The sequence below is a fragment of the Arvicola amphibius genome, chromosome 2 (assembly GCF_903992535.2).
Source record: "Arvicola amphibius chromosome 2, mArvAmp1.2, whole genome shotgun sequence".
Taxonomy (NCBI): domain Eukaryota; kingdom Metazoa; phylum Chordata; class Mammalia; order Rodentia; family Cricetidae; genus Arvicola; species Arvicola amphibius.
Window position 1 is genome coordinate 24,045,941 of NC_052048.2, and position 139,105 is coordinate 24,185,045.

The following is a 139,105-nucleotide window of genomic DNA, read 5'->3' on the forward strand; positions in this document are numbered from 1 at the left end:
GGATATGATATAGATATGAATAATTTGCATTGGTATGGATTTTAAGGTCAATTTTGTTACATATATATGTATTTCTGATCTTGATTAAGGTATTGTGATTGTGTAGTTCATTTAAAAATGTAATGTTTAATTAGGAAATATAGATTAATGGATAATCATCTATAATAGTTAAGTTTGTAGTCATGTTAGATTTTGTAGATGTGTAGAGATATATTTCAGTTAGATAGACATTCTTCATATCTTTCAAAGACTACAGAATATGACATTTTAAATGTTTTAATAACTTAGGGCTTTCATGACAATGAGACATGTCTGCTCCTGGCAGCACCAATCTACTTCAAGAGGAGGATGGGCATCGAAGAGGCTCCTTATGGAGTTTGATAGCCATTTGGGCAAGAAACTGCTCTTGCCTGTACTTTTGCATAAACTGGACACAGAGAACCCTCAGAGAGAGGACTGCTGAACTTGCCTAAAGGTGAGATGGTCTTTCGGGGTTGCTGATTCATGAAAGAGTCTGCGAGACATTCTGCAGGACACAGCAGATACTGACTGAACTGCCTTTGAAATTTCCGGCTTCATGGAAATGTCTGCTGGATACTTATGGGCCTGTAGGCCGAAGATGGATGCCCCAATGGTAGAGAGGAACTTTGGGTGACTCTCCAGGCAGCGAGATGTCTCTGTGATTTCTAAAGTTTTGTAAGTTGCTTACTTCTCACTTACTTAAGTAATATTATATCCTTCTGGAGTCTTTGATGGAGTTGAAGAATAAATAGATAGTTATAGTTTTCCTTAGTTATGATAAAAGATAAAGTAGATATAAATATTGTAACTGTAATTCTTACTTGATAACTGTTTTGTTATATGTAATTTTGCTATGTTAAAGTTAAAGCCTTCCTTTTTCTTGTTTAAACAGAAAAAGGGGGAATGATGTGGGAGAGTCTTTGTTTGAATTGATTTCATTGGTTAATAAAAACCTGCCTTGGCCCATTTGATAGGCCAGCCCTTAGGTGGGTGGAGTAGACAGAACAGAATGCTGGGAAAAAGGGAAGTTAGTCAATCGTCATGCCTCTCCTCTCTGGGACAGTCGCCATGAAGCCAGCCACCAGGTCAGACATGCTGAATCTTTCCCGGTAAGTCACCACCTTGTGGTGCTACGCAGATTACTAAATATAGGTTAAAGCAAGAGAGAGTTAGCCAGTAAGAGGCTAGAGCCAATGGGCCAGGCAGTGTTTAAAAGAATACAATTTGTGTGTTGTTATTTTGCGTGTAAAGCTAGCCATGTGGGATCCAGGCAGGACGAAAGCAGGCCTGCTGTCCCATCACTACACATAAGATAAAGCACTGGACGTGTTCCTTCTCCAAGAAAATTATTGACGCCTAGGGCAGGATGTCTTTGTCCCTCTCAGTGGGGTCTCTGTCCATCTTTTGTTATCAGCAGCTGCCATGACCTCACATTCAACCTCAGATGGAGTATATTAGCAAAAAAAATTGCACCAACCAAAGAGGAAAAGACTTTTTTCTTGTCTTTATTACCTAAAGAATAGAGTAGAACCACCACACACAACACTTGGTGCTATTGGAAGGTAATAGAAACTTTCAGAGGTAGATCCAGTAGGAAGGATGTCTTTGGGTCCCTGGAGGGCACTCTTATGATGTGTAAGCAAACCCTGTTCCCTTCTTTCTCTTTTGTTTCCTTGCTGTGAAGTGGTTTAAGCCCCATACACCATCATATGCTAGGTCACCACAAGCCCCAAAGCAACAGGCACAATGTGACAAACTTTTCTGTGAATCAGGAACTTTGAAGGACTGGTCTACCTTGTCTTGGCAAAGTTTTGCAGTCACTTTTCTGTGTGTTCTGCTTATCCTATTTGGACAGCGTATTGCCAGCAGTTGAGGCAAGGGAAGTTTCTTGACCAGTGGCTAACTTTACCACATTGAAAGCAAATTTCAAATAAAAGTTCTTCAATGCCCATCATCTTCTCTGAAGTAGATTGGTGCTGCCAGGAGCAGACATGTCTCACTGCCATGAAAAGCCTTATGTTATTAAAACATCTTAAATGCCATCTTCTATGGTTCTCTAAAGTGTTTGAAAACCACCTATCTATTTAAAATATGAGGCTAAATAAAGCTTATTTCTATCTATATCTAAATCCTTACTACAAGTTTGATTGCTATTGTAATTATCCTAAACAGTTTGTAATAGTAGCTTTTAGGGAACAGAATTCACATTACATTTTAAAACAAGTTGCATAGGTATAATACCTACAGTATGTTGAACAAAAATAACCTTAAATTTGTATCACTATACAAAAATCTATAGCAATGTAAAATATTTTAGACTAGTAGTTGCTTTTTAGTCTAAAAGTAGTTGTAGTTTAGTTAAAAGTAGATTCAATAATCTACACTTCTATCTTTCCTATATCCATATATATGTACATATATATATACATATATATGAGGGAGAGAAAGAAGGATAGAGAAAAAGAAAAGAGAGAGAGAAGAAAGAAAGAAAGAACGAAGGAAAGAAAGAAAGAAGAGATTCTTCATTCTAACCTCCTTTGTTTAGTTTCTTCCCTGCCATAACCAACAACAACTTTCAATCAAACCCCTTAAACAACGGCAAACATCCATAACCCACTGAATAACCAAAAACAACCCACCAGACCTCTCAGGAAGGTGGGTGTTGTATTCTTAAAATTACTTCCTGCTATCTGGGGGGGGGGTTGACAACATCTTTAGGGGACCCTTAGAAAATTGGGATAATGGTCAAGTCCCAGGAGAGCTAGCTGTATCGGTTTTGTCCAGTCTGTGTGGGATGGGGAACTGCAGGGCTTAGCTGAAGTCCTGGCTGGAAGTCTCTGAGACTGGACCCTCTTAGTTTAACTACATTGAAGTTGTTCTGGATGCAGACTTCTGAGAAAACTCAACAGAGGCATTCTGAAAAACTGGATCACCTGGGCTACTTGTCTTCATTGGTATCTGATCCTTTTTTTTAAAAAAAAAAAAAAAAAAAAACAGACTTTTAAAGGTAACATACATATCTGCATTAAAACAGGTATGGAATGTGCAGTATGCACAAATCAGCTAAAGATGATTCTCTGTCCTGATGCACGATTAATAAAAACTCAGAGAGAGAAATTGGGGTTCAACTTGAAGATCAGAAAAGCAAAGCAGCCAGCCACTTGCTCTTTCCTTGACCTCAGGATGAAAATGGCAATCGCCGGGTGGTGGTGTTGAACGCCTTTAATCCCAGCAGAGGCAGGTGGATCTTTGTGAGTTCAATGCCAGCCTGGTCAGTACAAGCTAGTTCCAGGACAGGCTCCAAAGCTACAGAAAAACCCTGTCTCGAAAAACCAAAAGAAAAAAAGAAAATGGTGATCCTGCCTCCAGGAAACCTCAGAATGACTGTGACTGTGAGCTGTATCCTCCCGTTTTATATTCCTCACTAGGACAGGGATTAAAGGCATGTGCCACCCAGTTTCGGCAACTAGTGTGGTTACTGGGATTAAAGGTGTGTATTACCACTGCCTGGTCTGTAAGACTGACCAGTGGGGGCTGTTTTACTCTCTGACCTTCAGGCAAGCTTTATTTATTAAAATACAAATGAAATACCACTACATTTCCCTTTTCGTTTAAAATAAAAAGGAAGGCTATAAATAATATAAGAAAATGATATACAATAAGTATATTAACTATATACAATATATACAGGCAATAAGTACATCAACAAAGTTTAGTCCATTTTCATTTGACAAATTCAGAGAAAATACTTTCTATCTATCCTATCTTGATGAGTCCAAAGTCTTGTACCTAATTTATCTTCTACCACAAATTGCATTACTATCCAAAACTATCTTTTGATATCTCTCAACATTATATACTTTACATTCCTTTTGTTTGAGTCTCATAAACAAGGGAGACTATAACTATAACTATCTAGTCTTCAACTACCTCAGAGACTGGAAAAGGAAATAATATTACCTAAGTAAACAGGAAGTGCATTGTAAGCAACTTCCAAAGTTCTAGAAATGACAGAGACATCTCACTGCCTAGACAGTCACCCAAAGTTCTTTTGCAGTGTTGGGGTATCCATCTTCAACCTACAGGCTCATAGTATCTGGGAGACTTTTCAGTGAAACAGGCAATTTGAAAACCTCTTCTGCCTTGTACCAGCAAAGTTCATCAGTTGCTTTCTTCTGTGTCCTGCAAAATGTCTGGCAGTTTCTTCTGTGAAGCAGGAACCCTGAAGAACCATCCCATATTTTGGAAAGTCTAGCAATAATTATTCTGTGGGTCCTGCATGTCCAGTTTCTATAGCATACCATCAATCAGTCCAGGCAAGAGCAGTTTCTTGCCCAAATGGCTAGCCTTGTCCCATTGAAGGCAAATTCCATAACAGTTCTCTTCAATGCCCATCAACCTCTGTGAACTAACTGGTGCTGTCAGAAGCAGACATGTCTCATTGTCATAAAAAGGAAGAACGAAGGTTATTAAAACATCTTAAATGCCATATTCTGTAGATCTCTAAAGTGTTTAAAGATGACCTGTCTAAAATTTATCTTTGTTTGACCTTGAAAACATACCTTGAAGACAAATGTGACTACAAGTTTGATTATAATAGATGACTAATTATTAACCTGCATTTCATTATTATCCTAAACAATTGGTAATAATAATTTTCAAGAACTAGCAATTTGTATTACGTTGTTAAATGAGCTGTATAGGTACAATACCTTGAACAAGATTGGGAATGTATATACAGTATATTTTAACAAAATTAATCTCAAATTTGTATCAATATACAAAATTTGTATACAATATACAAAATCCCAATCCAAGGTAAAACATTTAAAACTAATAATTGTTTTTTAAAAGTAGATTCAATAATTGACCTTTTTATCTTATATCTATGTCCTCCCTTTTACTTTTCAGAGTATATCAAATAATGTTTGAGCAGGTAAAAAAAAATCTGTTAACTTTATAACTCCAGTTGGACTACATAATCAAACCGGAATATAAATCTCTATCCATGCCATATGAAAGAATGACCTGTAATAATAAGTCATGAGAACTCTGTAGCCAACAAGATTTATCATGTCTCCTCCAGTCTCAGCTATTACCATGTTAGAGGTATCAGCAGATACAGTCGCCTGGCCTGTAGTTTTTCTTGGTTTCTTTCTTTATGTCTACAGCCAAGATTTTTGAGAAGGTCTCACCCAGTCAAATCTGATCTTTACTAATTTTGAAGGAATCCATAGCTTTTCATTTCCTGTGGAAACAAGGTATAACCTCTCCCCCAACACAATACATGTCCTGCCTTCCATTCTGAAGTTAAGGCATCCTTAAAATATATTGGCTGGTTTAATTCAGCAGTTTTTCTACTATCCAAAACTCTCCACAGCTGTTGTTTTTGTTCATTAGCATTTTTAAAAATTTAAAGTTAATAAAGTACTATATAAGATCCAAACGTCCTGTGTTGTGATATTTCTCATCCTTACATGGATTATTCTTTTTATAATACTTTACTCTCTCTTTAAAGACTTCACTTTATTTCCATCCATTTGCATGCAAAATTCAAGATGTCATTGTTTTTTACTGCTGAGTAGTACTCTAATGCGTATATATTCCACACTTTCTTTTTCCATTCTTCCATTGAGGGGCATTTAGGTTGTTTCCAGGTTCTGGCTATTACAAATAATGCTACTATGAACATAGTTGAACAAATACTTTTGTAGTATGATAGAGCATCTCTTGGGTATATTCCCAAAAGTGGTATTGCTGGATCCTGGGGTAGGTTGATCCCAAATTTCCTGAGAAACCGCCACACTGATTTCCAAAGTGGTTGCACAAGTTTGCATTACCACCAGCAATGGATGAGTGTTCCCCTTACTCCACATCCTCTCCAGCAAAGGCTATCATGGTTGTTTTTGATTTTAGCCTTTCTGACAGGTGTAAGATGGTATCTCAAAGTTGTTTTGATTTGCATTTCCCTGATCACTAAGGAGGTTGAGCATGACCTTAAGTGTCTTTCTGTTCTAATGGGAACTCATGAAGGCCAACTGGACTGGGATGATGGAGCATGTTATCAAACCAGACTCTCTGAACGTGGCTGACAAGGAGGGCTGACTGAGAAGCCAAGGACAATAGCACTGGGTTTTGATTCTACTGCATGTACTGGCTTTGTGGGAACCTAGTCTGTTTGGATCCTCACCTTCCTAGACCTGGATGGATGGGGAAGGAACTTGGACTTCCCACAGGGCAGGGAACCCTGACTGCTCCTTGGACTGGAGAGGGAGGGGGAGGGGGCTGGGGAGAGGGGAAAGAAAATGGGAGGGGAGGAGGTGAAAATTTGTAAAATTATATAATTTAATTAAAAAAGCATTTACCAAAAAAGACTTCACTTTATTATTTTCAAACTTTATTTTTAATGACTGTCTATATTGATTTTTTTCCTTTTCTTAATAATTTACTTACTTTTATTTCATTTGCATCAGTATTTTGCCCCCATGTATGTCTGTGTGAGGGTGTCAGATCTTGGCATTAGAGACAGTTGTGAGCTGCCATGTGGGTGCTGAGAATTGAACCTGGGGCCTCTGAAAGAGCAGTCAGTGCTCTTAACTGTTGAGCCCTCTTTCCAGCCCCCTCGATCTTCTTTTCTTTCTTCAGCACCTAAGCACATTTTCAAGGATACCCTACTTAGAGGGTTGTTCCCCCGCCACCAATCTGGGCCTGGATTTCTGAGAATCTCCAGCTTGAGCCAAACCTTAAAAGGCCAAGTAACCTCTGTGCATCCGTTTTTTGAGGCTCTGCTTAGCACATGGTGCTGGCCGTTGGTTCCACCTTCCTCAAGTCAGTCCAGCAAGCTTCCCCACTGGTTCTGGGCTGTAGCAGCTGCTAGCTTTTTCATGAGAGCCTAGCCTCATGCCTGCAGGCACTGGCAGGGAGCCGGCACCTACCTGCCCCAGCTCTGGGAAGTTGCTGGGTCTGCACTGAGGCAGGCTTTTCTACCTAGGCTTCTCACAGGCCCCACTCAGCTGCTCAGCTGCATAGCAGGGCCTCTTAAAGGAGTCTCATCTCTCAATTAGCTATTGGCCATTCAGCTCTTTATTAAACCAATCAGAAGGTGCTTTAGGCAGATGAGGTAAAACAGACACATCTTCATAGCATACAAAAAGATTATCCCCTAACATTCTTTTTTATAAGAGTTACCTTGGTCATGATGTCTCTTCACAGCAACAGAACAATGACTAAGACATCTGGGAAGGACTCAGGAGGACAGAGTTCATGGCTCAAAGTCTCTCACCCTGTGTAAGGTACTCCTGACTTCTTCCTCATGCTGGTCGGAGGATTTTTGAGAGAGAATGAAAAAGCACAAAGCTAGTGGTATTTGTTTTGGTTTGCTTTGGCTTTAGTTTTGGTTTTTGTTTGGTTTTGGTTTGGTTTGTTTGAGAAGGAGGCATCTCATGGCATAGCTCAGACTCTCCTCAAATTCATGATCTTCCTGCCTTAGTCTCCCAAGTGCAGGGATAAGAATTGTAAGCGTAGACCACCTTGGCACCTAGCTGCACAAAAGCCTTCCAGCCTTCAAGTGGAAACCAGTACATTTCCACTCTTTTGACACATTATTGGTTCAAGCAAATCACAAGTTCAAACCAGAGTAGTATGGGAGGAAGCTACCAAGTAGCACAGACATGTCATGAAAGATCAGGGACCATCTACCCCAATGATGGAACAAAAATGCACATCCACAAAGCTCGCTCTTCTCTTTTGACTTCTCTGTCTTCTCTCTTGCTCTTGACTGATTTGATTATTGAGCAGTGGTGGTGCCTTATAGCCCCGACTGACTTGGATCTTACTGTATAGCCCGACGTGACCTACAACGCTCCACCCTCCTGCCTTATCCTTTCAAGTAGCTGGGGTTATAAGGACACAGCATGGCTCCTGGCTTATAAACTCTATTAAATACCAATATTCCTTATGAAAGCCTTGCAAGTTACATTTCTGCTTCTCCGAATGCTGGGATGAATCTTAGGGCTGAAGCAAAGTCATCAAGCTTTGGGTTGCTAATTTTTGTGTTGGTTTTTGCAGACAGAATCTCATAATGTATCCCAAGCTGGCTTTGCCTTTGAGATTCTGTTGCCTCTACCTCCAGAGCGCTGGGTTTACACAGGTATGGGGTCACCAGGCCCTGCTAGGCAATTAGCTAGCTTGGTCAGAGGTGCGTTTATGCATACAACCTATTCATTTCCCACACAAGAATAGATAAGAGGAATGAGACGAATTTGAATTCAAATTCTGTCTTTTGCTCCTGCTAACTTTGTCATCATGAAAATATTTGGTGACCTTTCTGAGCTGAGCCCATTTCCTCATGGTACAGGACAATAAGTACCTATTATGATCTTCTTGGTTCTACCTCTTGAGTGCCTTGGGCTGACAGTATGTGCCACCATGCCTGCTTTTTGTGGTGTTGGGGATGGGACCCATATCACACATATCAAGCAAATATTCCAGCAGCTAAGCTACATCCACAGTACCTCCTAAGGTTTTGGTGAGGGCTAGATGAAATAAAACATGTGCCTTGTGCACCACAATCACTTTAAAAGTTGCTGTTATTATTATAAAGAATTATAATCTTCATCTGACATATAAAGAGAGACAAGTCAGCCCACGTGTCTATGAGGCTGGGAAGTGATGGTGCACACCTTTTATCCCAGCACTCAGAAACCGAGGCAGGCAGAACTCTGTAAGTTCAAGGCCACCCTGGTCTACACAGTGAGTTCCTGGACATGCCAGGGGTGTGTGTGTGTGTGTGTGTGTGTGTGTGTGTGTATAATCAAAAACAAAAACAAAAGATAAAGTGTCCATGAAAGGCTTTCTAAACTCCTGAACTGGGAGTGGAGATCAGTAATAAATTATTTTACATTCACAAAGCCCTGGGTTTAACTCCCAGCATGGGGGCGGGGGGAGCCTCCTACCAAGTGGAGCCCCTGCTACCCTGCTACACTGACACAGGACAGCAGGAGACCCTGAGTCGCTGGGACTGTGTGCACAGTGCACATGCACTCCTCTCCTAGTCTATGCTGTAATGTTTCTTTTAGACAGGCTCTCTAACCCAGGCGCACAGCAAACTCCCCGCGGAGCTGAGCCTGACCTTGAACTGCTGATCTTCCTACCTCCACCTTCCAAGTGCGGGAATTTGGGCACTCACCACCACATCTGTGGCAGCATCTCTTCTTCTTCCTCCTCCTCTTCCTCCTCTTCCTCCAGACCAGGACTTGCTATGTTGCCCAGACAACAGGCTGGTCTTGAGTCGCCACACCTGGCCCTTTGCCCTCTAAAAACAACAAACCCGTGAAAACACAAACAGCAAGGATCTTAAGGGAGGGACATTTAGGCAGCTGAAGAGGATTAACACAGCCTTGAAGCGGAGTTGGAGGCCCAGTCAGTTTAGCACGCTGAGGGGAAGCCAGGTCTCACACACTCACTGTGGTCCCCTGTTAGGAGCCTGGGAACAGATCCCGTGCCCACACTAAAACCTTATTAGGTGTAAGGACCGAATCACTGGGTTTCCTATTCTGCCTGTGTGACTTCGGCCAGGTCAGCTCATGTCTGAAGCTCAGCTTGGCATCGGCCGAATGGAAAAAGACCAAAAGTGCCCACCTCGCTAGGGAGGCTGAGGAGAGAATGAAGTGATGGTTTCTGAGTCCCCAACAATAGTTCCTGACAGAGGGTGATGCCTGGGGCCTCGTTGCCAGCCCACATGTAGTCCACTGAAGATTAGGTCTCTGACGGGAAGGTGCAAGAACCTTCTGGAGAATCAGAGTTCACAAAATGATATGTGTCTTAGCTTACTCATAGGAAAGCCTCTAATAAGAAGGGATTCCCCAGAGCATGAGGACATTAAACTTAAGCCAGACAAATGCAGGGCAGAGATGAGAAGAACTTCCTGAAAGTCAGGGCTGTCCAATTAAATTGGAAATAAGAATTTAGAGCTGGGCTGAACAAGGAGTGGCAGAATGAGAAGGGTTGGGACGGTCAGCTGCCCTGACGAGTGGGCCTTGAGACACGTACACCAGAAGTCAGGTCTGTGGCCTTTGACTAAGGGACAAGAACTAGGACTGATGGAAATTGACCGTGGTTGGGGAAAAGCTGCCCTAGCTATGAAAACTTTTGCAAGGACTAACCTGGAATCTTAACCTGCCCACTCTCATGGGCTTTGGGGACACCCTAAGGCTGCAGACACCTAGGAGAGCCAGAATCAGCACAGGACTGAAGCACTTGGAGGAAGGAGCCCTAAGGACGTGATCTCATGTGTGTATTGGATCTCACACCTGTATCTCCCAGAACAGACCGGAAGAAGCCTCGCAGGTTGTCGGGCCAACTCAGGGGCCCTCTTCAGTGATGTCAGGCAGACCTTAGAATACAAGGCCTTGTGGGTCTCCTCCAAAAGAACAAGCTGTCCACGGCTGTCCCCCAGAACCAAAACAAATCAATCGTCATTTCCAGGAGACACCACTAGGGGCAGCCTGGTGGTCGCCCGATGTAATGGGGCTGAGAGAAAGCAACTAGGGAGAACGCTGTTGATGTTCTTTGGGTTTTGTTGCTGCTGCTGTTTGTTTGCTTGTTTGCTTGTTTTCCTATGTCTGAAGATTCCTCACTGGAAGCAGGGGGGGGGGTGTCGGGAGCATTCCACAGGTGAGGGGATTTGTACAGTCACCCCGAGTCTCACTGGTAAGGACTTGCTGGGATCCTGAGACACAAAGTCCCTCCTAGTCTGGGTGAAATTTTTAAAGACTTCTGGGGGCTACAGGTCAAAGACAGAGGAAGGCCCAGTCAGAGAACAGGCCTGAATATCAGACACCCTACTCCAAGATGGGCCCTGGGGAAACCCCACAGTGACCCTGCCTCTGAGGGCCCCTGTTCCTCCTTTTCTCACTTCCTCTGTCACCTTGTGCCCTCAGCCAAGGTCTCACATTCCCACAGGGCCCCAGGCTTCCTTCAGCGCTAGAAATGACAGACATCTTCACACACAGCAAAAGAGCTTAACCCCTTTCCTGCTGAGCCACCCCCATCCGCAGAACCCTGCTCAGCCCGCCCCTGAAGGGATAGCACTAAACCAGGGGTGGCACTGTGAAACCATTCAAATACCAACTATCTAACAGACAGACAGGGACGGAGAGGTGACAATGTCGGCAAGTATTCCCAAATGGAATGTTCCGGGTCTTCCGGCAAGTCAGCTCAGTCCATTCACCAAATGCTGATGCCGGGCTAGCACCAAGTTCTATGCAACGGGCTATCCCTGCTTCAGGGGCATTTAGTGAAGGGCTGAGACGCATATACAGTAGCTACGTGAACAGCAGCGCTTTTGAAGAAACAGTGAGCGGGGACCCGAGTCAGTGGGGAGAGAAACGAGTGCTGGACCTGAGAGGGACTGGGAGGTTATGAGTGTGGATGGGGGATGCTTTGGGTACCATTGAGGGAGACTATTTGAGCAAAAGCTTCAGGAACGCTGAGGCAGATTCAAGGAAGCTGACACGCTGGGAGAAGCAGAAGAAAAGCGGAGATTGTAACTGGGATCCAATGAGGAGGCCCTCGAATGCCAGGAGAAAGGGGGTTTGCCCCGTCAAGTCAGCACCACCCAGAAGGTGGCATGTCCCCGGGGAGCCATCAAAGCAGACTCTGGAGTCTTTGGGAGGCCTTCCCTTTCCAGAGTCTGGTTTGTTTGTTTGTTTGTTTGTTTGTTTAGACAAAAGCCTCCTCTAGCCCAGGATAACACTGAACCTCTGATACTCCTGCCTCCTCTTTCCCAGTGCCTGGATAAGAGGCATATGCCACCATGACCAGTTTATACTAGTGCCAGGGATCAAACTCAGAGCCTCGTGCATGGCAGGCAAGCACTTTACCAACTGAGCCACACCCTGGACAAGTTTGATTGTTTTCTTTTTTCTTTTTTTTATGTTTACAATTACGTGTGTGTGGAGGTCAGAGTCTTTCTTTCCATGAGGTGGGTCCTGAGGATCAAACTCGGATCTTCAGACTTGTCTGTGTCTCCCGAGCTATCCTGTTAGCTTGTTTGCTGGTTTTTGTGCCGGGGTCTCACTGTGCTGCACAAACGGCCTATGAATGCTGGGGTTCACACAGTGCTTCCACTTGGGCCTCCTAGGCATCTGGGACAAGAGTCCTCCACCACTCTCAGCCCCAGGCTAGAGCACGCTTGTCCACACCATTGGGTCTCTGCTCACTCTTTGTTTCAGAAATGTCCTCCTTGGGGCCCGCCAGGAGCTCACTCTGGACAGCACTGTGGTCTCATCAATTCTTCCAGGAAGCCTCCCTTGCCTCCCCTATGTAGGAACTGGTCCCTCTAATGTACGGGCATGGTTCCTGGCTCGTGACTTCTGTGTCTTCCTTTCTCAGTGTTCTGTCTGCCCATCTGTCTCCCCACAAGTCTGGAATTCTCTTGAGTCTGGCATTCTCTCATTTATCTTGAGGTTCATTCCACCTTGCCCCCCGTGTTCAGGAGGAAAGCGGGCAGAAAGAACAGGAGGCCCCAACGCTGGCACAAAGCAGTAGCAGGCCACAGTGACCTGGCCACCTTGTATGCATTGTCTCCCATGATCTGCCATCACCTGCTCAAGACCCCAGTGTTTCCCCTTCAGAGAAGACATAAGCTCCCCATTTACTGACCCCTGCTGCTGGTAACTTCTAGCACCCCATTAACTAATATGGCCTGCCTCTCCCTAGAGAAGTGGACTGGGTAGGACTCAAGGATCAAGCTCATTTTCTGGACCTTCCTGCCTCTTGAGGCTTTTATGCCAATCCTCACAAGACCCACCCCTAGGCCCAAAAGTTACCTTTAGGAAGGAGCCATTGGATTCTCCTAGCTCGGACCCTAGAAGGACACCTCAACAGCTGTGGGGTCAAGCAGGGGGCCCAATGAAGAGCATCTGGCCCACGGCATGGCAAAGGAATGTGCTTCATGCTATGGGTACCAGGGATTTCTAAGGAAGCCAGAAAGAATCCAGGAGCTCCCCTCTGTTCAGACCAGTGACCCCCCCAACCCCTCCGGGTAGAGGCCAGCCTCTGGCATCTCAGTCTTCAGTTGAACGAGGGGCCTATTCCATTCCTGGGGTTGCGTTCCCTTCTCAGCCTGCCTCAGAACAGCCAGATGGAGGAACCAGAATAGAAGGAACGAGAACAAGAGAGCCAGAGAGTCCACCTGCCCACACACCTGTGGCTGGCCACACCTCTGTCTTTAGCTGTGTCTGGGAACCTCTCCTCCCAGGGAGGCAGGATACAGGCCCTGGGGCACTGGTAGGTGGAGGTGGGACCTCAGCCTTGAGGGAAACGGAAAGGATTAACTCTCCCTGGGTCTATGGGAGACATCACCAGCTCACCCCAGGGAGATGCAGGTCCAGGACTGTTGCTGGTACCTTCTCAATTCCAATTTCCCTCTTCCTCCTCCTCCCATCTCTATCTGGGAAACAGTGGGAGGAGCCCATGGGAACCCTCAGCACCAACTGGCTCTGGGGTGTCGTTTAAGATGGCCAGTAATCATCACCACCTGGTTCATTAGCTCGCTCTCTCTCCCTCATGGCTACTCTTGCCAGGCCTGGATCTTTCTTCCTCTTCTCCCTCCTCTTCCTGCCCTCCCCCAGTGTGAATGCTAGGAACAGACAAACGCTAGTTCTAATCTCATCCAACCCCTTGCCCCCAATGCACACGGCTGGTCCATTAGATCAGCGGGGCGGCAGGAGACAGGATGGGGGCAACCAGAGGTCCAGAGGGCAAATCTGTACCACTGAGCCCTCACAACATCATAATCGGAAAAGGGACACTGGAGGGCAAATCTATCACTAAGAACAGGCACAGAGATTCAAACAACCCATGGTAAAGATGCCTCTCCAGACTGAAAGGAGCCATTGGAGACAGTGAGAATTCCAGCGAGCACTTTTTTGCGTTGAACACAGGGAGATGACTTCTGAAAGGGTTTCTTGAACTGGAGGATGCTTTGTGTGGTAAGAGGTTGTGTCAGTTGATTGACGGGAGGAAGATGCCGAAGTGATCCTCAGACCTGCCCATGGCCCCGACAGAGCCACGGGGCGCCTCTTATTTCAAACACCCAGTCTTTTCCTCAGACTGGGTGGCATGACTCACGGATGTGAAAAAGCCTTTCACAGGGGCGCAGTACCACTTTCAAGAAACTGTTCAGTCTGTGTAATTCTTAGGAAAACGACGCTGGTCCATCCCGGAGCAGTGCGGTGGGAGGATGCCCCCACCTGGTATGCCCCCTCCCTCTAGGCTTAAGTAATGAGAGCGGAGTTGGGTATAGGCTCAACCCGACCCCTGATCCCTCCCTAAATGAGAAGCAAAGTCCACAGAACTTTACACCCGGTTGCCAGGGCAGGCCAGCAGGTCCGCTGGAGATAAGGGCTACACTTTGGACTCCATGGACAGAGGACAGCTAAGGTGCCGAAGCTCCCCAGGCCTACGCCCTTCCTGATTCCAGGCTGGCTCCCCTCTTTGGTTAACGGTCTAGGATAGGCAAGAAGGACAGGGGCGCAAAGAAGGGAGGGGTACCTGCCACAAGTCCCTCGGTCATTACCCTCATCACCTCCGCCTAGCGGCACCCAACCTCTCATTTACCCCTCATTACCCTGGCGCCTGGCAGGAATCTGACCGGGAAGAGAAGGCGCGTTGGTGGCCCGCGGGTGGAACAGGTTCCAGCCCCAAACCTCGACCAGGTGACAGATGGCTGGCAAGTTCAGGGGCAAAAGAAAGGAAGAGAGCGCACACCACGACCTGAGAGCTCCTGGTCCTGGGGTGGTTGGTGACTGTGTCCCTGGAGTTCGGCTCCAAGTCCTCCCCTCCCGGGTGACCAAGACCGCGGCGCAGCACGGCCCGCAGGGAGGGGGAGGTGCCAGCCCGTGTCCCGCCCCTCTGCCTCCACCTTCGCCTCCCCTCCCGGCCCCGTGCTGCCCGGCCCCGTGCTGCCCGGTCCCTCGGGCCGCTCGGTCCCAGTCTCAGGCTGGAATAGAGGGACTGCCATCGCCAAGGAGACTGACAACGACCCTGAGCCCCATCGGCCCCAGCAGGCATCGAGGACAGTGGAACGCGGGACACCTGCGCGCACAGGTGAGAGCTGGGAGGGCGGGGGCCCGGCGGGCGGGGAACCGGGAACTTGGCACAGGGTCGCAGGGCCTAAGAAGGAGGAGGGGGTGGGGAGCTGGGTCTGGGAAAGGATGGAGAAGGTGGAAGTGGGAAGGGATAGTAAGGAGGGCGGCTGACTTCAGGGGCAGGACTGTTGGTCGCGGGGTTGGCAGACAGAATGAGCAATCTCCTCTGTGCCTAAGTCAAAGAAACTCAAGGGAGAGAAATGGAGGGGCCAAAGAGGCCCACTTGGTGGGAAACCTGCCCCTGTAATGTGTTCTTGAGCCCAACTCCCATTAAGGGCCTCTTCCCTCCAGGCCCTGCCTACTGGAAGGGATGGGTCTTCCATCCAGGTTTAGGAAGGAGGGGTGGAGTCCTGCGGCTGACTTCCAGCTCCATGGTGGTGTCCTCAGAGGCTGGGAAAGACTGATATTAGTAGGAGACCAGAGCGCTGCTGCTGCTAGGCTCGCCTCTAACGACCCTGTCTGACAGCTCTCCCAACTTCACCAGCGTCACCAGCGTGTGCGTGGCCGTGGGGGTCCAGGTAAGGGGCGTGCAGACTTTTCAGTAAAGGGACAGAAAAAAAAGGAATGTAGATTCTCTGGCCTATTGGATTTCAGTGTAACTAAGAGAAAGAAGCAGTCACAAGACAGCAAGCCATCCAGTAAAGGTGGCTCCAGTGCCGTGGTCAAACTAGCTATAGCTCGTGGAATGAGAAGTGTGTGCTGCCCACTTTCCCCAAACATCTTTCCTTCTACTTTGCTCTACTGTTTAAAAATGTAAAAGTTGCCAAGCATGATGGACTATGTCTGTGATCACAGCACTCTAGAAACTGAGGCAGGGGAAACCCAGATTGAAAGGCAGCCTAGCCCGCATTAAAATGTGTGTTCCAGGCCAATGTGGGTTACATAATCACACACACACACACACACACACACACCCGTCTCAAATCAGGAAAGAAAATAAAAGCCATCCTTAGCCCGTAGTCTGTTCCAACATGGGAGACCCACCTGGCTGTCCCTAGTCAGTCTCACCTCTTCCCGTCTGTGGAGTTCCTGCTGAGTTGTCAAAGGTAGCACAGGAAAGAGACTGTGTGTATCTAGGTGCAAGAGGACGCCTTCTACCTGGGGCTATTTAGAGCGCTAGAGATTTTCTGTGACCCTTGCTCCCAGCTGCTCTTGTGACTACAGCATCCTTTGAGACCAAAGTGGGAATATTTCCCAAATGTGAGGCAGCTGTTCCTACTCAGCATGCACCTGGACCTGCCCTTCTCCCACCAGCTGATGCACCCCCATCACCTCCCCCCAAGTGGTCACCATCTGACCCTCTTCTTCCCAACTCTGTCCTCTTGTCTTTCCTTGTCCCCTAACCCGTCGGGACATTCCTCACTAACCACGTCTGGGCTTTCTGTCTTGCAGGAAAGGGAACCCCCTTTCTCCCGGGCATTGGCGCTATGATTCTCTGGGGGTAACCCAGGATAGAAGTAATGCAAGCCTTTGGTCCTCCAAATGAGGGCCCCCTCCAAGGTCTGGTTGCTTCCCGAATTGAGACTTATGGGGGCCGACATTCGACTTCTGCCCAGAGCCCTGCTGGGAATATCTATCCCAGAGGAGGCCCTGTATTGGTAAGTCTGCCTGTGCCCGGAAGGTGACCTGGGTGGGGCAGGAGGGAGGACACAAAGGCTTTGAAGTCTGTCCCCTTAGAGTTTCACAGGCTGCTCTATTCTTGTCCCTTAACCTCCTCTGCTTTCCGGGGTTGCTGGGAGAAGAGGACCATGCCTGGGCTGGGATCCCAGGACTTCACACCCAGTCCCAGACAACAGAGTGACAGAGGCAGGAGCCCAGTGGAGCCACACCCACAGAGGAAGGGTTGGAAGGCATTTCTGAGCTACTAGTGCGGTGGGAAAGGCATCTCTCAGGCTCTACATGTGAGGAAGCTGGGAGGAGTCAAAAGCTTCCTGAGTCAGGACTGAAGAAGAGCAAAGGTTCAGGGTGCCCCGTTCTCACAGGGAGGAGGGAGTGGAGAGAGCTGCCTTGGTCCCGCCCCTGGCTCCACCTGCCTGGCCCACCTCCAAGCCTAGCGGAGGTAAGGGGTGTGAAAGCCAGGGCCTAGGCTGTTTCAGCCCTTAGTGCTTCCTTAAGAGCAGGTCCACTTCTGGCTGGGGGCATTCCCTGCCTCCCTGGAGGATCCCGCCCCTGGAGATGGGGACGCTCCCAGGGAGAGGGTGGAAAGGGACACTAGGAAGTTTGTGGGGTAATTCAGGCCAAGGCAGACAAGGAATGTGACCAGGCCTGCCTTGGGAGGAGACTTGTGGCTAAGGCTTCATCCAACCTCTAACACAGAAGGACAGCAACTCCCAGTGGCCCAGGACACTAGTTGCAGTCCCTAGGGAGGAGGCTGCATCCTTGTGAGCTCCTGTTCACGCGCGTGTGTGAGGGAGGCTAGCTGTCCACAAAGGAATGAACTCAGAACACAACCTATATCATTCACTGCTCCTGTGAGCCCTTGGCACGGAGGGTATTGTGGATGGCTGGGCGGGCTGGAGCTGGATACCCACAGCAGAGCCCAGGCATGTGTGTGCCTGTGTGTCTGCTCTGCAGGAGGCCTCAGCTTCGACCTCCGGGTTCCCTCAGGAACCAGGCAGGCCTGCCCTTGCCCAGCTGAACTTGCCCTGCCTGGCAGCAGCCACTGTGACTCAAAGCAGCAGCAGCTCACACCAAACTGGTTCAATGAGAGTAGTGAGCCAGCCCGCCTTGCAGGAGCCAGGGATCATGTCCAGAGCCAAGCTCGGCCCCTTCTGCCTCTCTAGTATTTCTGGTACTCCCAGAACTTCCCCTGCCTCCTCTTTCCCCAGGACTCTAGTCGCCGACACCTCCATGTCCCTTTTGCCAAGGGCTCTGGCCAGACCCGAGGCCCATCTCCTCTGACGCTTCGGGAACCAGAGCTAGAGAAGAGGCTCGGAAGCCACTTTGGGCTTGGCCCACCTCACTCCCCCAAACTCAAGGTAAGGATTCCCTTTACTTCTGTCTCAGTGTTCACAACCCCAGCCATGATGGCCTCCAGAGACAGCCAAGACCAGAAACTCCATGAACTGAGAACTGGCAGGGAGCCTCTGATCACAAGCACCTTCGAGAATTCCGACAGGCACAGCTCTGTGCAGAGGCCTCCAAAGAACCAGCTCTGTATGTGACCAATGTGCTGGACCCCATGAGCCTAAACTTTATTTGTTTACTTGTTTATTTGGTTGGTTTTTAAAGACACGGCTTCACTGTGTAACAGCCTTGGCTGTCCTGGAACTAGCTCTATAGACCAGGCTAGCCTTGAACTCACAGAGATCTGCTTGCTTCTGCCTCCTGAGTGCCCATTAAAGCTGTGCTCACCACCACTCAGCTAGGATAAATTATTAATATTAAACTCCCAGCTTTTGGAAATTACCAGATAATGCGTGAGCCAGGCACAATCTATTCATCCCTGCTTTCCCCGCCAGCCTTCACCCCAGCTATGAGCCCTACTGCTTCCTCCATGTCTACTTAAGGGTAGAGTGAGGTTTAGAACTCATTTTTTCCCACATTGTTTGGTACCAAAACCAGTTATAAACTTTATGGTGTGTGATGCTTCATAAAATCTCCACTTTGAGCCAAACATTATGGTGCACATTTATAGTCTCAGCACACAGGGGCTGAGGCAAAAGGGTTGCAGGTTCAAGGTTAGCCTGAACTGCATAGTAAGTCCCCATCTAAAAACAAACAAAAATGCATCCATTATATGTCATTGTTACCTGAGACCATGCTTCCTTAAGTCTAGTCCTTGTCCTTACTTGAAGGTTCCTCAATCTGGGGTGTATATCTCAACGGTAGAGGGTTTGCCAAGCATGCAGAAGGCACTGGATTTAATTTACAACTCAACCCAAAACAGGTTTTTTTTTCTTTTTTCTCTTTCTTTCTTTTTTTCTTTTTGAATAAAGAAAATCAATTCTTTTTTATATTTATTTATTTATTTATTTATTATGTATACAATATTCTGTCTGCGTGTATGCCTGCAGGCCAGAAGAGGGCACCAGACCCCATTACAGATGGTTGTGAGCCACCATGTGGTTGCTGGGAATTGAACTCAGGACCTTTGGAAGAGCAGGCAGTGCTCTTAACCTCTGAGCCATCTCTCCAGCCCCAAGAAAATCAATTCTTAAAGACCATTTTGAAAAACATGACTCTTACTCTGTTCTGAGTGAGGAAACCTCTAGAAGGTGTCATTCTGGTCAGGGAGGTTCCTCAAACCCCTCTACCCAGGGACCTTCCTGCAGACAAAAGTGTAACTTCATTTCCTGGGTAATAACAACCCTTTTCATGCCATGCCAGGCACATATATGTATGCGCATGTGCACACACAGCCTTTCCGGAGCCCGGGCACCAAATGTTGGGGGTGTACCAGGCTGATCACCTTCTCTGGTCTCCCAGGAAGTCACCAAGGCCCATGAGCTGGAGGTCAGACTGCACACATTCAGCATGTTTGGGATGCCCCGTCTACCACCCGAGGACCGGAGATACTGGGAGATAGGAGATGGAGGTGACAGTGGCCTGACCGTGGAAAAGTCCTGGAAGGAGCTGGTGCTTGGACACAAGGTGGGTTTGAAATGGTCTGTGTCCCCAGAGCACATCAGACCCTCCTCCACACGTGCATACATGTATCTCACGTCTGCCCTGGGAAAAGCAAAGGCCTTAGGATACGGCATCTAGAGGGGAAAGCTTTTAAAGATCTTGTTGAAATCCCAGCTCTAGTGAAGTCTTGGTTATGATGGAGGACCTCCCCAAGCCTCACTTGCTTCATATGGAAAATGGGGGGTGATGCCTACCTACAAACTAGAGGGTTGGTTAGGATTAGAAGGTCCTGTGGAGAGGGACCAGAAGCCGGGATCTAGCACTCAACAAATGGCACCTACTCTTATCAGCATTCCCCAAGTGAACCAGCACTGTCCCCCTCAGGAGATGAGCCGGGAGCTTTGCCACCAGCAGGAAGCGCTGTGGGAGCTCCTGACCACGGAGCTGATATTCTTGAGGAAGCTCAAGATCATGACTGATGTGAGCCACCTCCAACTTCAACCTCATCTCCTCCCTACCTGGGTCCTTAGTATTATCCGCCTTCTCCCAGAGCAAAAGGACTGGGATGGGGGACGGGGGCGGGCAAGAAGAGAAGACTGACCCCAACGGGGGTTGGGGAGGGCCTGAAGAAGGGAGACCAGGTGTTGAGCCCCCGTCCTCCTTCCTGCCTCTAGCTCCTGGCAGCTGGGCTGCTGAATTTACAACGAGTGGGGCTACTGACTGACGTGAGTGGGAACCTGGGGTGGGGGAGAAGGGGGCGGGTCCACAGCGAGCCCTCCAGGCTGAATTCCACAGCCCCATTTTCTGGGACGCCCCTGATTCCCCTACACTTCCTATTTGCATTAGACCCCCCAGTAGGCAGTAGGCCCCTGCCTCCTCTGGCACCACAGAGGTTGAGGGGCCATTGTCAGGCTCTTCCCTTCCGCCCCAGCCCTGTCACTAAAGCTGAAAGTCCTGTCCCTTCCTGTAACCTGACAAAGGACTGCTACTAAGTCCTACTCATTCCTCCAGGTTTCAGCTGAGACCCTGTTTGGAACCATCCCCAAGCTGATTAGAGCCCACAGGAGCTTTTGGGAGGAGGTCCTGCAACCCGTCCTGGAAGAGACTCGAACCTCTGGCGAGCCTTTGAACCCTGTCAGCTTACAAAATGGTTTCCTGACAGTGAGTATGGGGATACTCAGAAAAAGCAGGATGAAGTCAGCCCAAAAGGATCCACGGGGCACAAAATACAACTCCAAAATACAACCTCCTTCATTCCATCCCACAAGAGGGACCAGTTTCGAAGGTTCTTTGCTCTTTCTGGAGTCCCTTATGAAATGAAAATATGCTTACCTTGCTGGTGGAGGGGAGTGTGCTCTCATCAGCTGTACAATCTTGTATTTGCTTTCCTTTTTCTTTCTTTTCTCTCTCCCCCCACGTTTTTAAGGCAGGGTCTGACAATGTTACCCAGGCTGCCCTCAAATTCAAGACCTTCCTGCCTTAACTTCCCAGGTGCTATAATAATAAGTGTGCACTTCTTGGCATCTATAAAATATTAATTACTCCTTTGAGACCCATCAGCAAATAGCTAAGCCGGCGAGGTAGCTCAGCAGTTAAGAACACTGGCTGGCCTTGCAGAGGACCTGGGTTTGTTTCCCAGGACCTTCAATGTGGCTCACAGCTCTGCTTCAAGGGGACTTGACCTAACCTCTGAGAGAACCCGATAGGCAAATGGCGCACACACATACATGAAAAACTCATGCACATCAAATAAAATAAAAAAAATTTTAAACGTCTCTTAAAGAATGGTGTCTATGTAAGAAGATGCCTGGGAGGGCTTAGTGGGGGCAGGAGGGGTTGGTGAAAGACCACAGGGGTATTGAGTGTGGAGAGGTAAGAGAGCGAGAGCTGGGCCTGGGTCTGGTCTTTCTTCCACAGTGTTACAGTGTTTCTCGGCAGGAAAAGCTGGGATGGGATACAAAGCAGGGAGGAGGGGCACAGTTTCCTGGGAATCCATTGGCACCTCCTTCCTTCAGAGCAGGGCCTCTGGACAACTTTTAGGTCAGGGAAATTGGAGCCCCAGCGTCCTGAAAACAGTCAGGTTGAATTATTGATGTCAGGAGAGTGCGTCCAGGGTAGCAGGCACAGCCAGTGCCATGGGCAGAATGAACTCCAGGGGTAGCCAGGGCCTGCCTCTCAGGGTGTCCGTTCTTCTCGGGAGCACAAAATGAGGGGTCTGTCAGGAGACGTCCTGGGAGGTAGAGACTGGCAGGGGCTTCATTTGGGGGCTGTGTGAGGCTCTCTCCTCAGCCTGCAGCCACACTCTACAGCCAGAGTCGATTCACGACCCACTTCAGCCTGCCCAATATCTGTTCCTCCAGTTTGGCCAGCGGTTCCAGCCGTATGTCCAGTACTGCCTGCGAGTGAAGCAGACCATGGCTTACGCTCGGAAGCAGCAAGACACGAACCCTTTGTTCCACGCTTTCGTGCAGGTGGGGCGCCCTGGAACATGGAGGCTGGAGGGGTTCAACGACACAGCCAGGCCAGGCTTCAGCTGGGTGCAAGGCTGAGGCAGTCCCTGGAGGGGCAGACGGGAGGGTCTCAGCAGGCTCCTGAGCTCTCCCCCTCCCTTCTCCCCCCCCTCCCCGCAGTGGTGCGAGAAACACAAGCGCTCCGGAAGGCAGACGCTGGGTGACTTACTCATCAAACCCCACCAGCGCGTCACCAAGTACCCACTGTTGCTGCAGGCTGTGCTCAAGAGAAGCCCTGAGCCCCGAGCCCAAGAGGCCCTGAATGCCATGGTAGGTACTCAGGTGAGGCTACCACCCTTGTGGGGAGGGGGTAAGAACTCTCTCCGGAGATCACTGAAGTCTCATTCCCCACACAGTGCTGACCGACTAGACCTATTTTAGTTGTTGTGACTGCCGCTGGGTGGGCAAGCTGGGCTCAGCTGTGCCTCCTTCTGTCTCTCCCATCCCAAGATCGCAGCTGTGGAGTCCTTCCTGCGACATATAAACGGGCAGGTCCGCCAGGGTGAAGAGCTGGAGAGCTTGGTGGCTGCGGCTCAGCGCATTGGACCCTATGAGGTGCTAGAGCCCTCCAACGAGGAGGTGGAGAAGGTGAGGAAAGGGGCTCCAGGTTCCTGGAAAGTAGATGAAGGAAAATCCTGGCCAGCAGAGGACAGAGGCCAACATATTCTGTACCTGAGTGCTATCACTGGGTGCCCATCCATCCTTCCCGTGGAAGGTGCCCCAAGCGTAAATGAGAAGAGAAAAGAGGGGACACTGGGGTATTTGCTGTGGCTACAGGTACAGAAAGGATGGGCTGGTGGCAGCACAAGGAGCCACCCTAGGTTGGGATGGGGAGGCATACCTGCATGGCGTCCTGATCCCCTTTCTGCTTCCTTTGTGGTCCCTTAGAACCTGCGACCGTTTTCCACCCTGGATCTCATGACTCCTATACTAGGGGTCGCCCCTGAGCACACCAGGCAGCTGCTGTTGGAAGGACCCGTGCGCGTGAAGGAAGGGCGAGAAGGGAAGGTGAGAGCCACGTGAAAGAGGGGAAACGAGGCACGGAAGGACGCGGGATGAGAGGCAACAAGCCGGGAGAGGGGGCTTGTGGGTAAGAGCACTTGCACCATAGACATGAATGGGGACCTGGAGATGGAGAGGTGGCTGAGAAGTTGAGGGCACTTGCTGCTCTTGCAGAGGACCACGTTTAGTTCCTAGCACCTGTGTGGCAGCTGGCACCTGTCTATAACTCCAGCTCGAGGACCGGACACCTCTTCTGGCCTTCCAGGCACTGCATACATGTGGTATACAGACACATATGCAAAGGCAAAATTCCATACACATCAAATAGAAAAATAAAGACTTTTCAAAGAAAAGTCAAGGAGCTGTAGGTTACCAAATGGGCTCCAAACCTAAAACCATGAGAACCTAAGTTTGAATTCTTAACACTCACATAAGAAACTGAGCCTATGGCTGCAGAGGCAACTTGGCTGTTAAGGGTGCTTGGTGGTCTTTTTTTCCCCCTTTTCAAGACAGGGTTTCTCTGGTAGCCCTGGCTGCTCAGGAACTCACTGTGTAGACCAGACTGGCATTGAACTCACAGATATCCACCTGCCTCTGCCTCTCCAGTGTTGGGATTAAAGATGTGCACCACCACAGCCTGACTGCACTTGCTTATGATCTTGCAGAGAACTCAAGCTCAGTTCTCAGCACCGATTTTCAAGTGGCTTACTACTGCCCGCAACTCCAGCTTGGGGCAGTGATCCAAAACCTCTGGCCGCCGCGGGCACTTTTACTCACATGCACATACTTACACTAAAATAAGATAAATGTTTAAGAAAGAAAGGAAGGAAGGAAGGAAGGAAGGAAGGAAGGAAGGAAGAAGAAAGAAAGCTGGGCATGGCTGCTTGCATCTGTAGCCCCAAGGTTGTTGGGTAGGACACACAGATCCTATGAGTTCCATGGCCCATTGACTGCATCTCAAAACAATAAAATAGAAAGTGCCAGAGCAAGACACCTAACATCCTGCTCTCTTCTGCACATGGGCAAACTGGTATAAACACCCACACGGTCTGTACATATGGCACACATATAACACACAACACACACAAGGCAGCAATGGAAGAAAGTATGGTGGGGTGGGCAAAAGGACATGGTTTTGATTCTGCCTGCACATCAGTCGTTTGCATGACCTTGGGGCAGCCCTCTTCCCTGCCTACAAATCAAGAGACGGGACCAAGGCAATGCCCTCCCAGCTGTAGCACTCCGTAGCTCTGCCCCTGTCCTTCTGCTCATAGGCATCAGCCAGTGAGCCAGGATCCCAGACCAGCCACTTCCCATCCCCAGATCCCCAGATCCCAGCAGGGTAGACTGACCCTGCCTCTTTCTCCTACAGTTGGACGTGTACCTGTTCCTCTTCTCTGATGTGCTCCTGGTCACCAAGCGCAGGGCAGACAGAGCCAAGGTCATCCGGCCCCCTCTCATGCTGGAGAAACTGGTGTGCCGACCACTACGAGATCCCCGTATGTCTCTTCTACCAGAGGAGGGAGGGTCAGGATTGGGGTCGGATGAGGCCCAGTCCTTACAGCAGGGCTTCTTGTCCATGCAGACAGCTTCCTGCTGATCCACCTCACTGAATTCCAGTGTGCCTCCAGCGCCCTCACTGTGCACTGTCCCAGCTCAACCGATCGCACGCGGTGGCTGGAGAAGACCCTGCAGGCTCAGGTAGGTGGCCGCCTTGGAGAAGGGTGAGCATGTGCCCCTGGAGCTCAGAGGGGTGAAGGAGGGCAGAGAGGCTGGGCTAAGTGCAGGTGCAGACTTGACCAGACTTGGGTGCCTTCAAGAGGAGGACAGAGCCCAAGAAAGCCCACAGCCAGCTACTGAGCTCGCTATTGGGGTACACCCTAGTGGTCTGACTACAATGGAATGGTGAATTTCCAAACTTCATCTTCTTTCTGTTCAGGCACCCAGGGGGCACTTTCTGGGGACAGGCACTAGGGCTAGGTGCCAGGGAAAAGAATGAACCCAGCATTCCTGCCCTCCAGAAATCTGTGCCGCAGCTCATTAGAGTAATCAGAGTACAAATAGCAAAGTAAATACGCAGAAGACGGCAACAGAGAAAGGGGCCAAGCCTTCTGTCCCACCTGTCTGCTGGACAAGCCATGGTGCCTAGGGAGATTAGGGGGTGAAGCCATGACACCAGACCGACAATGGAGCACTGGGGGAGACACAGGAGTATGTCAGGGGAGCAAAGGAAGGAGGGGATGCCAAATATACAAAAATCCAGAAATAGGAAACAGTCACATGTGTTAAGAGAACCAGAGCTGGGAAGGCATCAAGTTGGTCAATCTCTCACTTTAAAGGCAGGGATCAGGACTGGCTCAAGGTTATACAAACTCTAGAGTTCAGCTGAGACCATGCAGGACCACGTCATGTCCTCTTTGGCTGTGTGCCACACTTTCTCCCATCGCCACCCTGTGTGTGTGTGTGTGTGTGTGTGTGTGTGTGTGTGTCTGTCTGTCTGTCTGTCTGTCTGCCTGTGTGTGTGTCTGCCTGCATGTCTGTCTGTCTGTCTGTGTGTCTGCCTGCATGTCTGTCTGTGTGTGTGTCATGTATTGTATTATGAGTGTGGTGTATGCACATGACTGTGTGGGTGGGTGCACCCGTGTGTGCCTATGCAGGAAAGAGCAGGATGTTTGTTTGACAATGCCAGGACGTGGTGTATAAATGTGAGCACAGGAGGTCATGCCATAGGCCCGTGCTAAGAACTTGAACTTTGTCCCATAGACGATATGGAGCCAGTGGAGGTTTTAAACAGGGTAGTGATGAAGGCAGATCTATGTGATAGAAGCAGGAGTTTAAAAGAAAGAGATTAGTACAGCTGCAATAGTTACTACAAATTCAGTGGCTTAAAACACCTGAAACCAGGCTCAGTGTAGCTCGGTGGGAGAGTGTGTGCTTAGCTTAAATAAGACCCTGGAGTTTATTGAGCCACAGTTCCACACAAAACAAAACAATCCAGAAACAGAATTCCTCATCACTTAGGAGGCCACAAGTTCAAAGCCAAAGCGTTGACAGAACTAAGCCTCCTCCCCAGGTTCTAGGGCAGGACCTGTGACTCTTCCCAGCTATTGATGGCTTCAGTAACCCTTGACTTGGAGCAGCACCCCAATCCCCCATCTCTGGCTTTCCCCTCTGAATACCAGTGTCCAAATTTCCCTCCCTTTCTCATGAAGACAGCAGATATGCACTGCAGAATCCAGCAGAAGTACAGAACACACCTCCTGAGGTCACCACCTTTGGTCCTTTCACATCTCAGAGCCCCCCTCCCCGACTAAGGGCAGGCACATCTGTGGCGGCTGGGGGTTAGGTTTCCGACCTCGCTTCCTCCAGGCTGCTGGTCAACCCACTGTGGGAGCAGAATGGCAAAGAGAGATGGAGATTTGAGAGGCTCCATATTTTTGTCTTATTGGTTGGCAGAGCTGGGCCTCAAACTGAGGCTCTTTCCTACTCCACAAAGTACGTGACCTCTGAGCTCCATCCTCAGCCACAGGGAGTAATATGTACATTTGTTTGTGTGGCGGTGGGCACATGTATGTGCATGTATGTGCATGTATGTGCATGTATGTGCGTGTATGTGCGTGTATGTGTGTATGTGCATGTATGTGCATAGTTTTACTTGCATCACCACATCTGAGAACATTCTTTTATCACCGGGTCCTCTAAAATTTCTCCCTTCCTTTGGTTCCCACTCTCAGCACAACCCTTCTCCCACATTCTCCTTCTGGAACATCTGGGAGCCAGTGAAACTTACTGGTGTTCATATCCTGAATAACAACCCTGATAGTCTCTGCGGGGTGACCAAAGGAGCATCACTTCTTCCCTGTGACCGAACTTATAGCAAGGCTCCCCACAACTCAAAGACTGCATCATCTAGAACACCCTCCTGTGGATTACTATCAGTCTTCACACACACACACACACACACACACACACACACACGCACACACGCACACATACACACACACCACAAGCACAGACAAATACATATCACGCACATACATATACACCCCACAAACACACATATACCACAAACACACACACACCACAGACACATATCACAAACACACCCCCCTCCAAAAACACACACACATATGCCACAAAACACACAATACAAACACACATATATCACACATCACACATATACATACACACATATACCACAAACACACACATATCATAAACATACACACTGCAAACACACATACACACACATCACACACATAGACACACACCACAAACATATCACAAGCACATAGCACAAACACACACCCCCACCACAAACACACACACACACATATATACGCCACAAAACACACACACTACAAACACACATATATCACGCATACATAAACACACATGTACCACAAGCACATACATCACACACACACCAAAACACACACAACAAACACACATATCATGCATGTACATGTAGAAGGAAGCGGCAGGCTGCGTCCCACCACCCGGCCGCCGGCTAGCTTTACCCAAAATAATTACACGGAAACTGTATTCTTTTAAACACTGCCTGGCCCATTATCTGTAGCCTCTTATTGGTTAATTCTCACATCTTTCTTTAACCCATATTTAGTAATTCGTGTAGCACCACGAGGTGTGGCTTACCAGGAGAGATCTTAATCTGCGTCCATCTCGGAGAGGAGAAGCATGGAGACTCACTATGGCGACTGCCTGAAGCGTCTCCCCAACTCTCCCAGAATTCTGTTCTGTTTATTCCGCCTACCTAATTTTCTGTTCTCTTAAAGGGCCAAGGCAGTTTTCTTTATTAATAAACCAATGAAAGTAACATAGACAGATAACTCTCCTCTATCATTTCCCCTTTTTCTGTTTAAACAAAAAAGAAAGGCTTTAACTTTAACATAGTAAAATTACATACATGTAACAAGAGTTATCAAGCAAGAATTACAGTTACAATATTTATATCTATTTTTTATCATAACTAAGGAAAACTATAATTACCTTATTCTTCAACTCCATCAAAGACTCCAGAAGGATATAATATTACCTAAGTAAACAAGAAATATGCAGCTTTCAAACTCTAGAAATGAGAGACAACTTGCTGCCTGGACAGTCACCCAAAGTTCCTCTGTACCGTTGGGGCATCCATCTCCAGCCTTCAGGCCCATAGTGTCCAGCAGACTTTTCCATGAAGCAGGAAATTCCAAAGACAGTTCAGTCACTTTCTGCTGTGTCCTGCAGAATGTCTCGCAGACTCTTTAATGAATCAGGAACCCCAAAAGGCCATCTCACCTTTAGGCAAGTTCAGCAGTCCTCTTTCTGTGGGTTTCTTGTGTCCAGTTTATGCAACAGTCCAGGCAAGAGCAGTTTCTTGCCCAAATGGCTAACAAACTCCATAAGTAGCCTCTTCGATGCCCATCTTCCTCTCGAAGTAGATTGGTGCTGCCAGGAGCAGACGTGTCTCATTGTCATGAAAAACCCTAAGTTATTAAAACATTAAATGCCATATTCTGCAGTCTTTGAAAGATATGAAGAATGTCTATCTAACTGAAATATATCTCTACATATCTAGAAAATCTAATAACATGACTACAAGCTTAACTATTATCAATGATTATCCATTAACAACCTATATTTCCTAATTATACATTACATTTTTAAATGAACTACACAATTACAATACCTTAATCAAGATCAGAAATACATATACATACAACAAAATTGACCTTAATATCCATACCAATGCAAATTATTCATATCTATATTATATGGTGTCAGGAGTGGGATTCGAACCCCGCCGCTTCCTTCTACATGTACATACACACATATACCACAAATACTCCACAGACACACACATTTCACACACACACACACACACGCACGCATGCATGCACGGGTGATGGAGTATTTCTTGGTCCCTCCACTGCCCAGGGCCCAGGTTTTTCTTCTCTCCTGCAGAAACATTAGCCATGTGTGGTTCTTGAGGGTTTACAGAGGTGGCTCACACTTTAACAGAAAATGAGCTTGTGGGTGGGGGTGGGGAGAGGAAAAGGAACTGATGAGGGGAACAGAAAGAACCCTTAGGTGTAGAGGCCAAGAAATGAAAGTGGGGCCAATTGAAGACTAAGAAGGGAGACTGTAGAGAGTCCAGAGCCCGCCCTGTGTTCTTGGTGAGTTACTCCCCGTTTTCAGCCTAGTCTTCATCTGCGGTACAGTGAGTCAGCAAGCCAGAGACCCCGCACTTCATGGTGCTCCGCACATGTGTGTCATTGTCCTGCTGCTTACAAGGAAGGGCTGAGCAGCTGGCTGAGCACTCCTATAATCCCAGCACTCGGAACGCTGAACCAGCAGGATCACAAACTCAGAACTAACCTGGGCTATTCATCAAGTTCTGAATCTGAGCTGCATAGAAAGACTTAATTTCACAAAACAGAGAAAGGAGGAGGGGGGAGGAAGGTGAAGAGAGGAGACAGCCGTGGCAGGAGGTGCAGGAGCTGGAAAAAGGCACCCGTGTGATGGCTGAGAGAGGCAGGAGGTGCTGGGAGAGCGGGGTGATCGCAGAACTGCAGAGAGATGAGGCATTCTGTCTTGCAGATTCTCCACAGGAATCTTGCCCAGGAGCCCCCCTCTTTCTTCAGCTTCGTGGGCCCCACGCTCTATCTAGCTTTCTCTCTTGTACTGCTCATCTCTGGCCAAAAAGATGCCGGCTGCTGAGGCTTTGAGGCAGCTGGAAGCCCCGTGCTGGCTGCCTAGGCTCCCCCACTCCTGCTCTTCCTGGGGAGGGACGGAGCAAGCCTAGTGGGGATGATGGCTCCGGGTGTTTCTTTTTTTTAATTTATTTAACTTTATTTTATGTACATTGGTGTGAAGGTGTCAGATCTCGTGGAACTGCATTTTCAGACAGTTGTGAGCTGCCATGTGGGTGCTGGGAATTGAACCCGGGTCCTCTGGAAGAGCAGTCAATGCTCTTAGCCGCTGAGCCATTTCTCCAGCCCCCCCTTTTTCCGGGTGTTTCTTAAAGACTCCCCCTTTTCTTCCCATTCTTTCCCTCCACACTACAGCCCTGTCCTGGACATCCATCCCATCCCATTCCAACTGTGAAACAAGGGGCACCTCCCCATCACAAGCTGGCTTGCAGCCCCATTGCCATTCCTTTGCTTATACCTTTTCCCACTTCATGCTGAGCTGAGAGATGAAGCCTGGGGAAGAGGGGCATGGGAACTGGCCCGGTGTGTGAACTTCCTGTCCCCCCAGTCACTGGTTTAGTGACTGGGAAGCCAGGGGAACGAGTGTTAGAACTTCTCATTTGATATCGTTTTCCTATGCTTGTTCACCCCTCTTCCAACATGTCTCATCCTGACCCGGCTCCTCCCATGCCCCTACAGAAGCTTTGGAGAAGCCTAGGAGCCCCAGGGCTGCTGGCTCACATTCCCCTAGCTGACGAGAAAGGGCAAATAGGGAGCCACCAGGCTAGCCTAGCATCAGTCAGAACAGAACATTGTATAGGGTTCCGGGGGGGGAACACTTGAGGTCCCTACTCCTTGCCAGATGCAGCCCCTCAGCAGTTTCTGTGGTGGGGATACCTGGGGGGGGCGGATAGAAGACTCCCGCTACAACCCTTCCTTCCTTCTTCCGTCCCTCTTTCCCTTCCTTCTTTCCTTCCTGTTTGCTTTCTTTCTTGTTTGCTTGCTTTCTGAGATGTGGTCTCACCGTATAGTTCTGGCTGGCCTGGAACTCTCTATGTAGACTAGGCTGGCCTCAGACTCAGAGAGCCACCTGCCTCGTGTGACTCCACCATGCTAGAATCATGCCCAGCCTATGCCCATTTCTTTGACAGCTAGGAAGCACTTTGAGTACCTTATTAGCCAGGCCTATGAATACTGATGCTCATTCTGCCCCTAGCTTCCCCCTCTACCCTCATGCCAAGCCTCCTACTCCCTACCCTGTGCATTCTCAGGCTCTGCTGTCTCCCCCAACACCGTCCTCCTGTGGTCACTCTCGGCCCCTCAAGGCCTTTACAAAGCCTGCAGTCACTGAACTAGGACTTAAGAAGCATGCTCACCCAGATCTCCTCTCCGCTGGCCTCCTCGGCCAGTAGCAGCTCCTGAGTCTGGTCTTTGCAGCTGTGAGATGAGCTCGTGCCCATGCTTTCTACACTGTAGGGTGATGGTGTACGACAAAGCACCCTGTGCCTAGGGAGCTGCACTGGAAGCCACCTCTCAGCTGTCACTGCTCTATTATGTATGAAAACTCCCAAGAGCCGAGCAGATGTGGCGCACACCTTTAATCCCAGCACTTGGGAGGTGAAGTCAGGTGGATCTCCTTGAGTTCAAGGCCAGCCTGGTCTAGCTAGTTCCAGGATAGACTCCAAAGCTACAGAGAAACCTTGTCTTGAAAAACCAAAGAAAAGTCCCAAGAAGGAACACAGACATGTGCCATCTTCTCTTCCATATTGGGACAGCTTTGTTTTCACACCGTCTAAGGGACAGGAGGGTCCTCAGTCTAGGACAAGCATGCCCCTGCTCCTCTCACCTTCAGGATGGATGTCAAAGTGATGGGAAAGGAATGTGCTCAAAAGAGCAACCTGAGGACCAATATGGTTCAGAGCCCTGGCAGCACCTCATCCCAGTCAAGGAGATTCCAAGGGCATCCCTGGAGGCATGAAAAACAGCCACGTGATATAGGAGGAGAGGGGACTTTCTGTCACCCCAATTGCCGCCAGCACCAGCTCTGTAGTCTGGTGCCACCACATCTTGGCCGCATTGTGTTCCCTTCCTGTAAGAATGACTCCTAAGGGGGTCGCTAGCCTTCTGGTTCCCCTTTCTCAATAGGAAAGGAAGTGTAAACTCCTGTCCCTCAGAGGGGTGTTCAGAGGGGTAAAGGCACCATAGTAAAGCCATTAGTAGAACGTCCAGAATACTGCAAATGTGCAGTAAATGAGAGCTCATAATAACGGAAGTCCCTCCCCAGGCCACTCTGCAGAGGCTGAAGGCTGAGGAGTACGTTCAACAGAAGAGAGAGCTCCTGGCCCTCTATCGCAACCAGGGCAAGGAGTCCCCCAACACCAGGCCCTCCACTCCCTCCCCAGAGGACTCCCAGAGCAGCGCAGAGGGGAGGTAAGACCCATGTGGGCCCTCTCAGGATAGGGCCTCAGGTGGGGAGGAGGGAGGAGAATCAGTGCAGCCTTGGAGAACCTGGTGTGGCTGCAGGGACAGGAGCAGCCGCTGGGAGTGGACCAGGTTGGTAGCCACCATGTGAAGGGATGCGTGGGATAGGGTGGGCACAGGGCAAAGGAAGCAGAAACGTGGTGTGTGAGCTCCCTGTGAGGATCAGGCTGCAGTGAAGGTAGATATGGATTCTCAGAATATCAGCGCTTCCAAGACACAGCAAGTTTAAATCCCCATTGTAAGAGGTTCACCCAGGATGGTGAACTTGCAGAGGATCCAGTCAGCAAATATGAGACAAGCTGTTTGACGTGAGTTCTGAACTAAGTGCTGTGGATAGAATAATAACTCAGAGGCAACCCAAACTCTTTGTGTCTGTTTTTTTTAAATATTTTTATGGTTTATTTAACTTTATTTTTATGTGCATTGGTGTGAAGGTGTCAGATCCCCTGCAACTGGATCCTCAGTTGTGAGCTGCAAGGTGGGTGCTGGGAATTGAACCCGGGTCCTCTGGAAGAGCAGTCAGTGCTCTTAACCAATGAGCCATCTCTCCAGTCCCTGTTTGTTTGTTTTTAAGGACCACGCCCAGCTTAGTTCAAGGTTTTGTCTTTTTTTAAAAAAAAAAAAAAAAAAAACAATGGAACGCTTTATAAATTGCATGAACCTTGCACAGGGACCGTAATCTTCTCGTGTCATTCCAATTTTAGCATATGTGTTGCATAAAAGAAGTGAGTACCCAAGGTCTTTTATAGAGCACAATTCTAGCCAGTGAGGGGGCAAAAACACTGTGTCATGTGAAGAGACAGGACAATAAGTTTGGAGGAGAAGACATTCCTGAGCGGAGTAATGGGGGCCACTTCCTGGGCTTGTATTTGATCTTCACTATCTCTGTCTGACTTTCTGCTATTAACCTTAGGACTTTGGAGTTGAACATCATCCCCCGCCTAGTGGTGACTGAAGATACCGATGAAGATGCTCCCTCCATGCCTGATGACACCTCGGACTCTGGCTATGGCACCTTGATTCCAAGTTCCCCCAAGACCCCTCGCACCCCGCTGAATAGGCTTCGGGCCAAGGCCTTTCGTAGGGACCCTCGTCTCACCTTCTCCACCCTGGAACTCCGAGACGTTCCTCTGCGCCCCCAGCCTCCTGACCCTCAAGCTCCCCAGCGACGAAGTGCCCCAGACTTGCCAGATGGGATCCTAAGAGGAGGCAGTCTGCCCAGGAGAGCACCTCCAACCTGGTCCGAGGAGGAAGATGAGACTTTGACCACACGGAATGTGGTGGCAGAAACTCTAAACAGGGCGCAACGGCGGAGCCCGCTCCCCCAATCTCCAACCCCTACTGACTCTGCTGGGGAAAGCCCCTGGGAGTCCTCAGATGAAGAAGAGGGATTTCTATCCCCTGGACTCCGCCCCCGCCCCCTGCAGGCTGAGGACGTGCTTAGGGAGATAAGGGAGGAGCTGGCCAGCCAAAGGATCGAGGGAGCCTCGGAACCCGGGGATGGCAAGCCCCGGAAGTTGACTCGAGCCCAGCTGCAGAGAATGAGGGGGACCCACATCATACAGCTGGACACCCCCCTGTCCACATCGTAAGTGTGGAGGGAAACGACTATGGGACAAAAGGACAGTATGAAGTGGGGGGGGGCTAGTTCTAAGGAAGGCAGAGCGGAGCAGGGACCAAGCGGGGAGGGGAGGGCACTCAGCTTTAACTGCCCCCCCCACTACTCTCGTTGCTTGACCTTGGCCTAATGTATCGGTCTCCTTCCTTTACAGAGAAGTGTGAGGAATTCTGAGGTCCTTTAACACATCTCCTAGAAGAATTGTCTCCCCAAGAGTGCTGGTCACCACCCTCCCCTCCCCCTGGACTCTACCTCAAGGATCCACTTCAAGCCAAGCCTGACCCAGGCACCCACCTCCTGCTCTGTGGACTCTGGAGGTCAAGAACTGTGCTTTCATGTCTCAAAGATACATCTCTGAGGCCCCACATAAAACTGGCCAGAAACATAGCTGTTTGGTCAACACTGGAGGAGGGTGGGAGGAGGGAAGCTTGGTCAACACTGGAAGAGGGTGGGAGGAGGGAAGCACGGGCACCCACGGGACTGTGATGTGCAGTCTCAGTTAGCTGGCAGGAAGGCTGGATTTTCCATGCTACTCCTAGGTGCTGGGCTCTGCCCAGCCTCTCCAATATACAAACCACTCTTTACAGGGTCAGAGATCGGTTTTTTTTTTTTTTTTTTGACTTTTAGTGTATTTACAAGAGACCACAGCTCCAGCTGGAGACCCCGTTGTTCTGTGCTTGCCCCCTACCTTAGACAGTTGAGCCTTGTTGGTCCAGGCAGGCAGCAGAGGGAAGTCGAGTTTCCATTAGTGTGTTATAATTAATACAAATATTGCTTACCTACTGTGAAAAAGGCGCAGGAACCAAATGGGGGAGGCCCTGAGAAGCCTTGCTTGGGCCCTGTGCATCTCAAGTGGGCATGAGATACGGTGTCCCTTTCCTCTACAATCACCTGTTCTGATTTTTGGCATGCTCCGCCTTCTGGGAGCAGACAGATGGCACATACTGCTGCCCCGCACAAGTGGTTGGCTCTGGGACAATCTTCGTTAGCTGAGAAAAGCTATGTACACCAAGTAGGTAGCACCAAGGAAGCGGTTGCCAGCTCGAGCCTGCCCCTTCAAGACCCCTCCCTCCTTTTCATCCAAAGAGGAGGCCCACAGGGCGGCAGAGCTTCTCGCCAGGACTGCCCTTTAAGTTCCTCCCTTGAGGCGGGACTGTGGCCTCATCGTGGGAGGCGGGGTGCGGACGAGTAGGAGGCGGGGCTTCCCAGCGCCTCGCGGATGTTCTCCACGCAGCCTTTCAGGTCCATGTCGCAAAGCACACTGTACAGGACGTCCAGCGTGGCCTTGTGGTGTGGCGTGCGCTGCCGCCAGGCTTCCAGCATGCTGTACTGAGCCTCGCGCAGGCAGTGCCCGTTCTGGATTTCCAGCCGCTGGATCTCGTGCTCGCCCAACCCCAGGAGCCGCATGAACTCCTTCCAGCGAAACGGAGACACGCTGTCCACCACCGTATACAACGTCGCTGGGTCTGCAACTGGAGACAAGGATCGTGCGCCTCCAGCGGCAGCCCTGCCATCTTGGCCTCCGCCCTGCCCGACTCCTTCCAGGAGTAACGTCCCCGCCTCCGGGAACCCAAACTCACGGTCGGGTCGCTGCGGGTGGGGATAGTCTTCCCATTTCTGAACAGGAGTGGGGACGGATTCGTAGAGGAGAGGGTCAGCACGCTGGGTTGGGACCACCTCCCTTACAGGCGGCATGACCTTGAAGTTGGGCCAGTTACTGGGGTAGAAGATGGGGCTGGAGGTGTTGGTACTGGGGACAGGACTGAAGCCTGGGGCAGAGCTGAAGTGCGGAGCGGAGTTGACGGCGGGGGCAGGGGCTGGAGTTAGGGGCTTATTTCTTTCAACCTCCGCCTGAAAGAGAGAAGGCATTGCATTAGTGGGGAGAAAAAAGAGCCCTCTTTATCCTTTATGGGAGTGGGGAATGGAGGAACTAAGGGAGCCCACCACCCCCAGTGCAAGTGATTTGGACATCAGGGAGTTGAGAAGGAAGAGTCAGGAAGTTGGAACTTTTCCTCTCACCTCTTTGACAGGTGCTGAATTTCCACAAACTGAGAAAAAAAAAAAAAAAAAGAAGAAAGCATCATGAATTTCACTTCTGTTTCAAACTCCCCCCAACCCTGGCCTTGGGGACTTGTGGTGTCACGCCCCAGGGTCTATGTGGCCCCAGGGACAAGAGAATTACTGATAGAGTATGGCTTCCCTCCCAACAACCAGGACTGTTAGCCCTGAGCAAAGGGCCTCACCTCCCTCCACCTTGTCCACCCGACCCCCTCCCCAGCTCCACTTTCCCCACAGGCCACACTCACTGTGGGAGTAGACATGGGGCTTCCACCCGGGATATCTGCACATTAAACTGATGAAGATAAAGAATAAAAGACAAAGGCCCAGGAGGATGACCAGGGGCAATAGCACTGCGGTACCTGCAGACAAAGTAGAGAACGCTCAGTGTTCTGCACAGCAGAGATTGGGGGGGCGGAAGCAAGGGAGTCAGCCAATCAGCCAGTAAGCATGGACACCAGGCCACTGCGCCTCACCTGGTTCCCGAGGGTTTGCAACAGGTTCAGGTTGGCACATTTTCAGACACTCCATGTTTCTCTTGCAGCTGAAGAAAGAGGCAATACTGGTGACTAGAAAGACGGTGGAGTTCTTTTGCGCTGCGATTGTCTCTGCTATCTCCTAAGACAGTGGAACTTAGCCTGCCTTGAGAACTGAGGCAGAAGAATGAAACAGTTCCTCACACAGCCACTTCGTTTTACAAGTTGAAGGGGTCTTGGAAAGACTGTATTGACAGCAAGCAGTGGTAGTGTATGCATGCAGTCTCAGCACTTGGGAGGTAATGGCCAGAGGTCACCCTTGGCTACACAGCAAGGTCAGGGTCAGCCTGGGCAACAGGAGACCAAGTCAAGAGAGAGAATCGAGAGAGGAAACGAGGGGAAGAGGGGGAGAAAGGACAAGTAGGCTGTGTTGATAAATTTAAAGTCGTCATAGTCCGACATGGCAGCTCACAACCATCTGTAACTCCAGTTCCAGTGGCTCTGATGCCCTCTTCTGGCCTCTGACGGTACCAGGCATACACATGGTACACATATATACATGCTGGCAAAACACTCATACACATAAAATGAAAATAAATGTTTTTAAAGTACTTTTTAAATGCCAGGCATGGTGGCACATTCCAGCACTCAGGAGACTGAGGCAGGCAGACCTCTAAGAGTTCAAGGTCAGCCTGGCCTACACAGTGAATCCCAGGACAGCCAGGGCTACACAATGAAACTCTGAATCAACAAAACAAAAACCTTTGTAAATAATAAAATAAAATGGTCACAGGACTGAGGTTACTGTGGCTCCACGGTAGAGCACTTGAATATCATGCAGGAGCCTGGATTCCGCACTCAATCAATATTTTAAAAATAAATTTAAAAGGCAGTTATGGCTAGAATAAAACTCCTTCCAGTCATTGACTGGTAACATGACACAAACAAGCCATTTCACTTCTATGGCCCAGTGTCTCATGGAGATCATGTCACCTCTGCCCCTTGGGATTAAGGGTCAAGTCCTTATCCCTGACATGGTGTGTGCTTGGTAGATGGCATGTGTCAACGAACTGAGTTTAGCATTATGTTTGCTGGTGGGATTGTGGCATGGAGAGGCCTACGGTTTGGATCTGGAATGTCTTGCTAGGGTCCACATGCTGAAAGCTTGATCCCCAGCATTTTGGGACATGGGGCCTAGTAAAAGTTAGGTCACTGGGGACTTGACCTTTGACCCCACTCCACACCCTTTGTGCCTCTCAGCTGCTACAAGGTAAGCACCTTTGCCCCACAATGCTGTGCCTCAAAAATGCTGCTCAAAGGCAGCAATGCCAACCACTGACCACTGACCACTGACCACTGAGCACCGTGAGCTGAATGACGCTCTGAAAAGAAACCTTTCTTTGCTTTAACCTGATTAAGCCACAGAAAGATGACTCACACGAGAAGCTGAAGGGCTTGTCTCTGATGACACCAGCCACTTACAGCATTTGCCTTAGGAGATGACAGGCCACACAGGCGTGAGCAGTTTTAGAATGTCTATCGGCTGTCACAGGGCAGAGCGGGGTGAGAAAACTAACCAAGGAGTGGGACAGAGGCAAGTGAGAATGGGCTTTTGTGTGCCTCACAAGTTCAGGGTGAAAAACACATGGCTTTGGGCACACAAGCTCTTTTGAAATGAAACTTAGTGGGGAAAAATTAGAAAGTAAATAGCTTTGGTTCAGACCGTTTCATGGGTTGTCGGTCTAGTTTTCTGTTTGGGGGTTTTATGAACCTGGGGTCCAATCCCAGAGCCTTGAAAAATGCTAGGCTAGTGCTCTATCATTGAACCCCACTTCTATCTTCACCCCTCCTTACTCTAAAGGTTAAGAAACATAGGCGTGGAGACGTAATAACTTGCCCACGTTTGCACAGCCGGGAAATGGGTAGGTTGGGATTTAACCCCAGGTCATTTCAACTAGGAAAGTCTCAGAGTTCTCTGGAAGCAAATGTGTCAGAGCAGCCCAAATGGAGTCATAGGAATGAGGAAGTCTGCCAAGGAGGCTGGAAGGAATCACCACAAGCAAACACACCCTAGCCAGATGTGATTGGCTGAGCTTCCCCATCACCACAGGGGAGTGGCACGTGCATCAACTCGAGGTATCAGCAATAGCAAGCCGCCTGGGCCAGCGCTAGTGGCGCAGGCCTTTAATCCCAGCACTTGAGAGGCAGAGGCACAAGGATCTCTGTGAGTTTGAGACCAGCCTGGGCTACATACAGGGTGAGTTCCAGGACAGGCTCTAAAGGTACACAGAGAAACCCTGTCTCGAAAGAGCATGGTGCTTGCATCTAACTGCCCAGCACTGGAGAGGCTTGCGTGCTATGGAACGTGTGGAGGTCAGAGGATGGCTCTGTGGAATTGATATTCTCTCCTTTCACCTTTACTTGGGTTCCAGAGATTGAACTCAGGTTGTCAGACTTATGCTAAAAACGCTTTGCCGCTAAGCTATGTTGTCTACCCACTAACGTCCTGGAGAAAAAGAAAAGACTATTGATGTCTAGATGGAGTGCCTTCCTCTCATCTGGTTGTAGGGCACCTCCTCTAATCCAGCCACAGCTGCTCTTCCACCCCAGCTCCCCAACCAGTTGGCAAATACTCACCGACTGCAAGGGGCACACTCATTTTTTTCATCCAGGTAGAATCCTATGTGGCAGAGACACACAGTGTCCTGTTTCTCCTTACCTGAGAGAAGACAAAAAGACTAAGAAAGTGGACCAGGGGGAGGGAGAAGGTCAAGATGCAGGCACCATGCAGGAGCTCAGAGCCACAGACCACAGAATGGGGTGGAGAAAAGATGCTACCTCATGGGGAGCGAGAACAGAAATGGAAACCTTCTGCCTGAGAGGCAGGCTACTCCTGAGGAGGGGAGAGGGCCTGGGCTTGGGGGAGTGGTGCTCACAGGGGATTTTCACCGTGCCATTGAAGCAGAGGCTGCAGTTCTTGCACTGGAAGTGTGTGGATTTACTTAGGTAGCTCTGGAACTGGTTCTTCCTACAGCCACATTCAGTGTCCTTGTCTGCTCTGCAAGCAGAAAGCTCCACCTGGGACCATTCTGAAGAGGGAAGAAAATGGTACATGAGTCTCGCCTCCCTTTCCCCACACAAATCCTGACCTCCCCATCATGTGTGCATGTGTCTCTGTCACATGAACACTCCTGTGCACACAGACCCAGGAGGCATGTGCACGCATGTTCCCACTGCACCCTCAAGCAGATGCAAATCTTCACCCCTGACAAACATCCACATCCACATGCACAAATACATGCTCACGAGCCTTCTCACACCAGATCCCCCTCTTGAGCCCTTCCCAACTCCCGACTCCTGCTCCCGAGGGCTTGCCTTTCCGACATGTCTTGCAGCTGAAGCACTGTTTGAGGTGATTCTGGAAGGCTGTAAAGGTGCCCTTTTCACACTCCTTGCAGACTGTTTCCTGCCCTGGGCCTGGACAGTCATTCACCAAGTAGGTCCCTGTGAACGGGGCATGGATTAGGCTGCCGTGGAGAACCAAAGAACAAAACCCAAGCCCAGGGAAGGCAGCAAAGGAAGGGAACTCCCAGCCGCCAAGGTTGTGGAGCACCCCAAACAAGCAAAGGAAAGCTCAAGAAGACGGCTCCCCAGTCTCTCCTACCTTTGTGGCACTTGGTACAACAGATGGAGTTATTCTGCGAATGGGGGTACTTTCCCTGGGGACACAAACTATCCCTCTTCTCCCTCTTCACAAGGGAAGGGACCAGTCCAGTGACCCCTGAGGGGTATATCCCCACCAGAGCCAGGAGCACCTGGGGGGAAAAATCAGAAGGAGAAAACACAGTTAAGGTGGGGCCATAGAGGCAGCACACTGATGCCCCTCCCCCCATAATTCCTGTCCATCCTGAGGAACGTTCTCCCTTAAACCGCACCCACTGCGCAGTCGAATATTTCCTTGGTCTCTGATTGTTCTGTCTGCTAGCATTTGTCTCCATAACCCTGGGCAATTAGGTCTCACCCCCTCCCCACCACACTGCATTCTACTCCGGCCAGTTCCCCAAGGGAGCTCGCAATACTGATGACAAGAAAGCTGGTCAATGAATGTCTAGATGTTGGTATTGCTTGCTAGAGGTGGAGCTCCGGGTCTCACACAGAACCTCAGAGATAAGCCCTGGCCTACCGGGGAGTGTCTTTACCCCGAACTAGCAAGCTGTTTCAGTGGTAGCTTGTCTGCCGTCCAACAGACAGTCCTAAAGGTCATTTGGCACTTGTGTACCTGGGCGCGGGTTTCAGAGTGTGCCCGTTTGTGGACACTTCAGAGGGGAGCCTCCTGGATTTCATTACACTAATAAAAAGTACTATGGGGGGGAAATCAAGTTGTAGGGAGGGCTGCCATGGAGACGGTTCGGGCTAGTGCCACTGCGCAAACATGAGGAGTTGAGATCAACCCCATCACCCACATAGAGCAAGGCACAGTAGCCTGGGCTTGTAATCCCAGGGATGGGGAGGATACAAGCACATCCCAGCTCTCTGGACAGCCTAGCCTGGCTGAATCAGCAACCGGTCGGTCCCAGTGAGAGATTCTGTCTCAGAACACAAGGTGAATGCTCTCTGAGGAAAACCCCTGAGGTTGAACTCTGACCTCCTCCATGCACACAGACACACAGGGATATGAACCCGCACCTGTGTGCATATGGATGCAAAATCAGATGGGGACACAGGTGGATGATGTTCTTGCAAGCAGCATTCCTGGGTGTGGGAAGAGCTCTGTGCATGATCTTTTGCGTGCATGAGTGGGTGCGTTCATGGGAGATGGAGGGTGGGGTACATGACTGGATGTATTCATGGGGGATGGGGGCTGGACGGGGAGTGGGGAGCTGGGAATGAAACCAAGAACCTCACACATGCCCTGAGCCACATGCTCGGAGTCAAGAGTTCTATATCTTTGTTTCAAGTCTTGCTCAGCAGCCTGCCCTCGCGGTCCATGCCTTCCGCAGCTAAATTTACACTACAGCTTAAGTTAGCAAGAACAAATTGAGAGGGAAGGAGGAGAGAAGGTTTGGGCATAAGCAAAGACAAGCGGGTCATGTACTAGGGTCAGCCAGAGGCTGGCAATCTGACTCGAGAAGACCAGCAAATCAGGAGCTGAGGATATGTCAGGAGTCCCAAAGCCCATGGCCAAGCAGAGCATTCTGGAAGGCTGGTTTCATAACCTTGGCAAAGCTCATAGCAACTACATGGTTTTCCTGTATGTAAATAACTTCAGTGTGGAGAAAGCCAAGCCATAATTCATCTTAGCTTCAATTTAGATCTTGCCCTTTGATCTCTTCCAGCTTCGGGTTTCCCTCAACCTTCATCCTTTCATTCCTACCCCACCCCCTGCTATGAGCCACTCCCCCCCAGCAAAGGTAGAGGACGTCACCAAGGCATGTTACAGATGCAGGAGCAACGGACCAATCAGATCGCATTCAGGAGAGAAGAGCTAGCCACCCATGGCTGTCTAGACGCCCAGCTGCCTTCAAGGCCCTGCAGCCTCCACAGCTCTTTTGGAAGGAGGTGCAACCTGCCAGCTGCTGTTACTAGAAATGTTACCGCAGCAGCGGCGGCGGCGGCAGCAGCAGCAGCTGCACGGGTCAGGAAGCCTGGGCCTCAGCCAGAGATGGACCCGAGAAGCCACACACAGAAGCACACTGCACACCTGCAATCTCTCATGCAGGGGTGCACCCCCACCGCCGCCGCCATCCCCCAACACGGTGTGCAGAGGCTTCCAGGGTGACAACAGGAAGGGTTAGTTATGATAAGAACTTCCCAATCATGAAAAGTGTGGTTCCTTTCCCCGAAGAAGCAATGTTTGGAGCACCTAAGGTCAATCGCACTTCCAAGCCCATCAGAATACTTGACGCAAAGCCAACCGGCCAAGGCAGCGGCAGGAAGAGGTAAAGGTGGGCTCCAGGCCAAGAACAGCCTTAGAGGGAGCTTCTCCACCATGAGGACGGGTGAGCCTCCAGAGAAGGAGCCCGGTGTCTCTCGTCACGTGTCCCTCCCTCTCCAGAACTCTTGGGGTTAAGACAAATCCGGGAAAGGGAAATCTTTTCCCAGCAGCTCCGCCCCAGTGACTCAGGCCAGGGAGGGAGGGGATCTAGGACAGTGTGGACCGAGAACTGCAGCTTCCCCAGCTCTACAAGGGTTGTGAGTCAGCAGAAAGAAAAGGCCAGCCAGCAAGTAGAACCTCATCTCCTCCCTTCAGGGCAAGCAATCTCTCTTTCCCACCCACCCCACCCCCATCCCCCCATCCCCACTCAGGGCTCTTTATCCTTTGCCCCTTAAAAAGAGCCAGGCAATGGACCCCTGTCCCACTGGGCCCACAGATTTCGGGGAAATGCCTCCCTCTTCCATTTCATCCCAAAGGGAAGTCTTCCTGACCCCTGGCTTCCCCTATCAGGTCAGTAGGCTCCTCCCGGAGGACGCCCCCCCCACCCCGCCCCCAACATCCTTCCTTTAGATTGTGACCTGCCCTGATTCCTCAGCAAAGTTAAACAACAAGTCTTCAGTGGATAAACCCTGTCCCAGGATCCCTGCTCCCTGGCTCCATGGGCTTTTCTGCTAGGCCCCCGATGCTCCCCAGTGCCAGCAAGAAACAAAAACAAGCGGCCCTCCCTCCCATACCACATTCCCACAGCCGGCCTGCTTCTGGCCAGTTGCATTGTGTTTGAGGGCTCCCAAAACAATCCTTAAGAAACAGGACCCAGCGGTAAGGCTTCATAGCCTAGTAGCTACAAAGGAAAAGCCCGCAGCCCTCTTAAAGCTAGAAGAGATGGAGAGAGTCGGGCCTTAATCCCAGCACTCAGAGGCCAGCATGGTCTACAGAGCTACAGCACTTCAGGACAGCCAGGGCTACACAGAGAAACCCTGTCTCGAAGAACAAAACAAAACGAACAAGAGAAACGGAATGGGCACGGAACCAGTACCATATCCCACCTGCTCCAAGGGTTCCAGGGCCCTCAGGGTCTCTGAATGGGCGCCACGTGTGTGAGCACCCGCTAGCCGTCCTACCAGATCCATTGTGAGTGGGTGCGTTCTGTTCCCACGGAATCGGGGAGCCAAGGCCAAAGTCCTGACCCAAGCCCAAATGCCTTTGCCTGGAGCAGAGAGGGGGCAGGAAGCTGGGGGTGCCTGTAGAGAGAGGCTTGAGAGAGTGGTACAGAGACTCTCTAACTACCCCTCAGCTTCCGCCTGGGAGGCCTGAAGGTGTGACTTCCTGTGCTGGGGCTGTCGAATAGGGCGCAGAAGCCAAGATGGACCCTGTGGTCAAACCTTGACCCAACCACCTTTTGGGGACCCACTCTCTTGGTCCGTCCCCCGCATTAATGTGTTCATTACGTTAAAATGTGTTTGTTCCATTTAATGTCAAGACCTGCGGGGGGGAGGAAGACCTCATTGGCAAGGCCTCCCCTGAGAACTCTGTCACGATTCTACCTCCCACCCACCCGCAAAGCCCCCCACTAATGACTCATGTTCCCCATCCAAGCTCTTTGGATATCCAGTCACCTGTTCACATTGAATAACACGACCTACTCATACCTACTCTGGACTCTTATCAGAAGCTAGTTATTTCAAATGAGTAGATATGATCTCACCATACAGACCACAAACCCTATGAGCTAAGAGATCAGAGAATCTTGGTCACATCACCCAGATCTGGGCCTGCAAACTGGAGGGACAGATTGTGGTGCCTTCCATCCCAGATGGAGTCAGTGATAGCTTCAAGGATGTTGGGGAGTCGCACCCTCCTGCCACAGAGACACGCGCGTCTCCGAGAGCTTCAGAGACAGTGCACCCACGTCCACACACATGCATTCGTGAGCATGTCCCATTGATACTTCTGCCATGTACACCTCTCTTTCCGAGTCCAGCCGACGAGCCATGCAGCCGGAAACAGCCAGAAGGCAGACTGAGAACTGCTCCACTCAGTCCAAGCACACTTACACTTGGCCAGTTCCTGAGCTACTTAACCTTCCCCCAACAGAACTCACCCAGCCTCCTTGCCTGGACACATGTCACACCACCAGCTTCTTGGAGCTAACTCTGAAAACTGCCAAAGCCCTCAGAGTCACCTGTCAGGCCCTTCTATAATCTCTCCACCTCCTCCATGTCCTCTGGTTGCCCCACCCTTGAACTATTGATTATTGCAACCGCCTTCCTTTTTTCTGTGCCACAGCAGGGTCTCGGGGTCTCGCTCTATTGCCCAGGTCTCACATCAACCTTCTGCCTCAGTGATGTGTCTACCTCCAACCTCTGCTGGGGCTGAAGCTACCTACATAGTTTCTTATCTGTATTCAGGCTCCAACTTGTACCACTGGGGTGTGAATCCTCTGCACCTGCAGAGCCTGGCTTCAAACGTGGTTTCCATGGATAGATCCTTCCATGGGCACATGTGGCAGAGATTGGAACATAGTCTGGACAGAATGGATCCTTGGAGAATAGCTAAGGGGGGGGGGGGGAGAAAGAGTGGGAGGGAGGGAGGGAGGGAGGGAGGGAAGGAGGGAAGGAGGGAGGGAGGGAGGGAAGCAGGCCTCTACCTGAGTCTTTATGCACCCTTTATGTTTTATAACATGGTGTCATGTAGCCCAGGCTGGCGTCACATTCTTTATGCAGCCAAAATTGGCCTTGAACCGATCTCCCACCTCCATCTCCCATTCTAGGATGGCCCGTGCCATCTTGACTGGCTCCAGGTGCTTTCTCAGGCACCCCAGAGTGCCCGTTCTCACTGCCACATCCCTCAGCTTGGCCATTCCATCCCAAACTGAGGTGTTCAGCTCCTTTAACTACCACCTTCAACATAAAATTGGAGAGCTGGTCTCCATTCTCCCAACCCAGTCTCCCAACTCCTCTACCGTCCCTCCTTTCCGGCTTCGGATGCCAGTTCCAAGTCCTCTTCTCCATGCTCATTCCCTCCTTGGTCCCAACTGACCCATCTCTTCTTCCCTAATTGATTCAGCCATTAGTCAAGTGTCAAGATCTCCGTTCCAGGATCCTCATGGGTGCTGGAAATGCCAAAATGGGTGGGAAATAGCTCACACTCCCAAGATCTCTCAGTAAGCCAAAGATCTATGCAGGCACTGGGCAGAGACAGCGCATGCCTTTAATCCCAGCACTTGGGAGGCAGAGGCAAGCAGATCTCTATGAGTTCAAGACCAGCCTGGTCTACAAGAGCTAGCTAGTTCCAAGACAGCTAAGGCTGTTACACAGAGAAACCTTGTCCCGAAAAACAAAACAAACAAAACAAAACAAAAAAAAGATCTATGCAGGCAGGCTCAGCCCCGCAGACAGGCAAGGGCCCTTCAGCAAACAAAGACACTTGGCCTGTGGCCCACCCTCTCACCCAGTTCTGCCTCCAGGACACTACATCACAAGGCTTTGACATGTCTGTTGCTCTGAACTGTTCTAGAGTCATTTTGACTCCTATATTTAAACTCTTTGAGAGCAACAAAATCTTGTTGGCCTCGTCGCATCCCGGCCATGTGCATTGCTCCCTCCTGACCCCGGCGGCTCCTCATCACTCACCCACCTCATAGGCGCTGTGCTAGGTACTTCTGTTCAGAGTGGCCCATCCCCACCTGGGCCACCACAGCTGGATCAGGATGGCTCCGCTACCTACCTAGGCTGTTTTTGCTCTATCAAACACTGGCTGCCATTGAGCAGTGACAACGAACACCGCTAACGACGAGAAAACAGACACCAAGCACTCAATGATTCCTTTCTATTTGAGGCGTACTCTTCCCCGTCAGGCCTGCCAATTCGACCTCAGGGGTTTCATTCATCCCTAATGCTAGCACTGGAAGTAGGGCCTAACACAGAGTAAGGGTTAATAAATTGAATAAATATTTAAGAGGCATCCATCTAGTTCATCTGAAAGTAACACCCGTGAGGTAGTGATCATTAGAGCCATTCTGGAAATAGAGAATGCCCACGTTCACGCAGGTCAGGCTGCTGTGCTGAGCCTCACCTCCAGGTGATCAGCCCTACAGAGAACAGAACTAAGGTGATGGGTGGCTGGGTGATGGGCGCATGCCCAGAAGGGGCAGTCTTGACAGGGGTCGTGAGCTGAGATTGGGAGACCAAAGAGGGGGAATGAAAAGACATGAGACCGCACAGACTGGGGGAGTCCGGGATTCTAGAAACACTGGTTTAGACAGAACGAGAAGAGAAAAAGAGAATGAACAGAAAGGAGCTACACAAGGAGGCGCTGGGGACTGACAGGAAAGGAGGAATGAGGAGCGGAGAGGCATGGAGAAGGAGGCTGCACTCAGAGACACTGTCCACCAGACAGCCATGGAGCCCCGGCTCTGAGGATCGCCACAGAATGATGATAAGCACGTAGAGAGAAACCAAGAAAACACGAAAACAAGGCCGAAGCCAGAGAAAAGGACATTTTTCCAGTGACGAAAACAAGCTGCTACCAACTTCCCCAATCTGAACGGTGGAATTGGAAACCGTGAGACGCCTTTTAGGTCTGGGGGAGGGGGGGGGCTGGAGGATACACTGCCAAAGTAAAGGAGGTGCTGTCTACCTAGGGAGGGTTAGACCAATGGAGACCTCTTGTCTGGAAGCCAACCTGGAAGCCAAAAGGCCAAGACTGTCTCAGCGAAGAAGTCTGGGCCCGGCTGCCCAGCTTCATCCAGTTTCCTGGTTCACTCCCAAGCACGGTATCTCCAACTTGTGTCACCAACTGAACCCCTTCTCCGACTCAGTCTTCCAACATCCTGACCCATGCCATTCAACTTCTGCCAGAGAAACAGGGCTGCTCCGCCTAATTCCACCAGCCTGGCAGCTGGCCTCCCCAGAGCCCAACACACCCCAAGTCCAGCAAGCCCCCTTGGCTGTCCTGCCGGGGGCTTGGGGGCTTGAGGGCTTGACTTGCCACAATTCTCTCCCTTCCACCCCCCAGGGAGCCCCAGGTGAAGCACAGCAAGCCTACAGACGAACCGAAGAAGAGAAGTCCCTGCCCCAACCCCTACCCCTAGTACATGCCCACTCCTGCCAGGCCTCGCCAGCAGGCCACCCTTCCATCTCACCAGTGACAGCAGCAGGCCAGGCACGGTGGGGAGACCCATGTCCGGCCGGCAGAGGCCTCTCACTCCCCCATTGGGGCTGGGGACAGTGCAGCAACTGGCAACTCCGGTGAATGAAGTGAGCCGATCAGACCAGGTGGCCCGGGCAATGGCAGCTTGGGCGTCAGGTTAGAGCAGCTGGAAGTCGAGGGTAGTTAGAGATCAGGGCACAGTCCTCCAGGTCCTCGAACCCAGGAGGCCCGGTCAGGAGCCAGAGTTCGGAAAACTCGGAGAAAATTAAAGCTGAGAGGAGCGAGGAGGTACGAGGGGAAGGGAGAGTGGCGGGGGTGGTGTTGCAAGAGCGGGTACCGGAAGAGCCTGGGGAGAGGCGAGGGAGGAGGGAGGAGGGAACCAGGAGGAGAGAGGAGAGGGCCAAGGTTCTTTTAACGCTTTGTAGCCTGGGTCCCACAGCCTGACGCCCCAAACCCACTTAACACGAACTGGGAACATCTAGAATTTCAGAGTCAAATTAACCAAATTCCAGTTCAGACACCTCTGCTTTTTAGGTGGGTGAGCTTAGTCTAACCCCCCACACACACCAAGGCTGTTCTCAGACCGACAGATGAAGATAGCCTTTCTCCAAGGATAGCAGGCAGGAGTTGAGGGAGGGCAGTATCTGGTGAGTACTCTCTGTCCCTCAGCGGCCCTCCCTTCACCCCAGGGTTCTGCCTGGGGCCTGACCCACTCAGCCCCCTCCAACTGACTTTCATCTGTTCTCTTTCAGACAGGTTCCCTAGCTGCCTACCATGACTCTGCCACCAACAGTGTGTGTGTGTGTGTGTGTGTGTGTGTGTGTGTGTGTGTGTGTGTGTGTGTGTGTGTAAAGCCCCCCTCCTAAGCCTTGGTTGGCTCCCCAGTTATTAAATGAGAGTAAAAATGCCTGCCCTCACAGAGGGTTCTGTGAAGAGTCAGTAGGCCATGTCTGTAAAGATGCTTCCCAATAGCCAGGTGGTGGTGGCGCTCAGCTTAATCCCAGCACTTGGGAGGCAGAAGCAGGTGGATCTCTGTGAGTTCCAAGGCCCCCCCAAAAAGATGCTTCCAGTTCTGAAGGGTTCCCAGGGCCCTTTTCCCAAACACACTATTTTGTATTGATTGAAATAGGGTTTCATTTAGCCCAGGCTGGCCTCAAATTCCGTGTTGCTGAGGCTGACCTTGTGCTTCTGATCCTCCCACATCCTACACTGGGAGATTGCAGGTGTGCATTGCTACACCCAGCTCTAGATAGTCTGATGAATCCATTGGGACTGACCCCAGAGATAGTATATCACATCCTGGGACTTTAGGGGTAAGGAAAAAGCCTTATGACACTGCATGCTGGGAGGCAGAGCACGGAGAACCCGGATTCTGGTTCCCATTACAAGGCCGCATTATCCTCTCTGCCCCTTTGAGTGAAACCTCACTTTCTGCCTGCCCCATGTGTGCAGGTCTTCTCCCAGGTGACCCCTATACTGCGACACTACTCACTCCTGTGCCCTCGAGATCTAGCAACCTTCTTTATGGGTGCCAGTTCTGCCTTCAGCAGCTGTGACTCTCAGACCTGCGACAAGAATCCAAGAATGGGGGCCAAGGGCTGGGGGACTTGAAACCAGAGTTCCTGGCCCTTCTCCCTGTGAGCCACTGCTGACTTCCAGCCTCCAGCATGCCCTGATGTTTCCTCTCCCTTATCATCCTCTCCTCTGCAATCCCTAAGGCAATCCCCCCAGAGCAGCTGGAGGTATCCCCACTGCTGGAGGCCCCACTTCCCTCCATCAGGCTATGCAGTTTTCAATGTGAATAAGCCAGGAGAAATAAATGGGAGGGGGTGCCTCAAGGTATAATTTAGTGGCAGTGTTTGCCTACCGTAAGCAAGGCCTTAAATCCATCCCCAGCGTCCATGACTCGCGAACACACACACACACACACACACACACACACATTAAAACAGACAAGAAACCCACAGAAACCCATATGGTTAGATTCATATGGAGTATTAGCAAGTGTTTGACACATGTTAAGTATCATACAATATCAATAATTTGTATTAATAATAACAACATTAAGGTCCCATGTTTAACATTACAAGGAACCAAAGCCATTATTACTCAGAGCCCGGCACAAAAGGGGAATTTCTTCCTTCATGGCTTAGAATAAACACTGACTTTCCTGGGTACGGGTGAAGCTCTGAGCCAATGCAGTACTAAAGTGCTCCCTACAGCTTGGTTCCAGAAGGGAAGAACCCATGAACCCGAACCCGAGAGTGTGAAAAGTCAGCCAGTTTTCAGAGGAGATAGAATGGTAAGAAGATGACCCAAAGCCAGGCTGGTGTCACATGCCGACAATCCAGCACTTGTTGCTCATGCAGAGGATCAGGCTGGGGTCCTTATAGCTGTCAGTGACCCCAGTCCCATGGGATCAGACAGCCTCTCCTGGCCTCAGGTATGCATGGATGCACAGACATACATGCAGGCAAGACAGCTATACACATAAAATAAAAACAGTGAATCTTTTTTGTTTGTTTGGTTGGTTTTATTTTGTTTTGCTTTGTTTTTCTGAGACAGAGTTTCTCTGTGTAACAGCTCTAGCTGTTCTGGAAGTTGCTCTGTAGGCCAGGCTGACCTCGAACTCACAGAGATCTGCCTGCCTCTGCCTCCTGAGTGCTGGGATTTATAGGTGTGTGCCACCACTAATCTTAGAAAAGAAAAGAAAAGAAAAGAAAAGAAAAGAAAAGGAGCTGGAGAAATGGCTCAATGGTTAAGAGAAATTGTTGCTCTTGGAGAGGACCCAGGTTTAGTTCCTAGAACCCACAAAAATGGCTCACAACCATCCATAACTCCAGTTCTAAGAGATCTGTGACTTCTGCGGGCACCAGGCATACACGTGGTGCACACATTCATGCACTCAGGCACACCACTCATATACATGATTTAAAACAAACAAACAAAAAAGAAAACCACACTACTTTTTGAAGGAAGAAAAGAAAATCTGTTAGTGGGCAGAACAGGGGACTAGAGCTGGCTGGGTGGGGAAGGCAGACCAAAGGCTGAAGGAAAGAGCCTCAGAAAACAGTCTCCCTCCCCCCACCCTCACCGCCCACACATGCATGTGTACACTGATTCCAAAGGGCGCTGGGCTCCAAGTCCCTGTGACGTGGGCCCTGGCCGCAGTCCTGCCATTCAGTACCCAGCCTTACAGAGAAGCCAGGTGAATCAGTGGGGAGCAGCCTGGTTCCAGGCGGCTCTGTGAGAGTGACAGACAATCCAGGGTAAGTCACTTCACCTGCCAAGGCTGGTGAGGACAAGGCAGAGAACTGAACCCCCCTTTCCACTAATGCTCTGGTCCCACCTCCAAGGACTGGTCTTCAGATAACCACCAGGCATGGAGTGGCAATGCAGATGGATAAGAGGAACCTGGAGCTGGGGGAGGGGGGGAGCTGAGGGGCGGGGACTACAACGACTATAGCCTCCAGAATAGATCCAACCAGGGATGGGCAGGGCAAGGCCGGGCCAAACAGAGAGGGAGAGAAAGCCAGAGCAGCCACACCTGAGACTCCGTCAGGGACAATGTTGAAACAGTATCATTTCCTGTCATTTACAGGAGTCTAGGAAAGGGAAGTCAAAGTCTTCACGTGGCACGCATGCCCGAAGTCCCTGTTCCTTCTCCTCTTTCTACAAGATCCCCTCCTCCCTCATGCCTTTGATCCCAGCACTCAGAGGCAAGTGGATCTCTGTGAGTTCAAGGCCAGCCTGGTCCACAGAGTGGGTTCCCTGAAGGTGGGGAAAAAATATCCCCTTTCTCCTCTGGCTCCTAAGGATAGAAACCGTGATGAATGAAAAATAGGAACCAATTCCAAGTCTTATTCCACAACGCAACAAGACAGGGTCACCTTTGGTTCTCAGCTCTGATAATTGGATGGGCAGAGGAACTGCAGATGAGAAAAGTGGGGCTCCACTCAGACATTCCCCAGTCTCTCTTTACTGAAGCCAGGAGGGTTCCCTCTGCCCCTCTCACTATGAATAAAGAAGACTACCCAAGGCTCTGAAATTCTGGAAGAACTGGTCTGGGTCTCATCCTCCTCCACCACTAGGGCAGTGATGGGGAGGAGGGTGGCAGAGGTTACATCACAGCTGGGTGGAGTCTGGTACCACTAGGGTGTGATGGGGAGGAGGGTGGCAGAGGTTACATCACAGCTGGGTGGAGTCTGAAGGAGAGCCTTCTTGATGACGCGGAACAATGACAAGTTTGGCATGGCTGCCTGTGCCCTCCCCTCCACTCTAGGGCCTCCCAAAAACTAGACAGTGCCTCTGGGGCTTGCATTAGCTCCCTGCCCATTTCATGGGGCCCCATCCGGCTCTGCAGACATTGTTTTATGTAACAAGGATTTATTGGGTACCTGTCTGCCTGCTCCAAGTGGGATACTGGGCTCGACCTCAGGGATACAAAAATAAGCAAAACTCGGCCCTGGCCACAAGGAGTCCATGGTCTATTCAGGGAGGCAGACACAAAACAGTGTGAACACATAATATAGAGCACTATGGAGCAAGGGGAGTGGGGGTAATCCTGGCAGAGACAGGATAGGGTAAGAGGTCACAAAAGTAATGGTGTCTTTGCACAGGGGCCTAAGGGATGCAGAGAAGTTCTCTCGGAGATGGTAGCGGAAGCTTCAAGGCTGAGAGAAAATAACTAAGACAAACAAGTATGAAGGGCCCAGCGCAGAGACCCTGGGGTACGGTGTATCAAATGAGACAAGAGTCTTGGAAATGAAGAGGAATGGTCAAACCTTTACTATACCAGTCTTACTCTAGCCCCCAGTTGGGAGTCGAAAAAGGGGAATTGCCAAAGAACTAACAAAGGGGGCTTTTGGGTGGGGTTCCCCACCCAAGTTCAAGAGGGGGAGCAGACATCTGTGTCTCTGAAGGCGGTGAGGCCAGGCCAATCTCTGGTCATGGGGTAGGAAACCTGCGGCTGCTTTTCTGCGCCTTGTTTATATTTGTTCCTTGGTCGTTTCCCAGGAAAGTTCCTTGTCAAAGCTCCAAGTCTGGCTTGGCTGATCCAAGGGAAAAGGAGACTTGTCTGAGCTTGTGCGGAAAGCAGTGTTCAGAAAAAGGAGCCCGGCAGCTCAGAGCAGCTCATTAGCCACCCTTCTCTGGACAGCTTCCTGGGCCCCTTACTTAGCCCACTCCCTCAGGCACACCAAAGACAGTTGGGCAGCTGTGGACGGTACCACTGAAGAGGGGATATTCTTCAGTTTGCCCAGGAGCACTGGCCTGGGTGAGAGAAGCATTCTGCTCTCTCAGGGCTCCCTCAGAGCGCAGGCAGAAGGGCCAGGCACTGCGGAGTCCAGCGGATGGGCACGGGGGCCTAGGGTGGCATATGCAGGCGGTGGAGCCGTCAGGGCCAGGGAAGGGGTTGTGCCCTGCTGGGGCAAAGAAGGCAGTGGAGATGTGGGGTGGGGACAGAAACGGGAGGGGAAGGAGGAAGCTGGGGTGGAGGCCACTTCCCTGGCACCCCGGGCCCCTCGTCCTGGAGACCAGTACCGGCTTCGAAACCTGTGCAGCAGCATGAGGACTGTGATGACCAGGAGGTCGAAGATGAGCTCCGCCATCTCCACCACAGACAGCACAGAGGAGCCGAACCACAGGCTCCACTGGCTGCCCAGGTTGGACAGGAGGCTGACCATCTGCCGAGAGAAAGAAACACCCGCACCCTTACCAAGCCAGCTCCCTTTGCACTCGGGGGGCCAAATGGGTCTCCTCACAGAGCAGGGGCAGCTCCTGCTTATCATGCCCCACAGAAAAATGGCCATGAGACCTGCAGAAACTGGGGTGCACCTCAGGAGCCTTTTCCCAGCTGTCTGTCACATGTGCGTGTCTCCCACTACCAGACCTCATACCCCAGATCCCTCCTCTGAGGATCTCACCTTATCCTAGACTCAACTTCCTTTTCCTTATCTTCTACCTCTGCGGCACAAACCCTTCTGACCCCACAAAGGCAACCCCTCATCCTCCCTCAGAGCTACCCTGCCAAATCTCCAGGAGACCCAGACTCCCTAACTAAGGCAGGTCCTACCGTGACAGAGGGAGACTCCGAATTCGTTTTATAGTTCAGTTCCTTGAAGTAGATGTTGAGTTTAGCAACTCCATTTCTTTGGGAAAGGGGAGAGAGCGGGAAGAAATGCTGGAGGGTTAATTCCAAAGGCCCTCTTCCCAGAACCCCCTGCTGCCCAGGAGCTCCGGAGCAGGCCTGACCTTTTGTTGTTGATCGTGTAATTGTTCTGCAAGGACAGCATCTGGAAGATCCAATCCTGGAAAAAAAATAGAGGTGGCGGTGGCAAGGAGGTCACCCCTGTACCCCTCAGGTTTTCAGGGATGGACAGCATCACTCATACATAACAGCATGTGTAATTCTCAGAGGTCCACTATGTTATACATGCACATTTGCACATGTGTGCAACTATGTTCACATGCACATCCATCCCTCCTCTCCCCACTTTACCTGGGACTTCACGGACGGCCATCGTGAGTAGCCAGCTGAGAGCTTGTAATTGGTCACACTGCGAACAGATTAAAGGGCTCAGTGGAGGAGTGGGGTTCTGTTAGCTACCTCCATCCTACCCAGCCAGGCAATCGCTGCCCAGCCCACACTGGGGAAGGACCCTTACCTGCATGGCTTCCGACACTTGGAGAAACAGCCCAGGCTGTCCAAGGAGAAGGCACCCTGCAGCTTATAGTAGCAGTAGCCTGTGGGTACAGAGACAGGCCTGTTTTCTGAGGGCATTTCCCCCTTCTCCACACACAGAGCCTTCCACACCGTCTGGGCACCCACTTTACAACAAGAGCATTTCAATGGCACCTCAGGAGTGGCAACCACAACTAAACTGTTTAAGAAATTAAAACTAAGCTGGGGACAGGGGACAGCCACAGAAATATGTGTTCAAAAGGCACAAAAATTAAAGTCAGAGAAAATGGGGAAAGCGATTGCATAATAAAGGGGTTAAACCACAATGAGATACAATTTTACACTCATTAGGAAAGTTGTTCTAAACAAAACTGCCAGCAAGGACCACTGGGCCCATCATTTACTCCTGCTGGGAATCTGAGATGGTGCAGCCACCTCCAGAAGTATGGCAGTCCCTCAGAAAGGCTAAACAACTAACATGAGCCAGCTGCTCTCCTAGGTGAGGAAGGAGAGAACTGGGACGTAAGCCCACACGAGGACATGGACACAGATGTTCACAGCAGCATTAGTCACAAAGCCCCCAAATTAGAAACAACGGAATATCCATCGACTGGCTATGTGGATAAACAAGATGTACAACCAGCTGGGAACAGTGGTCCACACCGGTCATCCCGGCACTCATGAGCCTCAGGCAGGAGGATTGCTGTAAAGCTGAAGCCAGCCTGAGCTACAGGATGAGATTCTGTCTCAACGAACAAAAGTTTTATAACTCCAACAGGAGACTACTCTGTCACAACCCGTGTTAGCATGGTTGGGCCCTGGAAGCATGTTATGTGAAAGAAACCAGGGAAAAGGTCATATGCTCGTGACTCCATCAACATGAAATGTTCAACACCTGGGCTAGTGACTTCCCAGCAGCCGGCATTGGGGGCTTGGAAACTTGGGGGACTACTCATAGGTACAAAGTTTCTTTTGGAATGATTTTAAGAATTCTAAAATTGGTGGTGATCATGGGACCAGAATTAAAGCCCAGCACCAAAAACGGCAACTATATTTAATTAAAACCCTATAGTTTGAGTGACTGAACTCTAAGACGCAAATTACCTCAGTAAAACAAGATGAAAAAGAGGAGAAGAATGGGGCAAGGGGCCCTCCAATGGGATTGAGGAGCTCCAAGCATTTTAAAACTTAAAAGAATTATTGAGACAGACAGTGGTGGAGCATACTTTTAATCCCAGCATTAGAAGGGAGAGGCAGGCAGATCTCTGAGTTCAAGGCCAGCCTGGTCTATATAATGAGTTCTAAGACAGCTGAACTATGTATCAAGACCCCATCTTAGTAAACAAACAAACAAACAAACAAACAAACTTAGGCTGGTGGGGGGTGGCATATGCCTTTAATCCTAGCACTTAATCCCAGGCATAGGCAAGTGGATCTGTGTGAGTTCAAGGCCAGCCTGGTCTACCCAGTTGTTCTAAGACAGCCAGGGCTACATAGAAACCCTGTCTCAACAAAAACAAATCAAAGAACTTGTAAAGAATTGCTGGAAAGCAGGGAGGGAAATAGAAGAGGGCCTTCCAAGTTGGCCGTCCACTGCCCTGTTCATCTGGGGCTCTTGTCCTCCCTGCTCTCCAGGCTTCTGCCTGCCCATCTGAGTAAAAAGCTGATACCAAGTAGCCTCTGAATTTCCTCCAGTTCTGATTATCTGTGATCCTCCAAGATGAGGGGGAGGAGAGTCTGGAAGCAAGGGGCAAGGGGTAGGAGGCAAGGGGCAAGAGGCAAGAGGCAGGGGCAGGGGATGGTGCAAGGGGGCAGGAGGCAAGGGGTCAGGAGACTGGGGGCAGAAATCTGGGGACAAGGGGCAGGAGCCAAGAGCAGGTAGGAAGCAGGAAACTACCCTAACAAGAGAAGTGACAAGAAAAGTCCTGTCAGAAGCACTCCAAGGCAAGAAAGCAGGCAGGTGGGACTAGGACTGAGGTGGAGCAACTCCAGAGAGCCCTCCACGTGTCCACGGCTGCTAGTGCCTTGTCCCCTCCAGCAATGGCTGTGGCCGACTTCCTCCCTTCCTCACCCTGCTAGAGAGCTGGATACAGAAAGCTGGGATGATGGTTAGAGGGGCCCCTGGGAGGAAGGGTTAGAGGGGCCCCAGAGAGGAGGGGCTAAGGGGTCCCTGCGAGTAGGGGTTAATGGGGCCCCTGGGAGGAGGGGTTAGAGGGGCCCCTGGGAGGAGGGGTTAGAGGGGCCCCTGGGAGGAGGGGTTAGAATGGACCCTGGGAAGAGGGGTCTGAAGGACAAGTGTCTATGCAGATGAGAGAACACAGATCAGGAACATGCGGAACTCCTGCCATGCACAGTGTCCTGGTAGGGCATCTTTCTCCCAGCATTCTAGCATAGCTCTGCCGTAGTGGAAAGGAAAAGGGTGTGTCCGAAACAATGGCCGGATAAGCAGGACATGCCAGGGCTCTCCAACTTGTTTGGTTGTGCCCTGCTCCAGGTAAAAACATTGTCTAACAAAGGAATGTGCATTTGATTTATAAATTACATGCCTGGGGGAGAGGTGGCTCAGTGGGCAAAGGCCCGGTGCCTGCCCAGAGTTGAATCTGTGAGCACCGCCCCCCCCCCCATACACACAGGTGTGCAGGGAGGAAGAAACAAGGAAAGAGGAAAGGAAGAAAGGAAGGAGGGAGGGAGGGAGAGAGGGAGAGAGGGAAGAAAAAAGAAAGGAAGGTTAATTTAAAAAACTCACAAACTGCATCACTGGAATGCTGAAAGGATGGAACACAGTTTCTAAAGCACGAAGAGAAGAGATGGAAACACAGGACTCCTAATCATTTCTTCCTGGGCCCCAGGGAGTTGTTGGGTGCTCGACCTAACCCCACCCCACCCCCCACCTCTGTTGAGCATCCCAAGAATGAGTAGGCACACCAAAGTGGCTGCAGGAGAGCTCATTAGGCACACACACTTCCTTCCTTCTTCTGCAGCTTATTTTTAAAAAAGGACAATCCCTTCACACAGGCACAAAAGCCCAGGGCAGGAAGGAAGGAGATGGAAAACAGGCAGAGACTCAGGGCAGAAAAGCAACCTGGAGCTGGAGACGAGGGCAGGTGGGAGGGAGCCATCCTGGACAAGGGCTCTGGGAGCCAGGCACATAGGGAGGTGGAGGTGAGCAGTGGACAGGGCAGGGGCTCCCCGGCTCACCCCAGGAGCTCTGCTTCCGGTAGTCACAGTACTCTACATGCTTGGGCTTAGGGTAGAAGATGTAGGCACAGCCGCACTCCTTGATCATGTTCTCCTGGAAGCAGGAGTGGATGCAGACCTGGAAGGGAGGGGAGGGGCAAGAGGCTTCAGGCCTGGCCCAACTTCACCCTCAGTGAGCCCCAAGTGCAGGAAGGCTGAGCCCTTTTAACCACTGCTCCACCATGGCCCTTTCTGCTACTCCCAACCCATTGTCCCATCCATCCCTCCACCCCGCTGACCACTGTACAGCCTCGAATGGCTGCAGCAGGCTCTGCGTACCTGCTGTGTGTACTTGGAAGGGTAAAGGTTCTTGACAGGGACATCGCTGCCATTCTCAGTACAGTCACCATAGTTACCTCCAAGGCTGTCCAGGGCTTCCTGTGGACCCGTGGATGTCAAGAGATCACCGGTGAGGGGGCACAGCCCTGGCTTTTCAGTCTTCCTTCAATCTCAACTACTCACACCCTGCCAGCAACCCATCAGCCTCCCCATCTCAAAGCATGCCCCGGCACCCCCAAACACCCCTCCTAGTGCTACTTTCAAGCCTGTGCATGGTCCAGAGCATCCTCTGGAATCCTAAGGATGTCTTGAAGCCTCCTTAGCAATGGAGGTCTCCTCAAGCCTTGTTTCCCAGGCCCGCTTGGCTAGTCCCTCCATCCAGTTCTGCTCCTGAAGACCTCCACATTGTAGAAACTACTCATGTGACCTCCCTTCAGTCTCCTGGCTACCAAGTCCACCTCTCATTTCCCATCTTCCTCCCGCCAGTGGGGCCCTCCTCCCAGGTTCCCAGTCAGAGCCCCCTTGCCTTCCTCATGCTGATGGAGGTCTCCACACCAGGCCGCACATTGAAGCCACCATCATCCATAAAGGCAGGCTCATCCTGCCCGTGCACCATCACCCTGGCCCCTGTCACTGTGGACAGCAGGGGGATGAAGTCATTCTGTTCTGTGCGCAGTGTCAGAGACAGACCTGAGGATGCAGCAGAAGAAGAGTTGGGGATGGAGACCCACCCTCTCACCCTTGCAGAGCCCCTATACCTCCTGGTAGAACAAGGCCTGTAAGCCCCTCAGGTAGACTTGGTAACCCAGAGCTGGATCCTGGGCCAGGCTTAAAGCACAGAATTCCTTCCTTGCCTAGAATGGGCTATGGGGCGGGGAGGGGGTAGCGGCTTTGTCCTTTGGGAGAAAGGACAGGCAGACCCTTCCAGAATAGTGAGGGGCATATCAAGTGGGGGACCCAGAAGGTACCCAGCATCTCTAGATCATAAGCCCAGGGTGAGTAAACATGAGTGGGACAGGTTGGCCGGAAGGGCAAAGTGGGGACAGGAGCTGCTCACCATTGTTGACTCCAGGCATGGAGGACATCCAGAGATCGGAGTTGTTCTTGTTGTTGAAAGTGTAGCAATTCCCGTACATGGGGTGGTGGAAGCGAGAGTAATTCCTGATGGGTAAGAGAGCAAGGATGACAGGATCAGAGGGGGGAGTACAGTGGGTGAGCGGAGCATGAGGCGAGGGAGAAGAAATCATCCCTCTGCCCCCAGACTTTCAGGAACATCTATTTCTTGTCACCTGCTGTGTGTCCACACAACACTGGAAGGTCGGCCATGCTCCCTCGGTCACTCTGGCCAACAGCCTCAAATATATCACACAAGACAGGCCACACCGACAGGAATGGCTGACCCGGAACTTACATAAGTGATCTTGTGTATTATAGATCTTATTTTATCTTTTTCTAAAAAGCCAAACAAAAGTCTCCTAAGCTTTGTGTTTAAGATCCGCCCATGACGCCCCATTAGATCCACTGGTTCTACCTGCTACATGGAGAGAACCCCCAATTCCCTCCTAAGGCTGATGGGGATCCCAAGGCTGCACAGTGATGATGGGCCTGGGCATCTCTTTGAGAGCACAGCTTCTCCTCCTCTGATCGTACTGCTTGGTTCCTGTGTCCTCCTTGTTATATTAAGACATCTGCAGTGCTCCTAACATCTCAGCATCTAAATCTTGGTTCTCCATTCAGGTCGTAGCATCCTTGAGGGCAGGAGCCACACCTCTTCATTTTTGTCTTATTCTGGGGTCAGATACATGGTTGCTGGCATGCAGACAACACGGGAGTTCACTAATACGTAGTTACTGAGTGTGTTTATGAGGGAAATGGAGAGATGGAGGAAAACAGCTTTAGAGGAGGGGGTGAAGCCCACAGTGAGCACGGAGCAGAGGGGAAGTCATTCGGAACACAGGGAGGAAAGGAAGCCGTGTTTTCCAGAGGCTTCAGTGCACCTGCATATCTCAGATTACTAGGTCCAAAGACGGTCAAAACAGGCCTGGGAAACAAGAAGAAAATCACACAGGCCCTGCTGCCACAGTAGAAATACAGATTGACAGCAAATTACAGGTTCCAAGAGCTATGTGGGGAGAGCGGACCTGTGTTCTACGTCCTGCTGTCTGGAAATAGCAGTGGGAACAGGGTAAGAGGAAAATGAGGCTCTGGCCTGTGACCAGTAGAGAAGTAAGAGAGGACACTGACCAGAGGTAAGTGTGGCTTTGGTCATGTGGCCCTGAGCTAGCCACATTTCCCACGGACAGTCTCTTTCTTACATACACAAATGCAATAAACAAAATTTAAAGAACAAAGCCCCATCCAGGTGTGGCAATACACTCGTTAACCCAGTGTTAGCATGAGGCTCACTGGGGCTACAAGCTGCAAAGTGAGCTCCAGATCAGCCTGGGAGAAGACTGAGACCTTGTCCAAAAGAAAAGAAAGAAAGAAAAGAAAAAAAGTCTCAAAAAAAGGGCACTGAGGGCCAAGTTAAAGTCTTAATACTTTAAGACTTTAGTCAGTATTAGCTTCCCATTAAGGTGCCAGAGGTTCATCAAATTACCTAAAGTAAAAAAGAGAAACAAGGGCTGGCCAGATGGCTCAGGGGGCAAAGGTGCTTGCTGCCAAGCTTGTCGCCCTAAGGTTGAGAAAACCAACTCCCTAAAACTGTCCTCTGCCCACACACATGCACATATACAAATAACTAAAGGCAATTTGTTGTTGTTTGTTTTTTTAAGATAGACAATAACAGGTGGCAGGCGTGGAGTCTCTAGATCCCTCAGGATCGCTGATAAAGAAGTGTGTCCCTGCACACAAGGGTGAAGCAGTGGTGTGGCCCAGGATGCCACTCCTACGTGCATCCAGAGGAAACTAAAACACTATCAGTATGCAACCTCACTCAGGCACATGCACATCAGTGTCATTCATAAGGGCCAAAGAGCAGACATGTCCCTATGTTGTGCTATGACTATACAACACGGCATTATTTGCTCATACATGAGTTCTGATACATGATATATATATATATATATATATATATATATATACACACACACACACACACACACACACACACACATATGTACCTAATACATGCTAGGCAATAAATCTACCACTGAACTACACCCCTGTCCCTTGTATGAAATCCCCACAAAGAGCAGCCCATGGAGACAAGGAGCAGATTAGTGGCTCCCAGGGCTTGAATTAGATGGAATGGGGAAATGCTAGCGGGTAAATGGGTTTCTTGGTGGTGGGCGGGGAAAATGCTCTAAAATTAGATAGTGGTAATGTTTGCACAACTCTGAAGATATTTTAAAACCACTAAACTGTATGTATGAAAAGAAAGACTCTTACTACACATCATGAAGGAAAAGATTATGTCTGAGGATGTAGCTCAGTGATACAGAATGTTTGTATGTTGTGAGGGCCCTGGGTTCAATCTTCAGAACAACAACAACAACAACAAAACCAGAATAAAAAAGGAAAACAAAAGAGAGGAAGAAGGAGAAGAGAAGGGTTCAGAAGGCCATGCTAAGGAAGTTCAGTTAGACTCGCAAGGCCACAAGGAACCGCAGAGGGTAGTATTGTATTGATGGTATGTATATGAATGTTTTGCTTACTTGTAGTATATCTGTGTACCATATGCATGCCCGGTATCTGTAAAGACCAGAAGAGGGTGTCGAATCCCATGGAACTGGAGTTAAGGACAGCTGTGAGCTGGATGTGGGTGCTAGGAACAGAGCCCAGGTCCTCTGCAAAAGCAGCCAGTGCTCTTAACTGAGCCATCTCTCCAGCCCCTTCTTCAGAGGACTCTGAACAGGACTGACTGTAATAGTTAATATAACAAAGTCAAGCTCCCTGCTATGATTCAAAGGTGCGTCTCCATTCTTGTTTTGGGAAATGACTTCCCAGTGTGTTGGAGATGGGATCCAATAGGAAGAGATAGGGTCACGGGGTGAATCATCATGAATGGATCGGTAGCATTACCACGAGTTCAAGGGAGGGTTAGCTATTGTAAGACTGGGCTAGTATTTAGTCAGGTCCCTTCCTGCTTTCTCTTTCACATGCTCACTTTCCCTTCCTCTTTAGCTCTGTCCTGCTGTGGGAGCCCCAGTCAGGGTCCGGCACCAGGCTCTTGGACTTCCCACCCTCTAGTACTATAAGAAATGGACGGATGTCTTTCTTCACAAATCACTCAGTCTGTAGTATTCTGTTCCAGCAAGAGAAATGGACAAAGACTTCCTGGGAAGAACGAAGGGAGGAGGATGTGGAGGCAGAAGGTCAGACAGCTTGCAGGGTTGTTTTAACAATCCTGCTGAGAAAGGATAGGGCTCTAAGCTGAGGAAGGAACCTGTGTGCCAAGACAAAGATGAACTGTGGGCTCGCTGAGAAGGGAGGCAAGAGCTTGGAGTGGACAAAGGCAGAGGACAGGGACAAAAACTCCAGGTGGAAGGCGCCAGGGAGGCTTGGTGACTGGTGAGACTGGCCCAGGCTTAGCTGCCTCACTCCCCAGCTGCTGGCTTTCATCCTTAGACAAACAGAAAGTACAGACAGGTACGAACGCATGTGAACACATGGGGCAGGTGACACCTGGCCCTGCTGCCTCCCTGGTGACACGGGAGGGAAGGGCCCCCTGCAGAGTATTGCTTCAGCCCTTCCTCAGCCACGCAGGAGATGGCCTGGAACAGAGGTGAAGCAGGAGTTGGAGGCCAGAGGCGACAGAAAGAAGCCCCCTTACATCCACCTCCTGCCAGCTCTCAGAGAGCTGGAATAACTGACTGTGACCTCTTTGGAAGGACACTCTGACAGGGGTCCTAACAGAAATCCCTGGTGGGATGTGGAAATCCTTAGGACAGCCTATGCCTCTGGGCATGTCACTTCTTCTGTTTAGGTGCAAGAGGGCTGACCCCAGCATGCCCTGGAGCGTATAAAGGGCCCTCACATCTGCCATCTCACGCACTGGATGCCACTCTTAAAATAGGTATTAGCGTCATTGTCTTCACATCACTTGAGTAAAAATGCCAAGAGGGCAAGGACTGTATGTATGTGTGTATGTATGTATGTGTATATGTATGTATATACATGTATATTTCTTTTTCTGTACTGTAACCCACGTGCCTACAACAGAGTCTGGCACGTGGCCACACAGAAACATTTATTGAATAAACCTCCTTTCTTGTGTTTTGATTTGTTTCCACTTTACAAAGAAAAGGTTCAGAAGAATGGTGTGAAATCAGAGAGTCACCAGGCCGTGAGACGGAAGCACAGAGGGGACCTGGGTGAGATCTCAGCACACTGCTGTCTACAGGGGACCTGCTGGGCATAGACTCGGGCCTCTGGCTAGGGCTTCTGCAGTACCCATCTCTTGTCTTCCCTCACCTAGCCAACGAGCATTTCCTGAGCCCTCAGGAGGACCCAGGAAGAACTGAGCCACCAGGGTTTACTCACGCCTGGTCGCAGGGGGCCTGGTTGAAGCGGCAAGTGAAGATGAAGTTGCCCAAGGCTTCTTCCTCTAGGGATGGCAAGGTGTCGGGCAGTCTGGAGAGAATGTTGATGTAATGGAAGCGGTACCACTCCCTCACTGCATCCACCCCGGATGAGTATGTCTGGTAGAAGCAGTCTGATTTGTTCTGGTTGCACTGCACACAGAGATCGGAATGTCAGTGCCCATCAGGGAGCCACCAAGGTCAAAGATTGAGAGGTGAGGTGTCCCGAGGGCTGATGAGCAGGTCTAGGGAACAGGGTGTCGGTAGAACAGAAGGGGAGAAACACAGTCGCACCTAGGAGAGTTGACCAGAGGAACACAGGACCCAGGCAGTGGTAGGCAGTGTCTCCTCACTGCAGCTTCTTTACACAACCAGGCAGGAAGAGAAGCAAGAATTCTCCCCTTACTGGTATGAAAACTCGGGAATCAAAAGGTTTGTTTCCACAATAGAGATGGCCTAGAACTCCTGTATGGTGGTGGTCCAGCCCATCTCTCCAGGGCCTCCCCTTCTCCCTCACTAGCTGACCCTCTCCCATTTCCTCCTTTAGTCTACAAGTTTAGGGACTGGGGATGTAGCTCAGGGGAAGAGCCCTTGCTAAATACAGGCAAGGACCTGGGTTATGTGTGCACGAACGCACGCGCACACGCGCGTGCTCACACCACACACACACACACCACACACACACACACACACACACACACACAGGTATCTCATTTTACTAAGTGTCTAATTTACTTGCCCTCTGTTACAGGCTTGAAGAACCTCAGTTCTCCATTCTGTCACCAGAGGGTCTCAAATGAATCCCATCAATAAGGACTAGAATTTAGCAATGTATATTTTCTGCAACAGACTTTACTTCCCGCCACTTATCCCTTGCCACATAAGCTGCCAGCAAAGCGGCACAGGTGGCTGTAGCGTTCTCTTTTTTTGCTTCTGTCTGTCTATCCATCCATCCATCCATCCATCCATCCATCCATCCATCCATCCATTTGTGTTTGTTACTCTCGGTCTGACAGAGTGGGCGGGGCCATTGAACCGGGTGAGCGCGTGGGCGGGCCCTGGGCCGGGGGCGGGGCTTACCAGTTGGAAGCCGATCTTCCAGTCCTTCCTGTCCACTTGGGGGTTGTTGTCTCGCACACTGGAAGACGAGCTGCGTGCGGAGCGGGCTGGGTTGGGCGGAGGCGGTGCGTATAGTCGCTGCAAGGGGTACGGAAGAGCACTCCTGAGGTTGCGGGTGCTGCGACGGCGGGCCCCAGCCTTGACAGTGTAGGAGTAGTTGTATTTGTATAGGTCAAAGAGCGTCTGTTCCGTGATGCGGTCCAGTTCTTCCAGCTCCTCTTTAATTTCAGTGTATCTGGAATGGCCAACGGGGAGGAGGTCGGTCTAGGGGTGGCCCGCTGCGGGGCCATGGTTTTCTCCATAAACGGAGGGGATCAGTGATTGCTCTGATGGCTCCAGAACTGTCTGGGAGTAGGTGTATAAACAGATGTGTTCGCAGTGGAAGCCTAGGCCAGGACTTTGTCTGTTGCTGCCTGTTTGCCCGGGATGGGGGGAGGAGCTCTTCCCTCCCTTGGCCTGGCAGCTCAGGTCATCCTGCCCCATCCCTTTTGAAGTGCCTGTCAACTGTGTCTTCAAATCCAGACTTCTCAGCAAATGCACTTTCAGAATCTCCCTGAACTGCTGTAAAAATACCAGATGTAGTACCCACCCTTCCCTTCTCCAGAGGCTTCGCTTTAATGAGATTTGGAAGGGACCCAAACACTGTCCCATATAAATCCCTACATTCCTCATTCCCAATACTGGCCATCTTATTATCTGCATGGTGGATATCCACATAGCTGGCCTTAGAATTACAGTCTACAAAACAAAACACAGATGGTAAATTAAACCAGGCTGTGGGATGCAAAATCAATACACAAATATTGATCATATTTCTAAATAGCAAGAAAGAAATAGAAAATGAAAATAACAGCATGGAGCTGGAGATTGGCTCTGCAATTAAGAATACTCATGCGCTTCCAGAACCTGAGTTCAGTTCTTAGTACCCACAATCGAGCGCTCACAACCCCTGTAACTGGAGTTACAGGGAAATCTGACTCCCTCTTCTGGCCCACAACCACATTCACACCTGTGGCACACACAGACATACGCATGTACATATAAATAAAACATATTTTAAAAATAGAATTTTGAATAAATATGATAAAATTAGGAGTAAATCTGATTTAAAAAAAAGATAAGCTAGGTTTCTTCCACTGAAGAGCACACTGAAACCTGCTAAAGACCAAGAGTCCAAACATAAGGAAGCAGACAGCTGGTCATGCACTAGATGTCACCGGGTCTCCCAACTTGATCTTTAGATTCCATACAATCCAGACCCTGAATTCAGCAAACATTTTAAAAGTAAGTGGAAGGCGGTTCGAAGGTCTATGAAAACGCAGAGTCAGCTCAGGCTGACCTCCAATTTGGAATCCTCCTGCCTTAGCCTCAGGAGCAGCTGAGCTTACAGGTACATCCAACAGCAATGCCTGTTTGCAAAGAACCTGCTGTGGCCAAAACAACTGTGGAAAAGAAAAAAGCTGGAGGATTTACACTACCTGAGTTTAATGTTTACTGTAAAGGGGGCTGGAGAACTGTCTCAAGAGGGTAAGAGCACTGGCTGCTCTTCCGGAGGACCTGGGTCCAATTCTCAGTATCCACGTGGAAGCTCACAACCATCTTTAACTCCAGTTCCAGGCTATCCATTCTCTTTTAGCCTCCATGGGCACTGCGTGCATATGGTGCCAAGACAAACATTCAAGCAAAACACCTATACACTTAAAATATAGTAATAGTAACAATTTAAAAATATTTACATGCCAGGCATGGCGGCATACATCTTTAATCCCAGCGTTGGGAAGATAGCAGCAGGCAGATCTCTGAGTTCTAGATCAACTTGATGTATTTAGTGATTTCCAGGTCAGCCAGGCCTACATAGTAAGAACTTGTCTCAAAAAACAACATATATAATATATGTGAAAGAGGAATTGACTGGAAATGTTCACTATCTTAACTATTAAATGTCACTTAAAGAAAAAAATTCAAGAATCAAGTGTGGCAGTACACTCCTTTAATCCAGCACTAAGGAGGCAAAGGCAAGAGGATCTTTGAGTTTGAGGCCAGCCTGCTCTACAGAGCGAGTGCCAGGACAGCCAGGGCTGTGAGAAGAGAAACTGTGTCTCTAAAAAGAAAAGAAAGGGGCTGGAGAGATTGCTCATTGGTTAAGAGCACTGGCTGCTCTTCCAGAGTTCAATTCCCAGCAACCACATGGTGGCTCACAACCATCTGTAATGAGATCTGGAGCCCTCTTCTGGCACATGGGCATACATGGAGGCAGAATGTTGTATAAATAAATAAATCTTTAAAAAAAAAAAGAAAAGAAAAGAAAGGAAAGGAAACAAACTTCCTGTAGTAGTGAAATGACCTACTACTGCCAGAGATGCGGGATCATACACAAATACCGTTTTGTTTTGTTTATTTTGTGGTACCCAGGATCAAACCCAGGACCTCATAAATGCTGGGCACTGCCTCTGCCCACCACTACTGAGACACGCCTGCAGCCCAAGGCTACTTAAAAGCTCGTCCATGGTCCTAATGTACCACCGTTCAGTTCAAAACCTCCCGGTCCTCTCCTTTGGATTCTGTTTTCATCCTGAAAGTCCAGCTGGCTGGGCCCAAGTCATCCCCCTTTTTGTACCCAGCCCCATGTCCCTTCTCAGGAGAAAACAGAGCTCAGACCCAAGGTGTGTGTTCAAGGCCTTCTGAGAGACTGATAATGGCACTGATGATTTTACAATGGCCGTGCCAGCTCGTGTGAGCACTTTTGAGGAGCCACGCACAACCATTACATATACTGTATGATGACCTGGGCTAATACCATCGTGATGCCCTTTTCCAAGATAAAATGGCCAAGACATGAGTCAGAACGTGCCCCAGTGGTGAGTGTCCTCTATTCTGTCCCATAAAGACCACTAGAGCCCGTACACACACACACACACACACACACACACACACACTGCCCCCTGCTGGAAGGGCACACTGGTGTCACAGCTATATAATGTTGGGTAAGGAATCCGACTTCTGTGATTCCCAGCCTTGGCTGCCCATCTGTAGAATGGACACAGAAAGTTCTGGAGAGATGAAATGAGGGAATGCTCAGGGACACAAAGTGAAGGTGGCCAGACCTTGGGAAGACGAGCAGGAGCCTGACGCCCAGGGAAGTGTCCTACAGGAAAAATCTGCTGGGATTATTTCTGCAACACAGGTCACCACCTTCATCTCCCTCTTCCTCATCAGCATGTTACCACTTCTCTGTTGTCACCAAACTCTTCCCCGCTGAGCCCATATCAGTCGGCTTCCTCTGGCCTCTTCTGGACTGGGTTCCTATGAACACACACCCCAGCAGTCTGGTCTCCCAACCCTTGATCCTGTAGGAATCACTCCCTCCCCAAGGACACTCCTCTCCATAGCATTCACATGTCACCTTCCTAACGCCTTGTCACGACACATTTGTGTGACAGGATTCCGAGCTTTGGATTGGCACTAGTCAAAACACAGTAAGCACTCAGGTCTTGTCCTGAGACCAGGGGCTAGACAAAGAAGCCAAGACACTTCTGATGGGATGTTCTTGAGATGATCTACCCCATGTGGCCTTGACCTCCTTCTTGGGTCATGCTTATTGTCTTCACTCCTGTCTGTCTGTCTGTCTGTCTGTCTGTCTGGCAACTCACCTGTGGGAGGTGGGTGAACCCCCTACTCCAATTCTACCAGACCTTACTATCTTCATTCCACGACTCAGGAAACCGAGACCCACCCATAGGCAACTATGTTAGGGTCACTCATTTAGGAAATACTGATGCTAAGCTTCAAACCCAGGCTTGTTGGTCTCTACAGTCCCTGATTTTTTTCCCACTACTCCTGGCTAAGGAGTGTTCAAAATTGACCATCAGCATCTACTTTCTCTAAAGTTAGCCTCCCCCCAACTCTCCTTCTCTGAAAAGGACAGGCTGGCAGGATATAAGACTCCTAAGAGGCTGGGGACCGACACACCCTATTTTCCCATCTGTGCCTACTCCTCCATCTCTGATATATTTAAAAGGCTCCAAAACACCCACCCAGGGACCTCTAAAGCATTCCCAGTCAGCATTCTGGAACACTTGTAGAGCTGAGAACAAGAGACAAACCTGTCTCCTTCCTTGGTGGTATGTACCCCTGTGCTTAGAACCCAACTTTCTGCTTCATCCAGGAAAGTCTTGACTTTCTTTAATCACTTTCTCAGCCCCTGGTCTCCTGAGCAGCTCTGAACAATGCTAAGGGGACACACACAGACCCTACAGCCTGGCTTGTATCTCTGAACAATGCTAAGGGTGTACACACGCAGAGCCTACAGCCCGGCTTGTATCTCTGAGCAATGCTAAGGGTGTACACACAGACTCTACAGCCCTGGCTTGTATCTCTGAACAATGCTAAGGGGGCACACACACAGACCCTATGGCCCCAGCTAATACCCCAATACATTCACATGTAGATGTCCAACAAGTAGCCCTTCTCCCTCATGAGTGGGTTCTGATCACACATGGAATTCAGTCCCAGTGATGGGGATTTAAGAGCCAAAGGTGGCCACGAACTGTGGCGGGTAAGGACTGCCAGGGTGGTGAATGTGAATACCATGCTTAGCCAGATGGGTATGCTGAGCTCTTCTGGCCTCAGAACAGGACTGTTGTTGCCTCCAGGCAACAGGATCCATTATTTCTTTAGGAAGAGCTGATCATAACGAACCCTAACTGCAGTCTCCCTTAGGCTGTCAGAGTGATGCTATGTAGAATTCCACATTTTAATGAGCTGGCCCAGGCTACATAGAGTCTGACCCCTAGTGACCTAAGGCATCTTTTATAGTCAGTTCCCAAAATAACAACTCATAAAACTTTTTCCTCAGCAATACAATGAAGTGTTCACCTTGTCATTGAAGTAGAAGCCCCACATAGGTGGCAAAGAGTCCCTCTTCCCAGTGGAAAGGACTAAGGACCACTCTTGGTGGGGACTATGCAGCTGCAGTTGGTATTTTATTACCATGGGTATTCATTATTACAGATAAGTGACGTCACAGGGGAGTATGTCCGCCACTCACCTGCCATGTGACCTCTTGGTTGTAACAAAAATACCAAAAGATACTAAAGACCTAGATTCTGATTCTCACTCCTCTCAACAGCTGCTGGCTTTTAGCTTCTTTTTACTTTTAGGTTCTTGGAGCCCTTCTTATTCAGGGGCTAGTGAGACGGCTTGCTGGCAAGCCAAACCACCCAGATAAACCCAGGTAAAAAGGAGAGAACTGGCACGGTGACACTTGAGCCCCCACCCAGGCGCACACACACACACACACACACACACACACACACACACCTTTGCCTATGCAGGAGCTCTTGCCCTGAACCACTCCGGCCCCAATGCCAGAGCGCCAGACAGAGAAGGGCCTGAGCATTGGCCAACCCGGGCCTCAGTCTGGCCTCTCCCCGCCAGACACTTGAGTAAAGCCTGCCGTCTAGACTGAAAAGAGTGCAGGTCAAGGGTGGCTTAGCAGTTGAGAGCCCCACCTCTTTCTGTGGCTCTCTGAGGAAATGGCCCTCTCTTAGGCCACTCTTGATGTCAAGCCCCTTGCTCTGCTCTCTCCGGGAGAGAGAGGCCATGGTCTTTGCTGTTCAAGTTCTTCCTTGGTTTTCTTTTGTTGTTGGCACAGGATCCCACATGATCCAGCCTCAAACTCAAGTTGCACCAGGCCGAACCGTGGACTCCTGATTCTCCTGTCTTTATTTCCCAATCACAGAATCACACTGGCTTGTGCCACCAGGCCTGGATCAATTCTTCCTTAGATCCTGCCCCAAGTGCCATATGTTTGTGGGTTCTGTCTCCCATGGATGTGGAGGTGACTGGCACTCTCCTAGAGACTAGAATTGAGAGCCAGCACAGCCCAGCAGCCAGGGCCACCTTCTTAAATCCTCTGCCGGCTCAGCTGCGCCCCTCAGCAGGTGGATACCCTACTATGTCTGCTCCACTCCAGGCTCTCTCTGGTGACTGGATTCTTCTTCCTATCATCCCCTCATCCCAGCCAACAGCCATGATTCACACTCAGGTCAGCCAGCACAAGGTTGCCGCAGCCCTGTCTACTGCCTCTGCCCCTCTCACCGGCCCTGGTTCCCCTCCCCTGCACTCCTAGCTGGGAGTCCCCTTCTTTCTGCTGCTCTTCCTTCTGGGATCCTACCAGCAGCCCCACCTTGGGAAGTCTTGCTGTCATGTGAGAGGGAGCATTGACGTCACACTTGAGCTGGGACTTGACTGCTAGCCCGAGAGACACTAGCTCTTAGGTGGGAGCTACTTTTGCATCCCAGTCTCACTACTTCCTGTCTGAATATAAAACTCTGTTTCCTCATCTATAACATGGAAGCAATAATGGTATATAGTTCCCAAATCTGTTGTGAGGATTAAGCCATTTAATAATATTTCTTTTCTTAAAGGTCAGACATCTGGGCAGGTGGACAGGGCAGCTGAGCAGAAATCACCTACATACCTTCAGCCTGGGTCTTTGGGGACAGCTAACAACACTATGTAGCTCTGGTTGGCCTGTAGCTCACAGAGATCTGCCTCCTCTGCCTCCAGAGTGTTGGGGTCAAAGGTGTAAGCTACCATACCTGGCCTATTTACTAATATTTCATTCCAGTTTAGATCCATCTGGAAAACCATCTGGACGTAAGTCTGTGTTGACAGTATTATCACTGCCATTTCTCCTCATTATCAGCTACACAGCTGTGGAGCTAAAGATTTCATCTTCATCCGAAAACTGGAAACAACACAGGTGTGGTAGCAAGCGTCCTAATATCCCAGGAGTTCAAGGCCAACCTGGGCTGTATTGAGATCTTGTCTTTAAAAAAAAATAAAAGAAAACAACAAAGGAAACACATAAAAATGCCCACCTCGCTAGACTTTGTGGAATTAATGAGCTAGTGTTTAAAACATCACCCAACACTGAATCGGGCACATAGTAGGTCTTCAGTTTCCTCCTGTATTTGGGAGTCTTCTCCTCGACCCTCCCTTCCTTCTGTGTGTTCTCTCCCTCCTTCCCCTGCAGTCACCTTTCAGTAAGCAGGAAATTTCTGTATGGACAACTGCTCCCCAGACTGGGGCAGCGTGTGTCCGCTCCCTGGGGTTTTCTCCTGGCCTGTCCAGGGCCAAGCACCCAGCAGAATCTTAGAAAATATGTAGACCTCCACAGGCTCACTCCGGCCTTCTCCATATCTCCTCATCTTTGTGCCCACAAATATTTACTGAGTGTCTACAACCAACTTCCAGGCCCTGGCCCCTCCCCTGCCAGTACTTTCTGCCTGTTCTGTCCCCCACCCTGCCCGGCCTAAGGTGAAAAGAGCTCAGAAAGCCCAGTGGACAAAGGGGGCTAAGGGGGGGAACACCCAAGTCTTTAAATGAAGACAGTGATGGGAAGCTTCGCTTATTCCAAGTCCCACCTCTTGATTATAAGACAAGGCCGAGTTTGGGGACCAAACTAACAGGATGAATCAGGACTCTGTCAGTATCGATGACTGTTGATTTGTCGTCTCTCCTGGCCTCAGTTTCCTATACGTAAAACGAGGATAATACCGGTCCCGTCCCACGTCTTTGCGAATGACACAGGAGACTGTAGAGGACTTCTAGCAACAGGTCGTGTTCAGCTTAGTGACTCCGACTGTGTTCATTATATGGGGGCAGTTTTGCCTCTCCAGGACAGGACTTCCCTGCCTTTCTTAATCCATGACCCAACTCTGGGCCTGACAGGCTACCTGAGGGAGCCTCCACCCGCAGCGTGTGACCAATCCCAGCCTTCCATAATTGCCTGCATTCCTGACGTGTGTGCTCACACCCGTTCACCCTCATTCAGACACTTGTAAGAGACCTCACACTCCTTGAAGGCAGTCAGGCTCGGTTTTTATAGCGCTAATCACGGAGCGCTCAGCGTTTGTTTACGCTCCTGCCTCCCCCACCCTGCTTTAGCTTTCTGTCTCCAGTAGCTAGGGCAGCACCTGGCCCTCCATAAAGGTCGCTGGATTATCACCAAGCCTCTCCCGCCGGGTGCCCAGCACCGCGTCTGGTTTAAGGCAATGAGTTCAAATGGTATGCACAAGCGCCCAGCCCTGCCTGCCTCTCTTCCCCATGGTTAACAGTCCAGTTTCCAGACCCAACCACCCCGGAGAAAGAGCGCCGATGAAACCCAAAACTTCAGAACACACCAAAGCCCTTAAAGGTCAGAGGCCTGGGCAGGAGGCTAAGGCAGCTGGACGTGGCTCACCTGCATACATCAGCCAGGGACTTGGCGGACATGTGACAACCAGACTTCCCCATCCCACTCCCCTACCCTTCACCCTACACATTGCCTACTCATTCCCCAGTACAGCAAACCTTCCTTCTACACGAAGATCTTATCAACCTCCACAGAACCTTCAAGACCTGGACCTCTGCTGGCTGGTCTCTCTTCTCCATCACCACTCTTGTTTATTGTGGGACTGGCTTGCTTTTGTGCTGCTGAGGGTGGAACTCTGGGCCTTAGTCATGCTAAGCACGTGTTGTACCACGGAGCCCCCCACCCCACCCCAACACAAACCCATGGCGCTCCGAAGACAGCACAGGGCTGACTGACCTGTAGGGATTAAGGGTGCAGACGGTGACGGCAGGGAAGACCAGCTTGTCTGAATTGAGGTTGATGTTGAGGCTTACGGGGTAGCTGAAGTACTCTTCGAACAGCAAGGCGAACTGCCAGTACATGACGCCGAAGGTGCAGAGCCACAGCACTGCCCAGAAGGCCGTCTTCATGCGGTTGTGCTTGGAGCATACCAGGCGGATGGCGCCGTGGATGGTAGTGTTGTTGCAGAAGAACTGGAAGAGCTCTCGGTAGGAGCGGTGGAACTCGATCAGCGCCTCCTCCTCCTCGCTGGGCTGTGGGGGCGCTGAGGGTTCGGGGCCCAGCCCCTGCTCTTCCCGCTTGTCTCCCTTCCCCAGCTCTTGCATGGACTGGAGAGGACAAGGGTCTTGCCCCTTGCACTTGTCGCCCTCCATGGAGCCCTTAGGTGAGTTGGGGAGGTGAGGGTCTAGGTCAAGGTTGAGCTCGGGGCTCTGGTGCGCTCCAGCATCATTAGCATGAAGGTAGAACGGGGCGGCCCCTGACCGTGCCCGCATCCCAACGCTGAGGCCACTCTCCCCCAGTCCTCCCACCCTCCTCCACCTTTCCAGGAGCCAGCTGACCTTCTGGAGTTGGGGCCAACCAGGCAGCACTGAGCTTGTCTGGAGTGGCCACAGAGCCTCTCAGCCACCTTCGCTTGCCCGCTAGCGCCTCCTGGGTCTCCACAGCAGGCACAATGCCTGGCTTAGCAGCCTCTCCTTCTTGCCTGTTTCCTCCCTGACTGTGTGACTGGCTCCAGCTCTCACGCCCTCTTGGCCCAGCTGCCTCCTGCTTCTCTTTGGGTCTCCCTCTCTGTGCCAGGTTCTCTGAGCCTGCCTCACTTCCTTCCCTGCCTTCCCTATCTCCTCCTGGGCCCTCTTCTCAAGCCCTGGCCTCCAGCCTCCTGCTACCTCCTCCACTGCCTCGGGAACCGCAGGGCTGCAGGAGGCCTGAGCTGCCTCCGGATCCCAGCTCCCAGGTGTGGCTGGGCAGTGACTGGTTCCTTTCCAGTTGAATCTGGCAGCCGAGCCTCTCCACCCTCTCACCTGACAGGTGCAGTGCCTGGCCCTGGAGCCCGCCCGCCTGTCAGCCTGGGATGGGAGCCGCAGAAGCCTCATTAGCATCTCAATTAAAGGTGAGCTTGGCAGGGGGAGGGTCAGAGGAGGAGTCTGACCTGGGAGCTCTCCCAGGGGGAGGGCTCTTGGGTACAGGTGAATCGGAGACCTGCTGAAGAGTTTTGGTCAGTGATTGATGGGGGAACTGACTGGCAAGGAGACCAGGGACAGAGACTGGTGAGGTTTAGAGAACCTGACAGGGGAGGAAGAATTCTACACACAAAAGCCAGGAAGGCAAAAGCGGAAGGAGGATGACGGTGTATAGGTGGGGACACCAGAACAAGGAAGGTGGAAAGAGGAGACAGACAGGAGGACTGGGCAAAGAGCTCAGGGAGGATGGAGGAGGAGGAAAAGGAGGGAGCCAAAGGGACTCTCCTGTCAGGCAAGAGAGCCAGGGGAAAGAAACTTAAGTGGACTTCAAGAAACTAAGCTCTCTTCTGATTTGGGTCTCTCAAGGTCATCCCAGGTCAGCCTCACAGCCAGGATCCCAGAGGAAAAGGAGAAGGGGTCCCCCAAAACTAGGAGTACCGGCTGGTCCCATGGTATTCTTCCCATCCTCTTCCCTCTGAACTCTTCACCCCACCTACCTGGCCCTGTCCAGGCCTGGGAGGGGCCCAGGTGAAGCAGGGGGCTGGGCCAGATCCTAGGACATTCTGTTCTTTTTGACACCATTGGCTGCTAGGTCAGGAATGTGTAATGTCCCCTGTTGTGGTCACAGGGTTGCAGGAATGTGGGCACCAGAGGTAATGTGGGCGTGGGGGCCAGGCCGAGCTCTGTGGGCACAGACTAAGAGCCCAGGGACAGGCAGGGATGGCAGACACTGGGAGAGAGCAGGAGCTGTGCCCATGCTGGTATCCAGGGCAAGAAGGGTGGGCACACTGTCCTAGAAGGAAGAAGAGGCTACTTCACCAGGGATGTGTTTTTCTCCAAAACCTCCCTCTCCACCTAACCCAGCAATCAGAGAGAGATGCAAGCAGCAGGTAGTAAGCAGACAGGTTTGGAAGCCTCAGATGCTCAGACCCCAAAATAGGGGGTGGGAGGAGCCGTAGGAGAGCCTTTCACATGGTCCAGGCTCTGCACAGTTTGCTGGTGATAACCAGTGATAGCCAAGCTTGAGCCCTGTGGAAGGCAGCCCTCTCTCCGGCAGCAACAGATATAAGTGTTCTCTGTGCCGCAGACCTGCAGACACAGACCAGAGTGCCCACAGAAGCTCATGGGAAGAGCTGGGTCTGCAGTACAAGCAGTGGAAACTCGGTGAGATAAAGGCTCTGGGGGCAGAGATAAGAAGCAAGGGCTGGTGGACCCTGGGGGAGGCAGGAGGAGGGACACATTTCAAATTATGCCTTGGCATAGCAGATGGATCTTGAAGAACAAGGGGTTTACCAGACAAAGAAGAGGGTCCGCCTCACCTCATCCTTAAAACAAGAGCCTGTGGACCAGGGTTCCACCTGCTAGCTAAACCGTTGGACAGGTGCCTTGACACACGTTCATGAAACCTCCCGTAAGAAGGGGGAGGCTGGCTCCTTCTTCATTTTTCAGATGAAGAAAGTGACCCTCCAAAACAAGAACCCAGTTCTCTGAAGTCTCAGAGCCAGACAGCAGCAATAATAAGCAAAATTCAAAACGCTTCTCCTCTGAGGTGGCCTCTTGCCCTTTACCTTCTGAGACAGACCAGCCGTAGACTCCTAGGGAACCAGACCTCCAGGAGGGGCTCAGTCATTCACACACAAAGCCCATGGATCCATCAGCTCGTGAGGCGCTGTCTCCTTGGCTGTGTTTCTCTGAACTGGTCCCACCCCTCCAGATCCCCAGCCACCCTTAGAAAAAACTCCATTCTTCCTTGAATCCAGCCCTTAAACTAGTGTCCTACAGGCAAGCTGCCCAGGTGCCCTGGCTGTTTGATCTGTGAGGTTCTGAGAAGCTAACTCCTCCCTGCCTCTTCTGTTTGCTAACTGAGTCTGAAACCCGAGTACTGGCTTAAGGCAGCCTGACAAATAGTTTTCCTCTCAAGGACTCTGTGAGAAAGTCTGGTCTGAAGAGCGTGGTGACTCTGGCATGTCCTGACAGAGCATAAGAGTGGCTTGGCTTGGAGACCAGAGTATTAGGGATCTGGAATGGGCCAGGGCAAACCTGTTGTGGAAAAAAAGGTATTTGAGGACTATACTTTGGTCAGAGCCCCATTTCAAATATCACACACACACACACACACACACACACACACACACACACACTTTCCCTCCCAAACCAGGGGATCCTTCTGTAACCTATGCTGGCCTGGAACTCACAGTAGTGCTCCTGCCTCACCTTTCCAAGTGCTGGGACTGTGGATACATTGTTGTCATAGTACAGTTTCCCAGCAGGGCAGAAGTACTTAAAACAGCAAAAGCATCCTGTTGTCCCATTTCTTTCCTTCCCCAGCCCAAATGGACCCACTGTGGCTTGTTCATCCATTCCATCTGTGGTGCTGTATATTGAGACAGGGTGTCAACATATAGCCAACCTAAACTTGCTTTATAACTCAGGCTGGCCTTGAATTCATGATCCTCCTGCCTCGGCCTCTTAAGTGCTATGATTACAGATATGTATACCGTGCCAGTTCACATGTATTTCCAAAAAAAAAAAACTTAAAAAATTCTAAGTGCGATTTATCATATCATAGGCATCACTCTTTCTCTTCCATTTTTGTTTGTTTGTTTGTTTATTCATTTGTTTTTTTTTTCTAGACAAGGCTTCTTTGTGTAACAGCTCTGGCTGTCTTGGAACGTCTTTTGTAGACCAGGCTGGCCTCGAATTCACAAGGGATCCACCTTCTTCTGCTTCCTGAGTGCTGGGATAAAAGGCGTGCAGCGCCACAGCCCGGCTCCATTTTTGTTTTTAGACTGTTTGTCTTTGAAAGGCACTTTTAAGCCAGGCATAGTGGTGCGATCCTTAGAGGTAGGTGAATCTCTATGAGTGGTGTGTCAGGCTGCCTCGTTACAAAGGCCCTGCTTCTGTCTACATCTACCCCGTGCTGGATACGTGGGGGATCAAAGGCATGTCAGGGACATTTTTTTTTTTACCTTGTCTCAGAAAGATCCACTTCCCAGGGCTTCCTTTTGCCTCTCCCAGAGCCCCCAAACCATCCCTTAAGTAAGGGGCTGCCTTCCCTGGCCCATGCCAGCCACCCACCAACAGTTAGTATGGCCATAAACTATGCAGTGGCTGTCAGGGAAGAAGTGAACCTTCAGGGTCTGCAAGGGGTGGGCATTAGGATTGACAGCTTGTCCTGCCTCTTTACCCCAGAGATAGAAGACTAGAAGGAATCACTGTCTCTTCCACACTTCCAAGAAAAGCCTACCTCAACACCTCCTGATGTTTACTGTTAATGAACTGGCCCACATGTGCACCTGTGTTGACATGCACATGCCTACATGTGTGTAGATCATTTCACGAGTTCTCCGAGGACAAGCACCAAGTTAATTTATCTCAGTGACTTCAGTGACTAGTGATTGCTGTTTTTGTTTTGTTCCTGAGATACTCACCGTGGGGCCCACACTGCTCTCAAATTCCTGATCCTCCTGCCTCATCCTCCAAGTGCTAAAGTTACAAATGTATGCCTCCCTGCTCAACTTCATGGTCACTACTTGTTGACCCACTCTGCAGATCTTGGCTAGGAGCCAAGGTTTATCTTTGACAGAGAGGCATGTGCACTGGAAAACATCAAACACCTTGACTTCTTCAGATAGCACATTGATTTGTGGTATTTTTTATTGTTTTTATGAGCTATATGTTTTTCTTCACTCCCCTCCCTTATTCCCTTCTCCCTCTCTCCCCTTCTACCCTCTTCCATGATCCCCACACTCCCAGTTTACTCAGGAGATCTTGTCTTTTTCTCCTTTCTATGTAGATCTATGTATGTCTCTCCCTTAGGGTTCTCTTTGTTGCCTGGGTTCTCTAGGGTTGTGGATTATAGGCTGGTTTTTCTTTGCTTTATGTCTAAAAACCACTTATGAGTGAGAACATATTATATTTGTCTTTCTGGGTCTGGGTCACCTTACTCAATATGTTTTTTCTTTTTCTTTTTTTCAAGACAGAGTTTCTCTCTAGCTTTTGGAGCCTGTCCTGGAACTAGCTCTTGTAGACCAAGTTGGCCTCGAACTCAAGAGATCTGCCTGCCTCTGCCTCACGAGTGCTGAGATTAAAGGTGTGCACCACCACGGCCCAGCTTCAATGTTTTTTTCTGGATCCATCCATTTGCCTGCAGATTTCAAGATGTCATTTATTTTTCACTTGTGAGTAGTACTCTTTTGTGTAAATGTACCACATTTTCCTTATCCATTCTTTGGCTGAGAGGCATCTAGGTTGTTTCCAGGTTCTGGCTATGACAAATACTGCTGCTATGAACATGGCTGAGCACATGTCCTTGTGGTGTGATTTGAGTATCTTTTGGGTGTATATCCAACAGCAGTAGTGCTGGGTCTTGAGGTAGATTGTTTTGATTTGTGGTATGTTAATTTATTGAAATTTCCTCCACTTTTCCCTTTTCAGCTTTTATGCTTTCTAGTATCAAAACAAGTCCCCTACTTAAATGAACCCCTTTACTCTTAGATTTAGTGCTAACTACAAGGCTGTCTACTATGGCAAAGAGCATCCTTTTTTGTTCCTTTATGTCTATAAACCTAATGTGATGATCCAGAAGATTTCTCTCTGCCGTCCTCAGTTTAGTGACCTGGAAAGATGCTTAGGAGTTCCCCACTAGAGACTTCCATCAGTACAGGGCTTAACAACGTCAGCACTGCTGGCATTCCTAGCCATGCAGTTCCTTGTTGTCTGGGCCTGTCTTGCAGGTCACAGCAATATCACTGGCCTCTCTGCACTAGGTGACAGTGGGAATTCCAAGCATTGCAACCTAAAACGTCTTAAGATATTGCCAAATGTCTTCTGGGGAGCAAAGTTACCAAGACTGAGAATAACTAGGTAAGGCTTTGTTCCTAGTGACATTCCAAACACTGGGACAGTCTACTTCTCATGTGTTACGTTCATTTCTGCCTCCCAGCCCAACTGGGCTGGCTAAGGGCATCAGTTGGCTAAGGGAAATGTGAGGAAGAAGACAGGAGTATTTAGAGGGACCCACACACCAATTCTCCTTGGGGATTACTCATGGGTCGCAGGGAGAAAGGTAGTTCAGTAAGCCTCCATGAAGGAGGCCTGGGAGAAGAGCCCTTCACGCCTTCTGGGAGTCTCCCCGTCTGGTGTGTCCAATGGACATCGATCAAAGTTTCCAGGAGGTAGGAAAATGCAGAAGAGGAAAGAACAAAGATGACGCTGTGCTCGCTAAAAATTGGAAGGTTTCTCACCCTTCTGAAGAAGGTCAGAGGGGCAGTATAGCAACCATTTGTATTAAGAGTTGTCTGTCTGCAGTCCCTGTAGGCTGCCAGGTCTGGTTGAATCTCCCCACCTTTCTGAGTTCTGATTGGGAAAGTGTTCATAGTCCCACATTTACTTGTAGTGATAATTTGTTTGTGGTTTAACAAATAAAGCTTCCCTGGAGATCAGAGTGCAGAGCTAAGCCACTAGAGGCCAGCAGTGGTGGCACACACCTTTAACTCCAGGACTTAGGAGACAGATGCAGATGGATCTGTTCCTTCTAGGCCACCCTGGGCTCCAAGAAATTGATCCAGTCTTTAAGAGAGAAACAGCTCACAGAAAGCTGGTCCCAGCACTTGGGATCCCGCAGGAAGAGACAGGAGGAGTTCATTGCCGTCTGAGGCAGCAGTCTGGGGAGGCAGTCTGAGGACAGCATCGCCCTTTTGGTCTCAGGATTCGGTAGAGGTAAAAGGTCTCTCTAGTGGCTGGCTGCACTGCGTCTCTGATGTCTCAACTTTCACCCCTTAATATCAACTCCGGTTTTTATTATTTTTTAAAATATTTATTTATTTATTATGTATACAATATTCTGTCTGTGTGTATGCCTGCACGCCAGAAGAGGGCACCAGACCCCATTAGAGATGGTTGTGAGCCACCATGTGGTTGCTGGGAATCGAACTCAGGACCTTTGGAAGAGCAGGCAATGCTCTTAACCTCTGAGCCCTCTCTCCAGCCCCTTTATTATTAAGACCAATTAGAACTGTGTTACACTTGCTATACTCATACAAATAAGTAAGTGAAAAAAATTCAAGTGAGAATCCACTTATCTGTATGTGAAGACAGACAAGCTCTAAGATGCACACGCTATCTTATTGTGAAGGAGGAAGACCGGCCGTGAGGTAAAGCTAGGTAATGACCACAAGGAGAACCCCAATACTACTTGCTCTCTTCTCGGACAGTACATGGGAAGTTTTCCTAATAACATAAAAAGACTGCTACACACCTGTTCCTTTATGTTACAGAGAGATCCAAGTGAGTCTAGTCCCTGCTCCAACTCCCTGGGCCTAGAAGGAAGAGAAACCAGAGCTGGTCTGCTATTAGGTATCTCTTCCCTCACGCCTGGTGGCCTTGGTCTTGGAATACTTGCTAATGGCAGTTGCCAGCAGAGTGTAGCTACTGGGCCTACACCCTGTGAGCAGACAGGGTGACATAAATCCCAGGCAGGTTCCCTCAGTCTTTTTCTTTTTCTTTTGTTAAATATTTATTTATTATGTATACAATATTCTGTCTGTGTGTATACCTGCAGGCCAGAAGAGGGCACCAGACCCCATTACAGACAGTTGTGAGCCACCGTGTGGTTGCTGGGAATTGAACTCAGGACCTTTGAAAGAGCAGGCAATGCTCTTAACCTCTGAGCCATCTCTCCAGCCAGCCCCCCTCCCCCAGTCTTTTCTACAACTCACTCCTGTATCCGATTCACACGTCTACTGAAAGCCTGTCTGGATACCTGATCCGCCATGAAGACAGCCAGTTCTCAGGTGAAGACCTCCCCTCGTCCCAAAGGAGACTCCTCTGAGTCCCAAGGAAGTCAGGATGGATGCTGACCTGAGCTGGGATCTGAAATTCAGGCCTGGACTGCAGGTCGATTCTGCCAGAGTAGCCTAGTGTGGACAGCCTTCATTTATTCCATGAGTGTGGACCTGGCATGTGGCCTAAGCCAGATCATGCTAACCTCTGTGAGCCCAGACTTACATCCTAACCAGGCAATAGGCCAGTCCATAGCCTCACAGGGAGCAGACAGACAGCACAAAGCAGACATTAGTCTTTCTTGAGGGCTCTGTAGCTGCTTCCTGGAAGGATGGACTGGAATTTGGAGAGTGTGTTGGGTGGGGCTTGTGGGGATGTCAGCCAGTGGAAGGGGGAGAGAGGGAGTGTCACAAAGTTGCAAGCAGCTCCGGGCTAATAAGGGTGGGAAGAAAAGGCCACAACCTTGGAACTGCACTCCTTTGCCTGGCACCCTGAGCAGGTCTTCTCCAGAGGGAAGGCTGGCCTCTCAGGTACAGGCTTATGGGCATGCCAGCTGGAATTGGGCTACCCAGCCCCGGCCCAGAGGTCCCCAACTCACCAGGACCTAGGTTTTCACATCTTCCCCCACTCTCCCTTTGAAAGAGCTCCCCAGAGGCCAGAAGGACAAGGACAGGGCCAGCTGCACTCTCTCCAATGTCTTGTGGTGTGCCCAATAGTGTGTGATGTGGGTGGACCAGCAGGGTGGAGGCAGAGTGGCATCTTACTGTGGTAGCTTTTCTCTAAAAAGTCAGAGTGGGCAGGCCCTCAGTTTCTGCCAAGTGGGGTGTCGGGCCAGGCTCCGCATCTGCTAGCCACCTCTGGGTGTCTCAACCGGGTGCACTGTCAATCCCTGGTGCATCCGCTTTGCAAATCTGGCACCCAGCTGCCCACTGCTCTGCCTCAACATCCATGTGTTCCTAGGTCAGCTCTGCCCCAGGCTGTTGGAGGTCAGCTTGACAGACGGCTAGCTACCGACTCTGCCGCCCCTTTTCCGCCAGCGGGTGATCCTGATCTGCAGCCCCATTGAAGGCCAGGCTTGAGAAGAAAGGTGGAGGCCCGGGTTCCGGGCCTGCAGCTCTCACGTGCTTTCCCGGCCACCCCCTCCCGCCCTGCGTCGAGGCGGCCAAGCCTGTTCCTCTTCCCCGGTCGCGATTGCGACAGGCCGGCCTCTGCTCCCAGAGCTCCCTGCCTCCGCCCCCGGCCGGCTCTCTCCACTCCCACTTCCTGAGCCCGACGCTGGAGCCCTGGAGGCCAGGCCCGGCCGCTCCCGGCCCCCAGGGGCACGTCGGCCCAGCCGCCAGGCTTGGGAAGTCGTGGCCAACGCTGCTCAGGACGTCCGGGCTTCCCACCTTCCTCCCAGGCCTCCACCCGGTCTGGTCAGCCGACCCGAAAGGCCGCCATGCGCCGGCCTGGGGCCTCTCCCTGCGGCCTGGTCTGGGGACCACTTCTGCTGGGACTCTGCGGGATCCTGACGGCAGCCCAGCCCCTGCTGGTGAGGGAGGGGCTAGGTGGGATGGGCCAGGTGAGAAAGAGGGCCTGGGCAAACTTCTCTCCAGCCCTTCTGCCCACAGAGCTTACCCTGCCTTGTTCTCTGTCTCCGCCTCCCCCTGGAAGGTGCCCCCATATCGCATAGAAAACCAAACTTGCTGGGACCAGGACAAGGAATACTACGAGCCCAAACATCAAGTCTGCTGCTCCCGCTGTCCCCCAGGTGAGAACAGTGGCCCCAGGAAGCCCGGGTGGTAGAGGTGGGTCCGAATGACACCAGCACTGGTAAAACTAGATGGGGGAAGAGAGACGGGAGAAGCATTAGCCATTGCCGCACGGCCACTGAGATTTGAAGAGGTGGCTGCATAGCCATGAAGATGGGATGGGGACAAAGAGGCTAAGGAGAGGCTCTGTGGCATGCAGCAAGCGGCGGAGGTAGACTCCTGTCTCCTGATACTCCTCTTCCCTCACAGGCAAGTTTGTCTCGGCTGCATGCAGCCACAGCCAAGACACAGCTTGCGAGACTTGCCCAGATAATTCCTACAATGAATACTGGAACCACCTCTCCATCTGCCAACTCTGCCGCTCCTGTGACCCTGGTGAGTGGGGATCCACCAGATTGATGGGCACTGCTGCGACCGGACCCCTCTCTGACCCGGCCCCTCTCTGACCGACTCTCCCTCTCCTCTCCCCTCCAGTGCTGGGCTTCGAGGAGGTTACCCCTTGCGCCAGTGATCGAAAGCCTGAGTGTCGCTGTAAGCCAGGGATGACCTGTGTGTATCTGGACAATGAGTGTGTGCACTGCGAGCAACCTGTAGTGTGCCAGCCTGGCACGGAAGCCGAGGTTACAGGTCAGAGGTCACCAAAGGCAGCCAGTGAAAGGAAGCTGGGTGTCAAGGGCTAGGAGCTCTGTAAGGTGTCCTTTGGGGACTCCCCCCCGGAGTCCTCTTTGACAGAAAATACCTGTCATTCCTTGCAAAAGGTTCACAGGCGGGTTGGGGGGGGGGGATGAGGGTCTGCCAAGCCATGAATTGGGACAGGTGTAAGGTATTTAGAAGGTGGCTCCTGTCAGCACTGGTGAAGCCTGGGGAAACCGGCAGGCTAAAGCCAAGCTGGGAAGGTAACAGCTATAGAAGAGATGGCTTGGCACGGAGGAGGCATCAAGGAAGCCCACAGCTGGGCTCATGCTTGTCCACTCACCCTGACTGGCCTGCCTTTCTTTTGCCAGATGAAGCTATAGATACTGACATCACCTGTGTCCCCTGCAAGCCAGGATATTTCCAGAACACTTCTTCCCCTACAGCCCGCTGCCAACCCCATACCAGGTGAGAGGGTGAGAGTGCCCCTTCCCAGACCTCCCCCCCCAGCTCCAGGAAGCTCTGCTATTGTCATTCCCGTCATCCTTGGCTTCATATGCTCGCCTGGCCATTCCCACACCATGTGTTCCTAGAGCATCAGGTACCAAGGAGAACAGCAAGAGCTCACAGTCCTGTTTCCTCCACAGATGTGAGACCCAGGGCCTGGTGGAGGTGGCTCCAGGCAGCGCCAGCTCTGACACCATCTGTAGAAATCAATCAGAGCCAGGTGAGAGGCGGGGCTGAGGTCCAAAAGGCAGGATCTGGGAAAAACGCCTCTGTCTTCCTCATCCAGAAAAACAGGGAAATGTGCATCTTTCCTCCCAGGATTAGGCCAAGAAAGAAACATTCCTTCTAAAGCGATTGGAAGGGGCTGGCATAGTGGCAGAGTGCCCTGGGTTTGACTCTACGTACCACCTAAAGAAGAAACAAAACTTGGAAAGCTAGGTGTGGTGGCATACCCATTTCATCCCCAAAACTTAGAGGATTGAGGCAGGAGAATCAAGAGTTTGGGGCCAGCCTGGGCTCCCGAGTGAGAGTGTCTCGGGGGTGGGAATAGAACATCCGTAGACTATATTCTTACACACTATAAAAATTACATCTGCTAAGCTAGGAAACACTCCTGTGCTGCGATGTAATTGCAACGGACTTTGTCATTATCCTCGAGTCCCTTCCGTCCTAGGCCTCCTTGCAGAATTCCTTTCCTATCGAATACCTCATTGTTCAGTTACACACGTCTGCAGGAGTCGTGCTCCTCCGTCTGACTCTTTCTAGGTTTCTCTTGGTTTCCTCTAGGAAACTCTAGGAAGCTCACGGGTTTCCTAGCCTAGTGGCTGACTGAGGGTTGGTTGTCCCGATGGCTGTAAGCATTGCTAATTGGCAGAATGGAGTAGCATTTCTGAATGGGCAGAGATGGGTGGTTCTAGCTTCTAGGTATTGTGAGCTACCCCGAGCCCCTCAGTGGTCCCATTTACTCAATGATTCTGTAAAGTGGAGTTGTTCACCCTCACCGATGGGAAGAGGAACCTGAGGCATCAAATGATTTTCCTGAGATCACCCGGGCGTGAGGGTGGGATGTAAATCTTGTGATTCGCGTCTGTATCTGAGTCTTTCTCACATGGGGCCCGTTTATAAGGTACATGCGCTGTAAAACTTTTTAAGAATGTGTCCCAGGTGTGGTGGCACATGCCTGTCACCCCTGCATTGGGAGGTGGAGGCAGGACTTAGAGGTTGGGCCGGATGAGACCTTGTCTCTGAGAGAGGGAGCAGGGAGAGAGGATGAAAATTAACTCAGATGCACCCATTGAACTTAGAGCCCTTCTCCTCTTATGTCTCCGTCTGGCTCTTCCCATGCGTTCCTAGTCGTATAATTTTTTTTTTCTTTACTAAGAGTGGAGTAATAAAAGTGTTTTATCACGTGACATTTTGGGGGGCGGTTGGCACATGCTGAGTAGATGTGAACCGCTGAGCTATCCCCCACCCCCTATATCCTAGCCTTTCAGCTAACAGCGATCATAAATATTTTCCTATGACCTCTCAGAAATTTTCAACTCTGCATCAAATGTCAAGGATGCATCAGACATCACTGTCACCAGCATGTCAGAGCTAGGGTTTCAGTCAGTGGGTCTGTTAACTGCTTCTTTTACATCTGACAAACCAATGCTCCAACAGGCAAACTGACTTAAAAGACAGGCACCTAGGTGTGCAGACTCCTGGTTCAGTTTCTCTCCATGCCTTGCATTCTTCCCTCCCTTCGGCCACAGCTGGGGGTGAATCAGTGTGGGCAAGCCTGGGAAACCAAAGTCCTCTCTCTCTGCCTCTTTACTTCCTGAGCCCCGCCATGAGCAAGGGAGTGAGCAGCTTGGAACTCTGACTCTCCCTGAGAGCCATAGACCAGGCTCAGAAGTGAGGTTCTCACAGGCATACAGGCACAATCTCAAGTTGGGTTACAGAACTGGGGCTCTCCCCTTAGACCCAAACACCACCTCCCCTCCCCGCTGCCTTTCACGTACTTCCGGCAGTGAAAACCAGCTGCCAAAGCATCCTTCATGTACTGACTGCAAGCGGTCTAGACACTACCACTCAGGGCAGTCCCTCATGTGGTCAAGAGACCCTTCCCGAAGTCAGCCTCAGCCCCTTGTCACAGCCCAAGGTAAATGGCTCCAAAGAGGGAAAAGGCTGCCTGATGTCTGGGAGAAGCACTTCCCACCCCCTACAGCACCCCCACCCCCGTCCTCTGACGGCCTCACTCTTGTCTGCCTTCCTGGCAGGAACAATGCTGCTGCTGGCCGTTCTGCTGCCACTGGTCTGTCTTCTGCTCTTCAGCACCACCCTGGCCTGCGCTTGGATGAGGCACCCCTCTCTCTGCAGAAAGCTGGGTAGGAAGGAGACAGCGCTTCCTGTCCCCACGAGGAGGTGGCAGTGGAGGGGAGGGATATTCAAGGACAAACTCTGGTGCACAAGGCTCTCGGGTGCTGGATACTGTCTCTAGCCTCTCATGCCGAGGCTAGGGACGAGGGTAGCTGTACTGACTTCCGCTAGGACCCTAGGGTTGGCAGCACACCGTGGTGGGGACAGAGGTTGAAGGTTAGGAACTGCAGGCCTCTCAACCATTTTGGTTTTCATTTCAGGTACCCTGCTCAAGCGGCATCCAGAGGTAAAGGAGTGGAAGAAGTCAGCAAGGAGGGGCGGGGCGGCGAGGTCAGGAAAGGTGGACTTTGGCCCCCGTTCATTCCACTGATTGCTCGCTGAGCGGCCATGTTCCAGCCGCCATGCCTGGCACCAGCATACAGTCTGAGGAAGAGCCTCCCACCCTGGAGTCTGCGAATGAGTGGAAAGAATAAAATTCAAAGGCTGGGATGTTAGGGCCCTTAGCTGGCATGCACAAGGACCTGGGCTCCGTTGCCAGTGTCACAGAGGTGTGGCGCAATGGCAATCGTACCATCGCAGCACTTGGGAGGCTGAGACAGAAGGCTCACCCTGAGTTTGTGGCCAGCCTGGGGCTCTATAGTGAAATTCAGGACAGCCTGGGCTAGAAGCATAACAGCAATAATAATGATATACATAAAGAATAATTGTATATCAGGTGGCAGCGTAATGAAAGTGAGCTGGCCAGTGAGTGGCAGGCGGGCAGGGAAGGCCTCTCTGATGCACTGGTGACTTGAGCAGGGAGTTGAAGAAATGAGGGAGCTAATGGGGGGACTCTTGAGGAAAGTGCCCTAGAAACTGGAGAAGCATGGAGTGCAAAGGTCCTGAGGCATGGTGAGGCGCAGACACAAACAACGAATGCATTGCCAGAAAACGAGGGAGAGGGCATGGGGACTAAGGTACGATGAAGTCTAGCCTCTGATGTCGGCTGCTTCTCTCTCTTTCTCTTCTACAGGGAGAAGAATCTCCCCCCTGCCCCCCTCCAAGAGCCAACCCAGATTTCCCTGACCTGGCTGAGCCACTTCTACCCACGTCTGGGGACTTGTCCCCAGCCCCTGCTGGATCCCCGGTGGCCCCAGCCTTGGAGGAAGTGGTGCTTCAACAGCAGAGTCCCCTGGTCCAGGCTAGGGAGCTGGAGACTGAGCCCGGGGAACACAGCCAGGTGGCCCATGGTGAGCTGGACAAGCCATGGGGAGAAAGGAGTGTGGGGAGGAAGAGAGGGATGGGGTGGTTGGCAGGGAGAAAGAATAAGGTCCAGGTGAAATAAAAAATATCCAGAGGCAAAACAGAAGGGAAGACTCTGAGAGAAACAGAGGAGTGGTTCAGCACATCAGAGAGCTATAGAGAAGCTGGGGTGTGGGCACACCTGCATCCCCAGCACTGGAAACAGGAGGACCAGGATATCAGAGCCATCCTCCACTACACAGCCATCTTAGGCCAGCCTGGGCTATGTGAGACCCTGACTCAGAGGAAGGAATAGCAACTGAGAGGTGGAGTTGGAAGGAAGGAGAAGAATTCCGGAAGTACCCCTTCTCATTTCGCCCTCTCTCCCACAGGTGCAAATGGCATCCATGTGACCGGAGGCTCCGTGACTGTCACTGGCAATATCTATATATACAATGGGCCAGTGCTGGGAGGGACACGGGGTCCTGGAGATCCCCCCGCTGCCCCTGACCCTCCATACCCCACTCCTGAGGAGGGAGCCCCAGATCCTTCTGTGCTCTCCACACCTTACCAGGAGGATGGCAAAGCTTGGCATCTGGCTGAGACAGAGACACTAGGGTGCCATGCCCTCTGACAGCTGACGAACCTACGCACCGCCTGATGCCTGATGGTATCTGAGAAAGGCAATGAGGACAGAGAGTCCAGCACCTTCTCCCCGAGGCTGCTCTACCCACCAGAACTCAAAGGGTCTGGGGAGGCTCTGAGAAGCAGAAGCCTAAGAGACTAAGCCTCAGACACCTCTTCAGAGCAGAACCGGACACTGGCAAGGAACAGTGCCTGCCCAGGACTCTGACTTCTGAGCGAGCCTGAGACTTCGTGGCGGACCCACCAGTCCCAGAGGCTGCACACATTCAGCCTCAGACACAGGCAAGGCTTGTGACCCTAGCGGCTGCCCACCGTGCCTCCCTGAACCTTAAACATGGCAAAGGAGGGAACCGGTCACAGGGTCAGTGGCAAGGACATCACCGGGACCTTGCAAGGCTTCGTGGTGCTCATCCTCAACTTTTACAGGCCTTGAGGGCTCATACCATGTGGACCAAGACAGACCCTGGGTGAAGATAAAGCCACGTGGAGGAGCATCCCTCCCTTGCTCCTGGGGGAGAGGATGAGACAGTGAGAGTGGGGGTTTGGGTATCATTACCAGGTATCCAGGAGAACAGGAGAAAAATGGCAAGTGTATTTATAAATTGTAACCACCTGCAAATAAAGTCAAGATTGAGAGCCTTTATTTTCTCGGGTTTTATAGAGAAACACTAGACCATTAGGACAAAATCAAAGGCAAAGTTGAAGACACAAAAATATCGTCCTTCAAAGGTGCTCCTGGAAGGGGTCCCTAGGATTAGTGTCCGTATTAAGCAACAGTGTCTGAGTATTTACAGAGAAATATTGTAGGCATTCAACACACCTACAATATGGACCAACTCGGTCCTCTCAAAAACCCGTGAGGCACGTGCTCCCTTGACAAAGGAGAAAACAGACTCAGAGGAAGTCATTTGTTCAAGTCAGCTGCAAATGGCAAGGGGGTTTGTGCCCAAGTAGCCCTGCATAAATGTCTTTCTGTGGTCCTGTCTTTCACAGGCAGCAAGTCTCAGCACACACCCAAACATCCCGCTGTGCACAGTGGAAATCGGGGTTGGCAGAAAGGATTAATGGGTGCTCGATATCCACCATGAGAGAGGCCAAGTTCAGTTCTATTGGAGAACAGAAATCTGGGCTAGCTGAATCTTAGCTCAGAGGGAGCAGTCTGTGTGTGTGTGTGTGTGTGTGTGTGTGTGTGTGTGTGTGTGTGTGTGTTATCTTTATTAAAAATCAATAATAAAAAAACTGTAATGTCTCTTGCCCCTTCATTGGTAAATGCTAGCTGCTCATGCATGTATCTACCATACTGCCCAGCAGAGGTGACCCAGAGCCTGACGGATTGCTCAGAGCTGACTGTTCCTTCCATAAAAGGCAACTCTTGTGGATCCAAGTGTTAGGAGCTCAGTAGCTGGCCTTCATCAAGACGGTATGGCAAGAAGACACATATCCCAGGAGTCTGAGTGGATGGGTTATTTAAGGTTGACTATGAAAACTGGATCCAGCTTCCTTCTGCACAAAGCAAGTAATGTTTGGCTACGTCGTCACCGAGATAAATCTCCTTTGTCATGCTAGAGCCGGATGACACGGATCCTTAATAATCATTCCAATGTGTTAGATTTTTAAAATTACTACACGCTGTTCGATAAAATTAAGTGGGGAGGAGTCAAAGAAATGGCATTCCTGGGCCATCAGGACGACTCAGCAGGTAAGGGCATTGGATGCCAAGGATGCCAAGCCCGATGACCAACTTTGATCTGCAGAACCCACAGAGTAAAAGTAGAGAAACAGACTCCTAAAAACCGTCCTCTGATCTCCATGTATGTGCATTCTCCCTCCCTCCCTCTCTCCCTTCCTCCCTCCCTCTCTCTCTCTCTCACACACACACACACACATACACACACATACACACATACACACGCACACACGCACACTGAGGGCTACACCTGTTTGCACTGTACTAGCATGGAACAAACTCCTGTTGGTTGGTATCCGAATTGAGTACACAGATTAATTAGGAAAAGCTGACATCTTCCTGGTGTTGGCTCTTCCTGTCAGAAATGTAACACATCTGTCTGTCTGCTGGTTCTTTTCTGCTTGCATCCAGCAGTAGCACCCCAGTCCTTTCTCACCTTGTCTTGTCTTGTTCATTCCTAGGTGTGTTTATCATTATTAAGTAGTATAGAAATGAGACCGTCCAATTTTCTTTGTTTTGACTTATTTATTTATTTATTTATTTATTTATTTATTTATTTATTGGGTTTTCAAGACAGGGTGTCTGTGTGTAACCCTTGACTGTCCTGGAACTCACAGAGGTCCTCCTGTTTCTGCCTCCTGAGCGATGGAACTAAAGATGTGCACCCCCGCCACCCTGTTTGGGAAGAGGGAATCTTTTTTTTTTTATTTTTTTTATTTTTTGGAGCTTGCTGCTCTGGGGATTCTCTGTGTGTCTTCTGAAGCTGGAATCACAGACCATCATGCCCCCCCTTCCCCCCCCCCCGGCATTTGTGTGGGTCCTAGGGATCTGAACTCCATTTCTCACATTTGTGGGGTAAACTTTAACCACCGAGCAATCTTCACAGCCCCTAAATACCTTCCTTCCTTCCTTCCCTCCCTCCCTTCCTCCCTCTCTCCTTTCCTCTCTCTCTCCCTCCCTTCCTTCCTTTCCTGTTCTTTGAGACTTGTTTTCATGGAGCCCCGATTCATCTCGAACTTGCTATGCAATTGAGAATGACCCTGTAATCCTCATCTTACTGTTTCCACCTCCCAAGTGCCAGGATTGCAGGCATCAAACCATCATAAACGTCCTTCTAAAAATGTCCTTGGATGCTATGTTTTCCTGTTGCACAGTTACTGACAGGACATTTTTGTCCAGTGCATTACAAGAAGAGAGCTTCAGAGCCAGAGTACATTATAGGGTTAACACTAATTTTTTTTCCACAATTAACTGGGCTTCATAGGCAATAGTGTGGAGTATAATTTGTGGGTTGCCCTGTCACGCATCCTAATGTGAAAAATACCAGGTTAACTTTCATAGCTCTTACTCTGCACAACTCTACATCATAAAGACTATGAATAGAAATCAGGATGAGAGAAGGTAAGATATGAATTTGGAACTGGAATAATGCATTGGCACACGCAGGTGCTGATGTGTGCTTGCTGCTTTGAGCACCTTGGGGCATCAGCTTTCCTCAGTACAAGGCGATAGCTCTTCACGGTTTTGATAATAATGATGTTTAATAACTTCAAAAGCCTGTTTATCCTGAATGCTTCATGGCAGCGACTGTTATCACTCACCAAGGGAGACTGTCAAGCAAACACACACTTTATTATTTATAAAACATAAACAAAATATTTTAGTGTCTTTTTAATATTTGTTCACCAGCTGTTGTTGGATTCAAGGATGGAAAGAGGAAAAAAAATCTATTTAATTTGTGCTTATTTCTGTGTTCCTTGGTATGAACAGGATACAGAGAAGAAAACCAGCACAGAACAACACCATTTCCAAGCCAATCATGGTGCTGTCTTCCTGTAATCGCAGCACTATGAGACAGAGGCAGGAGGAGCAGGAGTTCAAGGCCAGCTTCACTATATCGTGGGTCTGAGGCCAGCCTATGGCACATGAGACCTGTATCATCACCACCACCACTAACCCACAAAAACAAGACAGAAACTATAAAGGCAAGTTCATGATTTCTGAGAACAGTTTTGTCACAGGTGTGCATGAGCTCAACAAACAGTAGGACACAGGATCATATCGATTGCATGGAGTTAGAGATGATTCTTGCTTGTCAAAAACCATTTAATTTCCATGCAAAAATATGTCAAAATAATTGAGTCTGCACTAGATAGGTAGAGATTATAAATAAAATTAGAATACCACAGAGAAAGCCATGCCAAAGAAATCCATTGGTTATTGATTAGTTACTCAATGAATTAGTACAAAGTCATTTCCAGCATCCAGCCAGTCTATAATTTGGGTGTGATTCTTCTTTATTCCCAGTTGTGGAGAAAACAGTGCAAATACAGTATGATTGTAGTCTAAGGAAGTTTGATGTTCTGGAAAAGGCCAGAAGACATCTGTACCTCACAGGTTTCAGACTTAGGGCTACATATTGGCAGTAACCTGCCACCATGCCTGCCCTTTCCCACAAACCCATCAGGCAGCTCCTTGGTACTCATCCCACCAAACCTCTGGTCCTCCCCTGCTGCCCAATCAGTCACCCAACCAGGGACTAGTGCCCTCAGCCCCTTGACTCAACATGTCACACATCAGAAAAATCACGAGGAAGGTGTTTGATAACAGAGGTATCAAATTAGGCGATCTTTAAAATCCCTAAAGGTTCTTCTATTCATAACCAGATTGTGACACAGACATGCTTGTATTTTATGTTTAAATTGGACTGGATTTGGAGAAGCCTCATGAAGTGCCAGATTCCTTAGGAAGGAAAATTGTAGCAACATTATTGGGACAGTTGGAGCTAAGTCTTCCTTGCTCAGCCTTGTGAACTGCCCTTTGACCTAGAACCTGGGAAAAGGATAAAGGTGGTAATAGACCAATTAGTAGAAAATGAGTCATTATTCCTTCTAGTCTGCTCGTTAAAACTCCAATGCAAGGAGGTGCAACTTTGCTTCTGATCTCAGGCTATCAACACGATAATTAGAAATCGTGTCAGGTGATGCCAAATGAAAGCAAGATTTCCTTTTTGATGAGAGGTACTGATGTAGATTTAATATTTTAATGAGCAGACTTTCGTACTTAGCTGTAATATAGTAATGGCAGCGGCAGAAGAGAAGTGTAGAGGTAGATAAATATTTTTGTTATTATTGATTTTTGTTGAGAAATATCCCAGAGATGTGTATTTGCTAAATCTTTTAATTTGGAAATTAAAATTCTCAGGAAAAAAAGTAAAAGACTTTAAAGAGGGCAAAGAACTGTAGCTTCTTTGCACCGAGACCCTGCTGCTGTGTGGGGTCTCTTGGGGGAAGTTATCTGGTTCTTTATGGGCTTGTATCTTCTGCTAGTTTCCACCTGTGCTGCAATCCTACAATTTACAGAAAACTGGTTGTTGTAGAAGTACGTCTCAAACACAGAGGTACAGATGAATTTTGTCCATAGTGATATGAAGAGTTACTTCCGTTCTTACATTTGCATTACAGAGATTTGTGTCATTTATTTTACCATTCACAATTTTACGTGAAGGTGTCTGTGTTCAGATTCTCGCTTGAATAATTTGTTGGCTGGGGAAATAAAAGTGTGGATTGATTCTCATCAATTACTCTTAGACTATTTTGTGCTGGGAATATAACTCAGTGGTAATGTACTTACATAGCATAAATATGGCCCTAGGTCCAATTTTCAGTATTATAGTGTGTGTGTGTGTGTGTGTGTGTATGAGAGAGAGAGAGAGAGAGAGAGAGAGAGAGAGAGAGAGCACTAGCCAGCATGTGTGAATAATCTGTTGACTGTGGCTGAAGAGCTGAGTCTAGTGTTTAAGCATGGAGACTTTTGCTGCTGCGGACACCATGTTAGAACACCATTGTTAAAATTCTCTTGTTGACCCATAGGGAAGTCAGCTGTTCAATGATCCATTCATTTCTTCCTTCGGTGGTTGGCTAGCATCTTAACATTTTCCATCTAAGTTTCAAAAAAGGTAGTGTTAGTTGGATGTGGTGGTGCACGCTCATTATCCTGGCACTTGCAAGGCTGTTGCAGGAGCTTTACCCTAAATTCAAGGTCATCTTAGGCTACAGTGTGAGTTTTTTTTTTCTTCCTCATTTTTTTTATTAAAGATTTCCATCTCCTTCCCTCTTCCTCCCCCTTCCCTCCCCTCCCTTCCACCCATACCCCCACTCCACCCCTCTCCAAGACAAAGAGCCATCAGGGTTCCCTTCACTATGTTAAGTCCAAGGTCCTCCCAGCTCCCCCTAAGTCCAGGAAGGTGAGCAACCAAACTGACAAGGCTCACAGTGAGCCCGTCCATGTTGTAGAGTTCATGTTCATTGCCGTTGTCCTTGGTTTCTCAGTCGGGAAGAGGGAATCTTAACTGAGAAAACGCCTGCATAAGATTGGTCTGTAGGTAAGTCTGTGTGGCGTTTTCTTCATTAGTAATTGATGCAGGAGGGAGGGTCCAGCGTCCTGTGGGCAGTGCCACCTTTGGGCAGTGGTCCTGGGGAGCATAAGCAAGAAGGCTGTACCAGCCATGGAAACAGGGAAAGCAGCGCTCCTTCGTGGCCTCTGCCAGATCCTGCCTCTAGGTCCCTGCCCTGAGTTCCTGCCCTGACTTCCCTCAAGGATGGATTTATGAGCTGTAAGTTGAAAAAAGCCTTTTCCTCCTGATGGAACAAATAACAACAACAGGAATAAACCAAAACCAACCAATAAAAAGCATATTCTTTGGGGCTACCGAAATGGCGCGACTGTTGAGAACACTTGCTACACTTGCAGAAGACCCAGGTTTAATTCCAAGCACCTACATCAGGCCGCTCACAATGGCCTGTTGTTACCTGCAGGAAGCCGATTTGCTGGCTGCCATTACAAGATGGCACCGAACCCCTGCACCACCGAGTAAACAACTCCATATTAGGCAAGGCTGTAGACAGAACCTCTCGCATGCGCAGTAGTGTGCAGTAATCATGGCCAATCCCGTGGCCGGGGGCATCAAAAGACGAGCGAGTAGCCAATCCAGGTACGACCCGTGTCTGCTCTCCCTATATAAGCGGCTGCTGTTTAGTCCTCGGGGCCCCTCGCTTCCTGCTCTCCCTTCAACCAAGAGGCTCCAATAAAGCGTGATTTGAGAAGAATCCTCGACTGGTGGTTGTTCTTCCCTGCTGGTCAGGGGGGTTCGCTGCAGTTACCCTTGCTCTCGTGGATTGGATGCCTTCTTTTGGCCTCCATGGACACTGCATGCACATGGGGCACATACAGACAAGCAAGCACTCAAGCATATACATAAATAAGAATTTTTAAAAATGTAAGCACACACCTATGTAAGCATATACTTGTTCATGTTTGTTCCACCATGCCCCTTGCATTTAGCATGTTCTCATTCAATGGGAATTTAAACAGAGGTATTGATTTTGCTATATTAAGGAAGTATCCATGTCTTAGCGCTTTATCCAAATCAGACGGCCAGGGAATGAGGAGAGGCTGGGCAGAAGCTACTGGGGCAGGGTGTTGGTGAGAGGAGATTTTGGGGTGCCCGTGCTGGTGAGCTGGCATCCCAGCTCTCTCTCTCTCATTCACGGACTGGGCCTGGTGGCTTGTTAAACGAATCTGAGCCACACTTTCCAAGTTCACATTTGGAAAGCATTAAGTGCTTTCTACGTAGCAGTCATTTTTAAGATAAAACAGCCAACAAAACAAACTTGGTTGAGGACTTCCTGGAGTTTGTGTAATCGCTGCAGAGAGATAAGCACTGAGAAGCCCAGGGCTGGGATTTGATGGAGGCCTGAAAGAAGGTCAGGAAATGCCTGCTAGAGCCTGCTAGAGGCACGAACCTGAACCCGAACCCGCAACCCGGAGAGGGCTCCCCAGGGAGAGCAGTGAAGGAGAGGAGGGAACAGCTGGTAAAGGCCCTGGGACAGAAGGAACCATTTGCCTGGCGCTGGGGAGCTTGGTTCCAGGGAGCTGAAGTGGGAAAGGTAAACAGGAAGCAGGTTGTCCAGACAGACAAACTGTAATAAGAGTTTGGGACTTTACCCTGGGAGCAGTAAGAAGCCACTGAACTTTTTCCCAATGTAGTAAAATGTATAAAGTGTACAGCGTTCAAGTTAGCGCCTGAAAGGCTGCTGACACTGTATATTCCTAGCTGCTGAGCCGTTTCTCTAGCCCCTCATAAAAGAAAATGTAATGTAGAAAATTATAAAGACTGTTTCAAAATTATATTCATGTAAGTATTCTAGAAGATACGATTTCATGCCCCCTGATACCCGGTAATTCCTTTTTTCCCCCAGGCAGAGTTTTTCTGTGTAACAGTTCTGGCTGTCCTGGAACTTTGTAGACCAAACAGGCTTTGAACACACGGAGATCTGCCTGGCTCTCTTAAGGAGTAAAGGCATGTGCTACCACTGCCTGGCTCAATAATTCTTTTAAAATTAAAAAAATGATGATTTTTAATTATGTGTAGGTGTGTGTGCATGTGGGCGTGTGCATGCAAGTACGGGCACCCAGTTGGGCCAGAGACACTGGATTCCCTGGGCTGGAACCACAGGTGATTGTGAGCCACCTGACATGGATTCGGAGAACCAAACTTGGGTCCTCTGGAAAAGCAACCAGAGCTCTTACCTTCTGAGCTGTCTCTCCAGCCCTATCCCTCAATAGTTCCCATTGCTGGAACCCCAGTTTATATTCTAGCAGACATGGGATATTTGGGATTTAGGGTAGCCCACAGAGAGATCCGCTTTCTCTCTTCATCTGGTACTGAAGATGGAATCCAGGTTGCATGCTAAAGAAAATATTCCACCACCGAGTTACAACCCTACCTTGGCGACTTTTTAAAGTTTTAATATTATCATTAAACTGCCCAAACTAGTTTCAAATGTGTGACCTTCCTGCCTCGGTCTCCTGAGTAGCTGGAAAGGTGTGCTGCCACTTCAAGGTTTTAAAGTTCATTTCACTTATTTTTATTTATTATGGTTTTTACAGTGTGGTCATTAGACAACTTTGTGGAGCTGGTTCTCTCCTTCTACTTTTTTTTTTTTTTTTTTTTTTTGGTTTTTTCGAGACAGGGTTTCTCTGCAGCTTTTTTAGAGCCTGTCCTGGAACTAGCTCTTGTAGACCAGGCTGGCCTCGAACTCACAGAGATCCGCCTGCCTCTGCCTCCCGAGTGCTGGGATTAAAGGCGTGCGCCACCACCGCCCGGCTCCTTCTACTTTTTTTAATGTGGGTTCCAGGGATGGGACTCAGGTTGGCAGGCACCAGGCATATTTGGCAAGTGGTTTAACCTGTCCAGCTATCTGCTGGCCCTTTATTTTTATTTTTTATTACTTCAAAAACTATTTATTAAGGAACCAGGGAGATGGTTTAGTGGGTAAAGGCACTTGACACCAAGACTGATGACGAGACTTTGGTCCTTAGAACCCACATTGTGTATAGAGAGGATCAACTTCCATAGGCCCTCTAACTTCTACATGCACACACACACACACACACACACACACACACACACACACACACACACCAAAACAAACAAATGGGTACTTTTTTTTAAAGGAAAAGGAAAAAATATGTACTGTGTTGCTGCGGACTGAACAGATGCTCGTGCATGAAAGCAAGCAGTCTGCAACCGAGTGGTTGTGCACATCTTTAATCTCAGTGCTCAGAGGCACACACAGCAGATCTGTGAGTTCGAGGCCAGCCTGGTCTACGGAGTGAGTTCCGGGGGAGTCAAGGCTGCACAGTGAAACCCCATCTCTCTCTCTCTCTCTCTCTCTCTCTCTGTGTGTCTCTCTCTCTCTCTCTCTCACACACACACACACACACACACACACAATCTGAGCTATATCCAAGCTGGCCCCAGTCTCTACTCCCACCCCACCCCGTTTTTTAAAATTATTTGACTTCTATCTCATCAGTTTTGCTTACATATGAAGTCCAGATAAATAAAATCATAAATTAGTTATTGTATTTATTTTTTATTTTTATTTTTTAGACAGGACCTAAGATTCAAACTTGTAGCCACCTTTTTGTTTCTGCTGGGACTATAGAGGTGTGTGTGTGCATATGTGTGTGTGTGTATATGTGTATATATAAAAGGCATGTGTGTGTTGGTGTGTGTGTTGCTGAGATTACATATAGGTCTCAAACATGCTGGGCAAACTCTATCACTGAACATTGCAGTTCTATATATTTTACTTTATGAACCCTTATAACTTTTATTATATTTATTTATTGGGAGGTGTTCTGTGTGTGATAAGACTTCCTGGAGAGACACAGCACACAGGTCTACTCACCTCAGACATGAGTCCACCGCAGACAAACGTACAGATATCTCCAAAGTCCAACTTGATGAATCAATGAGTTTTATTGGGGTCACTTACAGGAGCAGAAATGACTGAAAGACAGCCACTTCTGCAAAGCCTACCCCAGCATGGGTGACAGTTCACAAAATCTGGGAACCTGGAGCCCAGTCAGCTCGACAGGCTGTCCAGGGTCCTTTCCAGACGGTGCAGTTAGGCTAAAGCTCTTCTTTGCAGCTTGACTTACCTGAGAATGACTTTCAGCGGTCTTTATTGTTTTCTCTGGGAACAAGAGGCCTAGTGAATGTGGTCAGTTTCAGGGTCATCCAGAAGCTATTTTGAGTTGTTTACGCTTTAGGGAGCTTCCCTGCAAGATGGAATGTTTCAATCACGGAGAAAAGAGCTACCTAAGTGTGCTGAGTGCCTGTCATGACGTAGATGTGGAGGTCGGCCGACCACTTGTGGGAGTCACCTCTCTTCCACCATGTGGGTCCCAGGGGCAAAATTTAGGTCATCAGGCTTGGCAGCAAGGCTTGGCAGCAAGGCTCTCTGCCTGCCGAGTCAACTCACTGACAACTTTTATTATGATTATTATTTAGCTCTAAAGTGCTGCAAAATATGAAAGGAGTTTTAAGATTTTATTTTATATGTGTGAATATTTTGATTGCATGTATGTCTGTGCACTGTGTATATACCTGGTGCCCTTGGAAGTCAGAAGAGAGCACTGGATCCTCTGGACCTGGAGTTACAAGTGTCTGTGAGCCACTTTGTGGGTGCTGGGAATCAAATCAGGATCACAAACAAGAACAAAAAGACTTATTTTTTTGACACAGTTGTATTTTTATTTGGGGGGGGGGGATTGCTGAGGGCAGAAGCAAAGGACATACATACACTAGGCAAGTTCTCTGCCACTAAACAACACTCTTAGGCTCTTTTGTTAACCCTGCCTCCTTTTTTTTTTTTTTTTTTTTTTTTTTTTAAAGACAAGCCCTTGCTGTGCAGCTCAAGCTGGCTCAGACTCTTGCCGCTGCAGCCCCCACCTCCTGCGTGCTGGGATGAAAGGTGTGTACCACCCAGCCCAGCTTCAGGCTCATCTTGGGTGAGTTTAACTTTCGGCCACAGGCCAGAAGGCCTGGGAGATTAGAGGAAGAAGTTTTCTTCCTTCTCTTATAGAAGGAAGTCGGAAAAGAAAACATACAGCATAGTTCATTCATAAAGTTTAAAAAGCCTAAACTACACTATTTAGAGGTTCGTATGTAAGCAGTGGACAGATGATAACAACACCCCAGGGAACAGAACCCTTCAGGACTCACAGCTTCAGGAAGGAGGAAGTTAGTTATGGTCCCAGAGGGGGTGTGGCTGACTTCTGAACTTCAGATAATGTCCCTTTCTTGCAGTCATTTCGCTTCATTGTTGCTCAGTGAACCGGACCATTGTCAGCACGTCCACGTTTACTGCTAGGATGTACTCTCTTTACATACACTAAAACACGGGAGACAGGCTTGAACTAAACAAAGAGAGGTCTGAATGAGTCACTTCTGAGCGCGGAGAAACGGATAGACTAGAGACGTACCTCCAGAGTGTTACATGCTGTGGGGGTTTGACTAGGAACGGCCCCCGCAGAGTCGTGTGTTTGAGTGCTTGGCCTATGGGGAACGGCACTATTAGGAGGTGTGGCCTTTTTGGAGAAAGGGAGTCACTGTGGGGGCAGGCTTTGATGTCTCATATGCTTAAGCTATGCCCACTGTGGGACACAGTTCTCTCGCTTCCTGTTGCCTGTGGATCAAGATGTAGAATTCTCCAGCACCATGTCTGTCTGCACACTGCCATGATGACAATGGAATAAGCCCCTGAAATTAAGTCTGCCCCAATTAAATGTTTTCCTTTATAAGTTACCATGGTCATGGTGTCTCTTCAAAACAATAGAAAGCCTGACTGAGACAGACATCTAGGTGCTAAGTGAAGGACCGTAGATAAAGCTACCTACAGAATATGGGGGTGACAAGACAAAGGCCTGAGCTGAAACCATGTGGATCCCCATATTCAACAGATGGGAAGATGGCAAACTAAGAAATGATCCTGAGAAGGAAAATAGAAATAGGTTAATTTAAGATGTAAGAATTAGTTAATATGAAGCCTGAGCTAATGGGCTAAACAGTGTTGTAATTAATATGGTTTCTATGTGATTATCCAGGTCTGGGTGGCCGAGAAACAGCACAGCCTCTGTCTACAGAAAAGCCAACCATGGAGAAAGAAAAGCTGGTTTCTGGAGGGAAAAAATGCTTTTGTAGAAGGGAGTGGTCAGCATCCCAACAGCTCTGCGGGGAAAGGTTTCCCCGGTGGAAGTGTTGCAGGTCTGAATGCACAGGTGTCCTGGCAGTCTGGAGCCAAGGAGTCTCACAACATCACGACACACAGCAGGCCTCACACAAGCACTTTATTGGGAAAGACACAAAGAGCAGCTGCCTTGCTTGGGTAAGAAGCAGCAAAGAGCTAGTGAGGCAGGCTGATAGAAGATTTCTTGGGGGCAGAGTTTACCAAGGTGGAAATTTGCAGGGTGGGGACCAGTGGGAGTTCAAGTTCTGAACTTGGCTCAGGGATTGGTGGGCTTTTGAGCTCAGGGATTGGTGGGTTCTGGAGCTCAGGGATTGGTAGGTTTGCAAAATCCAGAAGTAAGCTTAGACTTTTATCCTATACCAATACTGAGAGTTCAAACAGGATGAAGATGGACAAGTGTCATCCAGGCTCAATAAAATGAGACCACTGACTTTAGCCAGGGGTGTCAGATGAGAAGATGGAGACGCAATGGGGTGAAGACTTGATGGGAGGCAACCTGGACTGGCACACTGCATGATTCCAGAAGGCATCTTTCAGCTCATGGACCAGGAGGCGTCATTAAAAAGGCAGTGTCAGCCAGGCCTGGTGACAAATGCCTGTCATCCCAGCACTCTGGAGGCAGAAGCAGGTGGGTCTCTGTGAGTCTGAGGTCAGTTTGGTCAACACAGGGAGCTCCAGAACAGCCAGGGTTACGTAAGCGACTGTCTGTCTCATCATCATCATCATGAAATAAACACATAAATAGAAATAAAAAGACCGCAATGTCCCCAGAGCCACACCACAAAGAGAACCTGGTGAGGACACAACGCCCCCGAGTGGAGCGATTTAGTAGCACTGCCTCCAGAATGTAACCGCTCGTGCTCAGATTCTGGTTCTGCTTGTAGCTGACAATGTATACTTGGACTGAGGTTAGTTAGCTCAGTGGCAGGGGATTTGCCCGGCAGTGTGAGGCCCCACGGCCTGCAACCAAACGATGTGAACTTGATCAAGTTACTCCAGCCTTTTACGTGTCCAAATATGTAAAAATAGGAATGTTTTCTTTTTAAGATTTATTGAGCTCTTGTGTGTGTGTGTGTGTGTGTGTCTGTGTGTCTGTGTGTGCGCGCGCTCATGCCCAAGGAGGTCAGAAAAGGGCCTCAGGTCTCCTGGAGTTAGAGTTATAGCCAATTGCAAGTCATGTGGGCACTGAGAGCTGAACGCCAGTCCTCTGGAAAAGCCACAAATGCTCCGAACCCTGAGCCATCTCTCCAGTCCCTCTCTTCATTCTTTAAAGACAGAATCTTCCTGTGAAGTCTTCCTGTGACCTCGGACACATGAACCTTCTGCCTCAGCATCCAGACGGCTGGGGTTAAAGGTATACACCACCATATGCAGTTTAGCGATAGTAGGAGTCTTGTGAGCAGCAAACAAAACAGACTAACTGAGGCTGGGCCGCTGCTCAGGAGGTTGAGGCAAGGGGCTGATAAATTAAAGACCAGCCTGGTGGATTTAGTAAGGCATTCTCAAAATCAATAAAAAGTGAACAGAAGGCTGGGATGTAGCTCAGTGGTGGATTACATGTTTAGCATGTTCAGGCCCTAGGTTTCATCACCAGAAGAATTTTTAAAAATCTCCATCAAGTTTTTGCTGCACAGTAGACATCCAATAAATAGAAATCATCTATTTCTGTTCGACTTGGATACTTTTTCTGTTGTTGCTAATTTTATTTTTCATTGATTCTGTTTTGGTTTTCTTTTCTTTCTTTTTTTTTTTTTTTTTTGAGACAGGGTTTCAGGGCTTCAGTGTATCCCTGGCTGGCCTAGAACTTACTATGTAGACTAGGCTGGCCTTATACTCAGAGATCCCCCTGCTTCTGCCTCCCAAGTGCAGGGATTAAAGGCATTCATCACCATGCCTGACTTAGGTACTTTTAAAAGCAGTCTAGCAAACAAACCGCTTGGTATTCACTCTGAGCGATGGTAGGAAGCTTGACGGTGACATAAGTGGCAGCTATGGAGAGAAAGCTAAGCGTGGTATCCGTGTTTGAGATTTGTCATGTGTTGTTGAGTTTGACAGTGTAGAGACTGGACCAGGGCCTCATGCATGCTAGGCAAGTGCTCTTGCCCTGACTTCCAGGACAACCAGGGCTACACTGAGAAACCCTGTCTCGGAAAGCCAAAGTTGGGGGGAAAAAAGAAGAAAAGAAAGACTGTTGCTGGGTTTTGTTTTCCATAGAAGCTTTAGGCTCCTGGAAGATACGCACAGAGTACAGCGATCTCTCGTGCTCCTTCCGCTCCGTCTTCACACAGCTTCCGCATTTCCTAGCTTGGTCCAGTGATGCAAAACATTTGCTCCAGCTGACACATGGCGGAGTTTACACCAAGGCTCTTACGCTGTGCAGCTCTGAGGATCTTGAAACACGTATAATGTCATGAACCACAGAAGTCGTTTCGCTGACCTAAAAATCCCTTCTAGCCTCCTGTTTACCTTCCCTTTCTCCACGCTCTTGGAAGTACCTCATTTAAAAAAAAAAAAAAAAGATTTTTTTAAAAGTTTTTATTTATTTATGTGTATATGTATGTCCGTATACAATACGCATACAGGCACCCTTAAAAGGCCAAAAGAGGCCTCAGATCGCCTGGTGCGGGAGTTAACAGTCAGCTGTAAGTCACCCACGGTAGATGCTGGGAGCCAAACCAGAGCCTCTCTGCAAGAGCAGCTGGGAGCTCCTAATGTGCTTAGTGTCTGTGTAGTTTTGCTTTTTCCAGAAGGTCACAAAGCTGGAACCATAGCGTATGTAGCCTTTCAGACTGGCTTTTTCCACTTAGCAATACGCATTTGTGGTTCCTCCTGGTTCTCGCTGTTTGTCAGCCCATTTCTTTTAGCTGAATGGTCTCCCGTCACCTGGACCTCCCGGAGGATATATTGATTGCTTCCGAGTTCTCAAAATTATGAGTAAACCTGATAAAACTTGTACGGGCGAGTTTTTGTTCAGACTTAGTTTTCAGTTTATTTGGGCAAATACCAAGTAGTGAGGTTGCAGGGCAGAGGGTAAGGTGATGGTGACTGGCAAGCTGCCTTCCGGAGAAGCTGCGTCCCCCAGCAGGCAGTGGATAAGAGCTCCGTTAGCTCCGCCCCTGTTAGCTCATGGCGGTGTCAGCTTTCTGGACTTTGACTTCTCTGATAGATGTGCCGGTGCCACGGGCTCACTGTTTTCATCTGTATGTCCCTGATGATCTACAGTATGAAGAGACTCTTCCTTTCAAGTCTAATGGTACAGTCTTTGGTCCACTTTTCAGCCAGACTATCTGTTTTCTTATTGTTGTTCTGAGAGTGCTTTGTATATTTTACCTCATGGCCTTTAGCGAGGCAGGACTTTTGCAAAGATTTTTCCTCACCTGCGGTTCACCCCTTCATTGTCTTGAGAGTCTTTCACAAAACAGAAGGTGTTAATGAAGCCTGGCTTGCTAATGACTTCTTTGACTCCACAGGCCTTCAGCGGCAGAGTCAAGAAGTCACCTAGAGTTTCTGTTGTCCTTCAGTTTTACACTATGCATTGGAATGTTTATTAGCGTGCCCCTGTGAGGTTTTTGTTGAGAGTCAGTCCTTGTGAGTGAGTGCCCAGCAGCTCTAACAGTTGGAAGACTGTCTTCTCTCTGTCATGCTGCTGTTGCTCCTTGGTTAAATCGTGTTTCAGGGAGTCCGCTCCCGGGTTCTGTGTTCCCTTACCACCACTAAGCTACCATTTTGACGACTACAGTTTTCTACAAAACTTGGGTCTTCTTGGTCCCCCAACCTGTCCTATGGTGTTGTATCACTGCTTGTACTTGTCACTTTTCTCATTGCTATGTTAAAGACTTCCGATAATAAGCAGCCTAGAGGAAGAGAGATTTCCTTCAGGCTTAGGGTCAGGGGATACAGGCCATGATGGCAGGAAAGGCATGCAGGCACGAAGGTGACAAAGCTGACCAATGCCTCCAGTCGGGAAGCGAAGTGATGAATGCCATGACCTGGCAGACTTGCTCTTTTTTTTTTTTCTGCAGTCCAGGACTCCAGGATATTCGCAGGTAAGGTGGGTCTCACCACTCCAGTTACCTGGGACAATGAGGGAGGGGCCCTGACAGCAAGGGTCCAACCCACTGACAACTCCAACTTGTGAAGATGCAAATTTATTTGTAAGTAGAAAATCCGAACTAAGAATGAGTTGAAGGGGCTCCCTGCTGAAGAACAACTACCTTTTAGACCTGTGACTTACCCAAGAGAAGATTACAATAGCCTTAGACCCAAGTGGGCAGGCTCCTTCCGGACCTGGCTGAACCTGGGAGTGTCAGCCACATGGTACTGGTTAGGATGCATGCTTGAGGGGGTCATGAAGTCACACCACAATTCCAGAGAGGCACTGAGGCAGGGCAATAGGGCAGACAGGGCTGGAATCCCTCTAGAGAGGGCCATGAGGAGCTACTGCATGAGTCTATGAAGGAGAAGCTTCTGGAAACACCAGTATGTTAGTTATTTGAAGAACATGGGATATCCATTCAAGAAAGCAATGAATGAAGCTGGCCCAAGGAAGAGGCTATGTATGCTGTGGGTAGCAGAGTTGAATGGACAGGGCTACCCCAAGCCTTGTGAAACCTAGATAATCCCATCAGGAACCCCAGAAGCGAGACATGGAGCTACAGGAATCAGTACGATGTCTGCCTGCTGGGTTTCAGTCTTGCTTTAGTCTGAAGTCTGGCTCCCTTGTACCACAGTTGCATCAGCTTCTGCGTAGTGACTCCGGGTCATTGGTCTCCACCTTCCTAATGCTGTGACCCTTTAGTACAGTTCCTTTCGTTGTGATGATCCCCCAACGATAAATTATTTTATTGCTACTTTGTAACTACAATTTTGTTGCTATTATGAATCATAGTGTAAATATCTGATATGAAGGATATTTGATATGAAACCCCCAAAGGGGTCAGGACGCACAAGTTGAGAACTGCGGCTCTAGAGAAACACTTGCCTGGGAGCTGCTGTCAGAGGCGGAAGCTCTTTAAGCGGCCTTTTCAGTTCAGGCTCTCATTTCAATTTAAATTGCATTTTCACATAACGGCGGCGGGGGGGGGGGGGGGGGGGGGGGGGGGGGGGACACGGGACGGGACTTGCTCCAGCGGACTGTTTGTGTTTCCAGGGTCCTGGGACAGAGCCCCAGGTTTCTCTTCAATGGGAGCGACCTCTTTAACAATCACAACTGCTTTCAAATCTGACTGTCTGTCACGTTAAGCTCGCAGTCTTTTCCAGACTGCGCGCTTCCTCTCTCTGCCCCACTTATTCTCTCTCCTTCACTGTGAACCTGGATGAGAACAGTAATGAGAACACAAATGGGGCCATCATAAGGAAGAGAGGCAGAAGTGAGCGTGTGCAGTGGGCTGATTTATGTTTCTAGAGTGTGGGGAATTGAGTATGCCCACACTGAGTGGAGTAGAGGGCGCATGGGGGAGACCATGTAGAGAGCACTCCTGAAGGAAACTGGGTATGAAATAGCACCGAAATGCCCACGGCTGTGCAATCAGATAAGAAAAGGAACAAAGTCACGGGAGGGCACGAGGTCCCCACGGTCACAGATAAGCGCTGGAGAAACCAGAATGTAAAGCACACGGGCTTTATTCTTCAATGGAAGGAATTGACACCTGTTCACGGGGAAGGCTGCAATGGATGCTGGTTAGTAACCTGCTGATCTTTTGCTGTTCTACGGAGCCAGGCTTTGCCCAAATCCCCCAGGCTTCTTCGCAGTCAATATAACCCATGCTTATGCTTATAACAAACCCTTCCTCCCACTGAAGAGATGGCACTGACTGCTCTTCCAGAGGTCTCTGGTTTAATTCCACCAACCACGTGGTGGCTCACAACCATCCATAGTGGGATCTGATGCCCTCTTCTGGCATAAAGTATCACACAGATAGAGCACTCCTATACGTAAATAAATCTTTAACACAAACCCTTCCTTTCTAAGCTCTTATCCTGAGGATTGTTTTTTAGTTATCAGAACCCATTCTTGTGGAAGATGTCACATGTACTTTGCAAAGGAGTCTCAATTCAGTCATGCCTCAAGCCTTATTGTGATGATTGTCATGAGCTGTAGAAGGAGACTGATCATTCATCCCCAGGCACCCACAACCGGAATAATCACACAGAAACTATATTAATTACAACAGTGTTTGGCCAATAACTCTAGCGTATTCCTAGCTAGCTCTCACATCTTAAATTAACCCATTTCTATTGATCTGTGTATCGGCACAAGGTTGTGTCTTACTGGTAAGAGTCTGGCATCTGTCTCCTTCGGTAGCTATATGGCGTTTCTCCTCTACCTACTTTCTATATCTCTGTTCAGATTTCCTGCCTGACTTTACTAAGTCATTGGCCAAAACAACTTTTTAAATAACCAATGGTAATAAAACATACTCATAGCATACAGAGGGGAATCCCATATCAATGAGGAAACTTTCCTCATTGTATGTAAAAACTAAACCACTTGGACCCAGACTCCAGAAGTTTGAATCAGCCCGGTTAACTAAAGTGCTCCTGAACCGACTTCAGTCCTACCTCTCTGAAGATCATTTCACTGTCAGCCATGACACTTTCAAGGACCCCCAACACAAAGTCCTTTCAAAAACACAAGGCCTTGCAGAACCAGGATCCCTCTGGTGCAAAAATCAACCTGGCACTTCTGGAGCCAGCAGTATCTCTAGAGGGGTGCCTTTGTGGACACTTTGTGGTGACCTTGGTAGACAAAATACAAAGAGACTTGTGCCAGAGGCCATGGGAGTATACAGCAGGTAACAACTAGTGTTCCACAGGCAGACCTACCAGATGAGTGACCCTCTGATGGGAACCCCACCTGGGAAGGCCGTGGGGTCACTGGCTGTAGATAACTGTTTGTCTCTGTACTTTTTCTCATGTGCCACTAACGGTTCTGGGTATTATTCCCACTGCTTGTGTGTTTATCTTGTGAAACTATTCCATCAACTGAGCACACATACAACTGTGGATAGTCAGGAAGATTATTTCTGCTTAAGTTTTATGATTGTGATGAATAGAAATAATACTAGGATATCTTTTATTACTCAGACTGACATAAGAAAGTAATAGTATTCTCAGTCACTAAGACAGTTGATTTTATACTTCAAAACAACCTGGCTGCCCCTGGAGACGAATATCTGGTTGTCCCTATAGACAAATACATGAGTTTCCCAGGTGTCTATTGTTGATCCAAGGTCAAAACACGCAGCAACTTTAGTAGACATAGCTTGCTCAGCAATGGACTTTCTGCACCTATTCCCCGACCTCAAGGCTCAGCCAGCTGTTTCAGTCCTGAATGTCAATGGCACTTTCTGTCTGGGAACCCTGACTGCTTACTTTACTCACCAGCCGGTCAGGGCGACCTCCTTAGCCTGAGAAAAAATGTGATCGGTTTGGCTCTGTTTCTCGTTGTTCACTCAAGTGTGGTTCATAGCTGTCCAGAGGCTTTGGCTGTGAGGAGAAGCAGGAGAGATGTAGGAGAAATTCGGAGAAAATGTGAGAGAAGTGTGTGTGTGTGTGTGTGTGTGTGTGCTGAAAGGAATGTGCAGAGAAGTGTGAGGGAGAAGTAGGGGAGATGAGAGAGATTATGTGTGTGTTTGTGTTGTGTGCATGTGTGTACGTGTGTGCGTGTGTGCATGTGTGTGCGCACGTGTGTGCGCTGAAGGAATGTGCAGAGGGAGAAGTGTGAGGAAGTAGGGGAGATGAGATTATGTGTGTGTCGTGTGCACGTGTGTACAAGTGTGTGCGTGTGTGCATGTGTGTGTGCACGTGTGTGCTGAAGGAATGTGCAGAGGGAGAAGTGTGAGGGATGTGAGGAGAACTGAGAGGGAAGTGCGGAGAGACGCAGCTGAGTGGGTAGAGATACAGAGATGCAACAGTATAGAGAGAGGCGCGTGTGTAGGAGAGACGCGTGTGACGAAGAAGCACATGGCTGTGTGGAGAGATATGAATGTAAAGTGGAGAATGTAACTGTGGAGAGAGATGTGACCAAGAAATAGATTATTTAAGTTGAAGGAAAAGAGAAGGTTAGCATTGGGAAAGCGTGTGCTTGTTCCTTTTTTTTTTTTTAGGTTACCATTGGAAAGCGTGTGTTTCTTCGTTACCCTCAGATAGTAAAAGTCTAGTCTTCAGAGAGTGAATTTTCAAGATGCAGTAATAAAGAAAGTTACCTTCAGAACATGGGACCCTTTTCCTAAAGATCCTTAGATAGAGAACCCTCGCTACTTTGAAGGTTTCCTTACTGCAACCCTGGGTGCAGCCTGGGAGCTGGCATCCCTGGGCTGAAACATTCTGGCCCCGGAAACAGGGACTGCAACGGTATTCAGAAGACTTGCAACTGGCAATCCCAGACTCTGCTTTCAAAAGGCAAAATGTAACCTCATTTTTGGAAGGTAACTTCTCATTATTCACTAGCCAGAAAACTGCTAAGGCGATGGACTCGTCTGTCTACAGAAATAACCAGAGAAGCACGGGTTCCTCCTATCGCTGTGACAAACACCTCGACCAAAAACAACTAATAGGAGGAAATGATTTATTGGGCTGACACTTCTGGGTCACAGTCCATTGCCGAGGAACGTCAGGGCAGGAACCCAAGCAGGAACTTGAAGCAGAGACCAGGAAGGAACATTCCTCATTGGGCTTGCTCATACTTTGCTCAGCTAGATTTCCTTATGCAGTCCAGGACCCATATGTCCAGGAAAACAGTGCCGCCCATAGTGGGTGGGGCCCTTCTACATCAGTCATCCATCAAGACAGTCCCCCAGGGGACCCCTAGCAGTGGGACCAGGACCTGTCCTTGGTGCATGAGATAGCTTTTTGGAACCCATTCCCTATGGTGAGATGCCTAGGTCAGCCTTGATGCAGGAACTTGGTCCTGCCTCAACTTGATATGCTGTGCTTTGTTGGCTCCCATGGGATGCTTTACCCTTTCTGAAGGGAGATGGAGGAGTAGATGGGTGGGTATGAAGGAGGTAGGGGGAGGGAACATGAGGAGAGGAGGGAGGGAAAACTGTAGCAGGTGTGTAAGATAAATTTTAAAGTTTAATTAAAATTATTTTAAAAAAAAAACCCAGATAATCCCCCACAGATATGGTCACAGGCAGATCTGATCTGGGCAATCCCTAGATTGACATTCCCTTCTCAGGTCACTCTAGGCTGTGCTAAGTTGACAGTTAAAGCTAGCTAGCACACATGGGAATATGTCTGCCTACTGACCCAGAACATAGGTCAGACAGTAAAGTGCTTGCCTGCCGTGAAGGACGCACTGGGTTTGATCCCCAGAACTACAGAAACTGGGCCTGGCTATACAGCTTTATATTACTAGCAACTGGGAGGGAGAGGTTAAAAGGATCAAAAGTTTTAGGCTACCCTGAGCTGCATAACAACTCCAAGGCCAGCCTGGACACATGGGACCCTGCCTCACAAAACATACACACACACACACACACACACACATAAATACATACAAAGCTTTCTCATTAAGACAGACTATACCCTCAAACTGTGAGCCAAACCGAATGCTCCTTTATTAAATAAATTACAAGTGCGGTTGGAGGCACAGCTGTGGCCCCAGCTACTCAGGAGGCCAGAGGAGGAGCACAGATTTGAGCCCAGAAGCACACATTAAAAGAGGTAAATTATAGAGTAGGGCATTAAATCTCAAGAAAGTGGCTTTAAAACCATGTTTGAAGCATGGAAAACTGTTGAAATTGCCAGCCTAGACACTGCAGGTCAAAGTCAAGTTGACCCAGCGATTACAGAAAGTGCACAGCAGACTCAGCCTTCCGAATACCCAGGAGCGGAGACTCAGGCAGACTGCAGCTGTCTTCAACACTGTGTTCTAAAAGAGCCAGTGAGGTGAGAAGCCTGCAGCTCCTGATAAGCACAATAAACCACGAGCCAGGGGCTTCTCTCCCTTAGAGCCTCCCTTTGCCTGGACCCGGAGGAGACAGAATTCCAGCAAGGCCAGCAGGCTGTCTCCTTCCACACGGCTGCTCTCTCGCACCTGTTATTAACTGAAAATTAACTAACATGGCATCTGAGAACAGAAGCCTAGAAGAATTCATGGAATGTCACAATTCTGGTGGTTCAAGCCATGCCCAGAATCTGGGACCCTCTTCAACAGCGTGAATGATGATAGTTTGAATTTCTGCACGCTTAGTATATGTTAAATGTGCTCTAGTAGTTTCTAAAGTTTTATGCAAATGAAACAACTCAATAGCAAGCAGTTACATTATTCTAACACCCAAGAGAGCGGCTCCTGCACCCTTATCACCATTAACTAATCTCATCGAGAATGTCTATTCCACAATGTAGACACATCATTCTTACCTTAGACTTAAGACAGTCGGGCTCCTGGAACGTAACATTTCCTAAACTATGAAAATAGTTGTCATGATGTTTTGTTTGTGATCTAACAAATAAAGCTTGCCTGAAGGTCAGAGTGCAGAGCTAAGCCACTGGTTGGCCATAGAGGCCAGGCAGTGGTGGCACACACCTTGAATCCCAGCACACGGGAGACAGAGGAAGATGGATCTCTGAGAGTCCAAGGCCACCTTAGGCTACATGAGATCGAATCTGTCTAAAAGAGAAACAGAGCACACACAAAGGTGATCCCAGCAGCTGGGATCACATACCTTTAATCCCAGCACTCGGGAGGTGGAGACAGACATGATACGGCTGGGCATCGAGAGGAATGTAAGCAGGGAGGAGACAGGAGTTCAGATGCAGTCTGAGGATTTGTAGAGATAGGATCGCCCCTTTGGTCTGAGCACTGGTAGAGGTAGAGAACTCCAGTTGCTGGTGGCTCTGCTCCTCTCATCTTTCAGCATTAACCCCTATATCTGACTCAGGGTTTTTATTATTAAGAACAATTAGAACTCACGCTACAAATAGTTATTGGGATTCATCCTCACATGAATCTCATTGCTAAGCTATGTGGGTCTCAACACCTACCTGTCAGGAGAGACTGCCATTTGGGGTATTAACAGGGAAAGGCAGCTGCTATAGGGTCCCAAAGGGCAGCCCTGCACCCCTCTGGAGCTACTGCGGGCCAGCTGCTGCTGGCTCCAGAAGAGCTGAGTTGACCACGCAGAAGGATCCTGCTTCGGCAAGGACTTGGTTCTTTTTCTGTCTGATTCCACAGCTGTGGACATTTCTGTGTTGCTTTTATACCTGATTTCCTTCAGGACTGTTCTCTGCATTGGTCCTTTGCTTTTTTCTGTTCTCCCTCCCCACCCATCCTCTTTTCTACTCCATACGTGCATACTCAACTCACAGTCTATTAAAAATAATCAGCCACAAGCACACTCTAGTTCTGGCTCTCTTCCTCATGGTGGCCCCATTTCTGCGCTAATTACATTCAGCCTCTTCTTAAGACAGTGACTGCCTCCCTGTTCATAAATCAGGACTTTACTTTTTCCTTCTTTTTTTCACTTTTATTTTTTTTTTGGTCTTTTGAGATGGGGTTTCTCTGTGTATCTTCCTGGCACTCACTCTGGAGCCCAGGTTGGCCTTGAACTCACAGAGATCCGCCCGCCTCTGCCTCCCGAATGCTGGGATTAAAGGCGTGCGCCACCACCGCCCGACAATCATTATTTTTCATTTGTTTTGGAACTCCATTGTAGTTGGTCGTTCTTTATTTTATTTTTTTATGCACTCTTTACTCTTTTGGTCTTTGCCACCCAGATCCTAAATAAATCACACAGGGGCTTATTACTTATGAATGCCCAGCCTTATCTTGGATTATTTCTAGCACCTTTCCTTACTTACATTACCCATTTACCTTTTGCCTCTGGGCTTTATCTTTCTGTATACCTTTCTTGCCTTCTCACTCCGTGGCTTGCTGTGCAGCTGGGTGGCCCCCAAAGTTCTCCTCTCTTCCTCTTCTTGCTCTCCAAACCTTTCTTCCTAAATTTCTCCTCCTATTTATTTTCTCTGCCTACCAGCCAGCTCTGCCTTTGCTCTCTCCTGCCTACCTATTGGCTGTTCAGCTCTTTATTAGACCAAGCAGGTGTTATAGACAGGCAAAGTAACACAGCTTCACAGGGTTAACCAAATTCAACATAAAAGAATGCAACACACCTTTGCATCATTAGATAATGTTCCTCAACATAAACAAATGTAACACATATTCAGCCAATATTCCACATTTCATTGCTGTTTTTCTCCACAGCTGACTCTAAGTAGTCTCAATAATTTTCATGATGTGGGATTATAATAACCTTTGTGTGGAGGACAGTGGACATGCAAGGGACTACACGGCATCCACCATGGAAATCGAGTTGCAAGTCATGGCTCCACACGTATCCCTGTTAATTTTCTCACCTAAACCTCATATTAACCTTGATATGTGTTTAAAGATTATGTAGTGTTCTACCTGCATGTGTGCCTGCCACCAGAAGGGGGCTCCAGATCGCATTACAGATGGTTGTGAGCCACCAAGTGCTTGCTGGGAATTGAACTCAGGACCTCTGAAAGAGCAGTCAGCACACTTAACCTCTGAGCTATCTCTTCGGCCCACGATATTGTTTTTGTCATCAAAATTATCACCATTAATTATAATTTAGGAACCAGGTTGAGGATAGCCAATTAAAAGATTATCTAACTGAAATTTAGTTCTAAAAACTAAAAACAATTTTCATTACATAAAGAAGTAATGGAGAGAGCAGCCTTCGGAGATCCCGCGGATCTGTGTCTTGCTTCAACAGTGTTTGGACGGAACAGACCCGGGGCCTCCCTGTGTTAGCTTCCACCGCTCCTCATCTGCAGTCGCAGCCTCCGGGACCATCTCCTCGCCGCCTTCAGCTCCCAGGACCGGCCAGCACCGTCTCTTTGCAGGTAGCTCCAGACTGCGTCTCAGCCATGACCTCCCAGATTTGTCAGAATTATTCCACCAAAGTGGAGGCTGCCGAGAACCGCCTGGTCAACCTGCACCTGCGGGCCTCCTACACCTACCTCTCGCTGGGCTATTTTGACCGGGATGACGTGGCTCTGGAGGGTGTAGGCCACTTCTTCCGCGCATTGGCCAAGGAGAAGCGCAAGGGCGCTGGTCTCCTCAAGTTGCAGAGCGATCCCGGAGGCCGTGCACTCTTTCAGGATGTGCAGAAGCCATCTCAAGATGAGTGGGGTAAAACCCAGGAGGCCATGGAAGCTACCCTGGCCTTGGAGAAGAACTTGAACCAGGCCCTCTTAGATCTTCATTCCCTAGGCTCTGCTCGCACAGATCCTCATCTCTGTGACTTCCTTGAAAACCACTTCCTGGATGAGGAGGTGAAGGTCATCAAGAAGATGGGCAACCACCTGACCAACCTCCGCAGGTTGGCTTCTGGGTGAGTAACTCTTTGAGCGGCTCACTCTCAATCATGACTAGGAGGCCTCTCCTTCCGAGGGGCTCCCACCTCTGCTCCGCACCAGCCGGCCTCAGGACCTTCAACCGAACCTCTCAAGAAGCCACCAGGCAGCTTTGTAACACCCTGGAGCCCCTCTCAAGTCTTGGACCAAGTAAAAATAACGCCTTTTGAAACAACAAAAAAAATAAAAGAAGTAATGGAGAGATAGAGGAAAAGAGGGGGTGCACAACCAAGGGCCAGGGGGCTCCTCATTTTGGATAACATGGTTAGGGCAGCCCCTTTCTCACCTCCAAGGGCATGGCTCCATGGAGCAATGCAGAACTATGGGTTATGGAAAGGAAAGCAGGGGACACTGAATGGGAGGGCAGTTGGCACAGCTGGCCCTCGAACTCCCCTGCCGAGCGGGGAGAGAGAGATCTGCATTCACGCTGGGTAACACTGAGTGTGAAGGTGAATCTGTTGGGCCTAAAGGTGGAACATCTGAGTATGAGCAGAGAGGTGCACAGAGCTGAGCCTTCGCTGGGAGCTGCAAAACCAGAGGTGGAAAACAGCATTGTGTGTATGTATGTACGTGCGTGCGTGTGTGTGTGTGTGTGTGTGTGTGTGTGTGTGCATGCGCAGAAGAACTGGGGACTTAAAAGACGAGAGCATAGCCCACATCATGTCCAAAGCTTGTGTTTATTACAGGTGTCAGGTGAAGAGTCAGGTTTAGAACGCGCAGGGTGGCTCACGCCTGCAATCCCAGCACATGGAAGAAGCAGGAAGCAGAGTTTAATGCCAGGCTGGGCAGATCACCCAGCCCCCTTCCATGCTCCCTTCCTCCTCCTCCTGCCTCAGATCTGGGCCGCTTTGTGCCTGCAGCCAGTCTTACATAGTGCTGACTTGGGAACTGGCGGCTGGATGTCCTGCCTGCCCCTCGCTAAGAGGCTTCCTCTTGTGACACAGGCAGTGATCTTTACAGCTGGAAAGCAGAATCAGTACCCTGGGCTCCTGGGGCACCTGTGCTCACCCTAGGTGCTCCAGGGCTTCCTCATCAGGACACAGCGCTGCCTTCCTGTTGCGTGCCCACCTAGTTAAGGAAATTCTCAAAGTGCTGAGCAGAGGTACTTAGAAGAAATGCCCGTGTCCTGATCTCTGACAGGAAGGCAGCTTAGAGGACACCTCGGCTTGTATGTCTTGGGAAGTCTGCAGAGGCGCAAACCCGTGCTGGTAAAGAGGGAAGGCAGACGTCCTGCAGTTCCTTCAAGTAGGCACCACCTGCTTGAGAAAGGAGAAACTGAGGCCTGGAGAAGGAAAAGCCGTTTGCTCAGCTTCAGCCCCACCTGGAGACACTGGTCTTCTGCTGTGCCCGAGACCACCTGGGCCCTCACGGAAGCTTCATTTGACCCAGAGGAGGCACCAGTCGTTCTGGAAGATCCAGGCCATCGTCTGTGTGGTTCATTTGTGCATCCAAGCATAGCTACTGGCTGACTGGGATGGAGCCACTGCATGTGGGTCTATGTGGGTCTATGTGGGCCGGTACCAGAATCTTCTACACAGTTATGATCCTGGGAAGCCCTTGGCTGAAAAAGAGCCTTCACCAAGAAAAGTCTTGGTTCTTGCATAAAAGAACCTACCAGACCAGGGCTCACTCAACACTCAGTCCACACCAGGAACAAGGGTTTGACAGAAGGTGACCGGAGTACAATACAACCATGCGATGGTGGGTGGTTCTGGTTACCTCCAACAGCAATGCAACACCAGGGGAGGAGAGCTAATGATTCAGTGGAAGTGAAGCTCGGGCACTGAGCCCCCACAGCACCAGGACCCACACCTGAGGCCCAGGGACCCTTCCCCAGCACCCAAGACAGGGTCCATTTCTGAGCCGCTTGAGCAGCACTGGAAAAACACCTTATCCTGATGCCCTTAGAATTTAAGACTGGACAGACAGACATGTTTACCATTTCTTAGGGAAAACTGGTATGTTTTCCCCAGAGAATTTGACTTGGGAAAGGCCGGTATCTAGAATTTTGTTAGACAGTACAGCACTCAGGGAAGGCAATGCCTCAATACAGAAATTTTATTAAGTAAATAAACCCTTCAGTTTCAATGGTGGGGAAGAGATAAATGAACAGCTGCCAGCCGGACCCATACACTCAGTATTCTTCCCCTTCTTCTGCCTCTGCCTCCACGGAATCCACGCCCACCTCTTCGTAATCCTTCTCCAGCGCTGCCAGGTCCTCCCGGGCCTCTGAGAACTCCCCTTCCTCCATGCCTTCTCCCACGTACCAGTGCACGAAGGCCCGCTTGGCATACATGAGGTCAAACTTGTGGTCCAGGCGGGCCCAGGCCTCTGCGATGGCAGTGGTGTTGCTCAGCATGCACACGGCCCTCTGCACCTTGGCCAGGTCTCCCCCAGGCACCACGGTGGGGGGCTGGTAGTTGATACCCACCTACCAGAGAAGGAGAACACACAGTCGAGTTTATAATAGCCTCAGAAATACGAGAGTTTCACTAGCTCGGGAGCTGTGGGCACAAGGTCAAGCTGCAAATACTCACGCCGTACTTTGGGGAATAATCTCCTACACACAGCAAACATGTACAAAGATCTTAAAGTCCTTACTTAAACCACTAATGGACAAACTGGAACAAGGACAAAGAACGAGAACCCTACCCACGGTATACTGTGTGCTTAGCTAAAACGAAACCAGCTGGAACACTTGTATTTGCTATAGGAAACCCCTGTGTAACAGTGGCCTCTAGCAAGAACTCTTGGAGCTGAAGGATAAGAAACCTTAGGAACGCAGATTCTTTGCTGCTCTCTGCGGGCCTGTCACCCAACATCACTCGTGTTAGAGGCAGAATATATCTGGAATATGCAGAGACTGCCTCCTGTTTTATAGGAACAAAAAGCTTCAGGGGCAGAGAATTCAGCTTTCAGATTTCCACAGTTAATATTTTAATACTATTTAATTTATAGTATTTAGATATTATTAAATACTATTATTTAAAATTTAAGTTAAATTTCAGTCTTCCTTTAAAATATTTTGGTATATTTTTATAATTTAAAGGCTCAAAAAATTATTTGAAAATCCCAAGCTGGCCACAAACTCTGTGGCCAAGGCAGATGTTGAACTTACTGTGGTGGTGGGATTAGAGCCCTGTGCCACCATGAATGTCCACCTGAAACACTGTTTCTAAACACAGAAACTAGTGTGGCCCAGCCATGGTTATAAAGAATGTGCCAGAAACCAGTGCCAAACCCATGACACAAAGGAACGCAGGGCACAGAGACTAAGTTGGCAGACTCTATAGGGCCAGCCGCCCCTCACTTAGGCCTCCGCAGAGGCCTGCTCTTTACTGCAGACCTACAGGTGCAGCAGGGGAAACCTGGGTGAGGCTCAGCATTCCCAGCCCCTGTAAGAGGCCCCTCCCTTGGAAGTCCTTGTCTTCTTAGTGTCTCACTGATGCTTGAGGATTGGGTCTAAGGAGTAAGGCCTGAGGCCAGGTGGTGGTGCACACCTTTAACCCCAGCCCTCGGGATGCAGATCTCTGTGAGTTTGAGAACTGCCTGATCTACAGAGTGAGTTTCAGGACAGCCAGGGCTACAAAGAGAAACCCCTGTTTCAGAAAACCAACCATACAACCCAAATCAAACACAAGCAAGCAAGTAAACAGACAAGAAATAAGGTTTGATACTTGGTGGTTATAAGAAGAGAGTTCCCAGTATCATTTGGATACTAGGAAGCATTAAGTCACTTAGCAATTTAACTCCTTACTATACATGCTGTTTTGGAACCTGACATGGGAAGGGGGATTCTTCCCAAAGCTATGGCCCTGAGACAGGAGCTGTTGCTTGCTGGCAGATATGACTGTCACAGCACCCAATCCTACCTTAAATCCAGTCGGACACCAATCCACAAACTGGATAGTGCGCTTGGTCTTGATGGTAGCAATGGCCGCATTGACATCTTTTGGGACCACGTCCCCCCCTGTACAACATGCAGCAGGCCATGTATTTGCCGTGGCGAGGGTCACACTTGACCATCTGATTGGCTGGCTCGAAGCAAGCATTGGTGATCTCTGCCACGGACAGCTGCTCATGGTACGCCTTCTCAGCCGAGATGACGGGGGCGTAGGTGGCCAGCGGGAAGTGGATGCGAGGGTATGGCACCAGGTTGGTCTGGAATTCCGTTAGATCCACATTCAGAGCCCCGTCAAACCTCAGGGAGGCTGTGATGGAGGACACGATCTGCCCGATCAGACGGTTCAGGTTGGTGTATGTGGGGCGTTCAATATCCAGGTTGCGCCGACAGATGTCATAGATGGCTTCGTTATCCACCATGAAAGCGCAGTCAGAATGCTCCAGAGTCGTGTGTGTGGTCAGGATGGAGTTGTAGGGCTCCACCACGGCTGTGGAAACCTGGGGCGCTGGGTAAATGGCGAATTCCAGTTTGGACTTCTTGCCATAGTCCACTGAGAGCCGTTCCATGAGCAGAGATGCGAACCCAGATCCTGTGCCCCCTCCAAAGCTGTGGAAGATGAGGAAGCCCTGCAGTCCTGTGCACAGATCTGCCTGTGGGAAGCCAGAGTACGTAAGCCAGTGCCTACAGCGCCACACCCCAGCCTCCAAGCCCCACACTCACCACTTCCACTTCTGCAAACTGAGACAAATCCAGACTGTGTATAACACACACTCTGCACTTTGACCTTAATGACCCATGGCTGCATCTCAGCAGCAGCCATTGTAGTAAGGGATTTTGGTAAACTCATGATCCTAAGAATTGTCAAAAATGACTGGGCTTGATAATTTTATGTCAGCTTGATACAAGGTAAAGTCCTCTGTGACAAGGAGCCTCAATTAATAAAAGACCTTCGCCAGACTGTGGTGGCGCACGCCTTTCATTCCAGCACTTGGGAGGCAAGAGCAGGCAGAGCTCTATGAGTTTGAGGCCACCCTGTTTTACAAGAACTAGTTCCAGGGCAGCTAGGACTGTTACACAGAGAAACCCTGCCTCGAAAAACCAAAAACCAAAAACCAAAATAAATAAATAAATAAATAAATAAATAAACCTTCATAAGATCAGGTGCAGACAAACCTTCTGGGCATTTCTTAATTTGTTTTTGATTGGGCCCAGACTGTTGTAGACGGGGCCATCCCTGAGCTGGTGGTTCTGGGAGTTGTAAAAAAGAAGGCTGAGCAAGCCAGTAAGTAGCGCCCTCCACGGCCTCTGCTCCAGGTCCTGTCCTGTTTGGGTTTCTGTCCTGACGTCCTCTGATGCACAGTGATGTGGCAATGTGAGCCACATCAACCCTTTCTTTCCCAAGATGCATTCACTGCTCATGGTGTTTTACCATAGCAACGGTGACCCTAACTAGGACGAGGACACCACCACCAGCAGTGTGTGCCGAGTCTCTGGGCCAGGACAAGCACCACATGAAGCCTCCTCTGCAATCCTCTTACCAGCTTTCGGATCCGGTCCAGGACCAGGTCGACAATCTCCTTGCCAATGGTATAATGACCTCTGGCATAATTATTGGCCGCATCTTCCTTCCCAGTGATCAGCTGCTCTGGGTGGAAGAGCTGCCTGTAGGTTCCAGTGCGCACTTCATCTGGAGAGAGAGCATTCACACCGTGAGTCTTTAGGACAGCGACATTCAAGTCTACTGTGCGTGTAGGTCGAGAGCATCTTCTGAGGATTGTCTGTGTACACACAAACCACCCACACCAGACCCTTTCAGTCTCAAGCACACATTTATACATCGGGTCTACTCTGCAGAGATGTCAGTGGGTTTCCTGAGATGCTCCCGCTCTCCCAGGAAAGCCTCCACCCTGACCCAGGCACCTACCGACCACAGTGGGCTCCAGGTCCACAAACACTGCTCGGGGCACATGCTTGCCAGCCCCGGTCTCACTGAAGAATGTGTTGAAGGAGTCGTCCCCGCCACCGATGGTCTTGTCGCTTGGCATCTGACCGTCAGGCTGAATACCATGTTCAAGGCAGTACAGTTCCCAGCAGGCATTGCCAATCTGGACCCCTGCCTGCCCCACGTGGATAGAGATACACTCACGCTGGAATCCAGAACAGAAACATGACATTCGTTCAACTGAAACTGCATGGAATACCAACGTAACTTTGTGTAGCGCCAAGTGTCTGTTTTCAAACTTCATCCACAATCGCAAGAGAGGGTGGCAGATTGGTTTGCAGAGAGGGATTTTGTTTCCTTTCTGACATCAGTGAGGAAAATAAAAGTGACTGAGCCCAAAGAGCCTTCATAGCTCCTGTTGGTCTCGTGTTGGTCCCGTGAACTCCTGGAAGGCCCACCCTCTGCCCCCTCCGTGTCGGGGTCACAGGAATTTGCCACTAGCTTCACCCAGTTTCCCAAAGAACTTTTATGGGGTTTGTGACTCCTGCCTACCTGATGACCTGTGTTGATCTCTGGGACCCGCTTAGTGGAGGCAGAGAATCAGCCCCAGAAAATGTCATCTGAGCTCACTGGCTGCCATGTACACATTTGTGCAAATAAATGTGATTAAAAATAAAGCCAACAAAGTCCCTTATCTGAGCCATCTTGCCAGCCCCATTTTTGCTTTAAAAAAAAAAAAAAACTCGTGGCTAAGCATAGTGGTGTATGCCTTTAATCCTCGCACTTGGGAGGCAAAAGCAGGTATGTATTTGTGAGCTTGAGTCTGCCAGAGTTATGAAGGCCCTGTCTCGAAAAAGAAAGGCTTCTTATAATGTCTCAAAGACAAACAGAATTCATCAATAGAAAAATTATGGAGATTCTTCAAGGAAACACATGATGGACTTTTTTTGAGGCGCATAGTAAGATGTTACTTGCTCCTTAATCTGCAGGTAGATGGCTTATATTTTCAAAGGTTAATTTGAAAAGACACATGTGAAACACTGTGCTGGTTAGCCTGGTTCACCTGACAAACTGGAGTCACCCGGGGAGAGGTGACGTGACTGTGTCTGCGGGCATTTTCTCTGTTAATGATTGACGGGCTGCAGTGGGATGATCCTTCTGTACACTGTGAACATGCTTTACTCTCATTGGTTAATAAAAAAGGTGATTTGGCCAATAGCAAGGCAGAATAAGGCTAGGCAGGAAAGCCAAACTAAAAAAGAGAAGGGCAGAATCAGAGAGATATGAGTCATCTCCCAGAGGGTCAAGACATGCTAGATGCTTGGTAGCTAGCTTAGGAGAACTGAGGACCCAACTCAGGGCCTTGTGTTTGCTGGGCAAACACTCTACCATGGAGCTGAATCCCTAGCCCCCAGAGGGCACTCCTAATGCCAGACCAGAGTTTGACCAGACTCACAACTGCCTATGAGTCTAGCTCCCTTGTGGCCTCTCTGGGGAACTGCATTCAGGAACACACATCTCTCACAGACATACATGCACAACGATATCAGACAAAGGAAAAAAACTTAAAAGAGCTTCTTAGTTTTTTGTTCTTTTTCTGTTTTTTTTTTTTTTTTTTTTCCGAGCCAGGGTTTTTCTGTGGCTTTGGAGCCTGTCCTGGAACTAGCTCTGTAGACCAGGCTGGTCTCGAACTCACAGAGATCCGGCTGCCTCTGCCTCCCGAGTGCTGGGATTAAAGGCGTGCGCCACCATCGCCCGGCTAGTTTTTTTTTTTTTTTTTCATAAGACAAGTTCTTGTAGTAGCCTGTGCTGGCCTCAAATTTGCTCAGACTAGTCCTGAAATCCAGTTTTCCTGCCTCAGCCCACCTGGGGCTTGGATTGCATGCAGCATGCCACAGCACGTATCTCAGATTTACTTTCTTGTGTGAACAAACTATCCCATGTAAGCATAGAACATAAAAAACAGCGCTAGTCACAAACCACATAAAAGTTCTTTGGGAAACTGGGTGAACCTAGTGGCAAACTCACGTGATCCTCACGCAGAGGGGGCAGAGGGCGGGCCTTCCACGAGTTCAAGGGCGTCTTCAGATAGACAGCTCAGGACCAACACGAGACAAACACGGGCTATAAGACTGTGTTAAAATTCCAAACAAAGGCTCTATGGACTGCATCCCACCATCCTGAATCTTCACTGCGAGCTAAAACTGGGCGCATCTCGCTTGCTCGCACTCGCTTGGTGAGGAGTCAGGAGGAAACTGCGGCATCAGGGGCGGCCATGCCTCCACTCACCCTCGCGGGAGCCTGGTCTCCAAGGGAAGGGCAGGTCTCTCTCCCGTGGGACCCACCCTCAGAGGTCCTGAGCCCCGCCACCCGGCCCCGGGCCTGTTCTCACCATCCTGCAGTCTGCAGACTTGCTCAGCCGTTCCTCAGCACTGGTCCCCAACTGCCTCTTGCCCGCACTCAACTGCCCAGGCCGGTTACGGATATAAATGCAAATATCTGGGGGCTTATTGGCCCAGAGTGTTTCAGGGGCGGGCCTAGGCACCACACTCCACTGATGATTGGATGGGGCGCAATTTGAAGTGCTGGCGCTTTCTGATTGGATGTGGCTTTGGCGGGAAGGCTCTGGAGTGGCTGGACGAGATGAGCATCTGGAGACTGAGGGTGTCTGCCCCTCCCTGGACGTCCGGCTTAGCAGGAAAAGTGGGGTGGAGCCTTGCACACTCAGCATCTCTCAGTGCTCACGGCACCTCGCACCACCTTACCTTATTTGGTGCAGAAAAACTGTTCAGTGTCGTCAGGAAGCCTGTCAGATAGCTCTTCTTCAGACAGACATCCTTATCTGGGCACCTGAGTCTCGTCTTAGGACCCAGCGTCCTTTTGGAAGTCTGTGTGAATAGTCATCTATTAGGACATCATTTTCCGAGGGTGTTGAAACCTGTTGGTTATGCAGCTCAGGTAACCTCCAAGTCTTTGTCGCCCAGGCTGGCACAAACAGAAGCGCTCTCTCAGCATGCCTCAGAGCTGGGGCTATCGATATGCACAGTGCGTGGTGGGGATCAGACCTTCCTTCAATCTGCAGTGTTGCAGAAACACAATTTAGTAGACATACTTTTACTTTCTCAGGATATCTGACTGCACGCAATTGAATTGCATGCTGTGCCATGCTGTGGATTATTATTGTTGTATATTATATTTTGCATAGTCTTGTGTATTCTATCTTGGTCTTGACTGCTCTTGTAACCAGGTATGGATTTGAACTCGGATTCTCTGGTCTCTACCCACTAAGTGCCTCTGAAACCCAGCATCAGAGTGCTGAGGGCCAAACCCACTGCTTTGGACATGTGTTGCGAGCTGCAGTAAGGAGGCCACTTGTTTGTTCCCAGATGCTCAGCCTTGAAATAATCACAGAGAAACCATATTATTTAAAACACTGCTTGGTCCATTAGCTCAAGATTCTTATTGGTTAACTCTTACATATTAATTTATTTGGCTTACCGGCAAAGTTACAGCATGTCTTTCTCTGGCAGGGCTCCATGGCTTCTCCCTGACTCTGCCTCCCTTCTCCCAGCATTCAATTTAGTTTTTCCCAGCTACCTTAGTTCTGCCCTATCAACAGGCCCAAAGCAGCTTCTTTATTAACCAATGCTATTCACAGCATACAGAGGGGAATACCACATCACCTCCACTTTTCTGTTTAAATGAAAAGGAAGGTTTTCTATTTAACATATTAAAATTACATATAACAAAACAGTTATCAAGCAATAATTAGAATTAAAATATTTATATCTACTTTATCTTTTACCATAACTATGGAAAACCATAACTATAAATTCTTTAACTCCATCAAAGACTCCAGAAGGATACAATATTACCTCAGTAAACAGGAAGTGCATGTAGGCAACTTCCAAAACTCTAGAATTGACAGAGACATCTTGCTGCCTGGACAGTCAGCAAAGTTTTTCTGTACTATTGGGGCATCCATCTTCAGCCTACAGGCCCATAGTATCCAGCAGACTTTTCCAGAAAGCAGGAAATTTCAAAGACAGTTCTGCCCATATTGGCAGTTTGCCAGTCACTTTCTTCTGTGTCCCTGCAGAATGTCTGGCAGACTTTTTCATGAAGCAGGTACCCCAAAGGATTGTCTCACCTTTAGGCAAGTTCAGTAGTCATTCCTCTGTGGGTTCTGCATGTTCACTTCATCAAGCAGTCCAGGAAAGAGCAATTTTTTTTTGCCTAAATGGCTAACAAACTTCAGAAGGAGCCTCTTTGATGCCCATCTTCCTCTTGAAGTTATTGGTGCTGCCAGAAGCAGATGTGTCTCATTGTCATGAAAAGTTCTAAGTCCTTAAACATTTTAAATGCCATATTCTGTAGTCTTTGAAATGTTTGAAGAAAGCCTATCCATCTGAAGTACATCTCTGTAAATCTAGAAAATCTAACTAACATGATTATCTATAACCTATATTTATTAATTATACATTATATTTTTAAATGAGCTATACAACACAATACCTTAATCAAGAGCAGAAATAGACATATAACAAAATTGAACTTAAATTTGTACCAATATACCAAGATCTATACCAATGCAAATCTCTAGCACATATCCCCCTTTAAAGATAAACAACCATTTATAAACAATATTTTGGAATATGGGCATAGTTCTTCTCCAAACTGCTTCCTGATTTTGTTGGGTGAAGTAATTTTTGGGGGAGTGTTCACAGGTCTTGGTGCATCAAACCATATTAGTCTGGAAGCTATCCACAGGTCCTCATCCTCTGTGGAAACAAAAGAAGAACCTCTTTTCCAAAGCAACATATCCTTAGACCCATATTTTGAATTCAAGAAACCTTTAAAATATATAAGTTGGCTTGGCTTAGCAGTCCCCAGCATCAAATGTCTCTCTGCAGTCAAAAATTCAAAGAAAACAGAATAATATACACAATACAGACTCTCTGTGTATATTCCATCTTTATGTGGCTTATTCTTTTTTACTTCTTTTAATCTATGACTGTCTATACTCTGTCTCTTTAAAGACTTTACCTTTTTTTCAGAACTATTTACTTCTTTTTATTACTGTCTATACTCTTTTTCTTTTGTCTCTGAAGCCTATGTCAACACTGTGACCCACTTAGAGGTCTTTTATGTCTGAATCTGTCCTATTGTGGATCTGTAATTCTTTACTGTCCAGGAGTGCTTCTTAAAATGCTAAGCGCTTCTAAAAAACTTAAGCTTCGGCATCAATAGGGTATATATGGCTTTTCCTCTTTGTTCTGCCCAGTCTGATATGGCAGAGGAGGTCTGTTCCCTGCCTCTGAGCCATGCACAATGCCCCAGTTCCAGGTATGCAGCAGGTCTAAGTTGAGCCATTCAGCAGTTTGTAACATCGCTGCTTACAAACCCCATTTAAATGTTCGGCTTCCTGAAAGAGCCAGAGGGGTTGGCAGCATGGCCCAGAAAGCCAGTATTTCAAAACAGTGTGGCTTTTTCTGCTACCACTGAATCAAGAAAATCTCTCTTAAAGGAGCCATGCCTCTGCTTGCTTCTAGAAAACAGAACCCACCCAAGAAAATGCCGCTACCAAACCATGCTTAACTCTGTTCTTTTGTGTCTAGGATTCCTTTTTAAGTTTTCTCAGGTTTTACATGGATTTGGTCTACCACGTTGGCGACAATTTGTACTAAGGAGGCTGCATGTTTTGTTCCCAGCTGCTCAGCCCTGAAATAATCACACAGAAACCATATTATTTAAATCGTATTATTTAAATCACCATATTATTAAACCACTGCTTGGCCCATTAACTCTAGCTTCTTATTGGTTAACTCTTAATATTAATTTAACTCATTTCTATTAATCTGTATATCGCCACGTGGCAGTGGCTTACTGGCAAAGTTTCAGCATGTCTGTCTCCGGTAGGGCTACACGGCTTCTCTCTGACTCTGCCTCCTTTCTCCCAGCATTCAGTTTAGTTTTCCCCGCCTACCTAAGTTCTGTCCTATCAACAGGCCCAAAGCAGCTTCTTTATTAACTAGTGGTATTCACATCATACAGAGGGGAATCCCACATCAGTAAGCACTCTGCCAAACCCAGCTACAACCTAGCACCCAATACTGTGTTTTTAAGAAACATTTGTTTTTCTGATTATAAAATTAACGCACTCGGAATAGAAAATGGAGAAAGGCAGAAATGGAAAGTCAACAGCTTTAAAAACTAGAGAGTATCAGTTCAGTTGTACCTTTCGTCAATGTATGCATACATTTATTACTTTTGCGGGGAGTTCTGAGGCAGGTATTCTCAGTATAGCCCTGGCTGTCCTAGAACTAGCTCTGTAGATCAGGCTGGCTTGAACTCTCAGGGATCTGCCTGCCTCTGCCTCTCAAGTACTGGGATGAAAGGTGTGCACCACCACTGCCCAGCTCCATTTATGTTTTTTTGCAATTACAATCAAACACAATTTTTTTGTATTCTATAATAAACATTTTAACAGTATCTTTTGCAGCAATTTTATAATTTATTTTTATTTTTTATGTGCATTGGTGATTTGCCTGAATATGTGTCTGTGGAAGTTATAGTTGTAAGCTGCCATAAAGGTGCTGAGAATTGAGCCTGAATCCTGAGAAAGAGCAGTCAGTGTTCATAACCACTGAGCCATCTCTCCAGCCCTCTTGCTGCAGTTTGTTGTTGAGGATCTGATTTTGTCTCTATGCATTTGAAAACTGGTTGATTTCTATCCCTATAATAATGAATAAATAGATTCCTTCATGTATGCCAGTTTCAGCACACAGAATGCGAGCTCAGCTGCTGATAACAGCGCAAGAGAGAAGCAGTGTGGAAGGAGACAGCTTGCTGGCCTTGCTGGAATTCTGTCTCCTCTGGGGCCGGGCTAAGGGAGGCTCTGAGGGAGAGAAGCCCCTGGCTCTTGGTGTATTGTGCTTATCAGGAGCCGCAGGCTTCTCACCTCACTGGCTCTTTTAGAACACAGTGTTGAAGACAGCTGCAGTCTGCCTGAGTCTCCGCTCCTGGGTATTCGGAAGGCTGAGTCTGCTGTGCACTTTCTGTAATCGCTGGGTCAACTTGACTTTGACCTGCAGTGTCTAGGCTGGCAATTTCAACAGTTTTCCATGCTTCAAACATGGTTTTAAAGCCACTTTCTTGAGATTTAATGCCCTACTCTATAATTTACCTCTTTTAGTGTGTGGGATTACACTAACTCAGGAGCTTCTGGGCTCAATCTGTGCTCCTCCTCTGGCCTCCTGAGTAGCTGGGGCCACAGCTGTGCCTCCACACAAACTTGTAATTTATTTAAGGGAAGGAACATTCGGTTTGACTCCCAGTATGTATGTATGTATGTATGTATGTATGTATGTATGTATGTTTTGTGAGTCAGGGTCCCATGTGTCCAGGCTGGCCTTGGAGTTATGCAGCCCAGGGTAGCCTAAAACTTTTTAAAAAATATTTATTTATTTATTTATTAATTAATTATGTATACAATATTCTGTCTGTGTGTATGCCTGCAGGCCAGAAGAGGGCACCAGACCACATTACAGATGGTTGTGAGCCACCATGTGGTTGCTGGGAATTGAACTCAGGACCTTTGGAAGAACAGTCAACACTCTTAACCTCTGAGCCATCTCTCCAACCCGGCCTAAAACTTTTGATCCTCTTACCTCTCCCTCCCAGTTGCTAGTAATATAAAGCTGTATAGCCAGGCTCAGTTTCTGTGGTGCTGGGAATCAAACCCAGTGCGTCTTTCACAGCAAGCAAGCACTTTATGTTCTGGGTCAGTAGATAGCCATCTTCGCATGCATCCTAGCTAGCTTTAACTGTCAACTTAACACAGCCTAGAGTGACCTGAGAAGGGAATGTCAATCTAACTTGTCCTGCTAAGCCGGACGTCCAGGGAGGGGCAGACACCCTCAGTCTCCAGATGCTCATCTCGTCCAGCCACTCCAGAGCCTTCCCGCCAAAGCCACATCCAATCAGAAAGCGCCAGCACTTCAAATTGCGCCCCATCCAATCATCAGTGGAGTGTGGTGCCTAGGCCCGCCCCTGAAACACTCTGGGCCAATAAGCCCCCAGATATTTGCATTTATATCCGTAACCGGCCTGGGCAGTTGAGTGCGGGCAAGAGGCAGTTGGGGACCAGTGCTGAGGAACGGCTGAGCAAGTCTGCAGACTGCAGGATGGTGAGAACAGGCCCGGGGCCGGGTGGCGGGGCTCAGGACCTCTGAGGGTGGGTCCCACGGGAGAGAGACCTGCCCTTCCCTTGGAGACCAGGCTCCCGCGAGGGTGAGTGGAGGCATGGCCGCCCCTGATGCCGCAGTTTCCTCCTGACTCCTCACCAAGCGAGTGCGAGCAAGCGAGATGCGCCCAGTTTTAGCTCGCAGTGAAGATTCAGGATGGTGGGATGCAGTCCATAGAGCCTTTGTTTGGAATTTTAACACAGTCTTATAGCCCGTGTTTGTCTCGTGTTGGTCCTGAGCTGTCTATCTGAAGACGCCCTTGAACTCGTGGAAGGCCCGCCCTCTGCCCCCTCTGCGTGAGGATCACGTGAGTTTGCCACTAGGTTCACCCAGTTTCCCAAAGAACTTTTATGTGGTTTGTGACTAGCGCTGTTTTTTATGTTCTATGCTTACATGGGATAGTTTGTTCACACAAGAAAGTAAATCTGAGATACGTGCTGTGGCATGCTGCATGCAATCCAAGCCCCAGGTGGGCTGAGGCAGGAAAACTGGATTTCAGGACTAGTCTGAGCAAATTTGAGGCCAGCACAGGCTACTACAAGAACTTGTCTTATGAAAAAAAAAAAAAAAACTAGCCGGGCGATGGTGGCGCACGCCTTTAATCCCAGCACTCGGGAGGCAGAGGCAGCCGGATCTCTGTGAGTTCGAGACCAGCCTGGTCTACAGAGCTAGTTCCAGGACAGGCTCCAAAGCCACAGAAAAACCCTGGCTCGAAAAAAAAAAAAAAAAAAAAAAAAACAGAAAAAGAACAAAAAACTAAGAAGCTCTTTTAAGTTTTTTTCCTTTGTCTGATATCGTTGTGCATGTATGTCTGTGAGAGATGTGTGTTCCTGAATGCAGTTCCCCAGAGAGGCCACAAGGGAGCTAGACTCATAGGCAGTTGTGAGTCTGGTCAAACTCTGGTCTGGCATTAGGAGTGCCCTCTGGGGGCTAGGGATTCAGCTCCATGGTAGAGTGTTTGCCCAGCAAACACAAGGCCCTGAGTTGGGTCCTCAGTTCTCCTAAGCTAGCTACCAAGCATCTAGCATGTCTTGACCCTCTGGGAGATGACTCATATCTCTCTGATTCTGCCCTTCTCTTTTTTAGTTTGGCTTTCCTGCCTAGCCTTATTCTGCCTTGCTATTGGCCAAATCACCTTTTTTATTAACCAATGAGAGTAAAGCATGTTCACAGTGTACAGAAGGATCATCCCACTGCAGCCCGTCAATCATTAACAGAGAAAATGCCCGCAGACACAGTCACGTCACCTCTCCCCGGGTGACTCCAGTTTGTCAGGTGAACCAGGCTAACCAGCACAGTGTTTCACATGTGTCTTTTCAAATTAACCTTTGAAAATATAAGCCATCTACCTGCAGATTAAGGAGCAAGTAACATCTTACTATGCGCCTCAAAAAAAGTCCATCATGTGTTTCCTTGAAGAATCTCCATAATTTTTCTATTGATGAATTCTGTTTGTCTTTGAGACATTATAAGAAGCCTTTCTTTTTCGAGACAGGGCCTTCATAACTCTGGCAGACTCAAGCTCACAAATACATACCTGCTTTTGCCTCCCAAGTACGAGGATTAAAGGCATACACCACTATGCTTAGCCACGAGTTTTTTTTTTTTTAAAGCAAAAATGGGGCTGGCAAGATGGCTCAGATAAGGGACTTTGTTGGCTTTATTTTTAATCACATTTATTTGCACAAATGTGTACATGGCAGCCAGTGAGCTCAGATGACATTTTCCGGGGCTGATTCTCTGCCTCCACTAAGCGGGTCCCAGAGATCAACACAGGTCATCAGGTAGGCAGGAGTCACAAACCCCATAAAAGTTCTTTGGGAAACTGGGTGAAGCTAGTGGCAAATTCCTGTGACCCCGACACGGAGGGGGCAGAGGGTGGGCCTTCCAGGAGTTCACGGGACCAACACGAGACCAACAGGAGCTATGAAGGCTCTTTGGGCTCAGTCACTTTTATTTTCCTCACTGATGTCAGAAAGGAAACAAAATCCCTCTCTGCAAACCAATCTGCCACCCTCTCTTGCGATTGTGGATGAAGTTTGAAAACAGACACTTGGCGCTACACAAAGTTACGTTGGTATTCCATGCAGTTTCAGTTGAACGAATGTCATGTTTCTGTTCTGGATTCCAGCGTGAGTGTATCTCTATCCACGTGGGGCAGGCAGGGGTCCAGATTGGCAATGCCTGCTGGGAACTGTACTGCCTTGAACATGGTATTCAGCCTGACGGTCAGATGCCAAGCGACAAGACCATCGGTGGCGGGGACGACTCCTTCAACACATTCTTCAGTGAGACCGGGGCTGGCAAGCATGTGCCCCGAGCAGTGTTTGTGGACCTGGAGCCCACTGTGGTCGGTAGGTGCCTGGGTCAGGGTGGAGGCTTTCCTGGGAGAGCGGGAGCATCTCAGGAAACCCACTGACATCTCTGCAGAGTAGACCCGATGTATAAATGTGTGCTTGAGACTGAAAGGGTCTGGTGTGGGTGGTTTGTGTGTACACAGACAATCCTCAGAAGATGCTCTCGACCTACATGCACAGTGGACTTGAATGTCGCTGTCCTAAAGACTCACGGTGTGAATGCTCTCTCTCCAGATGAAGTGCGCACTGGAACCTACAGGCAGCTCTTCCACCCAGAGCAGCTGATCACTGGGAAGGAAGATGCGGCCAATAATTATGCCAGAGGTCATTATACCATTGGCAAGGAGATTGTCGACCTGGTCCTGGACCGGATCCGAAAGCTGGTAAGAGGATTGCAGAGGAGGCTTCATGTGGTGCTTGTCCTGGCCCAAAGACTCGGCACACACTGCTGGTGGTGGTGTCATCGTCCTAGTTAGGGTCACTGTTGCTATGGTAAAACACCATGAGCAGTGAATGCATCTTGGGAAAGAAAGGGTTGATGTGGCTCACATTGCCACATCACTGTGCATCAGAGGACGTCAGGACAGAAACCCAAACAGGACAGGACCTAGAGCAGAGGCCATGGAGGGCGCTACTTACTGGCTTGCTCAGCCTTCTTTCTTATAAACCCCAGAACCACCAGCCCAGAGACAGCCCCACCCACAGTGGTCTGGGCCCTATTAATCAGTAATTAAGAATATGCCCTGAAGGCTTGCCTGCATCCTCATCTTATGAAGGATTTATTTATTTACTTACTTACTTACTTATTTACTTATTTATTTATCTTGGGTTTTGGTTTTTGGTTTTTCGAGACAGGGTTCCTCTCTGTAACTGTTCTAGCTGTCCTGGAACTAGCTCTTGTAGACCAGGATGGCCTTAAACTCATAAAGACCCATCTGACGCTGCCTCCCAAGTGCTGGTTAATTGAGACTCCTTCTCTCAGATGAAAGACTTTATTTTGTGTCAAGTTAACATAAACGTTTTGAGCCCAGTCATTTTTGACAATTCTTACAATCAGCAATCTGTCATGATTTTACTAAAATCCCTGACTACACGGCCGCTGCTGAGATGCAGCCATGGGTCATTAAGGTCAAAGTGCAGAGTGTGTGTTATACACAGTCTGGATTTGTCTCAGTTTGCAGAAGTGGAAGTGGTGAGTGTGGGGCTTGGAGGCTGGGGTGTGGCGCTGTAGGCACTGGCTTACGTACTCTGGCTTCCCACAGGCAGATCTGTGCACAGGACTGCAGGGCTTCCTCATCTTCCACAGCTTTGGAGGGGGCACAGGATCTGGGTTCGCATCTCTGCTCATGGAACGGCTCTCAGTGGACTATGGCAAGAAGTCCAAACTGGAATTCGCCATTTACCCAGCGCCCCAGGTTTCCACAGCCGTGGTGGAGCCCTACAACTCCATCCTGACCACACACACGACTCTGGAGCATTCTGACTGCGCTTTCATGGTGGATAACGAAGCCATCTATGACATCTGTCGGCGCAACCTGGATATTGAACGCCCCACATACACCAACCTGAACCGTCTGATCGGGCAGATCGTGTCCTCCATCACAGCCTCCCTGAGGTTTGACGGGGCTCTGAATGTGGATCTAACGGAATTCCAGACCAACCTGGTGCCATACCCTCGCATCCACTTCCCGCTGGCCACCTACGCCCCCCGTCATCTCGGCTGAGAAGGCGTACCATGAGCAGCTGTCCGTGGCAGAGATCACCAATGCTTGCTTTGAGCCAGCCAATCAGATGGTCAAGTGTGACCCTCGCCACGGCAAATACATGGCCTGCTGCATGTTGTACAGGGGGGACGTGGTCCCAAAAGATGTCAATGCGGCCATTGCTACCATCAAGACCAAGCGCACTATCCAGTTTGTGGATTGGTGTCCGACTGGATTTAAGGTAGGATTGGGTGCTGTGACAGTCATATCTGCCAGCAAGCAACAGCTCCTGTCTCAGGGCCATAGCTTTGGGAAGAATCCCCCTTCCCATGTCAGGTTCCAAAACAGCATGTATAGTAAGGAGTTAAATTGCTAAGTGACTTAATGCTTCCTAGTATCCAAATGATACTGGGAACTCTCTTCTTATAACCACCAAGTACCAAACCTTATTTCTTGTCTGTTTACTTGCTTGCTTGTGTTTGATTTGGGTTGTATGGTTGGTTTTCTGAAACAGGGGTTTCTCTTTGTAGCCCTGGCTGTCCTGAAACTCACTCTGTAGATCAGGCAGTTCTCAAACTCACAGAGATCTGCATCCCGAGGGCTGGGGTTAAAGGTGTGCACCACCACCGCCTCAGTCCTTACTCCTTAGACCATCAATTACCAATCCTCAAGCAGATGAATTTTCCTCAATCAGTGAGACATTGTAGATGGAACGGAGGGGCTGTGTCCCACCAACTGGCTAGCTTTACATCCGAAATAATTACACAGAAACTGTATTCATTTAAACACTGCCTGGCCCGTTAGTTCTAGCCTCTTATTGGCTAATTCTCATATCTTGCTTAACCCATATTTAGTAATCTGTGTAGCACCACGAGGAGTGGCTTACCAGGAGAGAACCTGCATCCGTCTTGCAGAGGAGAGGCATGGTGTCTGCATATGGCAATTGCCTGAAGCATCTTCGTTCTCTCTCCCAGAATTCTGTTCTGTCTACCCCACCTACCTAATTTTTTGTCCTATTAAAGAGCCAAGGCAGTTTCTTTATTAACCAATGAAATTAACATATAGACACTCCTCCATCAAGACATTAAGAAGACAAGGACTCAGCACTCGGGAGGCAGAGGCAGGCGGATCTCTGTGAGTTCGAGGCCAGCCTGGTCTACAAGAGCTAGTTCCAGGACAGGCTCTAAAAAAGCTGCAGAGAAACCCTGTCTCGAAAAACCAAAAAAAAAAAAAAGGAAAGAAGACAAGGACTTCCAAGGGAGGGGCCTCTGTTACAGGGGCTGGGAATGCTGCGCCTCGTCCAGGTTTCCCCTGCTGCACCTGTAGGTCTGCAGTAAAGAGCAGGCCTCTGTGAAGGCCTAAGTGAGGGGCAGCTTGCCCTACAGAGTCTGCCAACTCCAGGTGCACCCACTTAGTCTCTGTGCCCTGGCTCCCTTTGTGTCAGCATGGGTCTGGTTTCTGGCACATTCTTTACAACCATGGCTGGGCCACACTAGTTTCCGTGTTTAGAAACAGTGTTTCAGGTGGACATTCATGGTGGCACAGGGCTCTGATCCCAGCACCAGAGTAAGTTCAAGATCAGCCTTGGCTGCAGAGTTTGTGGCCACCGCGGTATTTTGAAATAATTTTTAGAGCCTTAAATTATAAAACATATACCAAATATTTTTAAAGAAAGCTGAAATATTAACTTACCTTTAAATAATAATATTTAATAATATCTAAATACTATAATTTAATTAGTATTAAAATATTAATACTGAAAGCTGAATTCTCTACCCTGAAAGCTTTTTGTTCCTATAAAACAGGAGGCAGTCTCTGCATATTCCAGATATATTCTGCCTCTAACACGAGTGATGTTGGGTGACAGGCCCGCAGAGAGCAGCAAAGAATCTGCGTTCCTAAGGTTTCTTATCCTTCAGCTCCAAGAGTTCTTCTTCCTAGAGGCCACTGCTACACGGGGGTTTCCTATAGCGAATACAAGTATTCCAGCCGGCTTTGCTTTAGCTAAGCACACAGTATACCATGGGTAGGGTTCTCGTTCTTTGTCCTTGTTCCAGTTTGTCCATTAGTGGTTTAAGTAAGGACTTTAAGATCTTTGTACATGTTTGCCATGTGTAGGAGATTATTCCCCAAAGTACGGCGTGAGTATTTGCAGCTTGACCTGGGCCCACAGCTCCCAAGCTAGTGAACTCTCGTATTTCTGAGGCTATTATAAACTCAACTGTGTGTTTTCCTTCTCTGGCAGGTGGGAATCAACTACCAGCCCCCCACCGTGGTACCTGGGGGAGACCTGGCCAAGGTGCAGAGGGCCGTGTGCATGCTGAGCAACACCACTGCCATCGCAGAGGCCTGGGCCCGCCTGGACCACAAGTTTGACCTCATGTATGCCAAGCGGGCCTTCGTGCACTGGTACGTGGGAGAAGGCATGGAGGAAGGGGAGTTCTCAGAGGCCCGGGAGGACCTGGCAGCGCTGGAGAAGGATTACGAAGAGGTGGGCGTGGATTCCGTGGAGGCAGAGGCAGAAGAAGGGGAAGAATACTGAGTGTATGGGTCCGGCTGGCAGCTGTTCATTTATCTCTTCCCCACCATTGAAACTGAAGGGTTTATTTACTTAATAAAATTTCTATATTGAGGCATTGCCTTCCCTGAGTGCTGTACTGTCTAACAAAATTCTAGATACCAGCCTTTCCCAAGTCAAATTCTCTGGGGAAAACATACCAGTTTTCCCTAAGAAATGGTAAACATGTCTGTCTGTCCGGTCTTAAGTTCTAAGGGCATCAGGATAAGGTGTTTTTCCAGTGCTGCTCAAGCGGCTCAGGAATGGACCCTGTCTTGGGTGCTGGGGAAGGGTCCCTGGGCCTCAGGTGTGGGTCCTGGGGCTGTGGGGGCTCAGTGCCCAAGCTTCATTTCCACTGAATCATTAGCTCTCCTCCCCTGGTGTCGCATTGCTGTTGGAGGTAACCAGAACCACCCACCATCGCATGGCTGTATTGTACTCCGGTCACCTTCTGTCAAACCCTTGTTCCTGGTGTGGACTGAGTGTTGAGTGAGCCCTGGTCTGGTAGGTTCTTTTATGCAAGAACCAAGACTTTTCTTGGTGAAGGCTCTTTTTCAGCCAAGGGCTTCCCAGGATCATAACTGTGTAGAAGATTCTGGTACCGGCCCACATAGACCCACATAGACCCACATGCAGTGGCTCCATCCCAGTCAGCCAGTAGCTATGCTTGGATGCACAAATGAACCACACAGACGATGGCCTGGGTCTTCCAGAACGACTGGTGCCTCCTCTGGGTCAAATGAAGCTTCCGTGAGGGCCCAGGTGGTCTCGGGCACAGCAGAAGACCAGTGTCTCCAGGTGGGGCTGAAGCTGAGCAAACGGCTTTTCCTTCTCCAGGCCTCAGTTTCTCCTTTCTCAAGCAGGTGGTGCCTACTTGAAGGAACTGCAGGACGTCTGCCTTCCCTCTTTACCAGCACGGGTTTGCGCCTCTGCAGACTTCCCAAGACATACAAGCCGAGGTGTCCTCTAAGCTGCCTTCCTGTCAGAGATCAGGACACGGGCATTTCTTCTAAGTACCTCTGCTCAGCACTTTGAGAATTTCCTTAACTAGGTGGGCACGCAACAGGAAGGCAGCGCTGTGTCCTGATGAGGAAGTCCTGGAGCACCTAGGGTGAGCACAGGTGCCCCAGGAGCCCAGGGTACTGATTCTGCTTTCCAGCTGTAAAGATCACTGCCTGTGTCACAAGAGGAAGCCTCTTAGCGAGGGGCAGGCAGGACATCCAGCCGCCAGTTCCCAAGTCAGCACTATGTAAGACTGGCTGCAGGCACAAAATGGCCCAGATCTGAGGCAGGAGGAGGAGGAAGGGAGCATGGAAGGGGGCTGGGTGATCTGCCCAGCCTGGCATTAAACTCTGCTTCCTGCTTCTTCCATGTGCTGGGATTGCAGGCGTGAGCCACCCTGCGCGTTCTAAACCTGACTCTTCACCTGACACCTGTAATAAACACAAGCTTTGGACATGATGTGGGCTATGCTCTCGTCTTTTAAGTCCCCAGTTCTTCTGCGCATGCACACACACACACACACACACACACACAATGCTGTTTTCCTCTTCTGGTTTTGCAGTTCCCAGCGAAGGCTCAGTTCTGCTCTCTCTCTGCTCATACTCACTCAGATGTTCTACCTTTAAGTACCCTTGAAAATCTCTACACTTCGGTGCCTACTCTCCTTTTCCTTTAGGTTTAAATCAATGTGATTCTTCTCCAGCATGACAGTGATTTTAACATCTAGGAAAGCACAAGCCCAGACATTCAGAGGATGTGCAAAAAGAACATCACTTCAGAATGAACTTATTGTTATCATCATTAATTTAGCTACCAATCTTAATTAGGCCAATCTCCATTAAGAATACATTCTAGAGAGCTGGGGAGTTGCCTAGGCTGTCGAAAGCACTTGTTGCTCTTACAGAGGACCTGGATTCAGTCCCCAGCACCTACCTGGTGGCTCAAAGGCACCAATAGCTTCAGTTCCAGGGGATCCAGCGCCACCTTCTGACCTCTTCAGGCAAATGAAACAATCCATATATGTAGGCAAAAATACACAGAAACATTAAATAATTTTTTGAGACAGGGTCTCACTATGTAGTCCTAGCTGTTCTGGAATTCACTATGTAGACTAAGCTGTCCTCAAATTCCCAGAGATTTGTCTGCCTCTACCTCCCAACTACTGGGATTAGAAGTGTGTGCTGCCATACCTGGCAATGTTAAGTAAGTCTTCTTTGTTGTTGTTAGTTCTTGTTTTGTTTTTCGAGACAGGGTTTCTTTGGAGCTTTGGAGCCTGTCCTGCAACTAGCTCTTGTAGACCAGGCTGGTCTTGAACCCACAGAGATCTGCCTGCCTCTGACTCCCACGTGCTGGGATTAAAGGTGTGTGCCATCACCTCCCGGCTAAGTAAATCTTTTTTAAAAGTGATTTTAATATAAAGAAAAAACAGGGTTCTTTATTTCATGAATACTTGTATTTTTTAGAGTTGTTTATATTATGCATATGAGCACTCCATCTGCATGTACACCTGCATGCCAAAAGAGGGCACCAGACCTCACTATAGATGACTGAGCCACCATGTGGTTGCTGGGAATTGAACTCAGGACCTCTGGAAGAACAGCCAGTGCTCTTAACCATTGAGTCTTCTCTCCAGCCTAAATACTGGTGAGTAAATTTAGCATATATGTCCATCTTAGCCCTTCATAGAGAGGAGATTGGGACAAGAAGTCCCAGCCCTAGCTGTAGAGCTATTGGCAATGGATAGCTGCTGAGACAGCAGAAGTCAGCTTCCTTCCAGAGTGATGCAAGAAGAAAAACTAAAGAAGAAAGAGGGGACTACGGACATTTTCTTGGAAATCTAGAGGAGCAATCGCCAGTCTGAACGCCCCATCTACCTCACCAAGCTCACTCCTGTAGGTCACCCCTCAACCACGCTCTTATGGGTGGCCCCTTAGTCATGCTCCTGTGAGCGACCTCAATAAACCGTTAGTGCACCAAGCTAGATGGATGGCGTGTTCCTTTGCTCTGTTGTTGCCTGGGGTGACATGGAGCTGAAAAGAAGTAGGCTCCCCTGGAAAAGCCAATCAGCATTCAAAATGGCCCTTTGGGAAAATCGTAGCCCACCTTTCTAGCGTGGTGTCCTGGTGGGTCAACCGGCATGGGATGTAAGTGAGATTGTTGAGTTAAAGAGTGTGAACATTCTTAAGGCATTTGAATCTATGGGTACACCAGAAGCCACACAGACCCGACCTTAAATCCTGGCTTATGGCATATGGCTTAAGCAAATGCCATCTAGTCCAGGGTGTGTGCTCTATGAGCTTTTCCCTTGTTTGCTTACTCCCCCATTCCACTCTACTCTGTTTACCTGCAGGCCTTATTGTACCCCTGTAAACCCAGTGGGAGGACGGTGTGTATGCCCCACTGTGTCCTCCCGTCACGGAGCACCTAGGCTAGAGGCAGCTGGTGCTGTTGAAGCAGTGACAGCCTGGAGAGACACGCCCAGGTTTCATTCTTAACGCTGCTACAGTTGTTTAAAAAAAAAAATCCCTGAAGGACCAGGACCCACCTACCTGCTCCAAACTCGTCACTTCCCAATCTGTCTGTAGAACTCAGGGTTCTTAGAGTGCTTTTCATCTTTATTCCAGTTCCCTTCCCCACATTGCAGAACTGGCAAGCCAGGAAAAGATGCTACATCTGCTAGACAGGTGTCCTCCCCTCCTCCTCCCTTCCTCCTCCTGTTTTGTTTTGGTCTCATTCTGTAGCCCAGACTGTCCTGGAACTCCTTATAGAGCCCAGGTTGATCTCAGACTAGGATTACTGGAGTAAGATCTGATATTCATTCCTACCTTTGGCCCAGCACCATCTGCGTTGCCCAGCCTGAATACCATGTACATAGCCTGAAACAAATAGCTGGCAGACCTAGTAAGCCCAGACTCATTGACCAAGGTACAGCTCGCTATCACCACCTGTGGGACGTCACCTTCAAATACAACAGTATGGCAGCACACACTTGTGATCTCAGTAGTATGGAAGATGAGGGAGGATTGTCTTATGTTTGAGGCCAGCCTGGGCTACGTAGTAGGTTCAAGACCAGCCTGGCCTACATAGAGACCCTTGTGTGTTTGTTTGTCCATTTGTTTGTTTTGGGGGTTTTGTTGTTGTTGTTTTGATTTGATTTCCTGCTAACCAACCTCTGCTTTCTGAAGAGCTATACTCAAACCGTTGTCTCTACTGCGTTCTGGCTATTTTTTCTCTACCTGTAGCATGATTAATAAAAACCCAGAGACAGATATTGGGGTTCAACTTGAGAACCAGAAAAACAAAGCCAGTCACTGGCTCTTACCTCTACCTCAGTCCTGCCTCCAGGAATCTCAGAATTAGATTGAGCCCGAAACCTGTCCCCTCCCATTTTATTATTCTCTCTAGGGCTGGGATTAAAGGTGTGTGTCACCACTGCCTGGTCTGTAAGCCTGACCAGTGTGGCTGTTTTACTCTCTGATCCTCAGGCAAA

The 139,105-nt window shown here is 49.2% G+C and overlaps 8 protein-coding genes and 1 pseudogene across 18 annotated transcripts; 4 read left to right on the forward strand and 5 right to left on the reverse strand.

Annotated features, from left to right (window-relative positions):
* Nucleotides 1-6,550: 6,550 nt before the first annotated feature.
* Nucleotides 6,551-15,096, reverse strand: LOC119807120. The gene is made up of 3 exons (XM_038319264.2): nt 14,654-15,096; nt 9,209-9,334; nt 6,551-7,336 (listed from the first exon to the last, which is right to left on the reverse strand). The coding sequence occupies exons 1-3, from the start codon at nt 15,094-15,096 to the stop codon at nt 7,300-7,302; spliced, it is 606 nt and encodes a 201-aa protein (XP_038175192.2). The 3' UTR covers nt 6,551-7,299.
* On the forward strand, nt 14,471-34,640 carry Plekhg6 (pleckstrin homology and RhoGEF domain containing G6). 7 transcript variants are annotated; one of them, XM_038320518.2, is made up of 17 exons: nt 14,471-15,132; nt 15,465-15,691; nt 16,566-16,771; nt 18,002-18,151; nt 19,602-19,766; nt 20,127-20,222; nt 20,417-20,467; nt 20,754-20,903; nt 22,103-22,213; nt 22,373-22,522; nt 22,703-22,840; nt 23,141-23,260; nt 24,627-24,753; nt 24,840-24,955; nt 32,234-32,379; nt 33,344-34,018; nt 34,203-34,640. In XM_038320518.2, the coding sequence occupies exons 3-17, from the start codon at nt 16,634-16,636 to the stop codon at nt 34,210-34,212; spliced, it is 2,343 nt and encodes a 780-aa protein (XP_038176446.1). In that variant the 5' UTR covers nt 14,471-15,132; nt 15,465-15,691; nt 16,566-16,633; the 3' UTR covers nt 34,213-34,640. The 7 variants fall into 7 exon arrangements, with proteins under 7 accessions (XP_038176446.1, XP_038176447.1, XP_038176448.1 ...); XM_038320519.2 differs by having other exon boundaries at nt 15,501-15,691; XM_038320520.2 differs by having other exon boundaries at nt 15,561-15,691.
* Nucleotides 33,056-33,155, reverse strand: LOC119808551 (annotated as a pseudogene).
* On the reverse strand, nt 33,061-48,002 carry Tnfrsf1a (TNF receptor superfamily member 1A). Of its 3 annotated transcripts, none has more exons than XM_038320528.2 (10): nt 47,661-48,002; nt 40,247-40,397; nt 39,958-40,086; nt 39,519-39,671; nt 39,220-39,301; nt 36,583-36,650; nt 36,355-36,468; nt 36,068-36,096; nt 35,629-35,899; nt 33,061-35,520 (listed from the first exon to the last, which is right to left on the reverse strand). In XM_038320528.2, exons 1-10 carry the CDS (start codon nt 47,697-47,699, stop codon nt 35,210-35,212), a joined length of 1,347 nt encoding a protein of 448 aa, XP_038176456.1. In that variant the 5' UTR covers nt 47,700-48,002; the 3' UTR covers nt 33,061-35,209. The 3 variants fall into 3 exon arrangements, with proteins under 3 accessions (XP_038176456.1, XP_038176454.1, XP_038176455.1); XM_038320526.2 differs by lacking the exon at nt 47,661-48,002 and adding an exon at nt 43,564-43,682; XM_038320527.2 differs by lacking the exon at nt 47,661-48,002 and adding an exon at nt 40,518-40,650.
* Nucleotides 48,003-52,433: 4,431 nt separating this feature from the next.
* Nucleotides 52,434-74,221, reverse strand: Scnn1a (sodium channel epithelial 1 subunit alpha). Of its 2 annotated transcripts, XM_038319952.2 has the most exons (13): nt 73,706-74,220; nt 73,104-73,525; nt 64,469-64,742; nt 63,351-63,541; nt 58,924-59,027; nt 58,393-58,556; nt 57,867-57,965; nt 57,549-57,666; nt 54,334-54,412; nt 54,168-54,225; nt 53,921-53,976; nt 53,742-53,817; nt 52,434-53,352 (listed from the first exon to the last, which is right to left on the reverse strand). In XM_038319952.2, the coding sequence occupies exons 2-13, from the start codon at nt 73,517-73,519 to the stop codon at nt 52,966-52,968; spliced, it is 2,022 nt and encodes a 673-aa protein (XP_038175880.1). In that variant the 5' UTR covers nt 73,520-73,525; nt 73,706-74,220; the 3' UTR covers nt 52,434-52,965. The 2 variants fall into 2 exon arrangements, with proteins under 2 accessions (XP_038175880.1, XP_038175879.1); XM_038319951.2 differs by having other exon boundaries at nt 73,104-74,221.
* An 8,109-nt stretch (nt 74,222-82,330) lies between these two features.
* On the forward strand, nt 82,331-88,870 carry Ltbr (lymphotoxin beta receptor). 2 transcript variants are annotated; one of them, XM_038319953.1, is made up of 10 exons: nt 82,331-82,670; nt 82,763-82,859; nt 83,110-83,235; nt 83,335-83,487; nt 83,865-83,961; nt 84,141-84,220; nt 86,262-86,369; nt 86,622-86,647; nt 87,374-87,590; nt 87,975-88,870. In XM_038319953.1, exons 1-10 carry the CDS (start codon nt 82,548-82,550, stop codon nt 88,214-88,216), a joined length of 1,269 nt encoding a protein of 422 aa, XP_038175881.1. In that variant the 5' UTR covers nt 82,331-82,547; the 3' UTR covers nt 88,217-88,870. The 2 variants fall into 2 exon arrangements, with proteins under 2 accessions (XP_038175881.1, XP_038175882.1); XM_038319954.1 differs by having other exon boundaries at nt 82,332-82,640.
* Nucleotides 88,871-113,415: 24,545 nt separating this feature from the next.
* Nucleotides 113,416-113,886, forward strand: LOC119808281 (ferritin light chain 1-like). The gene has a single exon (XM_038320713.1). It carries the CDS (start codon nt 113,416-113,418, stop codon nt 113,884-113,886), a length of 471 nt encoding a protein of 156 aa, XP_038176641.1.
* Nucleotides 113,887-116,038: 2,152 nt separating this feature from the next.
* LOC119806404 (tubulin alpha-3 chain-like) lies at nt 116,039-120,849 on the reverse strand. Its single transcript, XM_038318141.1, is given in 6 exon segments — nt 116,039-116,335; nt 117,777-117,872; nt 117,874-118,458; nt 119,347-119,495; nt 119,733-119,955; nt 120,832-120,849. Coding segments are annotated over 5 exon segments (1,248 nt in total). The 5' UTR covers nt 119,854-119,955; nt 120,832-120,849.
* Nucleotides 120,850-129,235: 8,386 nt separating this feature from the next.
* LOC119806400 (tubulin alpha-3 chain-like) lies at nt 129,236-134,598 on the forward strand. Its single transcript, XM_038318139.1, is given in 6 exon segments — nt 129,236-129,253; nt 130,128-130,350; nt 130,588-130,736; nt 131,616-132,059; nt 132,061-132,297; nt 134,302-134,598. Coding segments are annotated over 5 exon segments (1,248 nt in total). The 5' UTR covers nt 129,236-129,253; nt 130,128-130,229.
* The last annotated feature ends 4,507 nt before the right edge of the window (nt 134,599-139,105 follow it).

What these genes read in the sequence shown, in the direction of transcription:
- LOC119807120 (XM_038319264.2), bottom strand. Translation starts at nt 15,096, where the DNA reads ATGCCTGCTGGGGCCGATGGGGCTCAGGGTCGTTGTCAGTCTCCTTGG. An exon ending in GATTCCTGCCAGGCGCCAGG is followed by an intron (nt 9,335 to 14,653) that starts GTAATGAGGGGT and finishes TGTTGTTTTTAG; the next exon opens with AGGGCAAAGGGCCAGGTGTG. An exon ending in ATGCTGCCACAGATGTGGTG is followed by an intron (nt 7,337 to 9,208) that starts GTGAGTGCCCAA and finishes TCCTCCGACCAG; the next exon opens with CATGAGGAAGAAGTCAGGAG.
- Plekhg6 (XM_038320518.2), top strand. Translation starts at nt 16,634, where the DNA reads ATGCAAGCCTTTGGTCCTCCAAATGAGGGCCCCCTCCAAGGTCTGGTT. An exon ending in CTCACTCCCCCAAACTCAAG is followed by an intron (nt 18,152 to 19,601) that starts GTAAGGATTCCC and finishes CTGGTCTCCCAG; the next exon opens with GAAGTCACCAAGGCCCATGA. An exon ending in CCAACGAGGAGGTGGAGAAG is followed by an intron (nt 22,841 to 23,140) that starts GTGAGGAAAGGG and finishes GTGGTCCCTTAG; the next exon opens with AACCTGCGACCGTTTTCCAC.
- Tnfrsf1a (XM_038320526.2), bottom strand. Translation starts at nt 43,647, where the DNA reads ATGGATCTGGTAGGACGGCTAGCGGGTGCTCACACACGTGGCGCCCAT. An exon ending in TTGTACCAAGTGCCACAAAG is followed by an intron (nt 40,087 to 40,246) that starts GTAGGAGAGACT and finishes CCCCGTTCACAG; the next exon opens with GGACCTACTTGGTGAATGAC. An exon ending in CTGCAAGACATGTCGGAAAG is followed by an intron (nt 39,672 to 39,957) that starts GCAAGCCCTCGG and finishes TTCCCTCTTCAG; the next exon opens with AATGGTCCCAGGTGGAGCTT.
- Scnn1a (XM_038319951.2), bottom strand. Translation starts at nt 73,639, where the DNA reads ATGCGGGCACGGTCAGGGGCCGCCCCGTTCTACCTTCATGCTAATGAT. An exon ending in CCTCCATCAGCATGAGGAAG is followed by an intron (nt 57,966 to 58,392) that starts GCAAGGGGGCTC and finishes ACGGGTCCACAG; the next exon opens with GAAGCCCTGGACAGCCTTGG. An exon ending in TACACGATCAACAACAAAAG is followed by an intron (nt 53,818 to 53,920) that starts GTCAGGCCTGCT and finishes CCTTTCCCAAAG; the next exon opens with AAATGGAGTTGCTAAACTCA.
- Ltbr (XM_038319953.1), top strand. Translation starts at nt 82,548, where the DNA reads ATGCGCCGGCCTGGGGCCTCTCCCTGCGGCCTGGTCTGGGGACCACTT. An exon ending in CGCTGCCAACCCCATACCAG is followed by an intron (nt 83,962 to 84,140) that starts GTGAGAGGGTGA and finishes TTTCCTCCACAG; the next exon opens with ATGTGAGACCCAGGGCCTGG. An exon ending in ACACAGCCAGGTGGCCCATG is followed by an intron (nt 87,591 to 87,974) that starts GTGAGCTGGACA and finishes TCTCTCCCACAG; the next exon opens with GTGCAAATGGCATCCATGTG.
- LOC119808281 (XM_038320713.1), top strand. Translation starts at nt 113,416, where the DNA reads ATGACCTCCCAGATTTGTCAGAATTATTCCACCAAAGTGGAGGCTGCC.